The following is a 104,555-nucleotide window of genomic DNA, read 5'->3' on the forward strand; positions in this document are numbered from 1 at the left end:
AAATGAAGCCACATATTTCTATCCACTCCCCATTAAGTAGTACAAAGTGACTAACTATCGTATGATGATTTATCTCCTAAATATTAGTAACATAAATGATTAGGGTTTGTCCATAGGGGACCATAAATCCCACCAGCATTTTGTAATATTACCATCCTTGATGATTTTTCCCATCCTACTTTGAAAATCCTCCCAGATCAAGCATATGGCTTTCCAAGTTCTTGAAGAGTTCCTTTTCTTAATAATGTTTGGTATCTCATCAGTATCACATTAATACTTTTTCCTCAAGCATTTAACCTATAAAGAGTCTCTATTATTGATAAGTCCCTAACACAGTTTCATTATGAAGGCTCCATTCCGATAAACAAGGTCTTTAATTCCTATTCCACCCTCTTCTTTTGCATTATTGACCATATCTTAAGAAATAAGGTGCATTTTTCATTTATCAATATCTTAGCTCCAAAAGAAGCTTCGACATAATTTCTCAATCTCACAAAGTAGGCCTGTAGGGAGAAAGGTTGTTCGCATTAAGTAAGAGGGGAGTGCAGATAAAACTGCTTAAAAAGTACTATTCTACTAGCCATGTTAAGGAACTTACTTTTCTAATTTGACAATCTCTTTTTTGCTTTGCTTACTACATACCTATAGGTCTCTTTTACAGCTTTACAGTGTAGCATGGGTATAACATCCTAAAAATTTAACCTCTAACAATCAAGTAATTAAGTGTCCTTAATAGGATTTGCATAGGTGTAATCAGAAGAGACTAATAAGTATTTTTAGTTAAAATTTCAAGTATAATTTAGGTCCAAAGTGAAATTGAATCACTTAGGGATCAAAAAGTAGAGAAAAACAAGTGGAAAAGTCTTTGTACCACATGCTACAGTGCGTGCGAGGTGCATCACGATGCATAGGGCCAAAAGGTGAGAGACTGTCTTCTCTCTACCACATGCCGCAGTGCGTAGGGATAGGTGTCACGGTGCATGGTATGAATTTTATAGAAATAAGTCACAAATTGATGTGAAAAATAGAAAGGAAAAGAAAGAGAAAATGAAAGAACTCATCCTTTCTTTGCTAAGGCATGATTTAGGGGAGGATTTGAGAAAGTTTGAAAGTTTTAAATCATTTAAGGTAAGATTTTTAAACCCTTTTCTCCCTTTCTCTTCCACTTTTTCAAATATTTGAGTTAGGGTTTGAATGAGGATGATGATTTTTAGTCTATATAGGTTATATGTCCAAATTTATTGACTCAAATAGAGTTAATGAGAGTTATTTAGAGTATTTAAACTTAGTATTGATGATTTTAATGGTTGTTGGATGGTGAGTTCCATAAACGTCCGAAAGTAGACATTAAATCTATAGTTATGATGGTTGTTGAGATATTAATGACAATATGGGTATTCAATAAAGCTATATGATACTAAAGATAGTTAATAAACCCAATGGATAGGCCTAAACTTATACAAAGTAAGATTAGGTAATCTGGAAGTAGAAGATGAGAGTTGTAATGTGTGTGTTTGCCAATGTTGATGAGTTAAGGAATCAATAATTGTAGGTTGATTTTTTAGACACCAATTTGGCTTGAGAATACAAGTTTAGAAGTTATAATTTGAGGGGTAAATCTTTTATCTCTCAAAGGTATGAGGTAATTGAAGGAACCCTATATTGGACAGTTGTTTGTTAGTTGTAATATGAGGTAAATTATATGTTTAATATATAAATTGTGCCTTATGAATAGTGTAACATGCAATGAAACTTCATATTTACATAATTGCTTTGATATGTATTAAACATGTGAAAAATAATTATGAAATGATTTGCATTTTTATAATGTCATTTGGATGAGTAATTGATAGTTAGATTGATAAAATGAATATATGATATTAAAAATGATAGGTTTTATGTGATGTAAGTGAAAATAAAAATTGATGCTCACTTGGGTAATGCACGATCATAAGCCTAACGTGTTAATTTTGATATTGAATAATTGAGATTGTGAAATTAAGTAAGCATAGTTTATGGAATGATCAATAGGCAGGAGTTTACCTAAGGATTGAGAGTAGATAAAATTTATATAGTATTTAGGTTGCCCTCTGATGCACGAGGGTATGGCCTTATCCTACAGTTTGTTAAGGGACGATTCCATAGTTTGTTAAAGGACTAGAACCTAGCTTTCTCTACTAGTTTATCGAGAAGAATAGCTTAGGGAATATGACACCCTAAAGATTTAAGAGTAGGAAAGCCGTGGTCTAAGAGTAAGTCATATGATCTTTGGGCGAGTCACACCTCACGATTGGTGAGCTTGGGTGGTCAGTTATAAAGACTGAGCCCTATTCAGTGTTATAGCCAATGGTTTCAGTTGGAAGAAATAAGGAAGGTATAAGATTGGTTGACCATTGCCTATGTAAACTTATGATGTGTCACATGATTATAATGTGGCAAGTCGCATTGATTACAGGTCATGGTTACAAGTTTGAGTGTCTTGTGACAATACACCTGGTGTATGTGAGATGAAAATGGGTTAAAGGTATAATGATAAGTTTTGATATGTGGTTTAAATGTTTTAAGAACGTGGTTTCATGTGTATGTGTTTTGTTGTAATTGATATATAATTGCATAAGATAGGTTTTATCTTGATTACTAAGTAGCTAGACTCACCCCTTTCATTTAACATTTTATAGACTCTAGCTCTGGTGCAAAGAGGGAGAAGGTTCAAGAGGCTAGGAATTAGTTCATTCCTACTCTATGCCTTTAGATTATGTTTGCTTTGTGTAATAAAATATTTTGCCAATTCTAGATTTTATATGGTTGCACTTTCACTATTTTATTATTACATATCTTTAAATTGTATTTTAAGCCATGAGTAATTGTGTATGTTGAGATAGATATATTGATGGGACTAAAATACTAATACAAGTATAGAAATGATGTTTCAAACATGTTATGATTGGTTTTGATGCAATGCAAAGCAAATTAGCTTCCCTTTCTGTTTTTGGTGAAAAAAGGCTTGAGAAGTGATTTTATGTTAAATTTGTATTTAAGTGCTTGTGATGCATTGTACTGATAGTCCTAAGTTTAATGGATATGGTCCAGGTGTTAGAAAAGGCTTTTGACACTTGTTTTGGGTTTTGGATACCCTTTATTTGTAAAAAAGTTGTGAAAAGTGATAAAATTATGTTTGGGTGTCTAACTTCCTGGTATGTCTAGTTTTGGAAGTAAATCTCATGCCATTAGTTAGTTCATGAGAAGAGCTTTTCATAGACATCTAGATCATATTATTTAAACATTGGACAGAGAATCGGGGCATATCAAAAGTTTTTTGATTTTGTTGTCAAGAAAACCTACAACATGCCACTGCACATTGGCACCTAAGCCGTGGTACATGACATAGAGATCAACATGCCACAGTGAGGTGTGCATAAGGCACGATGCATTGCCCTATTCTATAACAAATAAGTTATTTTGCAACTATTTTTGATTTCTTTCACTTCTCTAAGGTATTCCATACTTCCCTAACTTGTTTTTACTCTAATATAAGATTTCTAAATGGTTTAAACTCATTTTGATTGTGAAAACTTAGGATCCCTTGATTTGAGAACTAAAACTTGATAATCTACTTAATAGGTTAATCCTTTAATTAATAGGAGTTTTATTAGTTAATTGTGTAGTAGTGATAGATTTTCACAATGAGCACTCTAAGGTATTTTTCTAAGTTAGAGGTAAGACCGATGCCTAGCTGTTGACTAAGTTCAGTCTAGTGAAAGGAATATTTTTAGAGAAAACATCTTGGATTTGTTGATGTTCATCTTATGACCAAACATGTTACAGAATTCAACCATAATTCAATGAGCTAGCTCCATTTAGCTTATGAAAGCTTCTATAAACAAAAACAAATCATATGTGAAGAATAAGTGAGAAATAAAAGGACCCGTTCTGGTTAGTTCAAGCTGTTTCCAAGAATGTTTATTGCACTAGTCCTTAATTAAGTGTCTAAACCTTTCCATACAAGGCATAAAGACATATGAGTTTAAAGGGTCTCCTTGCCTCACTCCACGAGTTAAGGAAAAGGTTGGCGGTGCTTTACCATTCTACAAGACCCTTATTGTAACAGAAGAGATACAAGACATGATTGTACTAATAAAATTTAAATCCAGTCATACTCTTCGTATAGTATTCTCAATAAAACTCCAATCGAGTCTATCATAAGCCTTCTCCATATCTACCTTAACAGCAACAAAAGGTTTGCCTCACTTTTGGTTCATATGGTATGTACGGCTTCTTGTGCTATGATAACATTATCACTGCCTTGTCTTCCTTTAATAGAACTACATTGCTATGGGCCAATGATGATATTCAGGATGGACTTAAGTTCGTTAGCTAATATTTATGTAATTATCTTAAAGCTAACATTGCACAATGAGATTGGCCAAAACTCTTTGAAAAGGAAGGGATGGTCCACTTTTGGTACAAGTATAATAGTTGTCAAATTAACATCTTTCACCTTTTCAAGATGCTTGAATAACTCTTTTACCAAATTGTAGATTCTTTCTCCTATAAGGGACCTTTGTGTCTGAAAGAAGTGTGCTTGTATTCCATCCAAGCTTGGAGCTTTAAAGGCCCCCATAGAGAAAGCTACATTTTTAATCTTAGTAGTATCCACCTCTCGTTGGATGAGGGGTAAGATAGTTGGCTCAATGGAAGGAAAGCTCTTTAGTATAAAGTCTTCAAAAGAAATAACAGCTGCTCTTTTGAGTTTCTCCTAGTTTGAAATCCACTCTCCATTATCATCTTGTAAAGATGCAACCTCATTTCTACATCTTTTAACAATTGTAGAGGCATGAAAGAAATTGGTATTTTTGTCAACCTATTAAAGCCATTTAACTCTTAACTTTTAAAACCATAAGAGCTCCTCTTGTGCTTGCAGTTTAAAGAACTCTTGCCAAAGTTTCTTTTCCAATTTGAAAAGCCATGTACTTTGATTATCTTTTCTAAATTTATTAATGCCCCTCAGTTGATGAAGCAGCAAGTTTTTTTTAGTAACATCCAGGAAAATTGAGCATAATTATTAAATTGATAAGGGTAATTAGTGAATTGATGAGGTGTGTGGCTAGAGGAGTCTTATTAGCCTTAAATGTGGGTTTAAAGTGAAGCCGGACTATTTGGGCATTAAAAGTAAAAAAAAGTAAAGAAAAGCCTTCTGTACCATATGCTGTGGTGTGTGGATGATTCACTACAGTGCACAGAGGTAAAAATTAGCATGACTAAAGCTATCTGTGCCACATACTGCGACAGAAGGCTACAAGAGTTGTGATGCATAGCCAAAAATATGATTAAACTAGTTTATGTTTGCGTGTGAAAATAAAAGAGAAGGGAGTTGGAGAACAAAGAGAACAAAATTGCTCTACTAGGGTACACCTACTAGGATCATTGAGGGTATTTTGAAACTTCCCAACACCTAAGGTAAGTATAATGTGCTTCCTTTCTTCCCTTTACTTTCATTTTTGTGAATAATCGAGTTAGGGTTTAAGTATTAATGAGGATTTTCGGTCTATATGAGCTATGGGTCTGAATTTATTGGTTAAAATAGATATAATGGGAGTTATATAGAATATTTAACTCTAACATTAATGATTTTATGAATGGTTAGTTGGAAGGAGCCATTAATGCACAAAAATTAGCATAAATGAGGTGGTTGGGAGTGTTTATAGATCACTAATAATGGTTTAATGACTCATAAAAGATGATATAGGTTAATGAAAAATAGTAAACTCATTGGGTATGAATGAATAGTGAATTTATGGGATTGATATAATAGAAGATATAGAGTTTAACGTTGATAAACTCCCAAGAGTGAGGTAATGATAATATCCTTGTAATATAATTATAGAGTGATTCATTTTGATACCATTCAAGCTTGAGTAAAGCTTTAGAACTGATTATTGTAAGGGATAAATCTTTGACCTCTCAAAAGTTTGAGACAATTTAGAGAAACCTATTTTGTATAGTTGTATGTTAAATTGATAGTTGTTGAAATTTATGAATTGATACTTATTATTATGTAAATACTATTGATATGCAATTTGACAATATGATGAACTTGTGAATTGGTTTTGAAAAATGAAAAATGTAACACACCAAATTTTTTTTTAAATAATTTAACTCAACCATAGTTGGGTTACAGCCACCCAACATATTTTTATATCAATAATTTTAATATAAAATATTTTATAATTGGCTTCAACTCATACAATATAACATTTCAGATAAATTTTTACCTCCCACATGCCATTAGGCTAAATCACATTTGTCCATCCTTATATTCTCAACAAGTAAACTAAATCACATTTGTCCATCCTTATACTCCCAACAAGTAAAATAAACAATTTAGTCAATTTTCAACACAAGCCAATTATTTGGCCTCATAATCATGCCATTTTAACCAATCCAAAGTAAATCAAATATTAAAATTACAGTCATCCAAAGTATACCAAAAATAGAAATAGTTTGAAAGACATGATTACACTTATATATTCATATAATTGTCAATAAACAAAAAGCCCTAATATTAGCAATATAACACATTATAAATCATAAATCAAATACCCAAAAGAGATAATGGATCTAAACAACTAAGCCTCTGGGACTCCTCCATGTGTTACTCGTGGCTCTTCTCCTAAAAATTATTAACCATATAATGAGACTCAAAAGTCCCAACAACCAAAGCCAATTTATGATAGTGTATACAAACAGCTAAGTGTGTGCTTATTAAGTGAGAATTAAAAATAATACAATTTCAACAAAATATAAGAAATATTACAATATACATAAACAACCATCCTTATATCCCTCCATTAACCTCTAGCCATAGCCCTCACTCGGTGCTAAATTACCCGGCCAAAGGTAGATTAGCCTAAGCCCTTACAAGCCACCTATTGAGCTCCAATAGGGGCATACCACGTGGCACATAAATACAACAATAATAGCAAGTCTCCCAACACCTCCCACAATAATCAAACAAATTCATAATAATATTGCACAATTATACAATATTACAAAATTCATAATTTTCTCAATAATCACCCAATTAACATGAAGTAACACTAATCACAAATTAAAAACATGGTTACCTTGTGGCTTTTTTAATAAATTATTCCTTAAAATTTCTCTCTCACCACAATCTTCACCAGTAACACAATCTACAAATAACATATTATTGATAAATATTAGTTTTAATTTTTGAAACTAATAAAATAATTTTAATAATAGAATTAAAAATATAACATAATTCTTAATCTCAATCTTAATACAAATCTAGAGTTAATACTATTAAGTAAAATTTTTAACTCCTCTTTTAATTATCAATAAATATTAATAATCTAAAAATTAACTTCTAAACTAATTTCTATTATCAAAATTTTCTTTTTATTTCATAAATTCGTACCTAAAATACTTAAAAATTAAAAATTGAGTCTCTAGCTTAGAATCATAATCCTATAGCCATAATAATTCATTTCTCATCCCAAATAATCATCTAAACCTCAATAAATCAACATATATTTTCAGATCTAGTTTAGAATTTAATCCATAAGCCACAAATTCAAAGATCATCAATAAATTTATACTCTAGAACATTTATTATACTACTAACAACCTCAAAAACCATATTTATTTAACATAAATTCATCCCTCTTCCAGATCTTAAATTTTTTACCACTACAAACTCAGAAACCAAAGAAGAAAGATGACTAAGAAAAATTTTTAGAACACTTACTTAGTCTTGAAAAGCTTAAAATTACACCCTAAATATCCTATTAAAAACTCTTTCCTTAAGAATTTAGATATTTCGCACCGGCGACTCGCGTTCTCTCCGTCTCAGCTCGCGCACAAGAAAAGAATTGAAAAAATGAAAGGAAACGGGTGAGTTTTTATAAAAATTCAGTGGGTCTCACATTTTTTTTTATTATTTCTTCTTTCCTCTCTCTCCCTTTTTATTATTATTATTATATATACGTAATGATTGCAGCACGCGGCGCTAAAAGCAAACTCGTTCTTCTTCTTCTTCTTCCCTTTTTTTTTATTCACACCTTTTCTCCCTTTTTTTTATAATAATAATAATTTAATAATATTTTTAATTAATTAATTAATAATTTTTTTAAAAAAATTTAATTTAAAATTATATCCTAAGTTAGATTTAATAATTATTTTCTACTAATTTGCTTACCTCTAAATATTTTTCAAAATTTCTATTAACCAAAATTAACTATTAAAATTTAAATTGAGATGTTATAAAAAACCTTGTGCATGCCACTTATTTATGATTGATGATTTTAATTGATAGCATGTCATTGTGAAATTAATAAAAATGTGATGTTTGATGTGTGGAAGTGTGTGGAGCATATGAGTGTGGATATTGTATTCATATAAGATGAATTGTGGATTAGAATGCGTAATGCATGTAAGTTGTGCATAGCATAATCATTGGTAGGAGTTCACCTAGGGAGAGAAATAGATTGACAAACCCATGTGGTATGGATAATGACCATTAAAATCAAGAGCTTGTCTTAGCACTAACTGTTAGAATTAAGAGGTAGCCTTTGTCTCATGGTTGATTCAGGATTGTCCTATTTGTTCTATGAGGAACTCAAACCTAACTAGTTTTTACCAGTTATGAGAAGTTAGATTAGGGGTACGACACCTTATGGTTGATAGTATTAGAGGAAACTGTATTATAGAAGTGAATGAGTTAACCTTGACTTGATAGCTCTTCACAAGTAGAAGGTTGGGTTACTCTATAAAAGACATAACCACGTAATAGCCACTAGTTTTATATCGAAGGTAACATGAGGGTATAAGACTAGCATTAGATCATGCATCTAGATCCAGCCATATGGTTGTTATTATTGTGGTCCAGTATGTGTTAGGGGTGCATGGTTGGTATTATTGTGACCGTGGCTATATTTATCACATTTGTGGTTATATATGTATTTATTGCCATTTGCATTTGATTTTAATTGATATAAAATTGTATAGATTAGGTAAAACTTGGTTACTGAATGGTTATGCTCACCCTCAATTCTTAATATTTTTAGGGTCTAACTCATTAGATCTAGATCAGGGAAAATGTGTGAAGGTGTAAGATTATAGTGTAAATCCTAATGTATGCCTCTTTATATTGATTTATCTGTATTTAATATTGTTAATTTGCTAACTAGGCCATCGATTATTTTGAGCCACTTGCATTATATTTATGCATAACTTATGTATTTTATGCCTTAGGTTAGTGAGTCTTGATTGTAAACTATGTTTAGGACTAAAATATTTGTGCAAGTAATGTTATGTGTATTTTAAGATGTTTTGAAATGAAAATGAATGATTTGTGCAAGTTTTTCCTCCCCCTTGTGTTTTAAGAAATTGGGGTTGAGTAGTGAAATTACATTATATGTGCATATTTGTGGTTGTGGTGTGTTGCACGAGCCCAATAGGGTCCCTTAAGAGTGATCAGATGATTAGTCTAGGCTTTTGCACCTATATGTGAGTTTGGACACCATGGTTGCAAGATTTTGTGAAGGAGTGAAAATGAGATTTGGTGTCTAACTCTTTGTTGGAAATGAATTTGAATGTAAAACCTATATCATTAGCTAGATCTAGGAGAAAGCTCTATATAGACATTAAAATCACCTCAATTGGATGTCAGATAAAGATTTAAGATGCGTCAAAAGTTTGCTCCTTATGCCGTCAATTTGACAGTAGAATTCTATCATATTCATGCAATGCATCGAGGTGCATATGCACTTTTATTAATTTTTTGTATAATTCACAATTTTGAAACTTCTAATCAAATGTTTTGGATCCCTTTTGAATTTCGAGCTTCTGTATTTCTTTAAAACTCTGATTTAAGCACAATGAATATATATTGGGAGATATTTAAATGGAAAGTTTTAGGGATTCCCTTAGTAAATGATTTAAAATTTCTTCTCTTAATTGTTAATTGCCTCCCATTTGAAAATCATAAAACTTAGTAATCCTTTATAGATTTAGTCCCTTAGTTACCTTAATATTGGTTAATGACTATTGTATAGTGAGGTGACTACATTTTTTCCTTAAGATGTTGGCCACCTTAAGCTCAATCCACTCCAATGATTATTCTTGAAAATTATTAAGGCCAAATTCCCAAGTCTTATTGTGACAAGCATTAGAAATCAATTCTTTAAAGTCATTCTCAAGAGTTCATACTGCTTGGTAGTTAAAGAGTTTTCTATAGGGCCTCAACTCCTTAGAGGCACCATTGTTAATATGGTTTGATTTGAATTTAAACTCATGGTTGACTATTGTATGTTAGAATTGAGTTACCATTCAAGATTACCAAAGGCCCAATTTAAACATTCCTTCGCCGTTAGTTTTTCTTAAGTAAAGTGATCGCCTACTATAAGAAGATCAAGGAGTCCTGCATATTAGACACAATCCCTAAAATTGTTCAAAGATTGAAAGGAGGGTTCCCTACCCCCATCTTATCACTAGGGGCAAGGTAAGAATTAAAATCTCCTATAATAAACCTTGCCCTATTCATGTGATCAGAAATGGAATTAATAGAGTCCCACAATAACTTCCTTCTTAAGTAAGTTGTTTCCCTATATATAAAGGATATAGAGACCATCTTACAAACAAGTTGTTTTAAAGTAGAAAATCTGGACATTAGAGAATATATATTCAAAAAAGAAGTCACAATCATTCCAGAAGAGCCATATTCCTCCAACAAAGCTCATACCCTCTACACGAATCCAATTATTAAAACCAAGCTTCCCAAAGGTTGTATCAAACTTATTCCTACATCTAATATCTTTAATGAGATGAGAAAAATTCCTACGACTGACGTTGCTGCAATTTCATGAAGCGATAATCATAAAAAATATATTATGAAAGAAGTAGTAGGAAGCAGATTGGAGATTATCCAACACTAACCTCTTCTTAACCCCTTATCATCTATCCTGGATTCTTCTTCACTACCCGAAGCATCATCTATCTTGAGTTTTGTATCATTAAAAATGTGCTGCATAAGATTTAGAGGTTTAAGACTGCCTTAACCTGTTGAGATAAGCTTGTTAGTAGCTTCTACTTTGTGTTCAATTGTGTCTTTGAGAAGGAAATTTAAGTTTTTCTCAAAATTCAAGGTACTTAAGGAGCACGTGTTATTATTAAAGTCAAGTTTGCTTGGTCCAGTTTTAACATTTTGGCTCGTTTGGTCTAATTTCCTACTAATCACCTTGTGCACTGTTGGCCCATTTCCTTTTCTAGAGTTTGAGTCCTGGCCTATACCATTTAGCCCAATCTTTTGTTTTGCTTCCTCACTAATAACTATAAGGGGTTTTTTAAGGTAATTTATCATTTCTTGGAAGAAAATTCTCCTTACCCTTAGGCCGATATATACTTTTTTGCTTTTGGCCATCTTGAGCCCTACTCCCCGCTATTGCATTAGGGGTCTGACCTAAGTTAAGGGTTAAAACTTTCTTGCTTTATTAAGGTATTGTAGCCTCTTCTTGATTATCAGTTTTCACTGCTCCATTATCCTCCTTGAGGTTCACTATGACTGTAAAGCGTGATTGAGAAGTTTTGAATTCCTCTCTCCTATCAATTGTTTAATGTCAATAGTGACTTTATAGCACCCTGTTTGTATCTATCATACCTCAAGGCTCGATATGCTCTTTGTTTCCCTTGAATTATCCAGATACCATAAGGATCTTTATCGGTAGGCTTCGCTGGTGATGTCATGTCTTTCCTGACTTCCACCATAGTCTTTGTTTTGCTATGATTTTCACAGTTATTTACCTCTGCATATCTCTAAGGGCAATTTTCTTATTGATGACCATATCTCCAATAAGAAAAGCAAATGACATTTAGTCCTTCATACTCAACATTAAACACATTGCCTGTAGCAATAATTTTCGATACCAATTTCTTTTACAGGTCAAGTTCAACATATATCCAAGTGAACCTTTTATGCTCTACCTTTGACTTTTTAGTAGTAGCATCTGCTAAAGTATTTAAATTGATCCTAAGCGTTCAACTAATCCTATGACCAAGATGCCATATAAAGTTATTGTTATAACAATGAAGATGAATATTAGGTACGTGAACCCAAACTATAAGATAACCCAAAGGATTATTGAAAGGATTAAAGTATGGAGACCACTTCTACACTAATACAAAGTGTTGAAGAATGACCCATGGCCTTTCATATAGGGCTTTCTTATAGTGAGTAATCCATGAATCTTTACTGGTGAAAGTAACTACAAAATAATTGTTAGGTAAGTCAATAATGTCAAACTCACAGATCTTCCATTCCTTGCTTAGCAAATCCTTTATAGTTGCTAGGTTAAACCTTCGACCTAAGACGGCGATAACAAGAGAGTTATTCCATTGTTAACACTACTCATGATACTCTTCTTGCATGATAGCCACCACCGCAAACACGTTCATGAGTCTCTTAACTTTATCTAACAGTTTAGGAATTTGCCTAGAATTTCCTCTTTTGTAAATGGGTCATCTTCATCCATAACCCAGTCAACATTTTTCATACCATTAAATCCTACCAACGAGTCTTTATTGGAAAAGACTTTCTTCTCGAGAAACTTGCCAACATTAGTATTTAGAGATGAGTTACATTCAGCCTTATTAGCAAGTGAAATGTTACCTTGATTCGTGTGTACAATATTGGTTGATGCGTCTACATTATTCTCAGCCATATGATCATCCATGATTGCTTCCTCTTCCACTATTGAAGTGTCTTTCATCATCTTCTTTTTTCAGTCATCAAGTTTCAGAAAGTCAGGTGGCCAATTTGATGGAGTTTTCTAGTAATGAGGATCCTCCATACAAATAAAATTTTTTGGCACGAAGATCAAGAAAGAGAAAACTAGAAACCTAAGAGCCTTAGTTTTGCATCCACAACTTTATTTCAATATTGCCCTTTCCAAAAGGTAAGGATACTGATTACTTAGTGCTCTTTTGAAAAAGCTTTTAGAATATTTTTGCCCCTTAAGGGACAACATCTTGGACTCTTAGGCTCCAATAATGTCCATCCTCTCTACCTTCAACCCATTCATGGATTTGACAAAAGTGGTAATTTTCTATTTAAAAAGTGAATGTAACAAAAAAAAATGATTTATGAATTGTCCCGTTATACACATTTAATGCTGCTAATTGATAAATTTAAGTAGGCTATTCTTTCAATATATTAGTGAAAATATTGCTTGAAAGAGATCATTTTGGTGAATTCCAGATGGAGCTCGGAATTAATGTTCCAGGACAAAGGCATAGAACCAACTCAATTAGCATCTCATTAACGAGCCGAATTAGCAGCAGATGCCTACTTATAATGCAAAATCCAAGCCTCCTTATTGCTTGTATGTATGATGTCCGCACATTGTATTCTTGTTATTATCGGCGGGCTCTTTAGTCAGGTTCGTTATCATTTTCTTTTTCGTCATTGTCTAACTAATTCCTCTCACCATTTTTGTTTGTGGACGCTAGAAGTTCACTTCATGTATTTAAACCCGACATGAGATTTACGGTGTTTATCAGTTTAAGGTCTCATTCAGTTAGCTACTTGTCTTGTTTCTCTTCGCGTGACCATCTCCTTTTCATTGACACTTTTTACGTAAATGGTGATTATATTACACGTTAAGGACAGCAATTGGCCACGCGATCTGGCATCTTCCTCTTGTTGAGTCGACGTTATACATGTGAATGATCTTTCCGCATAATTACTTGGGATCTAGTCGAAAAAAATAAAAGACATAAAGAACTTCTGCCATTGCTTACAAAAGAAAATGTAGTTCTGCAAGCAATTAATTTAGGGCTAATGATGGCTTCTAATATATGAGGGTTTCTGTCGGCTGTTCAATGAAATGCATATAAAGCTGTGAATGCCAATTATATTTGAGTTTCATTGCCTGAAACGTCAAGTCTGTAAATGAACATCGCAGGCATTAATGAGACACCCACCGTTCATTCACGTTACTAATTTAGACTTTCACCACCTATCTCATGTCCACCATCGATCCGTAATCCTTTTCTTAAATGCATTCACTACTCTCTTCCCTATTATATTCAACTAACTCCCCCCCCCCCCCGCCCCCTCTTCTATTGACAAGCTTTAATTCACTATAACGAGTTTGAGATCTGATCATGCATTTAAAGAGCCTGCCTTTCGAGCTGATTTCACACTGAAATCTCTTTTTCTGCTATGAACTACATGGCCATTCCTGCCTCCTCCACTCTGTTCCTGTACTCTTACTTGAGTACCAAACTAGCAGCATAACAGACACCTCATGTTTCATGTTTCATCATCCTTCAACTTCTCTCGTTATAAAATGATCAGAATATCGTGTCTCGTGTTTCTTCTGCTCGTGTTCTTGTGTCCTTCGTTCCTGACAAATACAGGCCATCTGGTGGCTGCAAAAGGGAACGACTATGTCAGAGACGCGTGCTCGGTGACTAGGTACCCAGACTTGTGTATCCACTCGCTCGCATCATTTTCCAGCACGGCCAGAAGGAGCCCGAGCAGGTGGGCCCGAGCAGGAGTGTCGGTGACCATAAGTGAGGTTAAGAATGTTCAGTCTCGTCTCGCCAAGTTGAAGAGATACCGTCGTCTGAGAGGAAGAAACAGAGATGCTCTTTTAGATTGCATCGAGTCTTTCGCAGATGCGCTTGATGAGCTTCACAGATCCCTTGGCGTGCTCAGGAGGCTGAGCAGGAGCACCTTTGGTAACCAGATGGATGATCTCAATACATGGATAAGTGCAGCTCTCACTGATGAAGATACTTGTCTTGATGGGTTTGAAGGCCAAAAGGAGAGGCAAATTAAATTGCTGCAGGATCAGGTTCTGAACGTCTCTTACATAACCAGTAACGCTCTTGCTCTTGTCAACAAGCTCGCCACTACAGGTCTGGACAGCATCAATGATCCATACAAGTTCTGAGAGGGAAGACGTAGATGTATAATATTAGCTGGTGTAGTGAACTATTAATTTCATTTCTTCGTACTCGTTGCTTTTAGGACGCTGTCCCTGTGAAGAAATAACGATAGCTGAGTCCTATATCCTATGTCTCTGCATAGTCTGTTTAGTGCTGCACTATAGCTGTGGACTCCTCTTCCTTTCTGGTGTGATCATGTAATTCTAAGAACCTGTCTTCCAATTTTCTCTCACTTGGTTTTGACTTCTGGGTGTGGACTCCATTGCTAACGCAATTTCGTGCAAATATATGAAATGATGCCAGGGAGATTTGGAGCGATTGGTTTATTAACTTGATTTAATAGCACAAGAGACGTCAATTTCAATACGCAAGAGTTTGCTACACACCTGAGTCAGCCAACAACACTCCTAACCGTTCGATCACTCAGCCCAATGTTTCCCTCAGTAACACCATTTTGTTTTTAACTAATAGTACATATTTTGTAAAACTAGCGAACTGTTAATTATTATTAAGAAAACAAAATATGGAATTGGGGTCTCAATGCAGAGTGGCGAGGCATAAGTGCACGACTAATGTTGTGTGGTTCTGCGGGTGGGCCTTTATAAAGAGATTTGGGGCTTGATCAATTAGCCCAATGTTGGGGGAACCCAGTACCGCCCTAAGGTGCAACATCCCTATGCATGCAGCGCAGTGCTCGCTCTGTAATGAGCCCTGACAATGCCAAATTATTTAATTAGAATATTAAGTGGTGCTTTTTTAGTAACGCGCGCGCGCATCGAGTGAGGGTTTAAAATATGAACTTTCATCTTAACAGCTCCTGGTTAAGTGACGTGGAATGGGAGGAGGGAAAGGGAAAGAGAAAGAAAGCAGAAGAGGGAGAAAAAGAGATGGAGGAGCCTGAAAAACATGAATTCTTCGTTCAATGCTCATAATCAACCCTAACTCTATTTAAACAGCTTTAAAAGTAATAAAATAATAAAAAATTAAATTCTAAAAGATAATAAAGATAATATAAATTATCTAGATATATTATTTTATTGAAAATAAATGAAACATAAAATAATCCTTCAAAAGATATTGATAAGAAAATCTAATTAAATTCTAAAAAAATTCTAATGGATACTCTGAATATCTCTATTTAAATGATCTTAATATAATAATTTTAAATATCTAAAAAAGAACTAGTTACATCCCATTAATAAGGTAGCGTAATACAAAAAAAATTATTTACTAGCAACTATTTAGTTTTTTTATATAAAAGTGAACCTGATTACACAATTGAAAACATATTGTGGTAGGTGCACTGAAAATGAAAGCGAACGTTGATTCTACTCTCTATGTAAGGGTTTCTAACTTTTGTGCAACCATTGAAGGATGGAATTTCAATCTTTTAAGCCATTGCCTCCATTTTAATATGACCAAATATATTGCTCTAGTTCAACCTCCTGATCCTTAAAGTGGTACTGATATTATTTATTGGAGACCTTCCTTTAATAGTAACTTCTCCATTAAATTTGCCAACAATGATATGGGAAACAAGGATTATAATCATTTTAAAATTTGAAAGTGACCTACTTATAAAAAAATTAAATACTTCATTTAAAAAGTTGCATGGAATTGGTTACAAACCAACCACGTGTATAATAACAAAAACTCTCCCTAGCAACATACTTGTTTTTTTGATTGCAACTCCCCTAATACTTCTATACATATCTTACAGGACTATAATGAAGCATGCAAAGTTTGGAAAAAAAATTAATCAATCCTATCAAGCTCAATACTTTCTTCTCTTTCAATGTGGAATGGATAACTTTGAATGCAAAAAATGAAATTGGCGGCCTAAACATAAGAAGAACGTCTTGGCAAAAACTTTCTACTCTTGCATGTTGGAATATATGGATGAAAAGATGTAAGAAAATTTGCTCAAAAGATGACATATAGGAAAATAACATTGCCTTCTCCTGCAATCAACATATAATCAATGATCTAAAGATTTAGTCTAAAATCAACTACATCAACCAAGGAGATGCCAGATATGAAGCTAAATGGAGCCTTTCAACATTAGGGTGAGTTAGGTCCAAATCAAGAGTTTTGCCAACGTTAATGGTATTGTCATTTGTAGAGGTATTATCAATGATAAAAAGAATAATTGGATTAAAGAATTCTTCAAATACCTAAGTTATTATCCTAACATGACAACTGAGTTCATAGAAATTCTTGAAGATCTCAATATTTGTTGAAATGCTAAATGTCATAAAGGCAATGTCCATTCTTTTTCAATAGAAGCCTTATCACTTATCAAGCACAACTTATTTGAAAGACACCCATTTTTTGATATCATTTTTTAATAAATATTAGAGATTTCATCATAGAGGAGTAGGTGATCACTTTCAATTATGTTTATAAAAAAGCTAACAAATGTGCCGATCTGTTTGTCTGATAATCATCTTGGGACAACTTAAATATTAAGATTCTTGATAATCCTTCACTTAAATGTAGAAACATTATAATTTTCGATATACCTTGATTTTTTATCACTTTTGTGCGGTGCCGTGGCTTTGTATTTAAAAAAATTAAAATGGAAGCCAATGTGCATGGAGGAAAGGAATCGTGGGGAATAATTGAACCCTCCATGTTGCTTCACACTCAAGATACTCCCCTCTGTATTTGTCGTTTAACTTCGTTGCAGGGAGAGGGTCCGGTACGCCTTATGAAGGAGAGCACCGGGGACCTTTCAATCTTGGAAATCCCGGTGAATTCACCATGCTTGAACTTGCCAAGGTAAAAATGCTTGTTCCCCACTTTTCCTTGTGCGTTTTTTTTTTTCTTTTGGGTGCACCCGCGATGATTCCAGCTTCTTCTCTTTAAATTTATCTTACGGCATTCAACCAGTCAAGAAACGAAAGAAAAAGTAAGCTTGTAGCTGAGACAAACTGGCCAAGCAGAAAGATTATGCATCGAATGGAAAATGACTCAGGATGAAGCACATCGTAAAATTTAGCGACCGTCTGTCAGTAACAAGATAAATAATTGGTAACGCTAAGGGCATTGTTGACCATAAAATAATCAAGTGTTTGGGCGATGCGCGTGTAGGTGGTCCAAGAAACAATCAACCCAGATGTTAAAAGAGAGTGAAGGCCCAACATAGAGGATGGCCCTCACAAGAGGAAACCTGATATTTGTAGGGCCCAGGAGCTACTAGGATGGGAACCCGAGGTTGACCTGCGCAAGGCCCTCCCTTTCATGGATGGTGCAACCACTCCGCTTGAATCTTGGTTTCATAATGATTACATTGCGTACCTTTTCAGTTTGACAGTTGAGATATATATATATATATATATTAAATCAGTGAGGCCCAAGTCCCAAAGTTTTAAGGAAATTAAATTACAGGGTCTCACAATGATTCTACATTGATGAGTGATACAGCAAACGTCGTGCTTTCAACCCGCAAAAATAGCATGGACGCGCTCGTGTTTTCCGTAAACGCTGTGCTTCAACGCTTGGCAATGGTGAAGCAGCTGTGGTGACCTTCCCGACGCCATAGTCAGCGGTCTGACTCTGACCAATTGATTGAAGTGTGCTACGGTTTTGAGCGGTATCACAGGCGCGCTTGTCGAGCCAATCTATGATGTCCGAGAATACAGTGTCGATGTTTTCGTCGGGCTCCCCTGACGTCAGGCCGTGCCACATCTCTGGGTACAATTTGATGGTCTTGTCTTTACTGCTGGCTTGCTCGTACAATGCCCTGCTCACCTCCGGATCAGTCACCGTGTCCGCCTCTCCATGCAACACAAAGAAGGGCAGAGTCACCTCGCGCAACCTCTCTTCCAGATTCATGCTGGTTCGCAGCATTTCTAACGCTGTTTTCAGCCTCGGCCTGTCCTGATATATCAATTCGTTTCTCCTTATCTGTAACCATACACTTCCTCGGCTCAATCATTGTTCAAGTTTTGAAATTTTTGAATATTTCGTTTGTTGCTGCCACTAGAAAAACAGAGGTGGGAGGATTCAAACTTTAATCCTCACCGTTTCTCGTTTCATAGGGTCTTTAAAGGCTGAATTGATGACATCTTTGGTGGGGACAATCTTCCATGCTGGTATAACATCTTCCACTCTGGTCAAGATGTTTATAACCACGGGGTGTGGCTTCACCTTCTCTGATATCTGCCATATAGTGAACATTCCATCACTATCTATGAGATTCGAATCTCCGAGAGAAATATCAAAACGTACCTTACACATGGGGGCAACGAGAACGGCACCGTCCCAGAAGTGGGGGTCCTTTTTGTGCAAGAGTAAGGCCACGGCCCCTCCCATTGATTCTCCATACAAGAACCTGCACTTTCCTTTATAATCGTCCTCGAGTTCTGAAATACCAAACTGAATTTATTTGAAGCAGGGGAGGAACTGTTGAACACTGATGATGAGTCTGAGTAAGGAAGAAATGGAATGCCTACCGGTGACAGACTTGAAAAAGTCATAGCAATCGTTAACGATGTTGTCAAACCTTCTGATGTAACAACGGGAACCTTCCGAACGTCCGTGTCCTTCGTAATCGATTCCGAACACGGCGTACCCAGCGCGCCCTAGCCTGACTCCACATTCTAAAAGTGCAAACGGGAAAAACAATGGCAAAGCGTTTCATCAGTTCTTTTGACTTGAACTCGATCAACAATACATGTATCTGCTGTGCACACTGCACAGTACAGACAGATTCGGTGTGAGGATGTACAGGAATAATTTACACAAGACACGACAGCAAATATGAAATAAATAATATATGAAACAAAAAAAGGGATGTAGGTAGACAGGAAGAAGGTAAGAGAAAATGACGTGGAGGGCTCCCAATGCCCATATCTACTCGCAGGTCTTCCGTATTGAGGAGGGGTTGGGGTGAGGTCACATCGGTGTGGAAGATCGGGGCAATGCCTAATCTTTATCTTCTCCCACACGCATCGGTATCAAACGACGTAGACGCCCCACAACATGCGTCTATATTTCATGGAGAATGACTTTCGATTTCTCATGCATGTTTTACCCCCCTGGGGTAAATAATATTGATTTCCTAGATACAGTCTGAATCTTATGTTCATCTAGGGAGTCCTCAATCTTGGGACCTAAAAATTCGTTGGACCAGTCCTAGCACTTTTTGTTGCACTAGTTAAATGCAAATTTATTGACAATGCAGTATTGCCCTATAATATAACCTACATCTTTAAATTGATCAGTGGATAGATATGACTATTTAAATATAATCATTTCCATTGACTTTTTCATTAAATTATATTATATGTATGATTCTTTAAACTACACATGATATTTAAAATGTAAAACAGTACATTCATTGTTTAGGGGTTATAATTTTTTAATAACAATATATAAACAATTGTGCTGAATCGATCTTGAATAATACATGGGAAGATGTAGTTAGCCCTGTCATTTACAGCGAACCCAGAAACAATAAATGTTGGGGTGGGGGATTAGGGCACTAAAAGTAGGGGATGGTACGTGCCATCAATATCAAATTTGGTACACTCTTGCTGCCGGAAAAAAGGTAGTCCCTACTTTTTGTAGCTGAGATTCAGCCTGACCAAATCCGGGAGAATTTTTTATAGAGTTTACTAGTTTTGAGAAAAAAGTGAGGGAGAAACACGCAAATTAAAAAGGAACGAGAACCGGTAAACAATTCTAGCAAAGCCATGATGGGATCATGTAAATGTAGGTGAACTAATATTTGTGCGGAAATCTAATTACAGGTCTAAGAGGGTTAGGTGCAACTTTGTCATTTTCCATTCCAATCTTCTTTCATGCCACTATCTTCTAGAGTGCCAGTCGTGCTTATGTCCTATTCTCCAGGGTCACTGAATTCACACGCTAAAGTCCATTCATGCAGAACTAATCGAGGGATTGCATGATCCTCAATAAAACCGATATTGGGAATTTTGTTCGAGGCAGAATTATAATAAATCTGCTTTGGGGTTTCTAGTCGATAGAATAGTAAAAAAGTCGCTTAAATAAGAATAAGAAATGGAAGAAGAGGGAAGAACATTTATTACCTCGCATGGAGCGACTGCATTCCATACCATACCCTGCAATGATGGAGCAGTGAAAATGAAGTTAAATATTTATATACTGGCAACCACTTGAGGGAGTGGGGAGGGAGAGATTATACCATGACAGAGGAAAACAAGAGCCCTGGGAGACGAAAGCGGCAACCATTTGCAGGTGAAGAAACGGACTCCCCTTGAGTTCCTTCGGTATCCCTAACACATAACGTGTATGTCAGCATCATAATCACTCTGCTGGTTCAAGAGAGGGAAGACACGAAGAAGAAGATTAATGAGCGAGAGCGAGAGAAAGGAATTTACTTCTTGGTATTGAAACTCTAAATCCATCAAACAATGGGACGGGATGGCGGGACAAAATACAAAGTGCTCTGCGTCGCAAGGAAGGAAGAGGAAAACAGGGAGATTTATATCGCCCAGAAACTATGAAGAGAGAGCAGATGCAAAGCAAAATGGAGAAAGCGAAGACGACAGGATGTTTATATAAATAAATAAATAAATAAAGCGGTGGGTGTGAAAGCAGCCCATTCCGTGTCCTCGGGCTCGTGGGGCCTCCACCTTGTATGTGTCTATGGGTCACGCAACATGGAATTTCAGACAACGCCCTCTCTCTCTCTCTCTCATACTCCCTATCATTTTTATGGGACAGTTTGAGAAATTTTTTTATCCTATTTATAAATTATATTATTAAATTTTTATTATTAAATTCCTCTTTTAATTTTTATTAAATATTAAAGATAAAAATATATATATTTAATAGAAATAAAATTAAAAACTTATTAAATTTTAAGATAAATTTAATAAGTTTTAAAGTTTTTTTTAATATTGATAAAACATGTTGAAAGTGACCTAGATAAATTTAATAAATTTTAAAGTTTTCTTTAATATTAATAAAACATGTTGAAAGTGACCTATAAATAAAATTAGAAGAGTAACAAACAAAATTCTCTTATCAATCTTACTCCTTCTGTCATTATATATAAGAAATTTTTTAAAAATTATTTTCATTCTTCAATATAAGATGTTTCTGATATATTTTTTAATAAATTAACTATTATATCCTTATTAAATTAAAAAGAAAAAATATAAGTATTGTTATTAATTTTTTTAAAAAAATTTATTTTTTTATTTATAATTATTAAGGATAAAATTAAAATGTTGTTGTATTTTTAATTAGATGATTAATTTTTATTAATTTTGTGTGATTTAAATAAAAATATATATAAAACGCAGGAAATAAATACTGGACGGTTGGTAAAAAAAAGCTTAAATACTGGATAGTCCTCTCGTCAACAAAAAAATGGATAGCCCTACTCCTGTCACTCTGATCTCCCTCCCCCCCTTTTTTTCCTTATAAGCTAGATTTTAACGGAACAGCCTTCTTTTGGCCAAAAAGGATCTTATATTTAAATGATAATCTTTTCATTTAACTTGGCTGTTGATGAACTAAATAATCATAGGATTTTTTTTTTTTACTCTTCCGTCAAAAAAGCAACTTTCATGACATTTTAAAATTGAAATTCAAAAAATTCTAAAATAAATTGGGTACTGTATATCATTTGTAGTCTAATTAATTAAAATGTCCCAAGCCATCCAAATAACAGCTTATATAATATTATTTTAATTAATTTTATACTTATAACAAAATGTATTTTTAATTTATCACCTCTTTTGACTTTATTATCATTAATGTCAGAATTAATTTATATTTAATATTATTTAAATATCATGTATTTATTGAATAGATTATAAATAACATAGTCGTTTTACTTAAGAATTTCTCTTGAAATTCAAACTAATACCGAATTAAAATAATAGTTTTAGCTTTCTTTGGAGGATTTACTATTTTGTTTTCAACCTGTAGTGGATTTGCTATTTAGGTCAGCTACCGCAAGAGTTTGAGCGGCCGGCCTAGTTTTATACCCATTTAGGCTGGCGAAGGTTTCTGATTTATTTGCCCCAAACAATCGGATTTGGATAATCTTAGATGAGTAAAGCCCGAAGAATCTTAAGGCCCAAAAAGAAGCCCATCGGATCTGTCTTGTGCCAACATGTCTGAACACGGGAATCCAAGACCTGCAACAATGGGTGTCATATAGAAGACGGAAACGGGAAGCCCTAGATAAGAGAAACCCTATCGATTATCGAATCATTTGGAGTCTTTACTGGCGGGTGACTCTGCCGATCACAAAATGAGTCGAGCGGCAGCAACTGGAGCCAAGGGCAAGAAGAAGTCGATCAGCTTCGTGATCGACTGCTCGAAGCCTGTCGAAGATAAGATTATGGACGTCGCCTCGCTCGAGAAGTTTCTTCAGGAGAGGATAAAAGTAGGTGGCAAGGCTGGTGCCCTCGGCGATTCTGTCACCGTCACTCGTGACAAGAGCAAGATCACCGTTACTTCCGACAGCAGTTTCTCTAAACGGTACCCTTATTTTGTCTCTTCTCGTTTCTCCTGCTGCTTTGACGTTGCGACTATTGTTAATGGTGGTTTTTTCATTTGTTTTGGATTTTTACTACCCTTTATTATTCGTTATTCGATCTAGTTTTCCTCACAAAAGTGGTCATCTATTTATACTTAATCTCATCGTTGTCTTGGCTAAGATGCTAAGACTGACTAGATGCTGCACCATTTTGACGAAATTTTGAGCCTTTAGTTGACAACGTGATGGGATTCAAATCTAATTTTGTTTTTGCGGAAATTATCTGAACGTACCAATGCATTTTTCGGTGCAATTGTTTAGGACGATCGAGTGGTAATGAAGCAATGACAACGGAGTATTTCTAATCTAATGCACTGCCTTCTTTATTATTGAAGGCTGACACTTCGATGTGATTGTCTTGACATTTTCAGATTGTTGACCATGTCTGCTTTAAACTTAATCCTAATGAAGTATATCTGGTTACTGGTTTGTCGTGTCCTCAAACGTGAGGACTTCTTTTTGCTTTTATGGGTTCCCTTTGTGCTGCTGTAAATATTTGTTTTGAAGTTTGTGCCCCACTAAATCTGAATTAGAACAAGCTGGAAAGAGCTTGTCTCGCGGATAAATACAATGTCAATAGTGCAATTTTTTCGTATCTGGCTCTTATGGTATATATGTACGATGTGCCTCTTGAAAGTTTTTTATAGTGACTTTGTGATAGTTGAGACACAGAACATGATTTATAAGGTGTATTTTGAGTCACGACGTCATAATTTTCTTCATTCTAGGTTTTCATCTTGTTACTGAGAGTCCATAATTTGCCTCTGTTTCACCAAAGTAACGTGAATCAGGAGCATTTACAGGATTGGAATCGGGCTTCCTGCTTATTCTGGCAGACTCTTTATTGTGATTCTTTTTGAACCTTCTTCATATGTTTCCTTTTCCCCTTGTATTCCTATGTTTTCCACAAGCATTAGATGTGTTCCTTTATGCTAATGCGTGAAACCAAAAATGTGCTGCCTTACTCTGCCATTTATAGATCTTCACTGATGAATGATGATGCTTAATTAATATGTATCGCCTTGCTCAGGTATTTGAAATATTTGACAAAGAAGTACCTGAAGAAGAATAATGTGAGGGATTGGCTTCGCGTGATTGCCTCCAACAAGGACCGGAATGTCTATGAGTTAAGATACTTCAACATCGCCGAGAACGAGGGAGAGGAGGAAGACTAGAAGTCTTACTGTGTCACAAGGCATTAAGGCACTGTCAAAGTAGTCTCAATTATTGTGGAGTTTTCTTGGTCTTTGTTTATTATATTAGCTTTTACTCGTTGATTAATATTCTTGTGTTTCTTTTTAGTTAAACATTTTCTGTGCGCGTAAAGTTTTATATCGTAGTGATCATTGATCGTGGAGCCTATATCTTGGCGATTAAAAAAAAAAAAACAATTCTATTAGTGCGTGTTTGTTTCGATTGGATGTGCGTGTAAGGATGCATTTTGCTTATATTTAGTTGGTTGGACGTAGTAACATTTTGCTTTTTTGGGGGTTAGCTGCAGGTATTTTTTTCATTGGAAACAATTTTGTTTGAGGTAATATTGAGCGCTAAATGTGGGTTCCTAAAGATTCAAATTTTGGTTCACTGTTGTAGGGGATTAGAATCTCCATTCATAACATTTTGTGCTCTTGGATTCCTTTAAAGTCAGCACCATGATTGCGTAGTTGGATCTCATGTGGGGATGGGATCTTTCTCAAGCCTTAAAGTCCTTGCATTCCACTTATTGGATCTCATGCCAAGCTCAATCTATTTGTTAGTGAAAATGCATTTGTTCCTTGCATCCCACCAGTAGCCACTCATGCAGAGATTGACCTCGGCCGGGGGGTTCTCAATGGTTCAACTCTTATGTCTCGTTCGGTATCTTGAAAATATTTTTAATGGAAATGAATATGAAAATGAAAATGAAGGTAGAAGTGAGTTTTAAAAATATGTTTGGTACATTAAATTATGATATATTTTTTATTTAATATATATGTTTATATAATCAATATATTAAAATACTCCTGTTAATTTTTTTAATTATGATATACTTTTTATTTAATATATGCATTTATATAATCAATTTATTAAAATACCCTTATATATTTTTTTAAATTATGATATATTTTTTAATTAATATATGCATTTATATAATTAATATATTAAAATACTCCTGTTAATTTTTTTTAATTATGATATACTTTTTTATTTAATATGTGCATCTATATAATCAATTTATCAAAATACCTTTGTCAATTTTTTTGATTATGATATATTTTTATTTAATATATGCACTTATATAATCAATTTACTAAAATACTCCTATCTATTTTTTTTAAAGTATGATATACTTTTTTATTTTGATATAGGCATCTATATAATTAATTTACTAAAATATCCTTGCCAAATTTTTTTTAATTATCATATATTTTTTATTTAATATATGCATATTTATTAAAAACTTTTGATTTACTTCAATGATTAATGAAGGGGCAAATCTGTCAAATAATTTTATAATTGAGATTATTTTTGTCCAAAAAAATTTACTTCCATAGAACCTATTTTATTTGCATAGGTCTTATTATGGAATTCAATTCAATCTATTTTGATGGATTTTATTTCAACATGAAAATTCATTTCATGCATACCAAATAAAAAAAAAAGTGAATTGCAATTTCATTTTTAGTTTTATGTCTCCATTTCTAGCATACCAAATGGGCATTGGAGAGGTTCTGTGAGGAATGAGAATAAATTCTCTCAAAGAACAAGCTAAATCCAAGCGTGTTTTTTGTCAAGGGAAATATATTTGCAAATTCCTACAGTTTTATTTAGTTTTAAATTAGGTCCTTACAATTTATTTTATTATAATAAAGTCCTTATAGTTTTATTTATTATATGTTAACCCTTGAAGATTAAATTAATAATGAATTTTTAAATTTTACAAAATAAAAATACTCTTTGGAGTTTGCAAAAAAATTATTTTAGTACTTTTAGCCAAAATTAAAATTTTTTGAGTTTTGCTATTTAAAATTTGATGAAGTTGGAAACATTTTAAATGAATTTTCTTCAAAAGTATCAAATGTTATCTAATCTTGGGCTTCAAATCATCCCTTGGATTATAATTTGAAGATCATCTTGTTGGAATATAGTAATGGATAAAAGATACTTATTCAATAATGTAACCACTACACCAAATGAATAATGTAATGATACAATCACAAACTGAAATGACCATGCACGTCTGATTTAGGGAGGGAAAAATTAGAAGCATTTTGCCACCATTTTTTTTTTTTGGCATTAAAACAACTCCCGCCCATCTAAAACACAATATTTTAATTATTACATGGCATAATTCTGTGGTTTGATGAAAGCAATGGTTGTGATGCTCCTAACTTCACCAAAAATTAGATAAGAAAATGTAGAGCATTTAAACTGTTTTTATTTAATCCACTGTTTATATTTTTTTAATGAAAATTCTAAATGTATAAAAAGTATATAGAAGATAGCCTAATTATATAAATTTTGAGTTATAAATATCATGTAATTAATTCTAAAGTCATATAATCATTTAATAAAAATATGAAAGTTTTCAATTTTTTTAAAGAAAAAAGGTAAGAATTTTAAGTTTTAGGGATTAAAAAATTTAATTGGTCAAACTATAAGACTTCAATTAAAACAAACTAAATTGTGGGGACTTAATTCGAAATTGAGTGAAATTGTAAAAACTTGCAGATATGTTTTCTTTTATATATATATATATATATATATATAAAACCATTGTTTTCATACCTAGAATTGGTCAAACCATTTTTAATCATTTTTTAATGAAAGTTTAATTAGATAAAACCATTTATATATTTTGACCTAGCTTGGCTCACTTTGCTCTAAGTGGATCTAAAAGACTCAGAGGAAAAACTATTTTGATTTGGAAAGTTCTTGAAAACTCAAAATGGTTAAACTGTTTTGATCTATTTTTTAATATATATATATATATATTATTTAATTATTATGTCACATATTCAACCATTAGTTTAATCACTTAAACTGTGATATTTGTGATCCACTGATATTTTTGGTGCATTATCAAGTCTTGTTTTTTTTTAAAACATTGTATAAAACACTATTAAACTTTCAAAAAAGAAGAAGAAGAATGAGGACATCAAAGTAAAGTTAGCCTTCATTTGGAAGCTTGGGGATATGGGAAGACGTTAAAGAAAAATAAGTAACAAATTTATTTCAAGAAGGGAAGAAAGATAACAATTCAAATAAATTTTCATTAATCATACTAAGCGTCTGGGTTGAAGATAAAAGATTGAAAATCAATTGTTGATTGCTAATGATTGAGTGGTTCTAATCGAAGGTCATAATTTAAAAAGAATGCTCGAAATCAAGCATGTTTGGTATGATACGGCAAACAAAGTTTCGATTGTATTAGTTGAGTTGATTTGTGTACCAATACTGCAACTGATTTCTTATAAATAGACTCAAAGATAGTATTGCTTAATCAAACTCAAATAATCAAGTACTCAAAAAATAGAAAGAGTAAATAATATTAATAAGTGATGATTCTAGTGGCAGAGTTCACAGCAAATTAATCATGAGGTCTCAAGGTTTAAAACCGTATAAAGGCAAAAAAAAAAAAAAAAAAACCTACTTTCAATTCAACAAAGCTTGAGAGAGAGAGCTAGCAATCCACAGTATTCACCAAACTTTCGCTATTTGCCCATAAATTGCACGAGAAGATTTTGCAACTAGTCACAAATTCCATGTTCAATTTAATGATCAAATGCACTTCACATAACAATCAAGGAAGAAAATTCTCCGCATTCCATGAACAGAACAATTTCTCGAAAAACAAGATACTTTTAATATCTAATACTTAAGAGAGATGAATTTGATAATTTATTTTGAGAACAGTTTTTTATTTTTTAAAATAAAAAAAACCTGTTTGACAACACATTTTTAAAAAATATTTTGCAAAACAAAAAAAATTAAATATTATTTTAAAAAATAGAAATATAAAAACATATTTTAAATGTCCTGAATTATTGTTTTGAGAAATAAGAGAGAATGGAAGAAATATTAATTTTCATCATTTTTTTTTTGCTCTTAAAATATATTCTACAAAATATCAGTTCTCATAACAACAAAACAAAAATAATTTAAAACATCTCCTAAATTTGGACTCAATCTGCTTGGCACAGCAGATACCCTTATTAGGTCTCGCATCTACCACCATTGACATGATAAAAAGCTTCCACATTCTGATAATTTACTAGTTGGAACAGAACTTCAACCGAGTCTTTTCCTCATAACCGTCCGCTCCAACATGCAACTCTTGCACGCAAGGAAGGAATTCACATCCAGAAATAAAGATTATATGCACTTGCAAATAGTAGCTTAGGCAAGCGCTGGTGCAGTTTCCAGGTGTTTCTTCGCAGTACTGTACTTCTTGGATGTAAACCTGGCCTCACAATTTAAAGAGGAAAAAAAAAATCACAAATCATTCCCACAAAACGCACAAATTCAACCTTGAACAATTCCCAATGAGAATTTAAAAATAATTAAAACGAAAATAAACTAATTGCAAGATTTTTATTTTATTTTATTTATATATAAAACAGAATCAACCACCCAAAAAAAAAACAGAGAGAAGAAGGAAGAATCACTATGTTGCCATCTCAAACAGGGTTTGTAATCTGCAAATTGGTATTGCAACCTTCATTAGAACCATTTTACATTATGCTTGATTTAGAGAATATAAGATAAACTATTTTCACTTTTCAGATCAGGAACCACAAGGCCCTATATTTACAAGGGAATCAGAGATGATATCTTTAGAACCATTTTAGAACCAGCTGTTATCTTATAAAATGAGAAACGATATATAATATATCAATAAATGGGTTTTTAAGACTGTGACAGTGAAATTCCAGGGTAGGGGGGAAATAAAACCCCCAAGAAAATAAAGTTACCTAAAGAAGTCTCTCCATAAAAATTCATGCATCAACCAATTTGAGCCACTGCCACCATCATTTTGGTTTGAGGAAGCAGAAAAAGTCCTTGAATAGGCATAATTCATTAGTAAGTGCATAATCTCTTCGGGACTAAAATGATAATGCCAATGAAAGGAAGACAAATCATTAAAGGTCACACCTGCTGGCAGTTTTCTTTAGTTCATCAAATATTGTGCGAGGGGAGACGCATCCTGTTGATAACCAAGGAGAAATTTTGCAGGAAAAGTTGGCACCATAAATGCTATCTTGGGTGCCATTCTTAAACCCCTTGTGTGGTTGAGCTTTACACTCAGCTGCAATTTTTCGGAGCCTCTGTAGTGCTTCAGTCTCCCCTCCTACCATACAAGTGCTGGCAGCTTGCTTCCCATCCTACAGGGTGACAGAAGACATTACAGTCAATGCATATGTTAAATGTTTAGTCCAAGTTTTTTTATTACTAAACTGAATTTGTCACAAACACTATAATCTCCATCACCAGGGTACACAAAAATGATGAGCCAAAATATATAGAAACATACAAGTCAACCAGTCAAGGCCTCATTTATAGGAATTAAAGAACATGCCAAGGCAAAAAACATGGCGCAGCAAATATCATGTTCTTGTAAAACTTGAGAGATTTTAACCTTGCTATCAGAACTCATATAGCATGTAATTATGTGAAGCAGAAACAAACAGTGTGTGATGTTGGAAGTCATGTGCTAGTCTTTATCCTGTTTTTTACGAAAAGATTCATTTTGATATGTTCACACCTCAATGTCAAGAATTGCTCCAATATGGGCCTATGGCGCTTACTGTTAGTCATTTTGATTGCAACACTTAATGTAGAACCTCAACACTAAGTCTTTTTAAGACAAAACTTGATAACCCAAGCTCCACCTTAAGCCAAATAACATTAGCTCGCATTCTTAAATACTGAAGTTTGGTCATTATAGGCACTAATCCAGGCTTACTCAGAACTACTCCATCCTTCTGTAAAATGAATCTTCCTCACCCAACATCCTTTTGACAGAAAAGAAAACAGCAAGTAATGGAGGAAAAAACCACAAATGCACATAATCTATTTTAATCAGCACGAGATTAAGGTCTCGAGTCTAAACCATCGAGGGCTGATGATTGGACCAATTCTTCTACCACTTGTCTAAAAATTATCCCAATATTTTTTGTGTCAGATGTAAAACAAAGGTAAAAGCATAAACTTCTGGAGGCAAACAATCGTCGTCATCACAGCAGATAATTAACACTTTAATTAATGATAGCATTGTGCATAACTGAAAAAAACCAAGAATCAAACCTGTACCATTGTTGCAGATGGGTTAAGCCCCAGGTCCGTCAAAGAAGGAATTTGGCCCGGTTCCACGTCTCCACGAGATGGCAGCCCCTTTAGCTGATCCAATGCCTCGATTGTCTTCCTTATCTCCAAATTTCCAGCTTTCTCCTTAAATCCTCCATAGTTGGAAGGCATATCCTCCAACTTGAAAGGTAAATCATCGAGATGATACAAAGTACTACCCCAGAAGTACTTCACCTCTATGTTCTCTTCCTTCATTGCCGCCTCAACCCTCTCCTCGGCCTTCACCTCATCGCGGGAAGCCTCTCGGTGGGCGTACACAGCATCAGCCCCAATTGCCTTCGCCAACTCAACCAGTATAGTCTCAGGCTTCCCAATTCTGACCACAAGATCAGACCCCCTAGCCTGAAGGTTCTTTCGGAGGTCCGAGACCGCTTCGATAACAAATGCGGCCTGGTAAGACCCGCTCTTATCGAACCCAGGCGAAGATTTGTCATGATTTCCAGGATCGAAACAGTAAACTGGCAAGACCGACATGGATTCGTTGTTGGCGGAATTGAGACATTCATTGTCGCGGACCCGTAAGTCGTTGCGGAACCAAACTATGGAAGCTCGACGAATTGCAGCCCCATTAGATGGATCTAAGGGGCGGTGGGGACCCAGAGCGAAAGGACTATGGAGAGGAATGGCTGAAATAGTGGACTTGAAGGAGATTTTCGAAAGGGAAGGAGAAGAGGTGGAAATAGAAAGGTGAGCGAGAGAGGCAGCCTGCGTAGGGACTTTCACCTTGTTGGGTTGGGGCGAGAATAAAGCAGAGGTCTTGGGTTGCGCAAAGAAGTGAGAGGGGAGGATAGTGGAGAGAGAACGAGAGATTGAAGCAGTAGCAAATGGAGGTGAAGTGATTTCTTTGGAGGGCACAATGGCCAGTGGATTTTGCTGTTCGGCGGATTTGAGGTCTTCGTTATCCCGTATCTGGCGATCGGAATCCATTTGGCCGGAGCTTCAGATAGACGGGATTCAAGCAAGGAATAGTTTTGTTGAGCTCCATCTCCGAATCAGGCAATTTAAGCCTCCGATGTCCTCACCAGTCACCACTCACCAGCTCCACCTAACCCTTCTGCTCTCACGTCAACTCGCACATGCGCAGCGTTCGGTCCAAAAATCATATGGACGTAAAAAAAAAAAAAATTATCACCCTTTGTTCTTTCGGCTTGAAAAATTCATTACAGAATGTCAATTTCCCAGGAATGACCAGGATGATTTTGTTCTATGGACACTTCATAGTCTCATTCTTTGATCCTGTGTTTTCAGGAAGGGAATATGCTAATTTAGAGGGACAAATTAAAAATTTCGCAAAATGGGCTCCATCATTGACTGCCTCTGGTATCAAACCAATAGACTATAAAGTATAAACTATCTAAATCATTAGTTGTTTATCGATGATTATTCAATTTGAGAAGTATAAATACAATTTTAGTGTCATGTTTTAGAATTAATCCTTATATTTTTGTTCATTTTCATTGCTTCTGATCCTTAAGTGTCATCTGTCTGTAATATAATTTTTATTGTTATTTGCAAAGTTAAATTTGCCCGACGTGTACATAAATCTATTAATTCTATTGTTAAATTTATAAAATTGTAAAAAGTCATACATTGTTTTCACCTTTATACTCTAGTTATTGCATCTTTCTTCTTCTAACCTATCGTGTGGTTAAGAATTTTGATTTGACATTCTGCTATTTTTATTTTTTTATTTATTTTTCATACAACTTATCATATTTCTATCAAGTTAACAAAAAAGTAATAAAATTTATGTATATGTTGGCTACCATTAAATTATTATAATTATATTTAAATGGGTAAATGAATAAAAATACTCATAAAATTATTAGATAAAAATATCTAATAACTTAAAATGAAAAAAATAATAAAAATACTTATCATATTATTTAATTTTATATGAAAATAATCAATCAATTAAATCCTTTAAATATTAATCATTTAATTAACACCTAAATAAAAATTAATTTTTTTATTAACATGAACAAAAAAAATATTTATGAAATCATCTGCTGTAAGCATCAAGTAACCTAAAAAAAAATAATAATAATAAAAATATTGATAACGTTATTTTAAGAAGTACAATAATAATCATTTTATAAATATATATATACATATATCTGTATATCTACGTCGATATCAAAACACATCGAAAGTAGATGATCCTGGTCTTCTTTTCTTGCCTGGCAAATCCATTCCTTCCTTCGATCGAAATCCCCTGATTTATGTTAATTTAGTTGCCTTTTCAACTTTTCCTTTTTTTTTTTTTTTTACTATTAATTCTTGCTCTGTTTACTACCCACCATCGGACACTTTATCAAGTATTTCAAGAACAGTGCTGGTCAACAAGAACACGGAACTCAACGCCGAGCTTTATTTTTTCATAGCCACGAGCAGCCGTGACTAGATCGAATTTGTCCAATGCATATTCCCTGTTAGAAGTTTATTTATTTATTCAACTTTTTTGAGAGTGGAAGGAGAAGTTAGAACTTCGCTTCATTTTTAAGAGGGGACTTCATAATTTAAAATATTATAATAAAAATAAACAAAACATCGCTTATATCTTTTGAACGGCCACCTCCCATAGCCTCAGACATGTATTCGGTTCTCTTTTCTTTCTCCATCTCATAAAAACCACAATAATAATAAATAAATAAACGTTAATGGACGATGAATTTATCAAATGATGGTGAAATACTAAGGTTCAGGGGTTGGGAGGGGGGAGGAGCAGGACTTGTGAAGTGATAGTGAAATAATCAGTCTTGCAAAACTCCTCAATGGATTCAAAATAGCCTTGACCGTGACCATGTAAGCATACCAGCGGCTCTTCACATGGTAGTTAGCGGGCGTGTTTTGGATTTTAATTAAGAAAGATTAATTATTAAAATGTGATAATGATTGAATGAATTTTCAAAAATTAATTTTAATAAAACTGAGAATATTTGGATAATTTTTTTAAAATCAATTTTGAGTGAATAATTCTATTGTTTAAAGTGACTAGTCAATATTTGTTAGAATTGATTTTTTAAATGAAACAAATTTCAGTTTATCCTAAATAAAATTTTAAAAATTAAATAGAATTTAAGAAAATTGAGGTGCTTGAATAAATTTTTTTGGATTTAAAATTAATTCTAAAAGATATTCAAACAGTCCAAACATCACAGAACAGAACCAAGGTTTTGTGTTTGCATCCTGGCGTCGGTCCCGCATGAGCTCGTCCTTAAGAATGCAAATGTCATTATTCTTCAGATTGGATTCGCACCTTTTAAAATCTAAAGTAATTGAATTGCCCAAGATAAAATGACAATGATATATATTATAAAGTGAGCCAATAAATGCACGTGTTAGAACTGGCCCAAAACATGCACATGTTCGAAATAATATTTATTTTTCTCCCACCTATTTCTAAAAATTTTGTGATTTTTTTGATAAATAAGTCCGAGGTAGTGTCATTTTATTTTATTTTATATTAAATCATCATAAATTATTTAAATTCAATTTTTTCTTTTGAAAATCAATCAATATAAAAATTAAAAAAGATTAAAGTATAATTTTAATGCCCTAACTTTATCTAAGGTTTTAATTTAATCTTTTAATTTTATAAAGTATTTTTTAATCATTTAATCCTAACATCATTTGTTTTAAATAATTATTTTTAATCAATCATTATTATTTTTAAAAAATTAAACTTAATATGTCAACATTTTAAAATATTTTATCAATATTTAAAAATTTATTATAAAAATTTTTTGGAATATAAAAAATAATATTAGAGTTAAAAAATTAAAAAAAAACACTTTAAAATTAAGGGATTAAAAATAAATATTATGTTAAGTTAAAAAATTAAATATATACTTTAATAATTAAAAAATGTATAAAGTTATATTAGTTTTCAGGTGCGATCGACAGTCAATACTTGTTTTATACGCACACCCTCGTAAATTGGCATCGCTGATAATTTATAAGTAGATTGAATTATATTAATACATTGAAAACATTGGAAACCAACTATCAAACTCATTCAGTCTAACACTGACCAATCTAACTTTCTGTTTCTTTCCTTTTCTTGGTGGGGACAGACGCATCTACTTTTCAACAAAACCAGAAGCACAAAGTGCAACTGATTTTCAAAAGGGGGAAAAACAGAACAACATTTTCAAAATCAGTAAATGATGGTAAGTGGGGTAGATACACGCTTGACTGCAAAGCTTTGCCTCCGCCCAGTAAACTCGATGACTCAACCGAAGGTCACTGATCGACTTTGAACTCTCGGTAACATTGATGCTAATGTTCATTCAAACAGTGAGCTGCAGGTCACCTCTTGCTGCTGCTTGTCGATCTTGGACGGAAAAACAGCCTGGGTAAGAAAAACTACAGGGCTCTGTGATTGACTTACCTCAAAGAAGGAACCAAGATTTAACCACGAACAGAAAACATGATCCTCTCAAAGAGGTCCCGCCAATAAAGACACTTATTGAAAAGGTAAAAAGCTTGCAATTTCCGACTTGCCCAGAATACAAATACAACAAAAACCCTAACGCTGGGGTCGATAAGAGAGACGCCAGAAATGGGAAGGGTCAGCGGGGCCAGTAGGCAGGAAATTCAAGCATGAATCGTTCCGCAATGATATTATCTTTAAGAGTTATTTCACCACGCCGATTCAGTTACATGGTAAATCTCTAGGATTCAGACAGGGGCATAGAATAGAATATTTCAGTTAAAATCAAACCACACCGGTTCGGTTTTTGTCTAGTCGATCTTTCAGTTAAAATCAAATTAAAGTATAATCATGTACAATTAGCTCGTTGATCTGATGTCATTTCATTCACTTCTGTTTATGTATTTTTATCCATCAAGTAAACGGAAGCATCAGCCCACGAGTTCTTCATTTTCATTCAAAACGACACATTATAAAACTGCATGCATCGAGATCATTATGACTGTAGTTAATATGATTTGATCTGTTTGTGGAAACTCTTCTACTGTGGGTCTTGCCAAATCCCCATATTTATTATTCCATTTATTATGGTTATTCTAGAATAATCATGTAATTATTAGAATCTCTTTTCCCTCCGTGTATACATTAATACATGCTCCCAGTCACATGCACTTATTAAAAAAAATTCTTACATAGACTTGGAATATCATGTGATCTATGATTTGTTCAAAAACATGCTATATTAAGTCCAATTAAATCAAACAAAATCTTATGTGTATCTATTTTTGATAATTTATTTTTGGAATTTTTTTGTTGTCTTCTCTTTTTCATAAATTTATATTTATTAGCTTCTTGTTCTCTTTTTCCTTGAGCTTTTACTTTCAAAAATGAATTTAGATAAAGATGTTTAAAACCTCAAGTATCAAATGACGGAGCCAGAAAATAATTTATTATAAACCCTCGCAATCACAATGGTTATACTTATAATTGACTTTCCAGTACTTGCCACGTACGAGTACATCACACACAATCACAACTTCAAAAAAAAAAAAAAAATCACAGCAAGAGCAAAATCCAGATATAACTTGGAAGTGAAGTTATCCCAACAAAAGCACAAGAAGCCCGTCACCTATGCAGCCCATGCACTGGATGATTATCTTCTGACAAATTACTGAATTGGGTTATCTCATAAATAAATAAATATGATTCTCGGCGACCAAGAGGTCGTTGCCTCTGGTGCTGCGTGATAAAAAATAGCTAGTCAAGGGAGACAACTGTTCTATTTGGAAATATTGATCACAACCAGGTGAAAAAATGTCGCTGGAATTAGAAGGGATCGTCAACTTTAAAAATATTAAATCCTTTAATTATCAATTCATAATTGTACTCTGCTTGTGATTGAAACATAAACCGTCTCTGCATAGGAACTTCCTCTAATTTATGTGTTTTCCTCCTGGCTGCATTATTGAATGCGTAGAGGTGCAAGGAAGTGTGGGTTGAAGCTACAATTTTCTTGCCTTAAGCTCTAAACTTTACTTAATTGTACAAGACATGGCATGCTTAAGCATTTGAAGAGAAGAAACAAAAATGAACCATGAACGATCGAGACAAAAGATGCACTGCACTCCGGCGGCCACAACTTCTGACTCGTGTCTGTGTCATTTTCTTTCGAAAATGAAAAGACCGACACAGCAAAATCTTCTAATTCCATGGGGAACCGTGCTCACGGAACCTTCTGACTTCTGAGTTCTGACGATGTTGTCCAGCTCAAGAAAAATGTCCTGCCAAATAGCACCACAAGGGAAGTGCTACGATGGTTTTTAATGCTTCCAATATCATACTATCACACACTCCAAGTATCGCTTAGCTCATTTGAGATTTGCTTGCGTCACACTCCAGCGGCCCTCCTCCTCTGCGCTCCTGCTCTCTGTCTGGTGCCGTGGTTACATTATCCCATTTAACTTGCAGTTCAAAATTCAAGAACTGAGACGACTCCGAGTCCACAAGCCGCGCTCCCACGGATAACAGAGTAACCTTCGCTCCGCTTCAAACTGCGAAAAATGGTCCACACCACCGCCCCCCAACCCCTCCGGCAGAAGTAAAAATTCAAGCATGTCAACAGGGAAGTGAGAAAAGAAAAGGCGAGGTAATTGCAATTGCCCGTGTTTTGAAACAAACGTGTTTAGACGTGCTCGTCAGAGTAGAAATTGCATGTTGAAAAGATAACACGTAACAGAACGTATGATGTGGAAAGAGAGGGAAAAAGGAGCATTACCAGAGAAGCGAGGGAGTGGCAGAAGAGGCGAGGGGAGGAACCCGTGTTGGAGAAGGAGAACACGTGCAAAGAGGTATTTGAGAGCCTCAACCGAGAGAATTGCACTTGCACGTGCCCTGCTTCTCCAACAAGGAGTTGCTCACCCTGTGGAACAAGTTGAAGTGGAGGGAGGGAACAAGTCAGTATTTATAAGTGAAAAGAGAGAGAGATCTGTAAGGAAGCTGACAGGAGCAATGAGTGAAAAGAGGAGAGGATTGAGTGGAGAAAACAATTCTGCCAAGCCATGACATAATCATCTCAGTACAGGCACAAATTCAAAGCAGGGATATCCAAGGAAACGCTTGCCTTAATTTCACAAAAAAGACACGCACACACCTCCTAGGCTCCTCTGAGAGGTTCACTGCAGCGCGCGCACACGAAGCGCAAGCCCTTCCTTCCTCTGCTCCCGTACGAGTGGCAGCCTTTGCATCCAGACTTCTGGGGCCCACCGGCAATTTGGGACCCTCTGCCCCCTCTAAACTGGCCTGCCCTTTTCACTTGCTAACAATTGGATAATGGATGGTGCGAGCAGGGGGAGAAGAATAATGTATGAGTGCACGTAGGTGTTGCGTGTTGGCTGCAAGCTCTTGAGTATACCTTCTGCTTGTGTGCCTCTCTCAGTTCTTGTGAAACTTGCGAACCTCCATAGCTGCATAGATATCATTCCCTATATGCACTAGGCCCATTCCCTTCTCCAACCCCACCCCCACCCCCTTTTTTTAAAGTGTTTATTTTCCTTTTTGCTTCTTTTAACTTCCAACAATTTCAGAGTAGCATTTAACTCCCCAGCACCACAGAAAATAACACTAGCCACACGCACTTATCTCTCTGTCTTCCCCCCCCCCCCTTTTAATGCTGTCATCCAGTGATCGAATCAGGTTTGGGTTTGTTTGTCTGTGTTCTATTACAATACAACCAATCGCAACTTTCATGGCCGGACTCAGGATCCAGAACAAGTATTTAAACTCAAGAACAGGGGTCTTCTTTAATGGCCCTGTTTTGAGGCTTTTTTCTTTTCTTTTGGGGGAAAAGGGTGGGTAATCGAACACGGGAAAGTCTAGTGCGTAGCATGCGAGAATCCGTGGCGTGCGATAATGGCTCAAATCTTAATTACGAGTCTCCACACATGTCACACTTGCACAACCCATCATCAACATATGGCTATCATCCTGGGCTGCCACCTAAGTTGAAATATGGGACAGAGGTTAAAAAGGCAAAATATCAAACAGTCACGATGGGCACCTAATTCATGAGAATCGCTGGCGTGCCATGCATTAAAAGGGCCATTTAATATAGGTAGGAACTGTTATCACTCTAAGATGGGCATGCTCTATCTTGTGGGAGAAGAACATAGATTCTGGATGATGTCATTGTCAAATCTAAGGACTTTAATATTGGCGTGTGCACCCTGCACTCGATATATAGTAGTAAATGCTTCATTTGGTCACACGCCCATGTTTTTCAAAGGCGTTTCAACCTCAATCATGCCCCAAGCCCTCAAATTTCTACAGCACTCAATGTATGAGTTTGACAACGCCTCGGAAAACTGAACAGTAACATACGTAAAGGTGCTTTTCCCTGTGCGTAACATTTGGGAACTAAAGACATATCCCCATCCCTTTGTTTCAGTGCCCCTTGCAGCGTGATGAAACCAAATGTCATTCAATACCCCCGTAAATTGGAGGCATGGAACAAACACCGCCTTATCTTTCTCTCAATTACATTTGCCCCTTTCAGTTCGGAGCACAGATTACAATCTCTCGGTTTAAAAACATTCGAATGCTAAACTTCCTCAGGAACAAGATGCTCTTGAGTGAAGTCCTTTCGACGCCCAAAAACCGTACACAGAATTAGCCAATGTTAATTGTTAAAAATAATCTTGAATTTGAATCTGAAGGTATCCCAATATTGTCGCAAAGGTTGGTGAACACAAGGCTAAACTCTCCAACGACATACACAAGTTTACAACTTTTTCATGCAGGTAGACCATCCCTTGTCTTAGGAACAAGGTATTGCCTTATTTTGAAAATATCATATTTTAATTACATGAAATTAATACGCCTAAGGCAAAAACAAATACTTATGCGCAACATGGCTAAGCCTATATTAACAGAACAATCAAGGAGCGCCCTCCAAACAGCTGTCTATATCACCGACTTCCCGTTATTTACACAACGACCAAGTTAAGGGTGTAAATTAGCAACAACAGACACTGGAAATAAGGAAATCAATTTCGAAATAAAGATTATCACAAAACGTATGAACTCCCAACACCCACCCCTCCCCTTTCCTCAGACATATATACAGCCACAACACAGGAAATCGCTGCTAAAACCATCGTGACTAAATTTTTCTGAACTACAAGGCGGCCAAAGGTTGTAAACCGCTGTAACCAGAAAAAGACTAAAGCTACAATATCAGGCACATCTTGCTACTGAGTTCTTCGAATAAAATTGAAATTCACATGAACAACATAGCGCATCCTAATCTGCTCCACATTATAAACAATGTACTCATTGTACAGTAAATCACCCTGCAAAACAAAGTGATGGCGCCTTTATGTAAAGTCAAGTACTTATCACATGACAAACATACTTCCATGCTAATGAAAATCAAATTTCTAGTGCATACATTAATGCCCACACGCTTTGTGGGCTTCCCAAGGGGAACAATGAGTCCGTCCTCAACTGCCTGAGCCTCTGACATATCTGGTGCAGTTCCTCCTACTCCTTTTGTGCTGCAGAATAAAACCCACCTTAACGGTAATAAATTTCGTTTTATGCTTTCCAACAAAAAGCAATGAAAAGGAACTTGTAACCAGGTCAAACCCACAGGCCTGAAAATATTAGCCCTTGCATTGGGAAAATGCAAGCAAAACAACCACAAATTACAAATGGACAAAACGAAGAATCACACCTCAGCTTTCCTTCGGGCAGGCTATCAGCATCATACTTAGCAGTTAGAAGCTCAGCCATCTCACCCAGTGCAACCTATATTTAAAATATTATGAATCATGTGCTTCCTGACGATGAGAGTCAATGACAAACGCAAAACAAGCCATTCTTCTAAATGGATCCTTTGGAAAAGATATTGGCAATCCATTTTGAGAACTTAAAAGTGTAATAATGCGATGCTGATTGCAAAATAACCATCAATTTGTGCAATTTTAGTTATCAACTTCTGATTGATATACAACACCAGTTGGTGAAATTAATATTAGGCTTTAGCAATCACAATAGCGTTAACTATGAAACCCCCCCCCCCAAAAAAAAAAAAAAAAAACACACCTCACATAAAAGAAGCACTCCATCCTTAGCTGTGCGAGAAGCATAGCAATAGTTTGCACTTTTGGAGAACATGTCAGCAAAGTAAACTCCTTTGCCAAACATGTAACCAGTTACTGGTGCCTCAGGAGGAGCTATGCGCAAACCTGATGATGCATTCTTCTCAGTTACTGTTACATTAGTCAAGATAAATCTAAGGATTAAGAACACAAAGAAGCAGCTAAACAAATAAGAGAAAGAATGACCTTCAGATAAAATTCCAGTCCAGTTTGTGAGCCTCGAACCGTGCCATAAAAGCATCCTATTCTTTGCGAAAGAGAACTGTTGGTTAAGTGCAAAGCAGTTGAGTGAACATTTACGGATAAAGACATTCCATAACAAAACTTAAACCTTCAGCTTACAAAACTGGACTTTCAGCAAAGGATAAATTTAGGGACAAAGATTGTTAAACTATAATGCACAACTCAACGACTCACCTTTCTGAAGCGTTCAGCTTCACCTTCTCTTGATACCCTGAATATTTGAACTATATCCACAGTATAGTTTGAGTGTGTTTCAGCATGAGTGTTCCGCATATACTTTGCAATCTAGTGACATCAAAAGTGACGTAAGGGAAAGGCTCAGAATCAGAATTAGAGCTCTAGTAACAGGTCTTAAAGCTCAAATAAAATGATATCCTAAATCAAACGATAAGACACATAAACAACATTTCCATTTCACTTTTCTTTCATTTCCTTTTCAATAAGATATATATAATTTTAATGTGCATGACCAAGCTTAAGTGACGACATAATGGACAAACAAGTTCATACCATGGAGAACTCCTCAGAATCAACTTCAACAGGCATCAGTTCACAATGGAGGCGTTGGTAACGAGCAAACAGGGGATCTCGCTGCAGTGATTCCAAAATGATAAATTAAACATAAGCCTAACCAGAGTCCAGAAATGAAAGTAGCATAATTTAGATTAGAATGGCGAGGTGATAAATTAATATTATAGAAAAAAAACCGTGTCCCATTGATGCACCTTATTTAACATCCAAGATTATTTAAATATTAATCTGGAAATCAAGTGGAAACAAAACCACAACAAACAACAAAGAAATGCGTCTACATTAACAGCTAAAAAAATCTACAGCAAAACAATACATCTTGTTTACATCATTGAGTATAAAATAAAACATTGCACCATTGCAATGCCAACACTAAAATGGAACAAATAATTTCTTTACAAGGAAAAAACCAAATTGGAATGTCTAACATACGATCAAACCTTTACCTGCTCCATTCATGTAAAAAAGAACAACAACAACAACAACAATGAATTAAAAGCAAAGCTCATGCATTCAAAAAGAGGTGCTCAGGGATCAATCAATATATCCTAAAATAACCATAGGTTGTATTTAATATTAAATAAATAAAATTTAAATGGGATGACATAAAAAAGCAGTCCAGATCCTGTCCATCAACTATGAGAAAGAAAAACGAAGAGTACCTCCATTCCTGTGTCAATGTTCAATAGTTTTGTTGCAACCTCGATTTCACCAAGAGCTTCAACCTTTATTTAATTAGTTCAAGGAATCAAACAATCTCACTGTTAAATAACATCAGGTAAAAATATTTTTCTTCCACAAAAAAAAACTGCTCAACTGGAGGGAAGTTGAGTCAAAGAATGAAAGCATGCATTGTAATTCATCCAGATGAAGCTGCAGGAGCAGAAAAGAGAAAAACAAAGAAGAAATGCCCCATAGAAGGTATGCACCACCCAAAAGAAAAGAAAAGGAAAATGTAAAGCGAGGAGCAACTAGAATAACCATAGGAGTACCATTTCCAACTTGCGTTTTAACTTCTGAGGCGTGTCAATCACAAACTCACCTGCAATTATTTACATTTCCATGTTAAGCTAGCATCCTCTGAAAATAATGCACTCAAGCAATATCATGAAATTTCATGATATAGAAGATTAAAAATGAGAACAAGAGAGCATACGCATTTTTTTAAATCCAAAGTCATGAGGAATAACAGTGTAGAATTCTCTGCAATCAATTATACGAAAATAAATTACATACTTCAAAAAATTAAATCTCAGCCCCCATAATCTTTTTATTAAAAAAAAAAAACTTAGGAATATCTTACCCGCTTAGTTGCTCCAGAGTTTTTCTATCAAAAATATTAATCGCATCTGAGATTCTTTTGAGAACATTATAACCCTATATATGTTTAGAAATTAGAAATATAATTAATTAGTTTCTACATGAGATGAGAGATAATATCCAGAGCAAGCAAGTTGAAACTTAAAACAGTAGGACCCAGCAAGACAAAAACAGGGGAGCAATGACACAAGGGAATCTACCTGTGCACCATGATCAGGATGTAATAACCTCAAATATCTTTGTAAGAAGAATGAAGTAAATTAAAAAAAAAAAAAAAAGAGGCGTTTGAATCATGATACATCAAAGTCGTGTTACTTTTGTTATTATCTGCAGTCTACCTATATAAAAGGATGCATTCTTGAACCAGCCCCCACCCCCATACCCCGGGGCCATGCTACTATACTGTAGATTGTTGATATTACACCATCAATAGCATGACAAGGTACAGGAGGAAGTCTAATACACCAAAAGAGACAAATGGCATGAATACTTAGAGAAAGACTAACCTTCAAAATTGTTGATTTGCTCAGTTTTCCAAGAGGCAACTTATTTGCATTGTATCCTAAAAGAAGTTCCCCAAGATTAAACAATATAGATTATGCTAAATAAAGCTATATAAGAGTTTTAATGCATGTAAAAAAGTATTTATCTGTGTTATGATCATCTAAATTGAATTGAACATTTGGCATGTTAAATGATTATATGAATTGGATCATCCTACAGGGAAATTAAGAGAAAACTAACCTATTTCCATCATTTGCTGATTCATCATGCGCACATTACAAATGAGAGATATAAATTTTGCAACACGTGACTCAAGTTTTGATTCCAGAGGTTTCACTTCTAACGCACATGCATGCATTTCTGTGACCTGAAAGCAATTGCATGTCATTCAGAATGACCAACAAAAATAAGTTCTTCTTGAAAGTCAATTATTTGATCCTTGAGAGAGCAAGGCCAAAAATAACAATTAGGCATGTAGGATTCTTTAAAAATCGTCAAGTCATATGAAGAAAAGAATGATAACTATAACTCACAGTAGATTCTTTGTCATTTCCACTGTAATCCATTTCCAACCAAACGTAACTCTTTGGGTGGCAAGCAAAACCCTTCCTGTCAGACCAATGATTCTTTGTCTTGGCAAAAAACTTATTTTCAAACTCCTGGATGGCAGTCTCACAAGAAGCGTAAGGGCCATGTATCTTGTCTTGGCCCTTTACACCTACCCTTCCCCATCTATTGTAAACAAGGAATTTACCACCATCATCCGATTCTGCAAGAAAGTTGGAGATAGATTGTCAGCAAAGACGGTGCAAGAGATTTTTTTTTTTTTTTAACAAAACCTAACCCTTTTTCAATTAAAAAAAAAACGTTCTTCTTTGTATTTCACTCTCTTGGAGCTTGTATTTGATGAAAATTGAAAACATTATACATCAACAGGAATCCCCTTTGCAGTTTACTCTCCGAAGTGCCCCCTGCAGGAGGGGAATAGCATGAAATGGGACGAAATGAGAGGTCCAATGTTGTGCAAACATATGGCTATCAGTAAATATGTACTCGCGACTTATAAATCACAATAAGTAAGTCAATAAACTGATATTATATTATCATCAACATATATCTGGGATTGAGAGTCAACCAAGAACTTGAATGACATAGAATTTGTTATTGTTGTCTCCAACATTTGTCTGGCTCAACATGGCGTCGTAGATTTCACCAGCCTACATTAAAGATTCATGTCAGTCTGAAACCGAACTGAATTAAAGCTTTTGACCTCAAAATAACATCTCACTGAAAACGTGTGCAATTACTTGGCAAAATAATTATTCTATTAGACTTGCCATTTGCAGAACATGATACTGAGTCTTCACGTGATCTGGAAGCCATTGATCCAAAACAGCGGCACCTTTTTTGGTTGCTATAACCATCTTTTCCTTCTCTTCACAATTTGTAGCTTCATCTACAGCCGCCGTAGCCACATTATATGTGAGAACAGAGCCCTCTATGTATATGCTCGAATTCTACTGGGAGAGTATAGAGAATAATTGAGTGCATAACTGCATACATAGTAGTCTTAAAAGCTTCCTTCAGTTCGAGGTTACGAAAGACGAGAGAAGCGCATACCTTCATCAGCATTCTCCGAACCGTTCCTTAATTCTCCACAGAGTCTATCAAGAAGCTGCTTCTTCGAACCGACGACGGAAATTCCACGCCGGGAAGCTTCTTCACGCAGTTGCTGAACGCCCATTCCACGGAACATCTCCATTGCCGTGAGTTTATTAGAGATTTCCAAATCCCCATTTTCTGGTTCCCGTTCTCTCCTTTGACGAGATGAAGTACGGCCGTCATCCGTTACATGCCCGCTTTCTTCACGAAGAGACGCATCAAGCCTACGGACCTGTAGGAAGCAACCCACAAACAAGGGGCGATACTGATGAGAACTATCCGATCAAAACGATAGAACGGAAAGAAAGAAGCTTTATTTGATACCAGAGTAGGCTTGATTCCGGTAGTGCTGAGCCCACGTTTAGCGAGCTCGGTCCGCAACTCTTCCACCTTCATTGTAGCAGCCATCTGAGTACTGAGTGCGCTTCCGAAGCTTGAGTCCTTGCCCCTGGGAGGGAACGAGATTTTTATGAATCAGGGAGCCTCCTTGAAAACGACACCGTTTTCCGTTACTCCAGCAAAAATTTAAGACCCGTTTGGCATGATGAAAATAGGAGACATGCATCTGAAGATGTAATTGAGAGAAATGTTTATTTGGTACCGTAGATTTCAAATTGCGCAGACCTAAAGATTTAGGACATAAAGATTTCAAATTCCACATTGTGCAGACCCTAATTTAGAAAAATGATCAGGTAAAGTGCAGATTCTCACCATCCTCCTTACTCACCGTCAAGCTTCTCACCCCCAGCATCGGCGATCTTCTCATCCATCGTCAGCGTGCTTCTCATCATTTTTCTTCAACCTTATTAGCTCTTCACCTGACCTTCAGTGAGCTCCACACCCTACCTCCAGTATCGACTCTCTCTTGCGCCAGTGAAATGCCGTCTGAAGATAATTACAATGATGTCATCACCGCCGATTGCCCATGGGTGACGATATTGTCGCCTATGTTTCGAGTTCTCGTGCTTGAACATGGAGGTGTTGGACTGTTGGCTATGGCAAACTCAACTTGATGGCCTAAGAAGGGTTCTTGACCACCCTTTCACCACCGATTGCCCATGGGCGACGATATTGTCGCCTATGTTTTGAGTTCTCGTGCTTGAACATGGAGGTGTTGGACTGTTGGCTATGGCAAACTCAACTTGATAACCTAAGAAGGGTTCTTGACCACCCTCATAGATAATCCCACACTTATGACTCACCTACACAATCCTTCACTTCTGATTCTAAAGACGGCATCTCAAATGCTCGGGGACTCGTTCTTGATCAGTTCTAGCTTGGGGCCTCAAGCTTGTGAATGAATCATGCGAATGGGTTGAGAAGCAAGTTGCGTTCAAACCAATGATCAAGACTTAGCAATCTGCAGTTCGCAATGGCTTGATCGAATTAGGGTTTGGTCTATGTAATGGATTTAGTTTGGACGACAAAATCGGAACCAAAATCAATGGTTCAATATTTGATTCCACTTGAAGAAGAAAAAAGAAACAATGTGGCCACTTCTGGGTTTAATTTTTACTTTGATTTTGGAGGCATCCACTGCACTTTTATCAAATGTTGGATCCTTCCTCATCCTCTCTCTTCTATCATAAATTTTTAATTTTTTAAAGGTTTGAGGTGATTAAAAATTTTTTTTATTTTTATATATTAATTAATTATTTTAATTTGTAAACTATAAATGTAAGTTGCAAAGATTGTTTGCAATGCAAAACATGGCTCATAAAGTCGTCTGGGAATTGGCTGTGAAAAAAGCATGTGATATGTGGTGATGTGATATGTGGTGAGCTAATGTAGCATAATAAATGATTTATTACTAGTTGTAACTTGGCAATTTTTGGAATTATTGTGTGCGCGTGTGCAAGTTTGATGAATAATGAGAAAATGTTACATTGAGGAGTTATATGATAAATGGAATTATATGAGTGAACAACATCATGGAGTTTAATAATGATTTATGATATGATAATGAGATGTACATGAAATGGTATAAGTACAATGACGATGACAGATATGCTTATACAATGAGTTCTTATGTATGTTATGATATAATGTACTCATGCATTGCATGGTCATGTAAGACAAGAGTTTGTCTAAAAAAAAGAGTAGTGAGTCAAAAACCACGTGGCATGGCCATCATTTAGAGCTAAACGGTTTGCTTGGATATATTTATAATTAATGTCCTACTTGTTTGATGAGGAATTATCCCATTGTGTATTAAAAAATTTGAATCTAATTTAATTTTTACTTGTTCGATAAGGAAACTAGTTTAAAGAGAACAACACTCAATCATGTGAGATTTGAGAAAAACCATGACTTACAAATTATTTAAGTAACCTTGACTAGGTAACTTTTAACACGTAAAAGGTTAGAGTAATCTTATTACATGGATGAGCTTATTGAGAAATAGCCCATGGTTTTATGTCAAAGACATAAAAAAGATATAAGAGAAGTGTGATCATATACACTATGACCAAGGGCATATAATCGTCTGTATTGTGAGCTTTGTGAGATTTAATCTAAAACGTGTGATGTGCACTGTGATTATGACATTGATCTTGATGATTATGCATTCATGAGAATTGTACATATTGCTACTTGCTTTATAATTAATTGATATGTATTAGCACATGTTAGATATGCTTCGATTATTAAGTAGTTGCACCCAATCTTCCCTCTCTTCAATATTATAAAAGCTAATTCATTAGAATAGGATTGAAAGAAATAATATGAGGCTTAAGATATTCATCTTAAATCTGTATGCCTCGTTTATCTTGAAAAATTATGTGTGTAATTATTTATGATATTGTCAACTAGAATATTGCATGTTTTTGCTAATTTGCACTCTTGATTCTTGAACTAAGTGGTATATTTTGAGCCCTATGTTATATGTATATTAAATTGTAAAATTTAAAAAAGGCCAAAATATTAGTGTAAATAAAAAGTAAGTAAATATGTTATTGATGATGAATGAATGTAACAATTTATAAAATTGAGGCTCCCTTTTTTGTCTTTGTTATTAAGGGATTAAGCATTAAAAATATGATAGATATGTTATGTGTATGTTGTGGTGTATTGCGCAAGTGTTCTTAAGTCTATTAAGTATGGTCTAAAGTCAATCTAAGGCTTTTGGTAATTGAATTGAAAATTAAGCACCCAAGTTCTGTTTTAGATGTAAAAAAAGTGAAATTAAAAATGAGTGTTCAACTTTTTATTGATAAATAATTTGAATAAGAAACTAGTGTTATTAGTTAGGGTTAGGAAAAAATTTTATATTAATACCTAAATCACCTCAGTCAAATGTCGAATGAACAATTGATGTATTTCAAAAGTTTGCTTTAGATGTTGTCATTTAACAGCATCCATGCAATACGCAATGGCACATAGTATAGAGGGAGATGTGTTACTGCATATAGGGAACAATCCGCAGTACACCCCATCCTTCACATTGTTATGCTGTTTTAAACTATTATGTAAATGCTTCGATACAAAATAATATTACATGCTTACGCAAGCATTTTCTATTCTTGATTTTTGAATAATAAAAGCATACGAGAGTATTTTAAAAGTTTGAAAACTTGAAATCCTATTTTTATAATATTACAAACTTGATAATCCATTTGAGTTAATCCCCTGATTATCTTAATTTTGAAGATAATTGTAGATTAATGGAAAAAACCTGACACTTAACACTAACAACCTTAATTAAAAAAATAATTACTTCCAATGACAATTATAAAGGATAAAGATATATAATCATCTTCATCGTAATTTTTTTTACCATCAAGATGTCTAACCAAATACCCATAAAATGGTAATGGGGTGAGTATTATCATTACACTATTGCAGTGGGGTTGAACCAAAAGGTTTGTAAAGTCCATGGACTTTAACCGGAAATTAAATACTTGAACTCTCCCATCTTCTTCTTCCACGATGTCAACTTTTTTCTCCAAAGAATGGATTAAATGAATCTTTCTTCCCCAACTTCTTTTTCAAATATAGCCACTGGTTTGTCCAACACCCTTAAGAACAACGTCCTCCCTCTCCTCTTTCATCCATTTTCTTATTGTTTGAACCACTAGTTTGGTCCAAAAAAAAAAAAAAAGAAACAGCCACTAGTTCAACATCCATTTCGATACCTCCACGAACCATTGTCCTCTCCACCCATGTCAACCTCCTCTGCCAGCACTTTCAATGAGTGGCGGAACCATGTGTATTCGAGGAGGCTCTCCTCGATTGGAAAAAATGACATATATAAAGTATAAGTTTTCATATTTTATAATTCACACCTTCTCCTTATACCTTGTATTATCTTATTTTAATATTTAAAATTTTAAACTCATTTCAATCTTACTTTTTAGCTTAAATATATTAAATTTTTAACTCAAAACCTGATGAATATTAACTCATAATTTTATCATATCTAAATATTAATACTATTTATTAATCTTTCAAAAAATAGGGGACAAAAATCTAATATGATTAAATTAGACACGCATTATTTTCACCTTGAATACTAGTCAATGACTAATTAAAAAAAAAACACAACAAATAATGAAGATTTAAAATGCAAGAATAAATTCATTTAATGTCTATCACTGGCTTGTTGCACTTACAAGCCTTGAATCAAAGGTTGAATTAAGAAACAAAGGCAAAAAAAAAAAAAAAAGAAAGAAAGAGAAATAATGAGTTTAAAAGAGATGAAAGAGTTTCCCTTATAGTGAAAATCCTAACCAAAAATCTTGACTCCATCACTGCTTCAAATCATTCTATAGCTCCCTCAACCTCAACCTCCAAGCTTCAATGAAGATGACATCACCATCCTCCCCTCCATGGACTGGCACTCCGCACTCCTCCCTCGAGAGGCCCCTCATCTGGCTTTGCGACCTCCACCCCTATCTCTTCACCAACATTGTCCGTTGCTTCCACCAAGAAGACGCCACCGCCATTGCAGCCAGCTACTTCATTAGCAACAACAGCATGACAGTACGGCAATAGACATTCAACAAGACCTCTCATGGCAGGTGGCAACGGCGTAGAGGAACCCCTCAGATGAGTTGGTGGTGCAGATAGATGGGATAGGACATGGATCGAGAGCGATGGCACCTACCACTTCTAACGATACAGGTTAGAAATGTTGAGGCGGTGTTAGTGGAAAGGATGGTGGAGGGGTTGTACCTGTGTAAGGGGAGGAAGGGGAGAGACAAAGGTGGTGGCGGGGTCGATTCTGCCAGAGAACATGGAGCATTTGGTGAGTACATGTACATGCCTGGGGAGATGATTTGTTTATTATTATTATTATTTTTTGGGGTTAAATCTGGGGAGATGATTCTTCAATTTTTTAAAGGAGGTTATTTCGGTAAATATACAAAGAAAATAATTACAATTAAAACTTATGGGACTTGAGTTCATTTATATTATATATTTCATGGGACTTTTTCAGAATTATAATCCGTATATGGGACCTCTATGTTATTTTTTCACTTTTTTAAGCAAGGCTGAGTGCTTAAACTTTACAAACAGAAAAAATAACTATTAAAAAAGTTATTTCTAACTTACAAGGGATAATTACCATTGACAAGTTAAACTTAGCAAAGCAAAATGATAACCGTGAAAAAATAAGTGGAGCGAGACCGAATGAGGTTGCCCCTCACGCGATCAAGCAATATTTGCTCGCCAAAGTAAGTACCAGACAAGAGTTCCCTATCTCGTAGGCGTCTTCCACAGAAAGTTCTCCTTCCGAGCTCAAATTAAAAATAAAAAAATGACTGCACATAAAAGCAGGATCACAACCCATCTCCTCCCCAGCTATGCAGATAGATGCAAACTTTCACAGCACATAGCTTCCACGTTTCAACAATTCGTGGCAATATATTCATAAACAAATGGCAAGAAGGACAAATAAAAGGACATGCTAAAAATCCTTCCCTTAAAAGCTCCGCTTCAGAGGAGCTTGCAGGGTATGATGATTGAGAATGGGCATAGCACTAAGGTAAAGAGTAAAATCACTCTAGAAATCCAACCGTTGGTCAACAGCTCCCGTGGGATTATTCTATCACTATATGTGGAACAATTTATCAAATGAAAGGGGAATGAGAAACCGAGAAATAGCATTGAAGAAAATTGAACAATACACCAAGTATTATATTGAATAGAACTCGGCGCCATCGCAAGGAAAAAAATAATCCCTGATTAGCGATGACAACCAAAGTACGACGAGCATTCGTTCGAAAGTAATAAAAACATACATACCAAACGCATACACATATACAAAACTCGCGTTCCACTTGTAAGCCAAACAATATTCCTACGTAGCCGAAATCAGGAATATGATCAGAATCTCCACAACAAACACTAGCAAAGAGTAGTGAGTTGACGTTATAGCAATTGAGATAGGCAAAAACCTTGAACATCGTATAAAGTGAGAGACACCATCCAATTCATACAACGATCGGAGGGGTGGGAGGTTGAAGAAATATGAAGAAGTAGGGAACTGTAACGAAATTGAAATTGGACTACATGGAGGAAACAGGAAAAGAGGGTTTTAATTTGAGTTTCCTTACTGGGGATAAGGAGTCATCGCAGTTCAGTCCACAACCACACCTAGGGCAAACGAGAAAGTTCTCTAAAGGGAAGGAAGCGGAAGCGATGCCCACGGAGAATTCGATGTCATCACCATAGCGAACCACCTCCACGATATTGAACCAGAACAGGAGCACCTTCACCTTCACGCCCTCGAGATTGGTGAGCCTGTCCCTGGATATGTAACCACTGATGGTGGATTTGTATTCTAGTTGATAGGAACCCTCGAGAGAGAAACTGCAGGAACCGTCAAGAAAGGCACGAAATCTCCCGGTGGATTGATCTAATTCGTAGCCAATAACTCCTTTGGGGAGAAGACCCTTGGGAAAGTGATAGTGTCCGAGCATGTCGTAGGCCGTCAAAGCCTCATCGCCGGTGGCAGTCGAGGAGGCCGGCGGAGGCGGTGTGAGGAGGAAAAAAAGGAACAAGAGAAGTAAGGCGGTGAGAGTCATCCTTGATTTCCGGTAAGTGCGTCAGGGGAAGATGGGAGGGTTTCTTCACATGTGAATCTGGGAGGCTATCGCCTACAATTGTTGGAGTCGGTTCAAGTGAAACGATGCCGTTCCAATATGCTGTATGCCTGTATCCGGATCGTAATGATGGGCCGGTACACGTTACTTGGGCCACAGGTACCTGGAACCTGGGTTATTGATTCCAGCTTGTAAAAGTAATTAACAAATTTTCATTAACCAACCATGAAAGAAACACGTGGAATGGCACTCCTCTTGGAGCTGTCAATTAAAGTCAATTTTTAAAGAGTCAAGATGTAAACAGATTGATTTCATGAAGCTCAATTTCAATTTAAAATTTTATTTTAGCTGGCCCAACCCTAAATTTCAGGACCTCGATCCTATATATATATATATATATATATTTTATTTTAGCTGGCCCAACCCTGAACTTTAGGGTCTCGGCCCTATATATATATATATTTTAATTTAAAATTTTAAAAAAAGTTATTAGATGTAACATTAAGTCTAACATAATAAATTTAAGACAATACATACAATAATAAATTTAAATTTAATTAAAAGTAGCAACACCACAAAATCAACATCAATAATAATTAAACTTTATTTGTATTATTAGCTAAATCTTGATGATTTTTATTATCATTAATATCAATAGAATTTAATTCTCCTCCTTATGGAGCCTCATCAGTTATTACATATAACATTTAATTTTGAAGTATTTTTTATATTAAATTTAAAAATATATATAAAAGGGCTAGCCCTTTTTTTTTAGCTTAAAAGCTATCATTTTATAGTTCCAAGAAGAGGCTTGACTCTAAGCTCGGCCCTAATTGATAGCTTTTTATTGTTCTTTTCTGCCAACTTCTATGATCTATGACCATGGGTGGACTAGCCAAGCTTTCAATAATCACCTACAACTTGATATATTTTAGCCCTAATTTAACTTATTTATTAAATAAGTTTGGGTTAAATTTAATTTTTTAATTAGATCTATTTAATTAATAAGTCAAGCTTATTTTTTAAGACCTAGCTTACGAACTTAATAAATTGACCTATTTAGATATATATATATATATATATATTATGTAATATATCACAAATACATTAACTACATCATTTAATTTTTAATCAATTTTTTTATTTTTAATTATACTTTCGACCATATTGAATTTATATATTAATTTTAATGTTGTTACTTTATTTTTATTGTTATGTTGTATTTTAATTGTTAACTTCTTTCAATTATTATATATTATAATTGATAAATCATGTTATATATTGCTCCCTCCATTCAAAAATAAAAAATATTTTTTAAGGAATTGAATGTTTAAAAATATAAGGCATTTTTAGTTTTTTAAGGTATGATTATTGCATTTTAAATACCTCCATTAATAATAACTTTATATGTATTATAGGGTATTTAATAAGGATAAATATGAAAGGATAGAGTTAATTTAAAAGTAGATAACTACTTTATTGAGAGTAAGATTTAATTAAAAATATCTTATATTTTTAAACGGAGGGAGTATGTATTATAATAGTTTAAAAGTATAATTAAAACATTTAAAATTAAAATGTGAGCTTGTTTAAAAAGTTTATTTCTAAATGAACTTGTAGGTCGGTCAAATTTTAAGTAGACTTAAGTTTGAACAATAAAAAAAAATTTTATATAACTTTAGATCAGATTTAAATTTTTAATTTATCATATAAACTCAAATTTATTTGGTTAAAACTTAACGAAACCTGTCCTATTTACACTCATATTTATTAGGCAGGTCTCATTCAAATTTAACTGAACCCATGTTCGCTGAGTCGCTAGTTTTTTTTTTTTTTTTTTAAAGAGTTGAATCCGCGCTCCATAAAATCTGATTCAATTAGACTTTTGATTTTTTTAATCAAAGCTTGTGAGAGATTACGCTCGAGGAAAGCATTTGATTATTATCACTTTTTGTGAGTCTTGGTGGTTGAAAAAGTGACGCGCGTCGCAACAAATTTCCAAGGGAAGACGTTGAGAAATGGAGGAAGTCGATAATATCAGCATAACAAAATTTTTATTCTTTTAAATTTATATTAATTATTAATTTAGCGAATCAAATTTAATTGTTATTATTTGGTCCCTTGAATTTATTGCAAGTATTAATTTAAATTTTATTATTTAAGGAGAAGGTAACACAATCAAAATCTATTGCATGATTCACAAAATACTAATAACAGCTACGTAGATTAATAAAAAATGTAATTATTTATATAATAAAAAATCTCATAAATTAAAAAAGGGCGTAAGAGAACGAAAAAATAATGATTAGAGTTTTAGTCACATACACACACATATTCCAAGCCACAAATAGACTTTACAATTTAGATTTAATGAATCAAATTAATAATTAGAACAAATTTGAATGACTAAAAATTCTATCATGAAATGGTATTACTAATCGAGGAATTTCAATTATTAGTTTTTTCCTAGCATCGGAGATGGCAATTATTTTATACTTTCCTAATTTTTTTGTTGAACCGTGAAAGATGTTTCATTCAAAAGAATGGAACATACATAAACGATGGATACAACCAACAACACAAAACAAAACACAAACCACCCATAAAAGGGTGGATGATTAAACAAAAACGAATCACTAAGAAAACTATAGGCTAGCTTAGCAAGAAAGTTGGCCATTCTATTGTCATCTGTGTACACAAAATTGAAATTAACACACCGATGTCCATATCCCTTATGATAGTTGAAACGCACAATCATAAAAAATGCCCACAGTTCTAAAACCCATTTGCCAGCACAATTCAAGCCCCACAAAAAATATCATGAATTTCAGATACGGTGGCCGGAACATGATCCAATTTCCGACTAAAGCCCTGTATCAAGCCACTAGCACAGGCACATCTGCCATCTCCAAGAACAGGACCATCAGTCTCCAGTCTGAACCTCGTTACTCATTCCCTTCCCAATTTCCTTTCTTGCTTCCTTCCTTTCTTTTTTGTCTTCCGCCCATTTCAACGCCGCAAGAGCCAAACGACCCTTCTTGCAGAGCAGACTAGACAGCAACAAAAATCGCATCGTGGGCTCCAAGAATTCAAAAATTCAATATTTTATATTTTAGAATTTGAGAAAATATAGTGACCTTGTCAAATACAAAAAATAACTCTCATATTTGTAATGATTAATGCATATTTCTAAACAATAATTATTATAATTAAAAAAGATATATTTTTAATAAATAAATAATATAAAAAAAATGTCTTGCCTCGCAGTGACATGTAGTTTAAGAAAGTGAGTGGTTGCCGGATTGTAAGTTCAAGTCACTAGAGATGCCTTGTCGATGACCCGTTTCTTTAAATAAAATAAAAGAGAAAAAAAAGGGCCCGGAATATTAATTAATATCATTAAGTAGATAAAGAACTGAGAGTTCGTTACATTTATTCCTTAGCCTGACTGCCTAAAGACTAGTTGCTTCTGTCCCTAATCTAAGCCAGAAATATCCCCCTCCAATTCCAAATATTGTCCTCGCATGTATCACCAGTTCAGAACCACGGATCTTATTTTAGTAAACGCCATGACTCTGAAATTGGAGGACGCAGTGGATTAAGAGGAAAACCTAAAAGCTTTGATGCGAAAGGGTCTGATTGGAAACCACAGCGAGACAATCAAAGCCGCAGCCGCAGGCGGGACTCTCGTAGAAGTTACTAACGTCGAAATCTGCAGAAGCGATGCCGACGGAGAACTGAAGCTCGTCGTCGATGCGGGTGACGGAGATAATATTAACCCACAGAATAAGGATCTTCACCTTGACACCTTGCAAGCTCGAGAGGCTGCCCTGGGTGATGACGCCGGTTATGGTGGACTGGTACTTGAGGTCGTAGGACTCGATCTTGAAACTACAAGAACCGTTCAAGAAGGCTTTGAATCTGCCGGTGGAGCGGTCTAATTCGTAGCCGGTAACACCTCTGGGAAGAAGGCCGACAGGGAAGTTGTATCGCTGAAGAACCTGGTAAGCACTCAAGGAGTCGTCGTTGGAGGCAGATGCGACGGAGGAGGAGATCACCAAGGAAAGTAAGAACAGAATCGGTAGAGCAGAGAGACAGAGTTTTGGTGGAATCAAACGGAGGAGAGCCATGGCGCGGTAAGGTCAGCTGGTCAGGCAGGGGTTATCTTTGAGAGCCCACACGGCGCTTAACTTCAGCCAAGACTCTGCGAAGCCGAAAGGTAGCCAAGCCTGGCTTTTATGGTCAGACGCGTGGGAAGGGAAAAAGTCTTGATACAGTAAACACAACACCACAAGTGGCCATTACCGCTGCAAAAGACAAAAAACACATGACTTTTCATGTTATCATTACAACTAGTTTTTCCGGCCAAATAAAAAATCTACAGTCACTTTAGATCAGGTAACTTTTCATTAAAAAATATAAAATATTTTTTAAAAAATTAAATATTTAAAAATATGAAATATTTTTAATTTTTTAAAATATAATTATTATTTTTTAAAAAAATCTCTATTAATAATAACTTTATATTTATTATAGGATATTTAATATGGGTAAATATAAAAAGATAGGGTTAATTAAAAGATAATAAATTATTTTATTAAGAGTAAAATTTAATTAAAAATATTTTATATTTTTAAATAAAGAGAATATATTTTTTTATATTTTTTATGAAAATAAATAGTTATTCATCTCCATATTTTTAACATATAGTTTCTGTACTTTTGTTCGGGGCTCTTCTTGAATTTAACTTGTTAGTTTATATATTTTTAAATATATTAATAATTCATCCAAAAATATATTAATAAAAATGTAATTGTACCTGACGCGTGTGTGGGTACATGCTATATACTATTTTGTTAATTCATGGAACTCGCGCACTGTCCGGGTTTTGAAGTGGAGAATTTAGAATTTGTTTGGTTCTTATTCTTTTCTTTTTTAAAAAAATTTACAATATAATTTTTAAAATTATTTTTAAGAAAAAATTAATCTAATTGTACTAATTTAAGAATAATTTAAAAATTTAAAAATAGGTTGATAGAGTCATAGAGATAGTTACTGGTGGTTAATGATACCAAAATCCTATTTATGTTAGCTTATTTTATGAAAAAGTTACTTACTTTTTTTAAAAATTTATTTTATGAGTTTTTGTTATGTTTGTTTAAACTTTTAAAAATAATCAGAATTAAAAAAAATAAATTTTTTATTATTTTGAAAAGTTATTTTAAGTAGTCTTTCAAAATAATTTAATATGATATATGAGGAAAAATATTTTAAAGAGGGAAGAAAGATATCATAAAATTTAAAATAATATAATAATAAATTATTTTTTTTAAAGAAGATATCATAAAGTTTAAAAATAATTAGTTAATAATTAATTTTATTATTGTATCCAAACATAAAATAATTTTTGCCTTTTATAAAATCTCTACAAAATAAATTTCTTTTTACAAAATTTCTAAACCACAAAAAAATTATTTATTTTTTAATTTTAAACAAGCAGACTCTAATTTATGATAATTATTAATTAAGGTAACAGTGTAATATACTTCAAAAATAAAAATGAAATGAAAGTAGTTTAAAGATATTTTTATTTTTATTTTTAAAAACAAATAAATTTAAAACACTCGTCCAAACAAAAGTTTTTAATGATTTAAAAAAACAAAAAACAGAAACTAAATAAGTCGTCAATATTAAGCAACTTTTTCCTAAGAAGTTCAGACGATCATTCTGCCCGGAATATATATATATATATATATTGGCGCGGGTTTTGTTGTTTGCTGATGCCCTCGCAGCCTGGCTCAGTGGCTTGCGGGTGTTTTGCAATAAGAAAGACAAGGACGCTCACTAGAGTTGAGGTTGGAGTAGATTTTGTGGAAGCATAAAAGAAACTAGTGAATATATGGGAATTGAAACTTTCATACTCCCTCTATTAAATTAAAAATATAAAATATTTTTAATTAAATTTTATCTTTTAATAAAATAATTATTTATTTTTAAACTAGCATTATATTTTTATATTTATCCTTATTTAATAAAATATTTTATTTTAAAAAAATATAAAGTCATCTAAATAAGAACACTTTTAAAAAAATGTAATAATTATATATTAATGATTAAAAATATTTTTTTATATTTAATTTTTTAAAAAATACCTTTTAAAGTGTGTAAAAAATTAGATGGATAAAAAACAGATGTTGATGTTTTTTTTTTATTACAAGGCACGGCAAAGCCGTAGAGACTATAATCTAGTCATATCTAAAACTATGAGGATGGTACAATCAATCGGAAGAACATAAAAAATGATAGCTTCAAAAGTATCATGTGTCGATTGGTGGGTTAAGAGATCCGCACATCTATTAATTTCTCTGTAAATATAGTTAAAAATAACAATTCAATCTCTCATAATGAGTTTCTTAATTTTTTTGATAACATTAGATAATAGGTAATTTTCAAAGCACGTGCTGGTAATGATTGATGTTAAGAAATGAGGCGCGGGGATGAAATTTGGGAGAAGATGGGGCGAGCAGGGAGAAGGGTATGACCAGTGAGAGAGAGAGAGAGGGACGGTGGTGGAAGCAGTCAGCAGATGGCGACGCCCTCGCCTAGGAAAGCAGCAACGCCTTTCCTTAAACGCCACGCACCACCTACCCCTAAGGCCCTAACGCCCACTGGCCTTTAAAAACAGAAAGACTAAGGCGCTCCCGTGGACGCACTGCCATCCATGGATCTGTGATTACTTGTGGGCCTGTTTCAGAATAGAAACAAATCAAAACCATGTAAAAATAAAAACATAATTTATTTGAACAAATAAAAACATAATTGCTTGTGCGTTTGGATTTAGATCTGGCAAAAAAATAAATCACAAATCACTGTTTAGATCCATATAAATTTATGGACTTGAATTTCATCTATATTTTATTATTTCTTTCTGTAATTTCAAGTTCTTCATGCACCTTAATTATTTAAAAGGTTTTCACTTTTTGACATGAAACTTCTTTCTCTTTTCACTGCCTTCACATTAGAAATTATTTATACTATATAAATATATAAAGAATTTTAAATTTAAAATCTAAATTCAGCAATCCAAATATTGCCTTAATATTTTTAGTTAAAAAAATAAAACGGAATCATTATCTTTTAAAATATAAAATAACATAAGGCAACACTTATTAAAAAAACACACCGTTATAAGTGTCGTGAATCACTCCAGCAACAATCTAGCCTCTGTACATTTTGAAAGTGAATTTTTCCATAATCTATATCGTTTTCCAAAAACAGATGAAAATCAACCTATATAGCTAGTTTCCAAAAACACATGCATAAAATTTGGTGCTCTTGATGGAAATAGGAAAAAATGTTTCGCAAAAGTTGAAGCATGCAATTTCTTTTCTTGTTTTTTTTTTTTACTGAAGTATGCAATTTCTATAATACTTTTTTTTTTCACCACTCACAATAGTAATTTTTTTTTATCAATAGCATCAGTTTTTATTAATTTAAATGAATACCGTCTCTACATACTCATTCCAAATTGCAATAAGAACATTTATGAAATATGATCTATTTAAAGACCAAATGGAGTAGGGAGTACGTGTGTGTGTACACGAGACAAGAGAAAAGATAAATGACAACAAATTGTAACTCAACATATCATTACCCTTCCATCTATCTACTTCCCCACCCAACCCAACACTTTCAAGTTTGCACTCCCAACCACACCCACCCCACCCAAAGCTAAAAACAAAAATACCGACAGGAGGACGTGAATAGCATGATAGTAGCAGTAGACCAGTAGTATAATATTGATGTTTTATGCATAAATAAAAAATAGGCATGTGGCATTGTTTTCCATTCCTACGAAATTTTTACCCTCACAATTTTCCTATTGTGTCGGGAAAAAAGTTGCCCAATCAATTGACGAGAGATGAGATGGGTTCCACAGCCAGAGAAGTGATGAGTCCACGCTTACAAGCACAGGAAAAAAAGACGGTAGAAAGCAAACACACATTACAAATCCTCCTAGTCCATGTGACACGTAACTTTTAGCAAGAGCATGTCTATTTAAACCTTGCCAGCATGCTCGACACAAAAAAGGCCTTTACGCGAATTATAGAGGAGACTGAAAAAAAAAAAAAAACGCCCATTTGACTTTCACCAGCCTAGAGAAATCAAAATGGTTTTAGAGAGCTCGAAGTGCGTTGCCTTTAAGTTATACAATATACCTCGCTACTCTTGATCTTCATTGATGATTGGAATCCAATCAAAAAGCAACAAGTTAGAACATGGGAAATTCTTCAATCTTGTTTGCTTTGATAAGAGGTTGACAAACAAAACAACATGATATATCGCATGATTAAGGAAGCGGCAATGTCCAAACAATGACAATCAGGTACCCAGAAATCTATTGCAACTTAATCGGGAGCTCTCTGCCCTAAGAGCTAAGAATCTTGAATGTGCACCAGCAGTCATTCACTTGACATGCATCATGCTACAGTCACGCACAGATGAAGATAATAAACTTCTGAAGATAGAAGTCTGACAGGATCTCGCAGGTCTTATTTCAGCCTCGAAAAAGTTCCCAATGAACTCAAAGTAAGCGATCATAACAAATCCAATTACATGACTTGCATTTGTCTCGATGAAACCCAAACAATGAACATAATATTCGAATAATTCAAACAAGATTGGCACAAGGAAGTAACAAGCAGGTTGATTCATTCCAGGAATAACGAGTAATTAAATAATTCAAATCAAAATCAAAATGGGTTGAAAGAGAGAAGGAAAAAAATAAGAGTAAGGATCTAACATACAACTCTCATCTCAATCAGCTAGCATCTTTAAGTCTTTTTATTAATATATCCAGTGATTTTCTTTTGGGATTCTGCCTTGTTCCCCGACTACCAAAGGTTGGGAAGAGCCGATCTGAAGGATCCCTTAACTTTTCTGATACAGTTACCACTTTCCTGTGATCCAAGGCATTGTAACTCCGCTCCCTGATCACCGCGTTCAGGAAGTTCTCAGGATGATTGCTTAAAAGCAAATTGATCAACTGCCTTGACTCAGCAAGTGCCATTTTCAACTGGTCAATATCACCGTCTGAGAAAAGGGGACCCTGATTCTCCGCAAATGATTCCAAGAGCCTGATATCTACATCAATCCCAGTGATTGCACTCACATTAAACCGCTTGACAGAATCACTTGCTAAAGCCCCAACTATCTTCTCTGATATGTGAGAAAGAACCTCCTGCAGGACCCTTTTAAGGACATGAGCAGGCAATATCTGCTGAGCCGTTGAAACTAGAGTTTCCAAATAAATTATGACCTCATTAGCATACTCATTCCCACTCTGAGGTGCTTCATCAGCCATCCAGTTTACATTCTCAATCAAGGTCATGAATCCATCAACCTTAGCTTTAAGAAGTCCAGAGAGTGTCTCTTCTGCAGCATCACGAGCTTTGTTCAAAGGGAACTGCCTCCTGTTTCTCTCCACCATTCTCAAGGGAATCCCTGAAAGCTGTGCAGCATGGCGGAAGAAAAAATCGCAAGCACGCTCCAAGACAGCCATATTTGCTGCTACTTGCATCGCCTGGGAGACACCATGAACTGATGTACTAATAAGCTTCAATAAAGCCCCATCCAGAACCTCGCTCAAAAGTCTGTCTAAATATTTCTTAACAACTTCATAAAATTCTAGTTGCCCACCATATGACATGAAGCTCACAGAATCCTCTATAAAAGACCGCACGATGCGGCAACAATCTGGCACTGTTGATGAAAAGGGTGCTACGTAAGGAAAAGCAGGTACGATATCTGATGTTTGTATTTGAAAGGAAAGCACATTCATGGAATACTCGTACTCTTTCTTCATCAACATCTGCTCAAACTTATCAGCTGCTAGTGCCTCGGCGATCTGTTTACGGCAGTCTGATAACAGCAACTCATGGTATTTATCCCTATGCTTGCTCAAGACATCTAGCAGTGCATCAATGGGGTACCCGTATCTTCGCAGGGTTACTCCTAGTAAACTCACATAGTCTTTAATGAGCAAGAGATGATTAGCAGTTTGCATTCGGGAGAATTGATCCTCTAACACAGAACACATTTTGCTTACAGCAGTTTCCCACAAGTTCTCCACTTCCATTTTTGATATCAAACCCCCACCTGTCCTCAAGACCCGATCCTCAACTATAAAGAAACCCGCAATTTGTGCAAAAAAAGTCTGATGAGATTCAAGAAAAGGAGTCATTGACGATACCTGGAAGTCCGACGTCAACTGAAGCTTTCGGTTTTCAAAATAATAGTGCTTGAACCGATCTTCTAGTCCTAACGTCTGCTGTATATGGTAAGCTCTATATAACGGCGTCAAATCAAATCCTACGATTCCACCGGCTCCACCATTGCTATACCCATCCTTGCCTTCTTCCCCAATCCCACCACCGCCAACAATGAGTCCATCCTCGTCCTCCTCCTCCAGAGCATAAACGCAGTCCCTCACGCTAAGCCGACTCTGTTCCTCCGCTTGCCGCTGCTTAATCCTTAGATCCTCTTCTCTTTGCCTCGCCGCAGAGGCCTGACCGATCGCCAATTGACCCAAATTACGACTCACGACTCGAATCTCTACCAGCCAGTCCCCAAATTCCTTGCTCACCTTCCTCTCTATATGGGAACGAATCTCCGGGATCTTGTTCTCCAGCATCCTCTTCAGCGTAGATGACGGCGTCTTGTCCAAATAGTCCCTCTCAATCGTGTCCACGCATTTCAAAGCCATGTAGAAATTATCACCGGACAGATGACGGTTGGCTCTGGAGCAAACTTCCATCAACTGAATACAAATTCGCACGGATTCGAGCGCGAGATTGACGTTTTTAGACACGTTTCGGGTTTCGACAAAGGCATCAAGGGAAGAGAGGAGTGGGCGAGCAACGGATTGAAGTTTGGAGTTGGAGTCAGAGAGAGCCGACTTGAGGGAGTCCACGTCTGATAAGAGGGATCGAAGGTCATCGACGGCCAGGATGAAATCCTGGTAGTGTGCCTTGCAGACCTCCTCGATCTCGGATTCTTTGGAGCGAGCAAAGTGACGGAGGTGGTGGAGCAGGGAGTCGGGCTTGCCGGAAGCAAAAGCCTTGCGAACAAACGGCCCCAAGTCTTCGTTGTTGCAGATGGCGGAAGAGAGAAGAAGCTGGTCCAATTTGTCAGCAGAGTCTTCACCGTTCGCCGGAACAAACTTCCGACGGGGTTTGGAAGGTTGCATCGTAACAACACGAAGCAAACGGTGACCGTGGAGGCGTCTCAACCGGAAGGGATATAGGAATCGGATTAGTAGCGATTGGACGGTTGTTTAGTGAAATCATAAGAGTCGCCCGGTTAACCAAAAAGAAAAATGTTTCCTGGCGTTGAGGATTTTGACGACGGCTCGAAATGTAATGACCAAAATGCCACCGTAGTATGAAAAACGGTAATTCGTGTTTGTACTTCGTACTTTGTAGCTCAATTTGCGATTGTGAGGATAAGTTGACCATTACTAAAGTTGATGTTACAAGGTGGGGAAGACCGAAGGGAGAACCCCAACAGCACATGGACTTTTCATTTTGTAATAAAAATAATAGCAATAATACTAGTAATAATAATCCTGTCTTTGACACACACAGTTGTTTTTATGCAGTCAATCGTTGTGCGAGGAAAAAGTAAATCCATGATTAATAGTATTATTTTCAAAATAGGAACATGAGAGAAAACTTAAATAAATAGAAAAATGAGAATAAAATACCATTAAAACGATCAAATAACAAATTAGTACCATAAAATGTAATAATTAATTTTTAATTTTCATAGACTTGTCTGTTAATTTAATTTTTTGAAAAACGACATATTTGTCCTCCCCTCAACCCTCTCTTTCCTCGCCCCAGGCATTCCATTTATTCGGGTAAATCTCATCGCAAGTGATTGAGACATCCGCCTAGAGTTGGAAAAGGAAGGTTAGTTGTCCATAAATTCCAATTTTACAGAGCAAGAATGGTATAATCAACGCGACAACCAGAATAGAAGCAATTGCAAGATAAACAACACCCTGAATTCCTGATATGAATGGACTTCCGTAAACTTATAAGATCGCAGGTGTTTCCGAGTTATAAAGGCACAAGAATTTGCAAGTACAAATTGATGTTCCCTTCTGAACCTCTCCTTCTGCTGCTTTTATTCTTCTTCCTGCTGCTCCACCCCAAAAGGCCACAAGTTTCGAATACCAGAAGCCATGTTGAATCATGCAGGTTTCTCCATTGCAGAATCAGATTTCGAAGGAAAATGCTAAGAAGAGCAACTAAAATCGAAGATAAAGAAGAACTCGGGGAAGCTTGCAGACGCGCCGCCGCCCCTCCCCCAACATTGCCGCTGGTGCCGCTGCTCTCCTCCATTGGCTCGATCGCGCCAAGGATTCCTCTTCCAGAGCGCATCCTTAGGGCTAGAATATTTCTCCCGTTGGTGAGAGGCAGAGTGGTCGCTTGTGGTAGCAGCGCGGGTGATGGAACTTCGGTCTTCGAAGTTGGAGACGGAGATCGAAAGAGATGGGAGGTGGAGTGACCAAGACTGCGAGAGGGTGTGAGGCTGACGAATGCCAGAGACAGAACACGAAGGGATGAGAGAAGCGCACATACGCCGGGCTTGTTTGGAATCCTGTTTTTATGAAAATAATTTTCTATTCTTGAAAATAAAGAAATAAAAAATTTATTTCATAACATATTTTTTAAAATTATTTTAAAAAATAAAATATAAAATATTATTTTAAAGAGTAAAAAAATAAAAATAATTTTTAAGTATTCTATGATTATTGTTCTAAAAAACAAAGAAGAATAAAAAAATATTTATTTTTATTATTTTTTGTTCTCAAAACATATTCTATAAAATATCAATTCTCATAACAATAAAATAAAGATAATTTTAAACAGTCCCATCATTTCTCAAAAAATTAAATTCACATAGAAGCAACTAAAGGATAGAAAATAATTATTATATTTCATGTTATATTTGTTATTTATATATTTCAAGAGTATTTTATTATCATTTTTTAAATAAATCGTTTTTTTAAATTTTTATAATTTTTCAATTAAAATAAAATGCAAAAATACATTTTAACGTGCGTCACACCGTTTTTTAAAAAAGATAATTAAGTTTTGTATGAATTTTTGAGCAAAAAAATGCAAGGTGATTGGGGTGGTCCAACTCCAAGAATTTGATAATTTGCTTCCTAAAATTCAGCCAAAAGTAAACTATTGAAAATTGGATCAAGGATTAGGAGTTAGGTGTTAAGCTGAAGTTAAATTGAGGGTCAAATGGGGATTATAGAAACTAATTTATCTTTAATTCTACATAGACTAATTGAGATAAAAATATTTTAAAAATAATAAATTTACCTAGTAATAAGATAAATAAGATTAAAGTGATAAAAATTTGCAGATTAAAAAATAATAACTAGTATATAATATTAAAGATACATAAAATATATAATTTTATTTGAAAAAATAAAATGAAATATCATATTGTTTTGATAAAATATAAAATATTGTGCTTTAAAAGTGATGCAAATCTATAGAGTCAATGGAGAACTTCATATAATAGAATTAAGATGGTAAGGCTTGACTGTAACAGCCCTCCGCTCACCCCGCCTATTCGAGGTCTTTTGCGGCGCTGGACACTCTCCCCCCAGGCCCCACAACACCCCTTACGGTGGGCATCAGGAGACAAAGGCTTCCCTGCAGTAGTGTGTGAATTATTCCCCTTGCGGAGAGCCTCATCAGATTCGATCCTCCAACCTCTCCTACATAACAAAGTTGAGGCTGAACCTGGTACCATTGAGTTGGTACCAGGTTCAGCCTCAACTTTGTTATGTAGGAGAGGTTGGAGGATCGAACCTGGGGAGGCTCTCCGCAAGGGGAATAATCTACACACTACTGCGGGGAAGCTTTTGTCTCCTGATGCCCACCATAAGGGGTGGGGTCGCCCTGTTGTGGGGCTTGGGGGAGAGTGTCCAGCGCCTCGGGTGACGGTGAGATCCCGAGGAGGGCTGTTACATTGACCACATGGAGGAAGGCCCGAAAGGTGAAAGTGGCTTGCTTAGAGGAGCTAATGAGGTCCCATGCATTTACAATGAGTTCCAAGTCCAAGGATACAAGCTTATTGTATCTAAGGATCCACTATCAAGTTCTAAAGGCCCATTGATGGGAGCTTGATCTACCAAGAAGGCATTTAAGGGGGGGTTCTTTAATGGAGATCTACATGTTGCAAACCCAGTCTAATGGAGAGCCCAAGTACTTTGAAGAGGAGTTTAAAGACCAATCTAGTAAGGGTCTAAGAGAAAAGATCAACATGAATCAAGCCCAAACATTAAAGTTGACATTTCCCTCTTCAAAGCTAGTAAAGGGGATGTTTTTAAACCCATTCCCTTTAAGGAAAACCTGCTCGAGGCCCAAGACAATAAAGATCCAGCCTAAAACATCTGAGCCTTGAAAAATACTTACTCACCATATGATAAGTGTGGGGTAGGATGAAAGAGCACGTTTTTTGGAGCTGATTTGAAGGCAATAAATGACACGATTCCCATCATCTTTAAGCTTTCAATGCGAATTCAAAATGTTTCCAGCAATCGTATTAAAGCTAAAACTAAAAAAGGAAAACAATTAAGTTTTGAAATTCAAACTTAGAACAAAACTAGAAACAATTCAAATTCTCATTAAAGGCTTGAAGATGATGGGAATCATGTCATTTATTACCTTTAAATCAGCTCCAAAAACTGTGCTCCTTCATCCTAGCCCACACTTATCTCATAATGAGTAAGTATTCTTCAAGACTTGGATGTTTTAGGCTGGATCTTTATTGTCTTGGGCCTCGAGCAGGTTTTCCTTAAAGGGAATGGGTTTAAAAACATCCCCTTTACTAGCTTTGAAGAGGGAAATGTCAACTTTAATGATTTGAGCTTGATTTATGTTGATCTTCTCTCTTAGGTCCTTATTGGATTGGTCTTTAAACTCCTCTTCAAGATACTTGGGCTCTTCATTAGATTGAGCTTGCAACATGTAGATCTCTATTAAAGAACCCTTCTCGAATGCTTTCTTGGTAAATCGGGCTCCCATCAACGGGCCTTTAGAACTTGATAGTGGATCCTTAGACACAATAGGCTTATATCCTTATACTTGAAACTAGTTGTAAATATGTGGGACCTTCTTAGCTCCTCCAAGCAAGCCACTTTCACCCTTTGGGCCTTGCTCCTCGTGGTCAAGCCTTGCCATCTTAATTATGTTATATGAAGTTCTCCATTAGCCCTTTAGATTTGGATCAAATAATTAATAACTATTAGTATTTGTATATGGGAAAATAAAGAGTTTTCCAAATGTGTAAACAATAAACAATGTTGTTACAGATTTCTAGAGGCTAAGCCTAAGAGGAAAAAAACAAAAAAGTCCAAGAAGCAAGAGCAATAAGCAATGGATACGTGTATTGTGATGGCAGAAAAAGTGTGTTGGATAGTGTGAAGGACACAATCATCTTATTTCTTTTCTATCCTTCCTTTGTTATGGGCTATTTCCTCCCTCCTTTCTCTCTTTCTTTCTTTGTTTCTTTTTTTTTTTTTCGTTTCCTCCCTCCCTCCTTTCTATTGAGCAAAAAAGAAGGCAATATTGCCGTCGAATACGTGACTTGACAAGTAAGAGCAACGTGCCCTTGCCAACAAGCAATGAGTTTGAAGGCTATTTCCTCCCCCCTTTCTATTTGTTATCATGCTTTCACCCTTCCATTGAAAATCTGTGTCAGATGACGATAAGGGATCTAGCTCCTACATTTTATCATGGAAGGCAAGATCGCATTGTTAAGCTTTATTGGTTAGTTGAGCATCGAGTTTAATTTCAACAGTAAAGTTTAGTCTTTCTTTCATTTTTTTCATTTTCGTTCTTTATTTTGCTAGATCTTTATACATTTCTTCATTATTCTTCCATTTGAATTCTTCTTCTTCTTCATTGTTTCAGCCTTTTTTTTTCTTTAAATATTAGCCCACCCAACCTGCCTAACCTGTGGGATTGGGCAAGTTGATCGAAGTTAATCCCAAGTTGCTCAAGTTAACTTGGGTCAATTGTATCCACTTTGGAACAGAAAATCAGATTGAATGTATGGCTAATTCACCAGTCCGATCTAGTTTTAAAAACAATAGTCAAAAGAAGATCAACGGTGAGGAGTAATATATAAAAATTTGTTAGGTGATGGGATAGGAGTTTAAATTGAGAACCTTAAAGTAGCTAAATAATTATGCAGAACATTATTACAAAATATAGTTTTTATTACCTTAAATTCACGTTACTTTTTTAAAAATAATAATATTAATGACATTTTTATAAATAAATAATAAATAAGTATGACAATTCACGTCACTTATATAAAAAAATGACTTAAAAACTAAAAATTTTAAATCATTTTTTAAATTGGTAACGGGGATGAATTAATCCACATTGCTTATAAGAAAAGCAACGTGAAATAATAAAGATAATTTTTTTAAAAAAAATATATTATCAATCCACATCTATTTTTTTTTTCCCGGTGAACGAGACATGGATAATATGTCATTCAAATCCACATCCTTTCCCATTGGGCAGTGAGGTTGATTTGAATTTTAAAATACCCAGTTGCTCATTTTTCATTTTAGGTTTTGCTCTTTTAAGTCTTTTTGGCTCAGTGCAATTGCATTCTTCTCCTTGTTCCTTTGTTTATTCTCATCAACAATCCACAAAAATGGTCATAGTTTTCAACAAATCAGTGTTCAAAGTCCCCGACTCTGTCACCAGGCCTGAATCCAGCCCTGTTTCTTCCCTAAAAGATGACTTCCTCCCAAAGCACTTCGCCTCCATACAATCCGCTCCCATCTCTGTCAATCTTGGCTCCGTCGGTCTCATGGTATATTCTCTGGACAAACAGAACCCTCTCCGCCCAAGGTGAACTATGAATTTCTCGATTCATAAAATAAAAATGATGAGAAGGGAATCAGTTTTTATAGTCTGTGTACTTTCATTTATTTTTGTTAATTCATTTTTTGCTAGATCTATGTATCTTTGTTTCTCTTCTAAGAGATTTTAGCACCTAAGATTAAAATTGGAACTTATCGTAGAAGCCAAGTACTTATTTTCTCCTGGTTCGTCCATATATATATATATATATATATTTTGGATCATCGAATTGCATGGTTTTAGACCTTGTGATGGGATAAATATGCTAACATCCAATCGCTAAGAAGTGACATGGTTTCTATAATAATCAAGTTACTTTTTTGCTTAATAGTGAAGTGATTTTTAAATAAACTATGTCACTTTTGATTAAAAAATGATGTGGTTTTTCTTTTTCACGTCCCACCTAAAAATAATGTGAATAAGATATTTTTGTAACTCGTTCAAATCTATATCCTCTTAACAACAATGTAAAATGTCTTAAAAAAATGACATGAAAAACTTTTTTTTATAATAGTAAAAGGTTTTATAACGTGTATATATATATATATATATATATATAGTGAAGTGGGGTTGAGCAGAAAGGATTAGAGCATTCATGTGCTGTGTTGCACACTAGCATGCAATTCAAAACTCATACCAGTTGGTTTGGAGGGAGGCGGAATGGCTGCCATTTCTATGCAACATGCCAAAGAAATGCCATCGTCCACCCATATACGATTAAAGCTTCACATGAGCCAATTCGGAATATTGGCAGTGCCCCCTTGCTTCTTGTATCATATTTATAATTGAAAAAAATGAGTCAGCTCATCTTCAGAACAGGTTCTTAATGGGCTTGAGTTTGAAAAAGCTTGTTTTCACATTGAAGCCTCAATTTAAAAATTCCATCCTAGAGTTTGTAGGTTTAGGGCTAACCTTAAGTACTTCGAGCCCTTTTATTTTTTTTATTTTTTAAATAAATAATAGAAAATAAAATAGAGAAAAATAATTAAATAGAACTAAATCAAACCAAAAATAATCAACCCACTAAATACAAAATCGTCCTTCAAATTTCCAAAATCAAACCAAATAAAACTAAATAAGTCTTCTCTAAATATTAATAAAACAATAACATCAAAATATTAGAAATATTATCATAATGATCAGTATCATCTTTATTATTATCATTTTTAATATCAAAATACTTGTTGTATATAAAAGATATAAACAAGCTTAAACGACATAGCTCATAATCTTAGAAGGTTAGCTCATTTATTTTTTTGAACCTATTAAAATCAGCTTGTTTAAGTTTGATTAAGTATTAACAGACCTAGAATGTAAGCCCGATCCTTCATTTAAATGGATTTAAACGGGTTTGATTCATTTTCCCAACTCTAATGTGGATGGATATTGGATTGATTCGCTGCTTTGAACTTGGTGGTTTGTTTGATATTTGTCCGTTCAAGTGTGGAAAAAAAAAAAAAACGTAGGCGTCAGGATTATATCCCCGTGGCTGATGAGTTGTTGAATGTGTCTTGCCTTCAAGTGAAGTATGACTTTTCATCCCGCCATCATGCTGTCAGTGAAACGTTAGCAAGAGAGAGATGCTCAAACCACGTTCATAGAATTGAATTTTTCATACATAACTCCAATTTTCACGGCACACAAAATAATATCCATCCATGCTATTTTCCATACATCAAATAAAAGAAGGGAGTGGAAGTAATAGGGCCCTCAGGTCCGCTTTGTCGAGATCGAGCTTCCCAACCAACGTTACAGTTTTCTTAAATTTAAAAGAAAACACGAATCGTGAAGGCTTTTCTTTTCTTTTTTATGGTTTGCTGCTGCACACTGTTTCTTTACAATTACCAATATGCTGTTCTTTTCAACATAATTCGCATTTAGAGCACTCGCTGATTGAGTCTTCCTTCCGTCGATAGTTAGCGTTTTGGTATAGTCAAAGATTAGAATCTTCTCTTAAGCAATGACGCACACAAAAATGTTTTACTACAATAATACAAATTAATATATAATATATTAGTGCGTCAAGATTGATCTCACAAAAAATCAAGTAAATTAACAATTAAGTAATAAAATTTTTATTTTTGTTTACATTAAGCAAAACTATTTAGAATTGATTAATTAATCAAAATTAAAAATTAAAATGAATAAAATGCAATGAAAAGCTTTATCCAACAACCGCATATCTCCAAAGCAACCTAAAGCTGTTAACCCCTTGCCAGCTTCATAAATTATGCTCTTACCCAATTAATTGATTCTTAATCTCAATTTTGTTAATATAGAATATTGATAGCTACAAGGGCCTTTCGAACCTCAAATAGCTCCCCTTTAGATTAATTATGTTATTTTTAACAAAATTATTCAAGAAGCCAATTCAATTCCAACTTATTCTAATTTGATTATATGAGGCACTTAGGAATTATTTATATCCTAATTGCAAATTAAATAAAAATTCAATCTCATATTACTCAATCTAATAATCCAAGCGTGAATCCCTTTTGTCAAGAAAAAAACCAGACATCCATATTCGTATCTAATGGTAGCCAAACATCAAATAGACAATTAAGTGTAACATTGAGCAACCAAAATCATCATTAAGCATAACAAATTGGTAAAAACAAGCTCTAATCAATCAACAAGTTCATAACCACTTTAGGTCAAGTATAATTAGCCACTAACAACAATTAAACTAGTATAAATTACCAATACTTATTAAAAGATATGTCAAAATATAAAGAAAAGGAAAAAGAGAGCTTATGACAGATGATTTTTGTCACAAATTATAAAATTTAAGTGTTCTCCAAGCTTTTTCAATTCATTTTTTACCTTTGAACGCTCCCTAAAAGTACAGTTGCTATCAAAGATGAATTGGAATAAAAAATAATTCTCAAAAACGCTTAAAATTAAAATCTAAGTAAGGTTGTGCGTTTTATAAAAAATTATTTTGACATCGCAACATCCAATTCGATGTTACAATATTAGTGGGTAAAACTCAAATTTATTACAGACTTCAAAATTTACGACTTTGTGTCATAAATTAGGCCACTTTACATGAATAAAATCCAAATTTAATACCATAATTAATCCAATAGTTTTTACAATTATCTTGAAACTTATCCACATCCATTCTCACAAATAATTGTCCATTTAATCATAAATTTGCTAATGCCACAAGATGACTTCAAATTATATTAAAAACCCTAGTAAATTCATTAAAATATTAAAAGCCATCAAGCAATAACCACGAGTCCTCTATCCCCAAATGTGTCTCCATGTTTGCAATCAGCTTGTGCGAGACCGATCAACATCTGTGGAAGAAAGACTCGGCAATCAAAGTCCCACGATTAATTCAACTAACTGTGCCTCTCACAATTCCCTTGTAACTTTTGAAAACAAAGTACAGAAAAATGAGGAAACTCTAGCTGATGCGCAAGAATTTCTGCAGACTTGACATTCACACAAGTATTGGCACTTTGGCACGCCTTAGGGTGGGCACTGTTAGTGATACTGGTACATAGTCATACACTTAAAAACTTGTGAAGGACGGATTAAAATTTCTTGATGAAGTCATGGATGTGCGCACTGATCTCCGCTGGCCTTTCTTGATTCAGAAAGTGGGCTACTCCTTCCATAACAACCACTTGTTGTAAAAACGGAACATCTCTCTTGAATCCGCCATTATGTATATATTCCTTAATGCCTGGAGTATTATATGTAATGTCCAGATCTCCTACAATAAACTTGACCGGGACTTTGATCTGTAGCCCAGTCCACGGCGCTGTGAGTTCCCAGTTTCTGCAAACAAAACCAAATTGGTGGTTGGGATGAGAAACCGAGAAACAAGATCACGCTCAACAGGTGGGAGAAGCTGAAATTATTGGCATCGTTTAACACATGAGCATTTGATTTTTTTTCTTTAAGACCTTGAACAATATTTATAGAGCATCTGAGTTTGGCATTTGCAAAAAAAATCATAAAATTTCTATTATGCAGAACATTGACCACTTATGAATTTTCATCATGTTCTATTTGTTATATTCGAACATCTTATAAATAGGGTTTTTAATGCAAGAAGCTTGCTTTCCCAACAGAGAATGACAGAACCTTACAGATTCATCGCACGATAATAGTTTAAACCGCCAGTGAAGCCCTTCTCGTCAAATTTACTGACATAATAATTGACATCTTCTTCAGACAGCCAAGAAGGCAAAGTTGTTGGAGTATCAGATGAACCTCCAAATCCTATCTCTTTAGGGACACAAGGTGGACTTGGATTTCTATATGTTAAAAATTCCTTTATTATTCTCGCAGTACCAGCACGGGCAAACTCTTCTTCAACCTCCCCAGGTTTCTACAGGACAAGCGGATCCCCGATATTAGTTTACCAGCTAACAAGTTCCATGAAAAATAAATACCAATTAAAATTAACATATAGAATAACAAGGCAACAAGATTGGATTGCAAAGTACTGATTCCTGTCAATCAGAAATTGATTCTAAAGAACAAACCATGAAGCAGAGTTATTGAGAAAATGATGAAGAGAAAACTGATAGAATATTCATTAATGGAAATGATACAATATGACAATGAAATTGATCCTTTACTTGAAGGGTTTACCACACTAATCTATCCACTTGGGTGATTCTCAAACTGCATTTTGGGAACTAACTTGAGGTGAAGGCCTATGTTAACTTCCCTCTTGAAGGTGGGATGAAACTCCCTCACTCAACACAATGACATGATCCCTTTATATAGATTTAGGGATATCAACTAACTAGGTGATTAACACTAATCACCCCTAATATTCTAACACCCCCCCTCAAGTTGACACCCCTTTAACTCTTGTTGCCCAACTTGCCAGCAACAATTACAAGGAGGGAACAACAATATAACTGGAATATTAACAATTATTGATCAATTAGACCAATTACAAACCATTTATAAACCATCCTACACTTGTAGGATAAAATCAATGTTTTTCTTCATCATCAGATTCATCCTTCTTTTGATCAACCTTGCCATGCCTTTTTTTTTTTTTTGGGCACCACTAACTGTAACCAGGTCTCTCTTTGCCCAAGATGCTAAACAAAACCTCCTGGAAATAAGCCAGCACTTCATATTGTGAATCCAAATTCGGAACTTTTTCAGCAAATTTTGCATCAAACAAGTACATTCTTCTATCACTTGAACTCAAAGTAGTCTTCAAGACTCACCTCTCCTAGCCCAACTGAAAACTTAACATCACCCATAGCCAGGAAGTTGACATGAGGCACGAGTGCAGTGCAATGCTTTGCCACATCATCAAGTAGCATGGGACTATCTTCCGTTTTTGTTTTTTTGTTTTTTTTTTTTTAAAAAAAACCTCAGAAGTCAAACAGTGACTGCTGCTTGAAACACTAGGTGTATCCTGACGAATTAAATTGGTGAAACACATTTCCTCCACCATCAGATCTTAAAATGGAAAATTGAGCCGATGAAAACATGAGTGACACATTGACAGATGCTGTACATATTATTAGCAAGAACCCAAAACCATAACCGAATTTCATTCCAATCACCCACATCGAAGGTGAAGACAGTAAAAGTAGCATCAGGAATCATACAGACAAATATCAAAACAATTAACACCAGCTAAACTAGATGTGCAAAGGCGTCGCATATACCAATGTTTTGGGTAAACCATAGTCTCATCAATATAATTGAGTTCAGCACTGTACAAATCTCCAAACCGTGAGAACACACAAAGGAGCCAACGATAAAGCATTCAAATGTGTGTGTCAAGAACAAGATGATGCAGGCAGGTGTTTCATTGTTAAAAGATCTTATGGACATAGCAGGAGGAGCTTTAAAAAACGAACACCACAACATTAATTGAAGGCAATAGAAACTAAAGTCAGAGAAGCAGGAAATATTGCACTGTAGTTTGTCTCACTCTTGATCGAAGGAGGCTAACCCAGCTTCAAGATTTTGCTCACCACACCCAACGACAAAACTGATTTCTTGGCTTGTTCTTATTTTGTGTTGCATTCAAGATCAGAGATAATCCCTCCTAGAATCTTGACCGATCACACCCTTGAACTCATCAATGATACTCCCCCGTTCCGGTGACCTTCTTGCTACACTTGGCTCCAAGCCCCACATGTCCACTGTCATCATTGACAACAATGAACTTGACCGGCTCATGTTTGTTTCTGGACAGGCATGATCTTTATAACCCAAATTCATCTGAGATGATGATCTTTGGCAGCAGATCAAGAAGAACCTTGAGGCAGCAGCAGATTGGAGGTCTTCGACAAACTCAAGCAAGTCGGCAGAGCAAGTACAAGGAAATCGCTGGCAGGAATGTGAAAAGTGAAGTCGCCAATGACAAATATAAGGGACAGCAAGGAAGAATGGCTGATTGTAAACATGAAGGGAGGATAATCACAAAACAGCGTCAGACATCTCTATGAGGATGGCTGGATAGAAAGTTGACAATAAACGAACTAAGAATGCAGAAAGAAGATGTGGTTAAAATTGATAGTGGTTGAATTCTTCTTGTCGATTCCCATGGTTAGGGTTTACTTCAGCATGTCATTCTGCAACAAAAGGCTTTCGGAATCATCGATTTGTGAAGGAGATGCAAAGCACTGTTCTCACTGGTGATTGCTTCATCTAGATCCAAGAAACTCAGCGTTCTGCACAAGCCAGAAAACCCAAAATCTCATCTGCTGAATTCTTGAAGATTCGTGGATCCAGCTTCTTGATTACCCGGTCCAATTTCTTGAATAGCCGAACAAAATCTTTAACTCACTTGAGGTCTTGAAAATCAACGTTTGGAGAAACTACTTAGGCCCAAATCACAGCCTACTCTTGATACCATGTTGAGAAAACGATGAAGTGAGTACTGATAGAATATTCATGAATGGAAATGATACAATATGGCAATGAAATTGATCCTTCACTTGAAGGATTTACCGCACTAATCTACCTACTTGTGTGATTCTCAAACCCCATTTTTGGGACTAACTTGAGGTGAAGGCCTATGTTCACTTCCCTCTTGAAGGTGGGATGAAACCCCTTTACTCAACACAATGATATGATCCCTTTATATAGATTTAGGGACATCAACTAACTAGGTGATTAACATTAATCACCCCTAATATTCCAACAAGAGTAAGCAGAAATTTAAAACACACCCATCTGCAGTTTGATATCCATGAATTTAGAAATGTCGGTCAGTATTATCAATTCATCCATCATAAGTGTTCAGAACTCACAGCATACTGCCTGTACTTTATTCTTTTGTCTGCTAGACTGAACATTTTCTGAAAACCAGCGGACAGATGAACCCATATAAAACTGTTATAGAAATTGTTTTGGCCGAATAAGACTTCATTCAAAAATCAAACGTTATGACTGCAAGAGACCGGATCTTGTCAAGACAAGAATAAGCTGTGAAAGTTCTTAAAAAATTAATGGCACTATTACTGGATTAATTATTTGTGCGAAAACTTCAAGATAATCATATCATTGTAACAGTGCCCTGGCCGCCGGGCCTAAACACCCTCCCCCCCCCCAAAAAAAAAAAAAAACAAAGAAAGAATAAATCTACTTTTTAAACGGTTGGTTTGAAACTTTGTACTTCTCAGTTGCATTGCACGAATTTACAATACATTTAAGCGAAAGGTTAATGTAATCGGCCAAGAGGGATAGAATTGGAATCGCCCGGGTTTACTTTCGGGACCAAATACCCTGATCTCTTTTCTCTTTTTCAAGACTGAATGTAGAGATGCAAATTAAGGGCAGTAATATAATGGTACGTGGGAGGATTGAAGACAATAATCATGGTGAAATTTACCACACGCAAGTTAATGCTCAGCGTGGACAGCTTATGCTTAAGGTTGACAAATGTTATTTATGGTCATAAATTTTAATAAGAATTATCCTTGAAAAAAAGTACTCTTATATTATGCAACCGCTCTAACATCCAATTCGACATGTCAAGGATCAAATTTTAGAACAAACAGCCAATTTATCAAATTAAACCCAAAATTAGCAGACAAAAGCAATCTTGACTAGTGTAGAGGAGGACTTCACCTGAAACCTGCAAATATAGTAATCATCGCCCATCAAGAATCTCATGCTCTCAAGCGGTTTCCTTCTCGGGTTCCTGGGGCTGAAAGCCACGCTCAAGTTGACCAATGCCTTGACACGGTCGGGCCTGAATAAGCAGAAATACCAAGCCATGACGGCGCCGAAGTCATGACCCACCAAAAATACCTGTTCAATGCCCAGGGCATCGAGAAGTCCATCGATGTCGCCGACAATATGTAAGGCGGAATAGGAAGTAGAAGCGGGCGGGGCGTCAGTATCACCGTAGCCACGAAGGTCAGGCGCGATAGCCCGGTAGCCGAGAGAGGCGAGTGAGAGGAGCTGGTGACGCCAGCTATACCAGAGCTCAGGGAAGCCGTGAAGCAAAAGAACTGCTGGGCCTGATCCTATTGACGCCAAGTGCATTTTGATCCCATTCGTTATCACACTGGTGTGCTCTATCTTCTCCATCTTCACACCCCGATTTGTTCTTCGCTTTCCCTCACCCTCCTAGTAGATGAATGCAGCATTTAAAAATGAAGACGGTGCTTTGATTCCTCCCCATGGAGGCACGCATATATAATAATAATAATAATAATAATAATAATAATAATAATAATAATAATCCTAAATATTGTACTTAATTAAGCTGATAAACATTCATTTTTGACGGATCACAAAATTTATTTTCATCAAGGAAAAAACTTCAAAGGATTTATACATAAATCACAAAATTTTAAACGATAAATATTAATTTTTAAATTTATGTTTTTACACATAATTTTAATTTTAATTTTAAAATGTACTTACACATTAAGCACCTAAGAAGCGAGGAAAAAATATAATCGTAGAAAAATTAATATTTGTTGCATTAAAAAAAGAGAAATTAATATTCAATCTTTATCTGTATTTTTAAATGTACTTACAGTACATCTTAAGCACCTACAAAGGAAAAAAATATAATCCTAGAAAAATTAATATTTAATCTTAATCTGTATAAATGAGTCCAATGTAAAGGATCAAATGTAGACGCTTGAGCACTTGCATGGCTTTATCCGTTGCGAACTTATGTAAGAAATATTTGTTAATAATTAATCATTAATGTATACTGAATCTAATTTTCATTGGCCTAAAAAGCAGAGGAAGTGATCCAAGTAAAGCCAGTACAAGTGTGCTACTTTACTTGGATAGGATTAGGATAGAGAATTTTGCGGTAATTAATTTTTTTGTACGGGCCTGTAATGTTTTCGAGAATTTCTGCAAAATTAAGCGTTGAACGAGAAAACAGTCAAATGGCCTGGTTTCAAGGAATTGACAAGAGGCAAGGCGAACGCATCTCTCCCCTCACCCCCTTGGAACCTATTTCAACCCTTTGGCCTCGGATACATTCATGAAATTACCAAGTACATTGTGTATTAAAAAAATTTAAACACACACAAGGAAAGCGACGCCAAAAACAAGATCAAAATGAAACGCATTTCATATTGCGTGTTAGTGCTGGTTATTTGCCTCATAACCGTGCCTCGTCAAACAGAAGGCTTAGGGGGGAGAAAAGGGCAGCAGAACGTGACCGAGGTAATTGAGCAGGTATGTGGGAAGACAGATTCGAAGGAGGTTTGTGTGAAAACGTTAAAAGCTGACCCATTGGTGCGTGGGCGTGCAAATGTGACGGCGAAGGACCTGGCAATATCGTTTCTGAGAATGGCATCAAAGAATGCGACGGGGGTGATATATGAACTGAAGGTGCTGATGGAAAACGACAGGTTGGGTCCTCAAGTTCAACAGGGCCTATCAGATTGCAGGGACATGTTGTCGGATGCAGCAGATCAGATCGAGATTGCGCTTTCTGCAATCTCGGCGAATGCTACATATAATACTAAGGAGTGGCTCCAGGTTGCCACGGATGCCACAGAACTCTGCAAGGCCTCCCTCGAAGGCAATGAGCAAGTCATGCTGACCAAGGCCAATGGATTCTACGATTTATGCGTCATTGCCAGCGGCATTTGCAGCCAACTCTAGATCTCATGCTACTACCTCTCCTTCTTTGCAAATTTATTCTACCTTGATTGCTGTTGACGGCACCTTTCAGCGTTTTCTTCAATTCCTGGAATTGCCCCGCTTAGGTGTTAGAGCTTACAGAGCAGAGATCATCTACGGTTCACACACACACGTTACACTTACATTTTTTGTTTCATAAAATAGCTAAATACATATGCATTGGTTGCTTATCTAAAACATCAAGCCTCATCGTGTCCAATAATGTTAATAGCACAAGACAGCTCTGGAAGCTTAAATAAGGAAGACGGAGCAAGCTGAAATGCGCACCTGTTACACATAGAACTACTGGTGTGCGTGCGTGCATAAGGAAACGGATCTTCCCCTTGAAAGTAAAATATTCGTATTTCTTCCAGTCCTTTCCCTGAGAGCCATCTTCTCTGAAGTTGCAAAAACAGGGTCAATTTTGTGGCTGGCAAATGTTAAAAAATGGGGGTGATTTGCTTGTGCTTTTCAAAAAAAATTAAATATCATTACCAACAAAAAGTTCACCATCGATCAAGCATGGATTATTTGTTCACTCGTTCCTGATCTGCACGGTGCCTTTATGAATGATGTTACCGGTGCTTTGATATGCTCTGGATCAGATCAGCGTATTCAAATGTTTATATATGAACTATATATATATATATATATATTAATTTCATATTTTTAACATACAAATGGTTGAGGAAGTTCGGGGTTAATGAAGTCACTGTTGTAAGCGACGCCAGTGAGGGGCAACCAGTAATCCCCAGACAAGAGGTTGAATACGGTGAAATCAGCAGCAGCAGAAGAGTTAATCACATGATAACCTGCCCATGTGACCCGGTGGGAGGTGTCGGAGCCCGGCCCCCTATTCTTATACTCCGCATAATACAAGCGGTTCAACTCACTCTCCTTATCATCATCGTTCCAGACGTGCCACCCAGCCCCATCTATCATACAGTCTATGTAGCTCTCCATGTAAACCGTCCTCGAAAATGGCTTCCACGGCCTTCCTAGGTAAGTCGCTGCCCCCTCCAGATCCTCTGCTGCTCTGATCGTGCAGTTCTGTATTGAGAAACCCGTACTTTGATCGCCCCCGACACGACTCTGCCGTGATGGCGTTGAACTGTTGCTTCATAGGCTTGCGAGGATAAATGTTGCAGTTCTGGAACACGGCCGCGGCATTCCCGCATATGAAATCCACCGTGCCGTATATGTCGCATTCTCTGTAGAACTGATTCATGGCATGCGCGTAGAGTGTGTCCTGGTATCCCTCGAAACTGCAACTATAAAACAAGGACATGTTTGCCGAGTTTCGGACTGCCACTGCCCGGTGCTTCTCCGGCCCTGCTGTGTTACAGAATGTTATATTAACTCCCACAAATCCGTTGCCGTGCACAGCTGCATGCATTCACAATCTTCACGTTAATTAAGAAAGAACAAAAATCACGATGGCATTTTATATGTGGGTGTGTTTGAATCAATTACTGAATGTTGCAGATCTGAAGGATTGCCATCCATCTCCATAATTGCGGCTGCCTGTGATGATAGTCTTGTTGATACCATCTCCTATCATCATCAAGTAGGTCTTTTCCTTATCGATAAAGACATATTCTTCACAAACACCGGCCGTGACATAGATCAAGAAGTAGCCATTGGAAGAAAAAGAGTTGTTGGGAGCTCCAGAAAGGGCATCGCTGATGGTGGTGAAGTTACCTCTTCCGTCTTTACTCACCGTCACAATGTCCTTCACGCGTGCCATGTGGCGACCTGCAGTTGTCGGGTCTAGTTTTCTCCCACTAGCAGCCTCGAAGATAGCACGTGTTCTGTTCGACATGGCAAGAGGCAAATGACCATTTCTGAGTGCAACTTGCACTTGGGAAGGCTGGTGCCACGATAATGCAGATTTCTGTTCAACCCAACCCTTTGTAAAAAGGGATAAAGAGACTCCATAAAGCTTCTTATCATCAGAAAGTGGGAAAGACAGCCCTCTTACGTGGCCCGGATGAGAAGAAGCAGCAGTGTCTTGAAGGCCATCCAAGCAGGTTTCCTGGTTGGTTAAAACAGCACTGAGCATGGTTTGAACACTTTTAACTTCGATATTCGATAGAAACCCAGCCGTCTTATTCAAGGTTTGCAAGGAAGTTGAGAGAAAATCAATGTTCAGGTCTGCAAGCGTCCGGCAATCTTCGAGGTCAGCGAGGGCTACGACGGACAAAGAAGAGCGCCGTTGGAGTAGTTGGTCTACAGAGTTGAAGAATTTGCGGGCCCGCGACGAGGACCGGAGGAGAGAGAAGCGACAAGAGTCATGGACAGTAGCGTTTTGGGGAGGAAGCAGAGATATGCAGTAAGAAGGTTCGGGGGTATGCTGGCACAGAGTTGCAGGAGAGAGAGATTCTGCAAAAGCTAGTGGAGGAAAGAGTAGAAGGAGAACGACGAAGGCCATTGTTAGAAGAATATTGGAGGCCATATCGCGGTGGACTTGGTAGTATGTAAAGGAAGGTGGGTTGATGAGTTTACATTTTAGAAAGTGAGGAAGAAGAGGACAAACCGGCGGTTACTACATTGGCCAGTCTCTGAGCTGTTACCCACGCAAGTGAAGACAATCTTCTTAATGGCATGAATCCCCGGGTGTGATTTTCAAGGTTTAGTTTCCAGAATGGCTTCCCATCTCTTTCCTTTTTACTGAGAGATCCGCGTTGTAGCAAGTGCCAGTCTGTTCTCTAATTTCCTTTTGTTTCCTTCCCTACCCTGTTGGGATTTCCTTCCTTATTTCCAAATTTGTACTTTCTTTGTTTTTGTTTTTGTTTTTGTTTTTGTTTTTGTTTTTGTTTTTTGTTTTTACTTCTTTATGCGCATACTTTTCTCCCTGTGGTCGGTCGATTGATTATCTGAGATGGAGACCGGAAGGTTTATTTTTTTCATCTTTCGGATTCTTTGATGAATAATGTCATTAATTTGAAATACTTCTGCCCATAACACGTCATGTAAAGGTGTGTCGCTAAAGCAGTATTAAAACAAGTAATTATCCTTTTTATTCATTTCATACTCAGCAATTTGGATATATATATATATATATATATATATATAATCCATGCTTCATTTTTAGAGTAAAAGAAGAGTGACCTAATGCCATTTACGTACACTTTACTTTCTTTTTCCTTTTATTCCAACTCATCAAATACAAAATCTAATTAATATAGCGATTTCATGGTTAAAATTATCGGAGTTACGACTCCTCATATCAATGCAAATATATACACAGGGGGTGCCTTGTTGGATTTTTTAAAAAAGCTTCATTCTCGTAATATCTCCAGCGAAAAGATAGACGGTCAATATACTATATTATATAAATATATATACATATATATTCAGAACTAGAGTAATCCCGTGTGCGTGGTTTAAACAAAAACACACACACACACACAAACACACACGTACACACACAAAACCTAGCGAATAGTGACATCAATGCTCAGTTGAAAATAATTATTATTGCGCAGTGCCGCAGTGCACGAAGAATGTTTCAAGTCATTGTAAATTTTTATATTATCAAAACCATTAAGCTAAAATAAGGAATCTCAATTAACTTTAAATGCATATTAGTGTATGATTACTCCTTATTCTGTGTTATAATTATGATTTCCTATTCTTGCTTTTATAAAGAGAACTAAGTGGATGGTATATATGGATTTAATGACATATTTTTAAGGAAATGGTTTGAGATTTTTTGTAACATCCCAATTTAAATTTTAATAGTTAATTTGGGTTAATAGAAATTTTAAAAAATATTTAGAGGTAAATAAATTAGTAGGAAATGATCATTAAATCTAACTTAGGATATAATTTTAAATTAAATTTTTTAAAAAAAATTAATTAAAAAAATTATTATTAATTAATTAATTAAAAAATATTATTAAATTATTATTATAAAAAAAAGGTATGCCAAAAAAAAAGAAGAGAAGAAGAAAAAGAGAATTGCTTTCAGCCGCATCAATAGTAATATAAAATAATAAAAAAAGGAGAGAGAAAAGAAAAAATAATAATAAAAAAAAGATATGGGACCCACTGAATTTTTATAAAAACTCACCCGTTTCCTTTCATTTCTTCAATTCTTTTCCTGCGCGCGAGCTGAGGCAGAGAGAAGCGAGTTGCCGGTGCGAAATATCTAAATTTTTAAGGTAAGAGTTTTTAATAGGATATTTAGGATGTGATTTTAAGCTTTTCAAGACTAAGTAAGTGTTCTAAAAAATTTTCTTAGTCATCCTTCTTCTTTGGTTTCTGAGTTTATAGTGGTAGAAAATTTAAGATCTGGAAGAGGGATGAATTTATATTGAATAAATATGATTTTTGAGGTTGTCAGTAGTATAATAAATGTTCTAGAGTATAAATTTGTTGATGATCTTTGAATTTGTGACTTATGGATCAAATTCTAAACTAGATCTGAAAATATATGTTGATTTATTGAGGTTTAGATGATTATTTGGGATGAAAAATGAATTATTATGGTTATAGGATTATGATTCCAAGCTAGAGACTCAATTTTTAATTTTTGGATATTTTAGGTACGAATTTATGAAATAAAAAGAAAATTTTGATGATAGAAATTAGTTTAGAAGTTAATTTTTAGATTATTAATGTTTATTGATAATTAAAAGAGGAGTTAAAAATTTTACTCAATAGTATTAACTATAGATTTGTATTAATATTGAGATTAGGAATTATGTTATATTTTTAATTCTATTATTAGAATTATTTTATTAGTTTTAAAAATTGAAACTAATATTTATAAATAATATGTTATTTGTAGATTGTATTACTGGTGAAGATTGTGGTGAGAGATAAATTTTAAGAAATAATTTATTGAAAAAGCTACAAGGTAACCATGCTTTTAATTTGTGATTAGTGTTACTTCATGTTAATTGGGTGATTATTGAGAAATTTATGAATTTTGTAATATTGTATAATTGTGCAATATTATTATGAATTTGTTTAATTATTGTGGGAGGTGTTAGGAGACTTGCTATTAGTGTTGTATTTATGTGCCACGTGGTACGCCCCTATTGAAGCTCAATAGGTGGTTTGTAAGAGCTCGGGCTAATCCACCTTTGGCCGGGTAATTTAGCACCGAGTGAGGGCTACGGCTCGAGGTTAATGGAGGAATATAAAGATGGTTGTTTGTGTGTATTGTAATATTTCTTATATTTGTTAGAATTATATTATTTTTAATTCTCACTTAGTAAGCACATACTTAACTGTTTGTATACACTATCATAAATTGGCTTTGGTTACTGGGACTTTTGAGTCTCATTATGTGGTTAACAATTTTTAGGAGAAGAGCCACGAGTGACACGTGGAGGAGTCCCAGAGGCTTAGTGGTATAGATCCATTGTCTCTTTTGGGTATTTAATTTATGATTTATAATGTGTTATATTGCCAATATTAGGGCTTTTTGTTTATTGTCAATTATATAAATATATAAATGTAATCATGCCTTTCAAACTATTTCTATTTTTGATACAATTTGGATAACTGTAATTTTAATATTTGGTTTACTTTGGATTGGTTAAAATGGCATGATTATAAGGCCAAATAACTGACTTGTGTTGAAAATTGACTAAATTGCTTATTTTACTTGTTGGGAGTATAAGGATGGACAAATGTGATTTAGCCTAATGGCATGTGGGAGGTAAAAATTTATCTGAAATGTTATAATGTGTGAGTTGAAGTCAATTGTAAAATATTTTATATTAAAATTATTGATATAAAAATTTGTTGGGTGACTGTAACCCAACTATGGTTGAGTTAAATTATTTAAAAAAAATTTGGTATGTTACATTTTTGAAATTCAAGTAAGTAAATATTCCACCGATAAATGTTGATTTTTTTATAGATTGAGCATGAAAAGCTTAAATAAGAAAGAGAAGGGAACTTATAATAAGTTGTCTATAATGCTAGGGCACGGGTGAAAATGCCATAGCACTACCGGAAATGTAACACATGATCGCTCTCTTGTGCCGCAACACCACAGTGGGAGTGCCACGTCATATGTCAGAAACTCAAAATGCTAAGTTTCATTTTCTAAGTGAAGACCCCTATTTAAGTTCAATTTTCTGGAGGAGAGTAGCCATCTTCGACGCTTGAACCTGAAGGAAATCGTAGGAGAGCAAATTTTAGAGTATCGGAGCTTGGGATCAAAGAAGAAGTGGAGAAATATCATCAAAATCAGTGTTTCATTAGCTTTTCTTTTTCTTCTTTCTATGTTTAGGCATCTTTATCAGCTACTTGTAGCTGAATTCCTTTGTTTGAGAATTATGAACCTGTTTGTATAAATAATTCTTTGTTTTACCATTTGATTATTGATAAAGGATGTTTTAATTATTTGTTCTTGTGCTTTTTTATTTTTCTTTAGTATTTGACCACCACTAAATAAAACTTGAGCATTATGGGTTAATTCGAAGAGGAGACCTAAATTGGACTTTAGGAATTAGTAGCACATGACTAGCTTAGCTAATTTTTCTACTAGAATATGAATATATCTAGTGAACCTAGCTAGGTAATTCTCATGGGCTTTGTTCTCTAATGCTGTTAGCTAACTAAGGAAAAAAATTGCTTTAATCGAGTTAATTAGGATCTTTGATAATTGGGAGATACTTTTTGATCGTTTTAGATTCATGCATTATCAAAACAATTAAAATAATGAACAGAAAATTATGAAACAATTAGATGATTATGACTCTATAACACTCTCAAATTAGGTTTTTAAAGACACACTTAAAATTTACCTGCTTAACTTGTATAAAATCATTATATTAAGGAGCTGTTTGGTTGGGGAGACCTTCCCTCCAAAAACTTCCCCCCAAATTGAGGGGATTCACCCCTCTCCTCCCATCACCTCCTCTCCTCCTACTACTCCCCCTCCCTACCCTCACCTCCCCTCTATCCCCTTCCCTCATCTCCCTCCCTCTCCCCTCAAATCAAACACAACTTAAATGTTTAATATTATTTCGTGATAACATTTTATGGAAAGACCTTGACTTGCCATCATACAAAGCCTTGGCTCCATGTAAAAACACTGAAAAATTTTGTTCGTGCATATATATCGTTTTAAAGTTTGAATTTCGATTCAAATCAATGATTAATGTTATTAATAAAAATTTAAAATTGAACACATTCTGATTACAGTTGATTTCTTCATAATTGAGTATATTTTCATATCCTATGTAATTAGACCAATCACTTTTTTTTTTTTTTATCACATAGATGATAGACCGATCACGTCTTGTCGTTATTGTGATTATTTATCGACTGTGTTTTCCTATTTTGTGTTCATTCGAAGTTTAGAACCTATTTTTTTATCCGAAAAAAAAACGTTTAGAAGCTATTACTTTATCCGATGAAATTGCATATTCCTTATTTTATTCAAAGATTTATATTTAGCGGGAATAGAAAAAAGCTAAGGGAAAATGACAATTTAAAACTCTATGAGAATATGAATAACAAAAATAAACTTTGAATTATTAAAATATCAATAATAGATGATGGTCTTTACTTACAATGAATTATCTTTTGCTAATTAACTTGAAATTCATAACAAATTTTAGCTAATTCACTGCTAACGTTATTATCAGCTATCATTTGTTGATTTTCTAAACGATAGCAGAAAATTATAAGTAACTGCTTGTGATTTATAACTGATTTTTGTAAATTTTTAACTAACATTGCAATTCATTCCAACTAAATTTAATAGATATTTTAAGTGCTTCATCTAAATATTAACATTAAAAAAGTCACAAGTGATTAGCTTGTGATCCAAAACTCACTCTCATAAATTCTCAATTAACATTACAAATAATCTTAAGTGTATTTACTTAATTTTTCATGTATTTTATTTGTACATTGATAGTAAAAAATTGAGATTCACAATTAATTCTTAAAAATTTTCAGTTGATGTTACAAATAATTTTAAGTGTATCTAGTAGATTTTTCAATTGACTATTTATATTTTTTAATTGCAAATAAAAACTATAATTTTTTATTGAGATTTCAACAATTCAGAGTTTGTAATTGTTATTAATATTCTCATGGGATCCCTAATTGTCATTTTTTCATAAGCTAATGAAGTTTGGCCAAAAAAAGAACAAGCTAAAGATAGACGAGAAATTAAAATAGTATCCGTAAATAATTGAAATAATGACGATTAGTGTTACTAAAGAGGAAAAAAATCATTCGTAATTTTATTTCATTTTTGGCAAACTCTTCCTTAATCTTAGCAACATTAACAAGTCAGCTGTAATTCATATCAGGGCTAATAAAAAAAAGCGTCAAGGACTGGAACCGTGGACAGAGTTGCATGTCAAAAAGTTCCTCATAAAAATTCTGAATATTTTGTTCCTGCATGTATAGAGTCTAGAGTCTCACCTGCGCGTGTGCGCGTGCACAGAGTCTCACCTAAAACAATATTCATATAAACATTTTATTAAGTTGGATCTGCAGTTTGGGAGGCTTGCTTCCAATACTCAAATGTCACTTTTTTATGGTCGATGTCCTGCTCAATTATTACTTCAAAAACCAGTTACATATTGACTGGATATTACTAATTTGTGAAGCTTTAATATTGACCCTCGAACATAGAGGCTATATAGAGACCAATATCAATACTTGGACAAAGTTGGTTCTCTGCAATATTGTGTGCACTTAGAGTCAGATTCCTGAACAAAATATATAAATGTATGCATAGAAGTAATTTTTTTACCCCCTATATTTTTTAAAAAATTAATTAATTACGCCACATGAAATTAGTTCATAATTATAAAAAATTCAAATAGTAATTTAGAAGTAGACACGTGCTTGTGCATGCACTCAAGTGCAAATGCAATAGGCGCGCGGGCGCGGTAATAATTGAAGGGTGAATAATATAATATGCAACGTGGGAACATAAATAATCATATCGAGAAGATATATAAAGGTCTGTGCGCTCATATTACATCAATGTGTTATATATGCATGTGTGGGGGGCAAGAGTAATAAATAAACACGACAGCCAAATAGAATTTATTGTATTGTTCATGAATTTGAATGATATTGTTGTGATGCAGGAACGGTACAGCCCTGTAGCAGAGGCGAGAGGCGTCTAGGACGTAAAGCCGCCAGAGTATGGAACCCCGGTTTGAGGCAGCCAAGCATCCCCCGTCAAGAAGTTGGACACCGTGAAATTAGCTGCATCCGTGGCATTGATGACGTGGTAACCTGGCCACGTCACCCTGTTGCTCGTGTCAGCACCCGGCCCACTGTTGTTGTACTCTGCGTAGTACAACGTGCTCAAGGCAAAGTCCCCGCTCCACGCCCGCCAACCAGCAGGATCGATCAAGCTGTCCATCCGTGACTCCATAAACACGGTTCTCGAGTACTCCTTCCACGGCCTTCCCAGGTACGTCTTCACCGACCCTACCGACGGAGCCAAATCGTCGGCTGCTTTTATGGTTGCGTTCTGTACGGACGTGCCCGTGTTCTGATTGGGGTCCGTTCGACCCTGAGCCGTGATCGCATTAAACTGACCGCTCATCGGAAGCCGAGGATACAAGTTGCAATTTTGAAGAATCACGGCTGCGTTCCCGAATATGAAGTCCACGGTGCCGTATATGTCACATTCTCTGTAGAATTGCCTTAGAGAATGTGTGTACAGAGTGTCTTGGTACCCTTCAAAGCTGCAGCTGTAGAACGTGGACATGTCCGCCCCGCTTCTCATCGCAACGGCTTGATGCTTGCTCGGCCCCGCCGTGTTTCGGAATGTAATGTTCACCGCCACGAATCCTTCTGCTACTACGGCTGCAAATAACATCAACATTTCACATCGACAAGTGTAAGTAATCCCCCGTTAAAACATATGTGTAAACACGCAAGCTCCAAGTTTTGCATGATTTAATTACCAAACGTCGCTGAGTTGAATGTTGTGAAACCGTCGACGACATTGCGGTCGCCAGTGATGATTGTGCGGTTGATGCCTTCTCCCACTAACATCAAGTACTTTTTGTTTTTGGGTATGGATACGTATTCTTGGTACACACCCTCGGTGATGAATATCAAGAAGTAACCATTGCCTGAAGCTGTGTTGTTTGGGGCAGAATTTATGGCGTCGGTTATGGTGGTGAAGTTTCCGCTTCCATCCTGACTGACAACCACGATGTCGGTAACCAGCACGCTGTCGTCATCGGACTGGAGCAGTTTTCTGCCGTGGCGTCTTGCGGAGTCGAAAATGGCCTTTACTCGGGGTGACATTTTCAACGGCAAATGACCATTTCGAAACTCCAAGTGTCTCCCATTGCGTGGCCATGATGTTATGATTTTCTTCTCGGGTGCCCAACCTTTGGTGAACAGAGAAAGAGACACGCTGTAAATCTCGGTGTCGTCAGCGAGCGAGGAAGAAAGATCGTCCTTTACTCTTCGATCCGAAGCTGTGGTGTCTAGGCCATCCTGACAAGTTTGCTGGTTGGTCAGAACGGCACTAAAGAGGGTTTCGAGGTCTTCGGCTCTAGAGGAAGAAAGAAAATCATTAAGATTTTTCACAGCGTCCAGGGTGTTGGATAAGTACTCGAAGTTTAGCTCAGCGAGGAAGCGACAATCCTCGAGAGCCCGAATGGTGGACTGAGACAGAGAGGATGGAGATTTCAGATGGGAATCCACCAGGTTCAAGAATCTACGAGACTGGGATAAGGACTTCCGAAGAAGTATGCGGCCAAAGTCAAAGACGTTGCCCTTTTGATTACCGAGCACGGTTTTGCAGAGGGAAGGGTGCATGGTGGAGTCACAAGCTGTGTCTGGTGGGATTATGAGGGAGGCCACCGGGTTATCTGCTAGAGATAACCATGCAAAGAAGGAAAGCAGAAGGAAAACGGGGCATGTAAAAGTAAGAGACAAGAGCATGGAAGCCATTGGGATCTAGAGATGAGAGGGATATCTTAGTTGTGATGGGCTTGCAATGGCTAGTTTCGTCGTGGTATATATGGGGGTCGGGAAGGAGGGGAAGATTATTTAATACGTCTCGTTAATTTTGTCACGTTGGCACAATTGATCTTAAAGCCTACGTGACTCCCACGAACGCAGTCAACAGCTCCAACCTGCCATTATAAATTAAAATGTTGGTTGATAATATATATTTTGCTTTATTCCTTTGATTTAAATTTTTGTATTTTTTACTTAATTAATTGCGTTATAAGATTAGTTTTGGGAATGGCATGCTGTTATTTAGATATCCAATTGCCAATTGCCATGTAATTTTAATTAGTTCGTCAAAGGTGTTATTGGTTCCCTGCGTTCACAAAATTCAACCATACAAGACAGAAGGAAAAAAGTAAAATAAGTGGTGATTAATTGCTATTATAGTACTAACAAAGATAATTGTGATGCATTGTCAGGCCAATATGGACAAGGAAGACAAGAATTAATCGGGTCAAAACTTGAAATTAAACGAGCCTAATAAAGAGAAGCCACGTTGACTGAGCTTTAATTCTATATGTGTGTGTGTGATTAGTCAATTTAATTTTTGAATGAAGTGATAATGTAGCCGATCTTAAATTAGTCCAGTACAATAATTTAAGTTGTTAGTCCAGTTGAGATTTGATTTAGGGGTGAAATGAATTGAATGGTCTGTAAACGATTCAAATCCTTCAGTCTTACTTTAAATTAGAGCTTCATGGATGTATAAAGTGATCAAGCGATGTAGACTTACAATTACAATTAATCAAGCCTACTTGCCTTATTATATTATATTGCAGATATGGATGAGCGGATTAGATTACTTTGCGTATTCAACTTTTGGCAGCGGGTAAGAAAGCGAAATGTGAACACTTTCTAGTCTTCCAGGGATAGGTTGCATGCATCATACATATATTCTTGAGCCGATGTCGAAGAACATAATATTTTAGAATTTAGTTCAATTTAGTAGCATGTATCGGAGCAGGCAATAATGTGAGAACATAGATGTGTGTGTGTGTGTGTGTACTTTGGATGTTCTCGTCAAGATGGACAGGATGATTGAAAACGACGTATAATATAGGATAAGCAAATCCAATACAAAGGAATATTGAAGCAAACCAGAAAACAAAAACAATGGGATCTGGTAATGGTCCCCTAACAAAACGGCGTGTTCAGTGATAACGATGGCACTTATATAAACATTACTTAAAAAAATTATATATATATATATATATATTCCTTGTGAGTTGCGCAATACACTACTATACTATGTTTAATTTAGATATTCTTCGCAGCTACCTTGTGAACAAAGATATTGAACAAGTAATGAAGGGCAGCCTTTTCTGCAGTGGTGTAGATTGGAATTGACCAAATCCGGGATATGCATTCGATCGCCACAGCTTTATGAGTGCATTTTGCATCGAAGAATATTTGGAATTGTAAGCAAACTTAACTGGCATAATTATATTTAACACATGATGATCAATTAACCCCTCCAAATCACAATATTTGTCATTGTTAATTAATTCATTATTTATGAAAATTATTAGTTGGAACCTTATTTTTTTTAAAATGTCCACATTTTTTAATTTATATTTAATTTATGTTCTTGAATTTTTCTAGTAACACTTGCATATAATCTTTAAATATGGAGCATTTAATGACAAGGAATTGAAAGAAATAAGGGTATATAAATGAGGAAAATACATAAAATTTACTCAATATCTTATATTTTAAATTAAAAAATAATTTTAAAAAGCGACTGATATTGTGATTCAAGGGAGTAAGCAATCAGCTAACTATTCCACATTGTCTAGTCCAGTAGTTGCGTTTAATATTAAACATAGCAGCATATTAGGTGGCGAAAAGAAAAAAGGCAATGAAGCTGGATCCACCGTAGGTGTGTATAGGAAATTAGTAGTCATGGATATATGAGTCCCCGTCGAGTTGTAATTAACCACCAAATCTTTATTTTCGCTCCACGTTTCGATCGAAGTTTCTTCTTTTGGATGTTTCGTTGAAGGTTCTGATGAGAGCATCGTAAATGATTGCTGGACGATCAATGCATTTGACATTGATGATCTACGATATTAAAGTCAGCATCCAGCCTGTAGAAAGCTGAACAAAAGACTACTATTCAAATTTTAATCACGACCACGCAAAGTCCTAGCAATTTCTGAGGGCATACTTACGGGGAAAAAAGAATGCATACACAGCTCCATCAAAACACACCTTTTTTTTTTTTCGGTGGGTGGGGGGGGGGGGGTGACAAATATTGCGGCCTAGATGGTATATATACTATAGCTAGTACATGATATCTGTTTCTTTTGCATGTACAAAAGTGAGAATCGGACTTAATTTTTATGGGTTTGGCTTTTAAAAGTTTAAGTTTTAAAGTTTGATTATTTAAAATTTAATTAAATTTTAAAGCCCGGTTTTTATTTATAAAGTTCAAGACTTGGCCCTTAAGCCTTCTTTTCTAAAAAAAAATCTAACATTTTAATTTAAATAAAATATTTTAAAATTCAACATAAAATAAATTAAAATCTCAGATAAAATTTAACATAAAATTAGTCAAAGATTTAAAATTTTAAATTTAAGATGAAGATTACAATCTTCTTTAATGTAAATCTAAACCTTTTTTATCATCATGTAAAAATAAAATATTAAATTGCTCAAATGTAGGTCTACTTATTAAAGATAGAAGTGAAGATTTAATATTAATTATTTCTACAACTTCTTTATCATCACTTACAATAAATATTAATCAAATCTTATTATTATTAGCCAAATATATGAATGTGTATGTGTGTGTGTGAGATAATTCAGTTTATTAGGGCTTGAAAGGCCAAGCTTTGGCCATTTTTCATAGAGTTTATCAAAGTCAGGCTCTCAAATTCAATCACTTTAAAAAAATTACATTAATTTAGTTTGTGTTTCAGATGACACGCCCTTGCCTCAAAGTATGACATTTTTCTTTAAAAAAATTATACTTTTAATTACAAATTATGTTTTCTTATTTGCTTTATATATAAAAAATAAAAATTATATAGTAAAATATACTCCCTTCATTAAAAAATATAAAATATTTTTTGAGGAATTAGATATTAAAAAATATAAGGCATTTTTAGTTTTTTCAAAATGTAATTATTACTTTTTTTAAGTGTCTTTATTGATGAATAATTTTATATTTATTGTAGGGTATTTAATAGAAATAAATATAAAAAATAAAGTTAGTTTAAAAATAAGTAAGGTGAGGTTTGAATAAAAATATTTTATATTTTAAAAAAAAAAAAGAATAACAAATATTAATTTTTTTGGGCAGACGTGGCCATCGCGACCTCCTCTATGAAAGAGTGATCAGGTCACATCCGGGAGCAACAATAAATTAATAAAAATATCTTCATCAATAAAAGTCGGTGCAACTGGGTAAAAAAAGAACAAGACTCGCGTGTCAAAAACTGGACTCTTCATTTGCAGCTAAACTATTAAATATTTCAATTAGCATTCTTTTAAGCTTAACTTTAAGAAACATAATTTTTTTTGATCCAGTTATCAGACATAATAAATTATATAAGTTTACAAAATACTTATGATTAAGAAGAGCCGTATGGTAGTTGTAGAAGGAAAGGATGGATTTTGGAGCAATTGTGCCGTTAGGTGTTTGTTTAAAAACCGGGAAACAGCACGTTTCGGAATCTCCACATGAAATTCAACTAAATTTTTTTAAACACGAGGCATCAAACAATCGGAGATGTCCTGATTCCTGAAACGAGGAAAACGAATAGGAGATGACGATGATAGGGAGTCGTCCTCATGGTCTGTACCCCTAGGAAACAAAGATCTTCGTCGGTGATGTCCTCACGCCCCATCTACCAAACATGCCCATCCTCCAGCGTGCAGGCCCCACAAGAAGGAAAACAAATGAAAGTAAGGAAAATGGGATAATTAATATAATGACAATATCTATATATAAACGAAACGAGGTCATTCATTAATGGACAGATAATAGATGGGTAGGGGATTGTCAATTTTAGCAACTTTCTTCACGTTGCCCTCTCTCTCCGTCTCACTCTGCCACGGTCACTTTACTTTAATGGACACGTCACTTGAATTTCTATATCCTCTCCATCTCGCGGAATCAAACAAATGAAGGCCCAAAACAAACAACAGCTACGCTCAGCTTCTCTGGGTTAGCATAAGATGCAACGCTTTTTTCTTTTCTTTTTTTAGATAGAAGGGAAATATCATTAATCAAACTGTACAAAATACAAACAGGCAAACAATAGAAGCCTGAAAAAGAAAGCTCTGCAAGCAAAACAAAGAAGACAACGTCCGTACGTAATTTGAAGGTAGAGGAAGTTTTAAAAGTGTGGTCCACGAGAGCTCTAACGTCACCTAAGAGCCTATCAGCAGTGGAAGTTTCTCCAGCAAAGATGCGAAGATTTCTACCTTCCCACAGTTTCCAACAGAGTAGGCTCACCCCAACCTTCCAGGAATTATGATCAATGAGGGAATTCCACAATACTTTTAATAACCAGGTTCTTAAATTCTTCCCCTAAAACTCACGCACGCATATCCAGCGTCAAAACTTTACGCCAGATATGAGCAGCAGCTAAATTGCATTCCTTGAATACATGATCAAAGGTTTCAACTGACCAATTAACAAGCTTTTGCTAGCGCTCGCGTGTAATTACAAAACAAAAGCGCACACTAAATTAGCCAGCTGCTATCTTGAGTGGGTACAGTGATAGATGTCTAAAACTTGGGCTTTCATGAAAAATTAAATAACTACTAATTAATTAAAGAATAAATGCAATAAAGGCTTTCTTTTCCCTTCTCCATATAGTCCTTTCCCCCCTCTGTACTAGCGGTGAAACGAGCTCATCATCTGCCAATTATATTAAGCGTTGAACCACTTCATCTGGCCGTTCGCGTTAGTCCCTTCCACGTGCTGCATTTGGTGAAGGGAAAATCACTCTCGATGTCATGAAATCACAAAATTATCATGAAGTCTCATGCTTTCATAGAATTTTCAATTTATTATATTAAAGTTGACAATTACTGTTGAATAATTGTTAGCAGGTTGTTCAGTGGACAACTAAGGAATAATATTTATCAAACTATCTAGCACAAATTGACTAAATGATATGTGGAAATCCATGTTAATTTTGTAATTTCATGGCACTTTTCTACATTTAGGTTATTTGTATGGGATTCGGATTTCAGAATGATTTTATTCCCTCTGGTTTATGCCAGCCGAAGGCACTCAATTGGCCAGGGGGCATGAGTTCTACATGGAGAGGCAGGGGACAAGAGGGAGGGCGGACGGCTTATCTCTGAGTAAAGGAGATACGCGATGTAACACCAAACTGGAGGTTGCCCCTGTGACTACAAGGCATCATTTGTGGAGAATTCACGCTTCATACTGCATAATTTGGCGTCAAAAGGTAATGACGTTAGGAATAGGGCAGGGGATTATGAACGCATGGGTGTTCTGGTCCTGTTCATATGTGATGGACCCTCGAACCACCACTCCCTTTGTATATTGGTCCACACTTTCATGTGCTCCCTCACCCTCTTGACCCTTTTAAAGCTACATGTACCCACTTCGTTGGAATAAAAATCATCAGCAAACCCTGTCGCCCTCCAACCTCTTCTGCTTTTGCCTCTTTCTAGCCCAATTCTGAGATTATTCAAGGACCTCTTAACCAACCATTGATAGTTACTTGTGTAGTTTAGAGACTACTGATAGATGAAGTCATGGTCTCAACTGCCAACATTTTGTCATGCAGGATTCGAGACTTTTATTTTCACAAACCGTGTTGCTGCAGGAAATTTTGATAACTGGAGTGGAGACTATGTCACGAATTCTGAATGTCTCGTGGACGCGTAAATATAATTTTTCGATTCTAATATCAGATCCACCGTACAACCTTTGCGGTTTACGAGCTTTCTGTTTCTACGTTATGTTGTTTATAACTTTCTTCATTCATTAATTGCATTTTTCAATTTTCTCTTGCTAGAATATGGAATAAAGAAGGAAGGTGCAGAATTATCTTTTCGCGCACTCTGCCCGCATGAGACCAAATTCAGGATAACAGAAAGCCATCGGTGAAGGCTTTAGTCCTTTTGTCTCCCTCATAAAAGGAGCATCAATAATATAGCTCGCTAATTTGAGTTATAATTCATGGTAGACTATCACTCACTGTGATTAATAATAAGAACGGTGACAGAAAAGAAACTGTTGTAAGTCATTACATAAGAGACAAGTACCGCACTACTTAATCGTCCGTTAAAAAAAAAATGAAATTGTAATGTCCATACTCCATAGTGTGCCCGTGAAAGTGAGATCTGCAATGAATGTCGGCGAACGTCCCCCCAACTTGATTGATTAATAATTTAATATAGCAAGTTCCTATGCTTAGAGTGATTGATTGTACAAAACTACAAATCCAAGTAGCACACTTTAGTTAAAGTATCAAGTATCAAGCATAAATTCAACAGTGAAGACGCCTCTATTTATCCACGGTATTCACACAAACACTCGTCTTCTCGCTGGTGGCAGCATTTTCCATGTCCACCATGCACCCCCTCAACCTCAAGAGAGGAACACTCTCCCTGGCCCTTGTTTCCCTTGCTTCTCTGCTCTTACTCCTCGTCAAAGCAACAAAACCACAAGATATAATGCACCTACATTTCCAGAAACACCTTCAAGTAGCTCACTCCACCTGCCAAGGAACTCTCTACCCTCACCTCTGTGCCTCCACACTTGCTTCCTTCCCGGATCTTCCCTCTAAATCTGTTCCCCAGCTCATCTGCTCCCTCGTCAACCACACCATGTACGAGGTCAGATCCTCATCCTCCAACTGCACCGGTCTCAGAAGAAAGCTCAGAAATCTAAGCCCACTTCAGCAGAGAGCTCTCGATGACTGCCTCCAACTGTTTGATCACACCGAGGACGAGTTCAAAACCAGCATTGCCGATCTCTCCCAGACACAGATCGATTCCAAGCGCTACCACGACTTGCAGACTCTGCTCAGCGGCGCAATGACCAACGTTTACACGTGCCTCGACGGCTTCGCCGACGGTGACCCCAATGGGAAAGTGAGACGCACCATCCAGGACGGCTTGTACCGGATTTGCCACCACGTTAGTAACTCCCTGGCCATGCTCAAGAAAGTGAAGGGGGTGAAGAAACCGTCACCGTCTGAGGCATTCCCGGAGTCGTACGGCAAAATGAAGCATGGCTTCCCATCCTGGCTCACCTCCAAAGACAGAAGGCTTCTTCAAGGTACTGTCAATGAAACCAAGTTCGATCTAGTGGTGGCTAAAGACGGCTCCGGCAATTTCACCACTATTGGGGAAGCAGTGGCTGCGGCCCCCAACTCCACAAAAACCAGGCACCTACCTAACCACTACCCTTATCCAGTTACTTGAATTTAAGTCTCTCATGTGATGATGCTGGAACTTAATTTAATTTTGCGGGCGTTTATTATTATTATTATATAAATCAATGTGATGTAATGTTGTAGGTTTGTGATACACATAAAAGCTGGGGCATACTTCGAGAACGTGGAGGTGATCAGGAAGAAGACTAATCTGATGTTCGTTGGAGATGGCATTGGGAAGACGATAGTGAAAGCCGGTAGAAACGTCGTGGACGGGTGGACCACCTTTCAATCCGCTACTGTAGGTGCGCTTCCAATCTCCTATTCTCCATTCTCACCTTTTATACGTCAAATAATACTCACTTTATCATTAGCTACGCAACTAATTTACATAAATTAATAAAATTAGTTAACTTAATTCTTTATTTTATAAAACACTTAGTTATTCATTGAAAATATGTTTATTTTTTAAAATATCCCTCTTTAAAAATTACCTCTACTAATTATACACAAGCAACTAGTAGAAATAGTTTGACAAAAAATAATAAATGTAGAAAATGAAACATTATAAACATTTTAAAAATCAAAGCGTTATCTAACTCTTACTCCTGTAATTTAGAGGGAAGATACTCTGTCATAAGTCTTTAAAATGTTAAAAAGACACTGGATTGGCAAACGATATTCCTAGATATTGGTAAACAGACGTAATAATGACAAACCATTTCAGACGGATCAGACATCCGTACAAAACATCACGGGCTGCACAGGGTTTGTCGACGAATAGTTCGACTTTGAGAGCCGTGAAGATTTTCACTAACACCGCTTGTTTACGTGAGTATATGTATGGAAGTAAGATCAGAAACTTAAATATGATTCCAATTTTTAATGTAGCAACTAGCTGCGTTTCTGTTAAAGGGCTTTGGATCCACCAATTCACCCTTGGGTTAGATATGATCCCAGTCCCACCCTCATGATTTGAGAAGAAAACCAATTAATAATCACATGGGAAGCAAATGTCAAATGCTGACTATTCAACGACAATTATTGTGTTGAAGACGCCATGGAGATTCGTCTGAGCCATATAAAATAATATTTTCTTGAGAGACTCTGGAACACAACTTGGTCTTAAATCTTAGAAGGGCAAGAGCCTTGAAAGATTTCCGATGAGTAAGGTTTCGTGAATATAAGGTGTGGTGCGTGGGTCAGTTTACAGTTGGACGGCACGTACCAACCTTATCTCCTGTTCAAACGAAACTTATACTGTTTTGCTAAAGCCAGTTATTAGGCTAAATTAGGCGATTTCAAAATTGTTTTTAATTAATCGAGTGGTAATAATATTTCAAATTTTTCAGGATATTGACCGACGAAATTAAATATGTTTATATACACACACAAGTGATGAAGTGGCTGACGGTGGATACGGCATTCCTTAAATTTGAACTTGTACATATCACGTTTTTTGTCGACAATTTTTTGACCTAAAAAAAAAACAGAGAGAAATCGAACAAGAAACTAACCGTATTTATTTATTTAACTGCCGACGCTACAGTATGATTCGAAAGGGCAAAAATAAAATAATAGAAAACACGGTACCCAGACATCTTTGCGAGTATTGTACCATCGGAGATCCGAGAAAAGACAGCGAGTTTTGCACTTTCCTCACATTTGGTGTCGGTCGTGCTTTGATGGGTCAATAGCCTGGGCCCCTTTCCAACCCATCTAACTTTTCATGTTCATTAGATAAGGCCCATTCTGATCAATCTTGTCTTTTCCAAGTCATGCAGCACTGTCTCTCTTTTTCGTTGCCACTACAGTCAGGCCATTCTAAATTAGAAAGTGTATCAAGCTTTAACTCTGATGACATGGATTTTTATTTTTTATTTTTTTATTTTCCTTGCATGATAACGGTGGTGGGGTGTGTCACTTTTATTTTATGTTTTATCAGCGGTGGTAGGAGACGGGTTCATTGCGAAAGGGATAACCATAGAGAACTCGGCGGGGCCCAGCAAGCACCAAGCGGTGGCCCTCAGGAACGGCGCCGACCTATCCGCCTTCTATCAGTGCAGCTTTGTCGGCTACCAAGACACCCTCTACGCCCATTCCCTCCGTCAGTTCTACCGCGAATGCGACATCTACGGCACCGTCGACTTCATCTTCGGCAACGCCGCTGCCGTGCTCCAAAATTGTGGCCTGTACGCGCGCAAGCCAAACGACAAGCAGAAGAACCTGTTCACGGCTCAAGGCAGAGAGGACCCGAACCAGAACACAGGCATTTCCATAATCAGCTCCAAGGTGGCCGCCGCGTCGGACTTAATTCCGGTGAAGTCATCGTTCCAGTCGTATCTGGGGAGGCCGTGGAAGTTGTACTCGAGGACGGTGTACGTGGAATGCTTCATGGAGGATTTGATTGACCCTGCTGGATGGTTGGAATGGAACGGATCGTTCGCATTGGATACGCTGTATTACGGGGAGTACAAGAACAGGGGTCCAGGCTCCGATACGAGCAGGAGGGTGAAATGGAAAGGTTATAGAGTGATCAATTCCTCCGCAGAGGCTTCCCAGTTCACAGTTGCCCAGTTCATTCAGGGCCCTGACTGGTTGAACTCCACCGGCATTCCTTTCTTCCCTGATCTCAATTCCTGACATTGTCCTGTCCTCCTTCCACGGTCATGGAATGGGCCTCATGCTTCTGCTTTCTTTTCACCAGCCTCGCCATTCTCGTCATCTTTGAATTCTTCCCCGGCCACCCCAGAAGAAAAATGTCACGTGCTCCAACGGAATAATGTTCAATAATAATTCGACTCCTACGAGGACGAGGATTTAAAAAGCATCTAGTCCTCAATTATTAATTAACTAGATTTATTCTCGGGATATTTTAAAATTTTAAAAATAAAATATAAATTTAAAAATTTAAAAATAATAATTTATTTGAATGTATATACTTTTTATATTTTTGTAAATTAAAATTTATTAGGATAATAAAATTTTTAACCTCTTAAACTTGCTTCAACTATCAATTTATTCCGTAAGGTTTAATTTTAATCAATATGGTCGCTTCCATTTTCTTATTTGTTATGTGAAACTTATAAATTTTAAGAGACAAATTGATTCTCAAAATATTTTAATATGTAAAGTATATTAATAGCTTAGCATGTATACATAGCTAATTAAGAACAAATTAATTCTTAAATTAATTTAATTTTTATCAATATAATGTTTTGTTTTCTTATTTTTTTAACTTTTAAGGTTGTTTTTCCCTGCTTAAATAATTACACTTTTTTCATTAATATACATGACTCTTATCAATATTTTGTTTCTTACATCAACAAATTTTAATAGTTTAATCTCCTTTTTAAATCATAAGGACCAAATTGATAATTAAAATAAATTTAAGGAACTAAACTAATAAGTTAGAGAAACCTAAGGGATTAAAAGTTCTATTATCCCAAATTTATTTATTTTAAAAAATTTTTCTTCATACATATTAAAATATAAATAATAAATTTAAAAAATGTAAATAATAAATTATTTCATTTAAAAATATGTCATTTCTGTATAAATTAAATTCTAAATAAAAATTTTTATTTTGAATGCATTGCCCTTATACAAATTGAACGAATTATATAAACAATTTTTTAAAATAAAAAATGTATTATAATAAACCATGTACTATAATTTTCATCACAATATTATTAATAAATCACAATTATAATCAAAATTTAAAATAAATTTTTTTAATGAAATAATATTTTTAAATTAAGAAAATAACATATATAATCCATGTTGATATTATAGAATTGTTTATCAAACACATACACACGCGACAAGAAAAGCAGTTATTAGAGGAAGTTTATGAGACACGCAGTAGAAGATAAATTCATCAACATTATATAAAGTATATGATTACTGTACTTCCTGCAGGCTTTCAAGTCATATTTATATTTTTATATATTAAAAATAAATTAAATAATAGATTTTTTTACACATTAAAAATATAAACAATAACTTATTTCATTCATACATAAATTATTTTATAATTTTTACCCTAACAAATATAAAGAATAATTTGTTTTCAAGAATGTATCATTCCCACATAAATTAAAATTAATGCTTGTTCTATATTATAATTAAATATAATGTATTATTACCTGAAAAATATTAAAATTAAAGCCTGTTCTGTCTCACAATTTTTAATTTTGAAATTTGAAATTTATGTGTTATATATGCATAAATTAAAATTTTAACGAAAATAACATTCTAATTTAGAATTTACTAAGCCCTGTATGTATTAACAATATACACAACAAATTTTTATATTTTTAAAATTTTTTTACCCGGTGCACATCAAAAACATAAATTATATGTCACGTGCATATTAAAAAATATATAAATTTTTATAGCCTTATATTAAAAATATAAAAAATATTTATTGTTCTAGAATGTGTGTTTCCCCCATGTAAATTAAAATTATTATTTTTTATCCTATACATATAAAAATATAAAAAATAGATTATTTTATAATTTTTTTAATTTTATATTTTTATTTATAATTTACCATCTTGTGCATATAAACAATGCAAGCAACAAATTATTTTATTTAAAAGATGTTATTTTATGTAAATTAAATTTCAGAAAAAAAATCAGTGGATTGCATACTTACTTTTTTTACACTTTATCCAAATTAAATTTGCAACGTCATTACATGCTTCATACCTATCTTTTTGTAGGTATTAACAGTGGTTATCATATTAGAAAGCCTTCTTTTTAAAAACATGTATATTTATTTGGTAAAAAATATTGAAGTCAATTTCAGCCCCACTTTTAGATAAATTTTCATTTGTAGTCACCGCACTGTGGCGTGATTTCTTGATTCATTCATGCATATTGGTGTTGGAAAATTATGCTCCAGATATGATCAGATATTTGTAAACAACTTTTAACAGTTGAAAAGTAAACACATAGTATGAGCATAACAAATGGAAAATAATTTATTATTTGAGGATGTTATTATTTGTATTTTATTCTACAATTTTTTTACCTTCACAATTTATTATCTTATATACATGCAAAATGCAAACAACTAATAATGTCTCAAACCTGTCATTTTTAATATGAATCTCATCCCAACCATTTATCATAGGTTCCACGCTTCTTCTTTTTTTAATTTGCGGGTTCCACATGATTTTAAACCTACAAAAATTTTAAAAAAAGATTCTGTTATTGCTCAACTGTATGAAGGCTGTTCGCATTGGATAGCATCTACTTCCAGATCCCATTTTATTTGAGCAAAATAAAATGGGGCTGAAGCTTCAACAATATAGAGACTACAGTGCATCCAATAGGATATTGTCTAACAATATTGAAAAGATATTGAATTTAGATTTTATAAATATGCTTAATACGGGCATTGAATGTTTATCCTATTTAAATCATTAAAATTTAGATTAATAATTATAAATTTATATTTTACTTAAAATTAATAAATAAGTGAATTTATCTAAATTATTAATTTATATTTTAATAGTTTAAATAATATAGATATTAAATACATGTATCAAGTACAGTCACAGAATTTAAATTTAAAACTAATGGCTATGGATAGCAATTTTCCGTGCTCCATCCACTGAGTGGTGGACGCATACTGCCTAGTCGGGATCCGAAAAACGCGGGGACACAAAGAGGACGTGACAATGAACAGCAAGAGAAGCGAAGAGCTAATAATGATCTGAGAACACATAATTCAAGAATGAGCGTAAACGGTCACCTAACAACATTAAAACTACATGTGGCCATGTTTGGGCACTTGATTCCTACCCTCGCCTTTTCCTCGCTCTGTAGGTCGACTTTCGTTTTTCTAGTTTCGTTCGCTCTGTTTCCTCTTGTAGTCTCTCTGCATTTCAATGATTCCTGGCCTCTTGGGCTCTTCCCACAAGACAAATCTCATCTTGGTATCTCCCACTATCATTCCTCAACCTTATCTCCTGCCATCGTGCTTTGGGTCCTACTTGTTACTCTTTATCTGCCCACCCGGCCGCACTCTTCTTCCGTAATTTCACACTAACCCATACATGAACCAGCGCAGCCACATAATGCAATGTTGCATATATAAATGCGCAAGACACAATATTTCCACCATTTTGGGGAGGTAGATACACACAGCTTTCCTCCTCCTCGTGCTTGGTAGGCTCTTTTAATTACATGTTTACTATTCCACCAGACTGTATCTTATGCTAAAATTTAGTTTGAACCCGCGACAATTTTTTGAACTGAAAAGTTCTGCCGGCATTCTTGTGAAGAATGATGGTTTTTTATTTCTTTCAGGGGCAATAACCCACGGACGACTTTTTGGCAACACACATAAAACGGCCCTGAAGTTGAGCAAATGAAAATGTGACATCTCCTCTCGTCATTTCAAGTAATCAGTAAAGCTGTATATAAGAAGTGGGTTCAGGGGGACGTGCGTATGTACAAGAAATGCAACAGCAGGGAAGGAGCAGGAAAGAGACAGGAGAGAGGAATTGAAGATGGGAATAAATGGCGCCTGAGCCCTCAATGATACAAAGACAAGTGAGGATTAATTGCTTTGGATGGGAACCCCGAGTGACTAAGACACCGAGTGAGTATAGCTCATCCAAACGGGTCCTCCATTGGCTGGGCACGTGCCTTCACGAATATCACGGAGCCTCTGATTGAGCGAGTTATGGGTGAGCTTTGGGAGGAAGGGTTCCGACTTCAGTGGAAAAGTGTAGATGTGCAAACTCGTGAGTCGTGATCCCCTACTTTCTCCGTCAGTCTTTTAACTCATGACTCGTAATCACAACACATGTTCCTTTGTTCACAGACTCACGCTCAGACCGAGGGA

The 104,555-nt window shown here is 35.4% G+C and overlaps 12 protein-coding genes, 1 long non-coding RNA gene and 1 pseudogene across 22 annotated transcripts; 4 read left to right on the plus strand and 10 right to left on the minus strand.

Annotated features, from left to right (window-relative positions):
• The first annotated feature begins 14,128 nt into the window (after positions 1-14,128).
• Positions 14,129-15,202, plus strand: LOC129305911 (pectinesterase inhibitor 6-like). The gene has a single exon (XM_054946115.1). The coding sequence runs from the start codon at positions 14,325-14,327 to the stop codon at positions 14,973-14,975; it is 651 nt and encodes a 216-aa protein (XP_054802090.1). The 5' UTR covers positions 14,129-14,324; the 3' UTR covers positions 14,976-15,202.
• Positions 15,203-17,946: 2,744 nt separating this feature from the next.
• LOC129305909 (caffeoylshikimate esterase-like) lies at positions 17,947-21,475 on the minus strand. Its single transcript, XM_054946113.1, has 7 exons — positions 21,339-21,475; positions 21,143-21,233; positions 21,027-21,059; positions 19,428-19,574; positions 19,204-19,337; positions 18,997-19,134; positions 17,947-18,879 (listed from the first exon to the last, which is right to left on the minus strand). Exons 1-7 carry the CDS (start codon positions 21,363-21,365, stop codon positions 18,376-18,378), a joined length of 1,074 nt encoding a protein of 357 aa, XP_054802088.1. The 5' UTR covers positions 21,366-21,475; the 3' UTR covers positions 17,947-18,375.
• A 1,658-nt stretch (positions 21,476-23,133) lies between these two features.
• LOC129305914 (60S ribosomal protein L22-2-like) lies at positions 23,134-24,987 on the plus strand. Its single transcript, XM_054946120.1, has 2 exons — positions 23,134-23,457; positions 24,546-24,987. The coding sequence occupies exons 1-2, from the start codon at positions 23,228-23,230 to the stop codon at positions 24,688-24,690; spliced, it is 375 nt and encodes a 124-aa protein (XP_054802095.1). The 5' UTR covers positions 23,134-23,227; the 3' UTR covers positions 24,691-24,987.
• Positions 24,988-28,565: 3,578 nt separating this feature from the next.
• Positions 28,566-31,856, minus strand: LOC129305907 (blue-light photoreceptor PHR2-like). 2 transcript variants are annotated; one of them, XM_054946111.1, is made up of 4 exons: positions 30,803-31,856; positions 29,651-29,880; positions 29,470-29,556; positions 28,566-28,958 (listed from the first exon to the last, which is right to left on the minus strand). In XM_054946111.1, the coding sequence occupies exons 1-4, from the start codon at positions 31,787-31,789 to the stop codon at positions 28,895-28,897; spliced, it is 1,368 nt and encodes a 455-aa protein (XP_054802086.1). In that variant the 5' UTR covers positions 31,790-31,856; the 3' UTR covers positions 28,566-28,894. The 2 variants fall into 2 exon arrangements, with proteins under 2 accessions (XP_054802086.1, XP_054802087.1); XM_054946112.1 differs by having other exon boundaries at positions 30,809-31,853.
• Positions 31,857-36,805: 4,949 nt separating this feature from the next.
• LOC129305915 (uncharacterized) lies at positions 36,806-38,315 on the minus strand. Its single transcript, XR_008592060.1, has 2 exons — positions 37,573-38,315; positions 36,806-37,384 (listed from the first exon to the last, which is right to left on the minus strand). It is a non-coding gene; the product is annotated as an uncharacterized LOC129305915 (long non-coding RNA).
• A 1,400-nt stretch (positions 38,316-39,715) lies between these two features.
• On the minus strand, positions 39,716-46,890 carry LOC129305904 (poly [ADP-ribose] polymerase 2). Of its 8 annotated transcripts, none has more exons than XM_054946105.1 (19): positions 45,942-46,890; positions 45,539-45,662; positions 45,173-45,446; positions 44,890-45,008; positions 44,688-44,769; positions 44,086-44,321; positions 43,793-43,919; positions 43,555-43,610; positions 43,032-43,105; positions 42,885-42,931; positions 42,721-42,770; positions 42,391-42,453; positions 41,708-41,788; positions 41,372-41,482; positions 41,141-41,216; positions 40,899-41,065; positions 40,528-40,601; positions 40,243-40,348; positions 39,718-40,144 (listed from the first exon to the last, which is right to left on the minus strand). In XM_054946105.1, the coding sequence occupies exons 2-19, from the start codon at positions 45,620-45,622 to the stop codon at positions 40,043-40,045; spliced, it is 1,929 nt and encodes a 642-aa protein (XP_054802080.1). In that variant the 5' UTR covers positions 45,623-45,662; positions 45,942-46,890; the 3' UTR covers positions 39,718-40,042. The 8 variants fall into 8 exon arrangements, with proteins under 8 accessions (XP_054802082.1, XP_054802083.1, XP_054802080.1 ...); XM_054946104.1 differs by having other exon boundaries at positions 45,926-46,890; XM_054946103.1 differs by having other exon boundaries at positions 45,539-45,779; positions 45,942-46,889.
• A 2,901-nt stretch (positions 46,891-49,791) lies between these two features.
• Positions 49,792-52,327, minus strand: LOC129305912 (uncharacterized). 2 transcript variants are annotated; one of them, XM_054946118.1, is made up of 3 exons: positions 51,772-52,327; positions 50,387-50,435; positions 49,792-50,323 (listed from the first exon to the last, which is right to left on the minus strand). In XM_054946118.1, exons 1-3 carry the CDS (start codon positions 52,240-52,242, stop codon positions 50,211-50,213), a joined length of 633 nt encoding a protein of 210 aa, XP_054802093.1. In that variant the 5' UTR covers positions 52,243-52,327; the 3' UTR covers positions 49,792-50,210. The 2 variants fall into 2 exon arrangements, with proteins under 2 accessions (XP_054802093.1, XP_054802092.1); XM_054946117.1 differs by lacking the exons at positions 49,792-50,323; positions 50,387-50,435 and adding an exon at positions 51,322-51,515.
• Positions 52,328-55,641: 3,314 nt separating this feature from the next.
• On the minus strand, positions 55,642-56,511 carry LOC129305913 (uncharacterized protein At5g01610-like). Its single transcript, XM_054946119.1, has one exon. It carries the CDS (start codon positions 56,388-56,390, stop codon positions 55,872-55,874), a length of 519 nt encoding a protein of 172 aa, XP_054802094.1. The 5' UTR covers positions 56,391-56,511; the 3' UTR covers positions 55,642-55,871.
• Positions 56,512-60,852: 4,341 nt separating this feature from the next.
• LOC129305903 (exocyst complex component SEC15B) lies at positions 60,853-63,701 on the minus strand. Its single transcript, XM_054946100.1, has one exon. It carries the CDS (start codon positions 63,506-63,508, stop codon positions 61,082-61,084), a length of 2,427 nt encoding a protein of 808 aa, XP_054802075.1. The 5' UTR covers positions 63,509-63,701; the 3' UTR covers positions 60,853-61,081.
• Positions 63,702-72,319: 8,618 nt separating this feature from the next.
• Positions 72,320-77,852, minus strand: LOC129305910 (uncharacterized). The gene is made up of 3 exons (XM_054946114.1): positions 77,313-77,852; positions 73,343-73,584; positions 72,320-73,028 (listed from the first exon to the last, which is right to left on the minus strand). The coding sequence occupies exons 1-3, from the start codon at positions 77,775-77,777 to the stop codon at positions 72,782-72,784; spliced, it is 954 nt and encodes a 317-aa protein (XP_054802089.1). The 5' UTR covers positions 77,778-77,852; the 3' UTR covers positions 72,320-72,781.
• A 921-nt stretch (positions 77,853-78,773) lies between these two features.
• On the plus strand, positions 78,774-79,325 carry LOC129305647 (uncharacterized). Its single transcript, XM_054945624.1, has one exon. The coding sequence runs from the start codon at positions 78,774-78,776 to the stop codon at positions 79,323-79,325; it is 552 nt and encodes a 183-aa protein (XP_054801599.1).
• Positions 79,326-79,672: 347 nt separating this feature from the next.
• Positions 79,673-81,798, minus strand: LOC129305648 (probable pectinesterase/pectinesterase inhibitor 7; annotated as a pseudogene).
• Positions 81,799-88,266: 6,468 nt separating this feature from the next.
• On the minus strand, positions 88,267-90,284 carry LOC129305905 (probable pectinesterase/pectinesterase inhibitor 20). Its single transcript, XM_054946109.1, has 2 exons — positions 89,258-90,284; positions 88,267-89,156 (listed from the first exon to the last, which is right to left on the minus strand). The coding sequence occupies exons 1-2, from the start codon at positions 90,258-90,260 to the stop codon at positions 88,462-88,464; spliced, it is 1,698 nt and encodes a 565-aa protein (XP_054802084.1). The 5' UTR covers positions 90,261-90,284; the 3' UTR covers positions 88,267-88,461.
• Positions 90,285-96,823: 6,539 nt separating this feature from the next.
• LOC129305906 (pectinesterase-like) lies at positions 96,824-100,396 on the plus strand. The gene is made up of 3 exons (XM_054946110.1): positions 96,824-97,705; positions 97,838-97,998; positions 99,639-100,396. Exons 1-3 carry the CDS (start codon positions 96,879-96,881, stop codon positions 100,334-100,336), a joined length of 1,686 nt encoding a protein of 561 aa, XP_054802085.1. The 5' UTR covers positions 96,824-96,878; the 3' UTR covers positions 100,337-100,396.
• The last annotated feature ends 4,159 nt before the right edge of the window (positions 100,397-104,555 follow it).

The sequence above is a fragment of the Prosopis cineraria genome, unplaced genomic scaffold (assembly GCF_029017545.1).
Source record: "Prosopis cineraria cultivar Desert tree isolate PC_DT_omini unplaced genomic scaffold, ASM2901754v1 PC3, whole genome shotgun sequence".
Classification (NCBI taxonomy): Eukaryota; Viridiplantae; Streptophyta; class Magnoliopsida; order Fabales; family Fabaceae; genus Prosopis; species Prosopis cineraria.

Bases quoted from the DNA above. Each gene is read 5' to 3' on its own strand.
- LOC129305911 (XM_054946115.1), top strand. From the start codon at position 14,325: ATGTTTCATGTTTCATCATCCTTCAACTTCTCTCGTTATAAAATGATC.
- LOC129305909 (XM_054946113.1), bottom strand. From the start codon at position 21,365: ATGGATTTAGAGTTTCAATACCAAGAA. The intron at 21,234-21,338 runs GTAAATTCCTTT...GTTATGTGTTAG, and splicing joins TAGAGTTTCAATACCAAGAA to GGATACCGAAGGAACTCAAG. The intron at 19,135-19,203 runs GTACGTTTTGAT...ACTATATGGCAG, and splicing joins TCGTTGCCCCCATGTGTAAG to ATATCAGAGAAGGTGAAGCC.
- LOC129305914 (XM_054946120.1), top strand. From the start codon at position 23,228: ATGAGTCGAGCGGCAGCAACTGGAGCCAAGGGCAAGAAGAAGTCGATC. The intron at 23,458-24,545 runs GTACCCTTATTT...CGCCTTGCTCAG, and splicing joins GACAGCAGTTTCTCTAAACG to GTATTTGAAATATTTGACAA.
- LOC129305907 (XM_054946111.1), bottom strand. From the start codon at position 31,789: ATGGATTCCGATCGCCAGATACGGGATAACGAAGACCTCAAATCCGCC. The intron at 29,881-30,802 runs GTTTGATTCTTG...GTCACCCTGTAG, and splicing joins CATCTGCAACAATGGTACAG to GATGGGAAGCAAGCTGCCAG. The intron at 29,557-29,650 runs GTGTGACCTTTA...TGCCTATTCAAG, and splicing joins CTAAAGAAAACTGCCAGCAG to GACTTTTTCTGCTTCCTCAA.
- LOC129305904 (XM_054946105.1), bottom strand. From the start codon at position 45,622: ATGGCTGCTACAATGAAGGTGGAAGAGTTGCGGACCGAGCTCGCTAAA. The intron at 44,322-44,687 runs GTTGACTCTCAA...ACTTTCTTGCAG, and splicing joins CTATGTCATTCAAGTTCTTG to AATCGGATGATGGTGGTAAA. The intron at 41,217-41,371 runs GTGAGTCGTTGA...CTTAACCAACAG, and splicing joins AAGCTGAACGCTTCAGAAAG to TTCTCTTTCGCAAAGAATAG.
- LOC129305912 (XM_054946117.1), bottom strand. From the start codon at position 52,242: ATGACTCTCACCGCCTTACTTCTCTTGTTCCTTTTTTTCCTCCTCACA. The intron at 51,516-51,771 runs GTAAGGAAACTC...TCGGCTACGTAG, and splicing joins GCGATGACTCCTTATCCCCA to GAATATTGTTTGGCTTACAA.
- LOC129305913 (XM_054946119.1), bottom strand. From the start codon at position 56,390: ATGGCTCTCCTCCGTTTGATTCCACCAAAACTCTGTCTCTCTGCTCTA.
- LOC129305903 (XM_054946100.1), bottom strand. From the start codon at position 63,508: ATGCAACCTTCCAAACCCCGTCGGAAGTTTGTTCCGGCGAACGGTGAA.
- LOC129305910 (XM_054946114.1), bottom strand. From the start codon at position 77,777: ATGGAGAAGATAGAGCACACCAGTGTGATAACGAATGGGATCAAAATG. The intron at 73,585-77,312 runs GTGAAGTCCTCC...CTTGTCCTGTAG, and splicing joins ACTATATTTGCAGGTTTCAG to AAACCTGGGGAGGTTGAAGA. The intron at 73,029-73,342 runs GTAAGGTTCTGT...TTTTGTTTGCAG, and splicing joins TATTATCGTGCGATGAATCT to AAACTGGGAACTCACAGCGC.
- LOC129305647 (XM_054945624.1), top strand. From the start codon at position 78,774: ATGAAACGCATTTCATATTGCGTGTTAGTGCTGGTTATTTGCCTCATA.
- LOC129305905 (XM_054946109.1), bottom strand. From the start codon at position 90,260: ATGGCTTCCATGCTCTTGTCTCTTACTTTTACATGCCCCGTTTTCCTT. The intron at 89,157-89,257 runs GTAATTAAATCA...TGTTATTTGCAG, and splicing joins ATTCAACTCAGCGACGTTTG to CCGTAGTAGCAGAAGGATTC.
- LOC129305906 (XM_054946110.1), top strand. From the start codon at position 96,879: ATGTCCACCATGCACCCCCTCAACCTCAAGAGAGGAACACTCTCCCTG. The intron at 97,706-97,837 runs GCACCTACCTAA...GTAATGTTGTAG, and splicing joins CCCAACTCCACAAAAACCAG to GTTTGTGATACACATAAAAG. The intron at 97,999-99,638 runs GTGCGCTTCCAA...ATGTTTTATCAG, and splicing joins CTTTCAATCCGCTACTGTAG to CGGTGGTAGGAGACGGGTTC.